This window comes from Pantherophis guttatus, chromosome 14, assembly GCF_059756535.1.
Source record: "Pantherophis guttatus breed Tessera chromosome 14, ASM5975653v1, whole genome shotgun sequence".
Classification (NCBI taxonomy): Eukaryota; Metazoa; Chordata; class Lepidosauria; order Squamata; family Colubridae; genus Pantherophis; species Pantherophis guttatus.
In genome coordinates, this window is record NC_142076.1 from 11,468,125 (window position 1) to 11,610,428 (window position 142,304).

Below are 142,304 nucleotides of genomic sequence, written 5' to 3' on the forward strand. Positions count from 1 at the left end.
CCTCCTTTTTCTGCGCGAAGCACATGTTTGGTGTGTACTGTGCATGTGCCCAAGCAGTGTGCATTTGGTGCATACTGCACATACGCATGCAGCATGTGTTTGGTGCACAGTGCACATATGTGCACACACAGCATGCATTTGATGCACACCATGTATTTGATGCGCACCATGCATTTGGTGCGCACCGCACATGCGTGGGCAGCAAAGAGGTGGCAAACCGGGGAGGATTTCATCACTGAGGAAGGACCTTCCATTGAACAACAACCAAAACAAGGAGCACTGTTTGGTGTTTCATCACCTCAATCCGGAGGGATACGGTCTCTGTAAACTGCTGTGTGGTCCCCGTCTCCAAACATCCAGACAACCCTCCATGGATTTCTGGGCAGCTTCAGGTTACAGCCGATCACGACCCGAATTCTAGCCGGGCCTTGCCAAGCCGAGACAATGCAGGCCTTCTCAGCATTCAACAGATGGAGAGACCTTCCCACCGCCACGGAAACAACAGCCTTCCTGTGAGATTCTTGGATGGCGAAACAACTGCCTGGATATTGAGATGGAAATGAAGGCCAAGACTCAGAAAGCAATTGAGCTGCTTCACTGCTGGGAACAGGAAGTTTTGTCTGCTCCGGCCGGCGTTTCTCCGGTATGGAGGTTTAAACCATTCATCGCAGTCCATTCATCAAGCAAGCCAAGTCATCCCATCTTGGCTGTTGATTTTTATTTGGTTTCTTCTGGGGTAAAACTTTGGGGGCTCCTGGATGATTTGAGTCACTATTCTGCTTGCAGGCACCCATATAATATTTGGATATTAGAGATAAATATTATCTATTATCAAAATTTGGGCTCCCCCCCTCCCCGAAAGGCAACTGGACTTTCTTTTATTTCCTCCTTGGAAACATTTTGCATGCGCGTGCCAGGTGGCTGCACTTCCGGTTTCCAGCACGCATGCACACCAGCCACCTAGTCTTCCGGTTTCTGGTGCACATGCATGTGCGAAGACCAACTAGCCAGTGCGCATGCACAGGCCGGAAACCAGAAGAGCAGCTGTCTGATGCGCTTGCGCGCGCCTGGAAGATGATCTTCCGGTTTCCAGCACACATGCACACCAGCCACCTGGTCTTCCGGTTTCTGGTGCACATGCGTGCACGAAGACCAGCTGGCCGGTGCGCATGCCAGGAACCAGAAGAGCAGCCGCCTGGTGTGCATGTGCACGCCTGGAAGATGTTCTTCTGGTTTCCAGCGTGCACATGTGCACCGGCTAGCTGGTCTTCATGCATGCATGCAAGCCAGAAAATGGAAGAACAGGTGGCCGGTGCCCCGGAAATTGGAAGAGCAGCTGCCAGGCATGCACATGCACACCGGGCGGCTGCTTTTCCAGTTTCCGGCGTTCCCACGGACATTTATTTTATTTTATTTTATTAAATTTCTATACCGCCCTTCTCCCGAAGGACTCAGGGCGGTGAACAGCCAGAAGATAAAACACAGGGATACAAAAATTTAAAATAGATTAAAAACGAATTAAATAATTTGGCTGAATTTAAAATACCCCATAATTTAAACAGATTAAAATTTGTATTTAAAATTTATATTTAAAATTTATATTTAAAAAGGGGAGAAGATTTAGGCCAGGCCAGCTTGATGAAATAAAAACGTTTTAAGCGCGCGACGGAAAGTGCGCAGATCCGGGATCCTCTGTATCTCCGGGGGGAACTCGTTCCAGATGGTAGGTGCCCCCACAGAGAAGGCTCTCCCCCTAGGGGCCGACAGCCGACACTGTTTGGCTGACGGCACCCGGAGGAGTCCCTCTCTATGGGAGCGTACTGGCCGGTGGGAGGCTATTGGTGATAGCAGGCGGTCCCATAGATAACCAGGTCCTAAGCCATGGAGCGCTTTAAAGGTGGTAACCAGAACCTTGAAGCGCACTCGGAAGACCACCAGGAGCCAGTGCAGCTCGCGCAGGAGAGGTGTTACATGGGAGCTCCACGTTGCTCCCATAATCACTCGCGTGGCCGCACTCTGCGCCAGTTGGAGCCTCCAAGTGCACCTCAAGGGGAGCCCCATGGACATGAAGACCAGCTGGCCAGTGCAACGGAACCTGGAAGAGCAACAGGCAATGGCTCACATGCACAGAAGATGGCTCTGCGTGCCACTTCTGGCACGCGTGCCATAGGTTCGCCATCATGGTTCTAGCCTATTCTTGACTCAGTACATCTGATAACTTCAGCTCCAACTCATGAAAGCCTTTCCCTAAAATTAGTTAAGTCAGGAAAGACTTCTAATTTGCTACTCGACTCCTCCTGATTTGGGTTGAATGATGGCAAAGCCTAGCATATTTTTAGTAGTGGTGAAATGCTATTTTTTTTACTACCGGTTCTGTGGGCATGGCTTGGTGGGCATGGTGTGGCTCGGTGGGCGTGGCTTGGTGAGCGTGACAGGGGAAGGATACTGCAAAATCTCCATTTTCACCCCACTCTGGGGTCAGCCAGAGGTGGCATCTGCTGGTTCTCCGAACTACTCAAAATTTCTGCTATCGGTTCTCCAGAACCTGTCAGAACCTGCTGGATTTCCCCCCTGACCTTTAGATATATTTGTGCAGATTTAGCACAAACCCATAAGCAAAATACAACTGCTACATTTGTACAGCCTCTCACCTCCAAAGAAATGAATCAGAGTAGAGTTTAATGAGATGGCTCAGTTCACACGATATGCAAAATGCTCTGAGGACGCATATAATCTAATATTTACATATTGTATCTAATATCAAATATGTGTATTATATCGAATATATTTTCCAAAGTGATTTGTAGCCTAGCAGGTCACAGATGGCGATGTTAATAGAGGTATTCCTTTTTTTTTCTTTTCAAAAACCTGTATTTATCTACTCACAAATGATGCAGAATCAAACCTCATTGTAACATCATGTACTCGGTGAGTAAGTGGGCGGCAGGATAGGCTCACATAAATGAATGATCTAGGCTGGCACAAACAGAAGAAAATTATCTCTCCGATTCCCTTAATGCTGTTAATATAATTTTAATCTACAGTATACAATTCTATTTATGTTTGGTAGATGTAATATATTTTGTATATTCTGTCTATCGGTGCATGGTAGATATTTATAAAAATGTATAGCCAGTATTGTATATATATATAGATGAAATACTTCTATTTATGTATGTATTATGCTTTGATATATAATCTAATCTATTAAGTGATGGTCGTATTCCTACCTTGAGGTTCTTTTACATTTGGTGTTTGTTGTTATTTATATTTGATGCTTTTTATATTGTGGTATGGCAGGGGTGAAATCCAGCAGGTTCTGGAGAACCGGTAGCAGAAATTTTGAACAATTCGGAGAACCGGTAGCGGAAATTTTGAGTAGTTCAGAGAACCGGCAAATACCACCTCTGGCTGGCCCCAGAGAGGGGTGGGAATGGAGATTTTGCAGTATCCTTCCCCTGGAGTGGGGTGGGAATGGAGATTTTGCAGTATCCTTCCCCTGGAGTGGGGTGGGAATGGAGATTTTGCAGTATCCTTCCCTGGCCATGCCCACCAAGCCATGCCAACCAAGCCACGCCCACAGAACTGGTAGTAAAAAAAATTGGATTTCACCACTGTGGTATGGTTTTAATTATTATACTGCTTGTAAGAGTCACTTGATGAGAGACGGCTATATAAATTAAATAAATAAATAAAATGTTTACATATTTTGTCCATCTATGTACTGTAGATGTATGCATGTTTGTTTAGGGCAGGAATACATGTGTTGAGCAATGCTCCCCTTTGACAATTTTAAGCAATGTGTGGACTTAACTCCCAGAATTCCCCAGCAAGCAGGGAATTCTGGGAGTTGAAGTTCACCAATGTTGGCTGGGCTGGGGAATTCAGAGGATGTTGAAGTCTGCACAACTTAAAAAATCGCCAAGACTGAGAACCAATTGCTGTAGAGAAAAGTATGTAATCTCCGTATGTAAGCCTAGGTAGAAATTTTCTACCTATACAAAACTTTAATCAAGCTTCACACCACATGGAACACGGATCCTGTCCTTAGATCCTCCTCAATTGGGAGAAGCCATAATAAATGGCTTCCTCATTCTTTTGATTTTCTTTTGACATCAGGACCATCTCTGGCACCCGTACGCCTGGCAATCTTCCCTGATGTCCTAATAGCAATAGCACTCAGACTTATATACTGCTTCACAGTGCTTTACAGCCCTCTCTAAGCGGTTTACAGAGTCAGCCTCTTGCCCCCAACAATCTGGGTCCTCATTTTACATGATTTGATTCTCTTTATTTTTAAATATTCATAATTAACTGTTTTGTTCACAGGATCATTATTTACATTTATATCCAGTATGTTAATATCAAATCTCACTTTATCTTGTATCTTGTCTTTTTATGTACACTGAGAGCGTATGCACCAAAGACAAATTCCTTGTGTGTCCAATCACACTTGGCCAATAAAGAATTCTCTTCTCTTCTCTTCTCTTCTCTTCTCTTCTCTTCTCTTCTCTTCTCTTCTCTTCTCTTCTCTTCTTCTGCAGGAAAGTGATCCCCGAATGCCTAAACGATCAGTCAAGACTCTTCTTGTAATCACAGCAGAATTTATGTACTTATCGTTAAGCTTTTCACGGTGTGCCTTTTAAAATGTACTTTATTGTTGCTCTTGTTGAAAGGTTTATGGGGGGAAAAGTAGTATTTTCATCTAATCCTTATTCTTGTTTATAATTTCTCCTAGGGTTCCCTAAGGGGTTAAATTCTATAGTGTCCCAAGCCTCTTTCTGCCTCTTACAGATCTCCGACCGCCCCTTATACCGCATCCAAAACCCCTTTCTCTCTCCAATTAACCCAGCTTTAAATGCAAAACAAACCAGCAGCATCTCTCTGCCAGTGCCACGCCCACACGCCTTTACTACCACTCCCAGCCTCCCCGGCGGTCACTCAACCATGGCCGCGGACGAAGGCAGCCGCCGCGAGGCATGCCGGGACCTGTGGTTCCCCTCCCCTTCTTTTTATGTAAAGGTCTGGGAAAAGAGAGAAGGAAGCGTCCCGAGAGCATTTTTCCCCGCCTCTCTCCGTCCTGATAGGCCGCGTCTCCTGGACGAGGCGGGCGGAACGGGAGGACGGCGGCCAATGGGAGAGGCGGCGGAAGGATTGACGCGGCGGGGAGCCAGTGGCGGGGCGGCGGCGCTGTCGCTGGGCGAGCGGGAGGCCTCGGTGACTGGAAGCCCAGCGCAGTTTCCCGAGGAGACGCGGCGCTGACGGGGCGGCCGAGCCCGGGACGGGCGGCCTCAGCGGCCTGAGAGCGAGAGAAGAGAGAGGTGAGTCTGGGCTGGCCACGGTACCCGGGAGCAGAAGTGGGTGGTCCGCCCAAAAGTCAGTCCTCGGGCGGGGGACCCTGCGACCCCCCCACGCCCCCTCCTTTCAAACCCGCCAGTTCTCCCCTTGACACGTGTCGGGGCGACTTCACACGTGCGGAGCGTTACGCAGGGCGTGATTTAGCCTCTCTCGACTCCCTGGAAGGGGCTGGGCAGTGGAAACCGTCTCACACCCGTGTTTAGGCTTCCTCTGCCTCCCCAAGTCTCCTCTTCCCCCCCCCCCACATATATATATTATATATAAGTATATAATTATCATTATTATTATCATTATCATCTCTTTTATTCATTAAACATGAAACTCAAGTCAACTGAACATTTAAAAATGTGTCACAAATATCATTGACTGGTGCTAATGTTGCTGCCAGCATCCTAGGTATCAACCAAGTATCTTCTTATTTTTATTTTTATTTTTATTATTATTATCATCATCATCATTATTATTCTGTCTCATACCCATGTTTAGGCTTGTCCTGCCTCCCCATCTCCTCCTTAGATAGTACCATTTTATTATTATTATTATTGTTGTTGTTGATGATGTTGTTAATTATTAGTGGGAACTGTCTCATACCCGTGTTAAGGCTTGCCCTGCCTCCCCAAGTCTCCTCCTCCTTACATATAAATCTCTTTTATTCATTAAACATGAAACTCAGTCAACTGAACATTTAAAAATGTGTCACAAATATCATTGACTGGCGCTGATGGTTGATACTAGTTGCAATTATTATTATTACTACTATTCAGGGTGGATAAAAATCAATGATTTTTTTTAAAAAATCAAAAAAATCAGATTTTTTTGATTTTTATTGAATTTATTTTAATAAAAAACTTTTGGGGTAAAAATCTATCTTAAGATACTTTTCTATTTAAGATGCATAAATAATTTAGTTTATTCAGCATGAAATGGAGCTTAGTTATGTAGCAGGAGGCTGTATATTCTGCAACACTGGGACTATCGGTGAGTCAACAGTGGGTCAAAGGAGTACAGAGATGACAGTTGCTGTTTAAAAATTATGATTTAAATTGAGTTGATTTAAATCAAGCCTTCTTACTAGTGATTTAAATCATGATTTAAATTGTGATTTAAATCAACACGATTTAAATCAAATCCACCCTGCTACTATTACTATCATTATCATCATTTCTATCCCACCCCTACTCTGGAAGCTGAGGACAGTATCTGGGGAGGGGAGGTCTCCCACTACAACATCCCTGTAAGGTAGGCTCATCTGAAAGAGAGACAGCCGCAATTCACCCACTCCAGAGTCCAGGTCTGGAAGGGGACCTCAGTCTGGATCTCTCATGCCTTTACCCGCCCTGCTGCCCCCCCTCTTCTCCTCCTGGTTCCCTCCATCCACCCAGATCCAAAAGCACCCACTCCATTGGAGTGGCTGCTTTTATGGTGCAATTAAAACTTGTATAAGGCAACTAAAAACACAAGGAAAGAATTTGGGAGGTGGGAGGGATTGATAGGCAGATGACAGAGATCAGACATTTAGGGGAGTCTGAAAGAAGCAAGAATTGCCTATGGTATATAGGGAGTTGTTGTGGGTATGTGTGTGTGTGTGCATTGTTCAGATGTGCACATCCCAGCCTGATGTTCGTTTGCATCTCAAGGGTGCTTTTTCCAAAAGACAATTTGGCTTTCTTTGTTGTTGTTGTTTTCCTCTCGAAAATCTTTCGCTTCTCATCCAAGAAGCTTCTTCAGTTGAAGGGGGAAAAAACAAGAAAGTCCAGTTGCCTTTTGGCAAAAAGCACCTTTGGGACAACCATGACTGAATGATTGAGAATCTCTGTGGATATCTCAACAGAGTCCATTTGAACAGTCCAAAACCAACCTGGGTATTTGAGGGGGTGGGTAGGATTTGATCTAGCATTGTCTCATATCTGAATCGGAGCTGGTCTGGTTAGGAAACGGCTTCCTTGCAGCTTTGTTCCAGCCTTTGCCCCCCACCCCCCACCCCCCCATAGAAATAAAATTGAAGAGACTGATGGGTTTGCACAGTACCTGCAATCTGTGTATTTGTCAAACCGCGGTGTTTTTGTTGTCCTCCAGCCCCCAAATCCAAGGGGGCACCTAAAACTTCTGTCTTATCTTGGAAAAAGATGCCACCAGATGATCAAAGAACGTCAAGTAATAGAAGGGCTGTAGATAACCCATCTTCTAGTTTTGATGTTTCTTTTCCGGTATGTTTGTTTGCTTCTAGACTTCCTTAAATGCAAAAGAATGTGCTGCTTTTTTTTTCTCCCCTGGAAGAATTTCCTTTCTACAGACCCTAAATCATCCTGGGTTGCCTTTCTTAGACCTGCTTGTACTGTACACAACTGAATCTTTTGTCAGCTGTCACTGTTAACACGAGGTTTAATTTCTGTTCTTTAATCTTGACCTTTTTTTGTGTGTGTGTGGAAAAAAAAAACCTAATGAAATTGAAGAAAGAAGCCACATATTTCTTCTCCGTTGGTGGATAACGTGTATAAATAGTTAACTAACTTGAAGATAACTATCTCTTGCATGACTCCCTTAGGCTCTCTTTCTTCATTGCCACATTTATCCATTCTTGTCTAATGTCTAATATTCTGGCTATCTTTGCTGTCACACTCTTCTCCTCATACTCTTCCCAGTCACTATGGTTTTACACCTTTGTGTTCATACCTCATTTTTATTCTTGTCCTTTTCTGGACTTCTCCCACACGGGGGTTCACAACCTTCTGTTCCTTGTTAATTAATCTTCAGCCACCCCCCCTCTTTCTGTAATTGCAATGGTTGACATGATTTATTAGCTCACAATTCTGGGGGAAGCATACCCTGAACGGAAAAACAATTTGCTCCTTTTTTTTATTACAATTTCGCTCTCATTTCCAAATACAAAAGAAAGAGAGAGACAGAGAATATAGTTTCTTATATGGTTCCTTCTTGAATATCCATTTGTTTTGGAAAATCCTGATCCGACTGCAGATAGCCTTGGGAAAGATTAGGAAGGGCAGAAAATAATAATATCCCTTATAGAAAAAGTAGGTGGAGTAAGGGAATGGGCAGCACTGTAAAAAATATCAATATTGCAGGACACTGTATTAATTGTAATTATACTTTATTGATCCGGAAAGTCAAACAAAACACAAAAACACACACAGATTTCTCTTACAGGGCCGTCAAACGGTGCTGGGCGTGTGGATGGGAGAAAGGAAGGGCAGGGACAAGAAATCTAAAATCTATACATGTGTTTTTGTGTACATAAATTGTGCTTACCCTTCTCTTACTGTATCCAATCTAGGATACCGGTCTCCTAAATTGATGTACTGATCTATTGACCTAGGTGAACGGTCTCTTCCTTCACAATAGGGTTATTTTTTTTTATCAGAAGTCCCTTTTTCCTTGCTAGATTAGCTTGTCACTGAAGTGGCAATCAATGGATCTTCTCCCTTATTTGACATGTAGATCTGGAAGAGTCAACCGATCTGGCTATTGTTAATATCATCCTTGGTAGTTTAGAGACTTTTTTTTTTTTAAAGCCAGCTTGTATTTTGCAACTCTTGAACAAATTAAGTAGGTCATCTTCTTCCCCTTCTCTCTCCCCCCCCTCCCAGAATCCTGACATCTTTTGACAGCAGCCCTTCATTCACAAAAGGAATGACGAGACTCTTGGGAGAAGAACAATTCTTTTTGAGTTGGGTCTGCTAAAGCGGAATCGCACGAATTCTCTCCAGATTGACTCCCTGCAAGCTTGGCGTCTCCCGGCATCTTTCAGTCTGGCTGGGTGTTTAGCATGCGGATTGTGGGTCTTCCCTAATGAGAGAGAGAATGGGAACCCAGGGCAGCCCTCTCAAAAGCTACGATTACCTGCTGAAGTTCCTGTTGGTCGGGGACAGCGACGTGGGCAAAGGAGAAATCCTCGAGAGCCTTCAAGACGGGGCGTCGGAATCGCCCTACGCCTACAGCAACGGTAAGCGCATCGCGCGCGTCCCGATTCCGAAGTGCGCAAGCCCATCGTGGCAGGATTTGCTCAAGTTATATCGCGTTTCAGAGTTGGGGGGTACCAAGAGTGCCCGAGCTAAATCCAGCTTCCTTCTGCACCAATAAACCCTTTTTTAAAAATAATTATCTGGAGAGATCGTTAACCGTCGTGCCAAAAGACTGTAATTAAAAGCCAAGGCTCAAGGCATCGCACTTTCCCTCGTGTCCTTTCACGGTAGTTTAAAAATGTAACGGTGTCTAGTCGGGTTGTGTCTTTGCAAGCTGTTGTCGCGCTGACCGTTTAAAATTCTGTGCAACCGCTGTAAGGGACCGACCTTGACGGGAAAATGCCGGTTCTTATACCAGCTTTGGATTGAATGCTTGGCACCCCTGCCTGCACCGATGGCAAAGTTAGAGAGGCTCAAGTGGATATGAGAGAAACAGATTGTTTATGACGGTGATGGTGAACCTATGGCACGTGTGCCAGAAGTGGCAAGCAGAGCCATCTCTCTGGGCACGCGTTCCCTGTTGCTCTTCAGGGTTCTAGGGTGCCAGCCAGCTGGTTTTCATACACGCGGGAGCACCGGAAACCGGAAGAGCAGCTGCCCGGTGCGCATGCGCTTGCCGGGAAGTTGATCTTCCTGTTTCTGGCATGTGCATGTGTGCTGGCCACCTGGTCTTCCGGTTTCTGATACACATGCAAAGACCAGCCAGCCGGCCGGCATGCACGCCAGTTTTCGGCACGCACGAACGCATACATGCAGTCCCCTTTCAGCACTCGGTGCCGAAAAGGTTCGTCAACACTGGTTTATAACTATCGAAGTACAGGTTAGTCCTCGACTTACAACAGTTCATTTAGTGACCGTTCAAAGTTACGACGGCACTGGGGGAAAAAAGTGGCCACCGTTGCAGCATCCCCATGGTCATACGATCAAAATTCAGATGCTTAGCAATCGGTTCATATTTACGACGATTGCAGTGGCCTGGTACCATGTGATCAGCTGTTTGTGAACGGCATTGAAAAAAGCAACTCGGTATCATTTTTCACACTTAATGACCATGGCGGCATCCCCCCCCATGGTCATGTGATCAAAATTCAGATGCTTGCCAGCCGACTCGTACTTGTGATGGCTGCAGGGTCTCAAAATCATGCTGTTAACGTGTGCGACCTTCTGACAAGCAAAGTCGACGAGGAAGCCAGATTCACTTAGCGACCACGTTACTTAACAACTGCAGTGACTCACTTAACAACAGTGGCAAGAAAGGTCACGAAATGGGGCAAAATTCAGTTAACGAATGTCTCACTTAAATGTTAAGCTCGGTTATGGTTGTAAGTCGAGGACTATCTGTACCAAGAGCTGATTCCCTCATCCTTCCCTTAGCATACCAAAAAGTTTTCTTTTCTTCCTTCACTCCCAGCCAGGCAGCAAAAACGCCTCATTCTTGACATCAATTTGGACTCCGTGCTCGAACAATTTGCATTCCGTCCTATGAGTCATGTCGGGATGAAGGACCGCTTCAATAAGTTTTGGATGCAAAAGTGTTTTATCGCGTTTATATATATTTGCTTAGCATGCTGCAGATAGGCAGTTTAGATTCAGGCAGTCAGAATTTCTATGGAATTTAGATTCTCTAGGGGGTAAAAAAAAAAACCCTGCTTGAAAAATTGAAAATGCAGAGATGGCGTGACTTTTCATACTTGTCCATTTGTTACTCTTAGTGGCAAAAAAAAAAATCAAGAGGAGCGCGATCGCGCTTTTTCTGACTTAACACGTTTGTGTTTTTTATTTTAAAGGCACAAGCTTTTCTTGGTGCAGCTCATTTCACTAGCATAGAATATCTGTCAGTAGCTTCAATCACATTGCATGCATTTTGCGTTCTTTGGCAAAGCTATGCGTCTGCGTTGTTGTAATTGAGAAGAAAGTTTTGTCTTCTGCCCTGCAGTGGAGTTTCTAAGGCCAGGTTGTTAATCACTATGGGAAATTCAATAGCCTGGTTTGGGGTATTTGTTAAATTATTACGATAGCTTGTGGGTGAGAGAGGTGGCAAACAAATGTAATAAATAATAATATTGACAGTTATGCCTTTACAGCAGAGGTCTTCAAACTTGGCAGCTTTAAGACTTGTGGACTTCAACTCCCAGAATTCTCCAGCCAGCTATGAATACTGGAGTTGAAGTCCACAAGTAACTGGCTGGAGAATTCTGGGAGTTGAAGTCCACAAGTCTTAAAGCTTAAACCCCTGGCACCGTTAAAATGGGTGGACTTCAACTCCCAGAATTCCCCATGCTGGCTGGGGAATTCTGGAACTTGAAGTCCACCCATCTTAAAATCGGGTGGGTTCTAAAATTTTTTACTAACAGTTCTGTGGGCGTGGCTTATTTTGTGGGCATGGCTTGATGGTCATGTGACAATTCTTTAGGATTTAGCAGAGGTACTGGTCTACCAGGCTGCTTGCAGAGCTGTACCGGTCTACTCATTTATTTTTGCAGGCACCGGTCTACTCATGTATTTTTGCAGGCACCGGTCTACCCATTTATTTTTGCAGGCACCGGTCTACCACCAAACTGCCTTTTACCACTGATCAGCTGTAGGGCGGCCCTTTGAAGCCCCAAGGCAAGAGTTTAAACAGTTTTTTTCCTTATAGCCCATCAGCTGGGACTCAGGAGGCAGCAATAGATTGGGGGTGGGGCCAAATAAAAGGTAAGAATAACGCGGGGGGGCGGGGGGACAGAACCGGTTCGGTGACGTCATATCGTCACCACTACCGGCTCGGTGGAACCGGGCCGAACCGGGAGGAACCCACCACTGCTTAAAATCTTAAAATTGCCAGCAATGAGAAACCCTGCTTTGCAGCATTTGTAATCACGGATGATGTCGTTTGAAACAATTAACCTGGAAGTGAAATGTTCAATTTTCTTCTGACCGGATTTTAAGGAGCTGTAAAACTTTTACCAGACCACATAATCGAAGCTGTGTGCTGAGGCTCGTTTTTTTCAAAATCTGGAAACCACTACAGTTCACACATTGTAGTTCCCATTGTAAACCGATGCTCCAGTGTGCCATCTATTTGCCCTCTTTAAGACAGCTCTCTTCCAGTATGAAATTGCTATAATCCCAAGGATAATCCCAAAGTTTGTTTCAGAAGTATGAGCTGGGAACAATCTATATCCGTTCTTTTTTGAAAGACAGACAAACCTTCATTTTCCCAGGTATCCGATAATCTCTTGCCATGTCTGTTATGTGCAAAAATTGCTAAGTATAGATAGCAATAACTCACAAAGTTTCTCGTCTTTCTCTCAATCCTTAAGAATGAAACAAACCTTGTCTTTCTTGATGGGCAAGAAAAAAAAAATACCTTAAAAGCTTAAGTTATTTTTTCCAGGAGATTTATTTGCAAGGAGAGTGAAGAATAAATCCTGATAATGACCTTTGATATATATTTTTTTCTGCATGAGTTTGGCGGTTAGAGCTGAAATAAAAAGCATTTCAGGATTAGTCCAGAGAAGTCCACCAGGGAAGGTAGAAGCTCTTAGGAAATGGGAAAATTATGCTTTGCGCAGAACTGATCTTTTGATTTCTATTGATCTGGCCATGGGATATAATGAGGAACTGACCTAGCATATTAAAACAGTTCCTGAGCTGAGCTTTGTGTGATCTTTCTTCTCTATTTAGGATTCACATTGCAGAGGTTCCCCCCTCCCCACCCCCCAGCCTTTGGCTTTTAAGCCATTTCTCTGTCGCAAGTATCAGGAAGGACGCTTGCAATACTTGACTTGCATCACTTCGTTCTAGAACATGTCCGTTAACGGTTGCATTTCACAGCGTGGACTGAAAAAATAGCAGTTCAGTTAAACTGCTTGATCCGTGGTAGCTTATCTGGAGGAAATATTCACAGGTATTGGAAGCACGTTTCAAAACAGCCAGCCCATCCTCAAAATACATGAAGTCCTTGATTTACAACAGTTCATTTACTGTTCAAAGTTACAACAGCACTGGAAAAAAGTGACTTATGACCAGTTTCTGCTGACTGCAGGCTGCCAGAAGTTCGGTAGTTTGATTCTGACCAACTAAAGGTTGACTCAGCCTTCCATCCTTTCGAGGTCATTAAAATGAGGACCCAGATTGTTGGGGGCAATAAGGCTGACTCTGTAAACTGCTTAGAGAGAGCTGTAAAAGCACTGTGAAGCAGTATATAAGTCTAAGTGCTATTGCTATTGTCCCTTCCTTCCTTCCTTCCTTCCTTCCCTCCCTCCCTCCCTCCCTCCCTCCCACTGCCAGCAGTTCGATCCTGACAGGCTCAAGGCTGACTCAGCCTTCCATCCTTCCAAGGTCATTAAAATGAGGACCCAGATTGTTGGGGGCAAGATGCTGACTCTGTGAACTGCTTAATGAGGGCCGTAAAGCACTATGAAGCAGTATATAAGTCTAAGTGCTCTTGCTATTCTGCTTTCAAACTTGCAAGATTCTGTTAATATAGATTTACAGTAAAATAGAGTTAGTTTACCTATCTCGTCTAACATCAATCTTGCAAGTCTCAACGTATAATTTTCTTCCACTTTATCACTAAAGGATAATCTTAGGGAGGGCTATGAAGCACTGTGGAGCAGCCGGCAGTCAGCAGAAGTCACCTGCAGTACTGCACTCTAACCACTGCGCCACAGTGTTACTAACTTAACAACTGCAGTCATTCACTGAACAACTGTGGCAAGAAAGGTTGTAAAACGGGGCAAAGCTCACTTAACAAATGTCTCACTTAGCAACATAAATTGGGGGCTGAATTGTGCTTGTAAGTCTACTTGTATGGGTGTTGCAGACCTTCATTGGAATCTAGGCAAAGGTAAAGGTTCCCCTCACACATATGTGCTAGTCGTTCCTGACTCTAGGGGGCGGTGCTCATCTCCGTTTCAAAGCCGAAGAGCCAGCGCTGTCTGAAGACGTCTCCGTGGTCATGTGGCTGGCATGACTCAACGCCAAAGGTGCACGGAACGCTGTTCCCTTCCCACCAAAGGTGGTCCCTATTTTTCTACTTGCATTTTTTACCTGCTTTCGAACTGCTAGGTTGGCAGAAGCTGGGACAAGTCACGGGAGCTCACCCTGTTAATGCGGCTCTAGGGATTCGAACCGCTGAACTGCCGACCTTTCAATTGACAAGCTCAGCGTCTTAGCCACTGAGCCGCCATGCCCCTTAATCTAGTTACCTCCCAGTAAAGGACAGCAGAATGTGTCATGAAATCCAAACACTCTCCTTTAAACACAGGCCACTGCAATAAATCATATCCAGTTGATTTCTGTTGGATTAACACTCTGGTGTGCATTCTGAAGGCATGAGTCATGTGAACGCCTTGCCCTAGTCTCTGGATTGTTGCACACCAAACAGAAATGACCACACAACCACACAAAGGGATTTGGAGGGAGCTTGCCCACAGCTGGATCATAATATGTCGTGCTTCCCCCCCTCCCTATGCAGACTTCCACATATTTTTCTTCATTTGAATTAGCGGCGAGAGCTGCTGTTGGTCGCGAAAAAATTGCTGCTGGGGTGCCTTGCATTCTTCCCCATAAAACTGTGCATACATGGGTCCCTAAAATCACCAGGAATCGAGTCTGGCTAGAACATCCTTCCTGGAGACCCCTTCCCCCCCCCCACTTTCCCCCCTCCGGCCAGTCTTTTCAGAGCTGCATAAAAGACTTGTTACGCATTTGGATTAGAACGTCCGCCCCTGAAATAAAATTCTTCCAAATCAAAACTGGAGAAAAGCATGGCGTGTTGTGTGACTTTCCTTCAGTCGCAGCCCTGGTTGTGCCTTCTGGCTGTGCACAGTTTGGGGTGTCATTTTTCAGCAGAAATGTGAGTTAATTTCCAATAGAGAAGCTTTTCTCATGGCGTTTTCCTAAGGTGAATGGAGATGGGAATGCCGTGTAAATAGAAGGCCCTGCAAATATGGGGGGGGGGAGAAAAAGTCTGTTTTTATTAAACATCGACCAAAAGGGGAAATTTTTATGATCGGGCTATCGGTGTGTACCTTACCTGAGTGTTTACAGACACGTTGCACTTTGTAATTGCAAATAAACAGCTTCAGAGGCCGCAGGTTATTAAGATGATTGCCGGGAGATAAAAGCTGTGATTCTAAGGAGCTGCTGCGTAAACAAATATAGGAGCCTTCTTAGAGGTGTGATGGCACATGGGCAAACCTGAGGCAGAAACCCCCCCCCCACAATTTTTCTTCCCTGGGGGGGGGCTCATATTTTTCCAGAGGAAATAAAATGAGAAAGGACTGAGAAAAATCCCAGAGTGGAATTGTTACTGTTTATATATGAGTGAAATGCTCTTCACATTTAGTACATATAGGTTCAGTGATGGCTAAATGTTTCCGGATCGAGTGCCCAGAGCACGTACACATGCACGCGAATGCACACGCCCCAAACCCCAAAATGCAATGCATGCGCTTGCCCCCACTCGCACCCTCCCCCTCCGCAAGCATGTGCGTCCCCTGCGCCCTCCCTGCGCATGCATGCGCGCCCCCTGCACATGTGCGGCAGAGACCCAAAAACCAGCTGGACGGCGGGAGGTACGCACGCATGCACGGCAGAGCTGAACTGGGGCGATGGCTCGCGTGCCCACAGAGAGGGCGCTGCGTGCCACTTCTGTAGGTTCGCCATCACGGATATAGGTAGTCCTTGATTTATGACTAGTTGCTTAGTGACCGTTCAGTCACGATGAACCTTGGAAAATGGACTTATGGCCCAGATTCAGAGTTCCAACATCTGCCCTCCCCGCCCCCTGTGTGATCATGCAACCACATTTTGCATTCGGCAACCGGCTCACATTTTTGACCGTTCGCAGCATCCCACAGCCAGTGGACTGTGGTTTACGGTTTTTGTAGGAAACTGGCATTTATTTCCAATGGAAAAAACACAATTTAGCAAAGACTGGGTTCACTTCACAACTGCCAGGTTCATTTAACGACCACTTTGGGAAAAAAAATGGGTTGTAAAATCAGGCACAGCCACAGGATGAGCCTCTGTCACAACTTACGACCAAAACGTCAGGCCCAATTATGGTAGTAAAATCGAGGGGCTAACTATAAAAGTCCCACCGTGACTTTTACCACCGCAAGCCTGCGTGACGGTCATAAGAGAAGAAACATTTATTTTCTAAGAGGATCCTGCAGATTTAATGAGCGCAAGACGCTGGGCCTCCGCTGCTTGTGTTTACAGTCACATCTGCAATTTCCATTTCATCTTTTCCGGCTTCATAAGCAACAAGTGCTGGAATGTATATCATTTGTTCTTATTTGGGCCCTCTTCTGTTTTGCTGGTAATATCCTCTTAGGCTGCGATATTACATCTGAGAAGGGAATTCTACCATTGGAGGAAAACATACATAGGATTTTTAATTTATTTATTCAAGTTTTATCCGGCCTTTATTACTTTATATGTAACTCAAGGAAAGGAACATGTCTAATACTTCTTCCTCCTCCTATTTTCCCCGCAACAACAACCCTTTGAGGTAGGGTTGGGCTCAGTGGTGGGATTCAAAAAAATTTACTACTGGTTGTGTGGGCATGGCTTGGCTTGGCTTGGTGGGCATGGCAGGGGAAGGATCAGTGGTGAAATGTAACATTTGTTACTACTGGTTCTGTGGGCGTGGCTTGGTGGGTAATGTGACTGAGTGGGCGCGGCCAATTTTTTTTTTTTTTTTTACATTTAAAAACATTTTTTTCTACAATCTCTTCAGCCAAAGAGGTTGTAAAAAATATGCTTTTAAAAGCCTCTGATGATCCCAGCTGAGTTGCCTGATCGTAAGAGGCTTTTTTTCTTTTAAAAGCCTCTGACGATCCCAGCTGAGCCACGTGATCATCAGCTTTTTTTTTTTTACTATTAAAAGCATTTTTTCGGCCGAAGAGCTTGTAGAGAAAATGCTTTTAAAAGTTAAAAAAAAAAAAGCCTCTGATGATCGCGTGGCTCGTGGGGCATGGGGGGGCCCAGGGATTTTTGCTACCGGTTCTCAAATTCCATCTGTAACAGGTAGTCCTCGACTTATTGCCACAATTGAGCCCAAATTTTCTGCTGTTAAGTGAGATATTCGTTAACCCAGACAAGACCGAGTGGCTGTGGGTATTGCCTCCTAAAGACTATGTCGATTATCCATCCTTGGTTCCGGGGGTGGGGAGGGAAGAAATTGTCCCCCTCAGAACGGGCTCGCAATTTGGGTGTCCTCCTAGACTCACAGTTAAGATTAGAGCAACATCTGACTGCTGTGGCTAGGGGGACCTTTGCACAGGTTCGCCTGGTGCACCAATTGCAACCCTACTTGGATCGGGAGGCTCTCCTCACAGTCACTCATGCCCTTGTCACCTCATGGTTAGATTATTGCAACGTTCTCTATATGGGGCTACCCTTGAAAAGTGTTCAGAGACTACAGTTGGTCCAGAAGGCAGCCACGCGAGCTGTTGTGGGTGCACCTAGGTACACCCACATTACACCAATTCTCCGCAAGCTGCACTGCCTTCCTATTGGTCTCTGGTCACAATTCAAGGTGTTGGTTATTACCTTTAAAGCCCTACATGGCTCAGGGCCAGGCTATCTTCGAGACCGCCTTCTACCGCATAGCTCCCAGTGACCGGTAAGATCCCACAGAGTTGGTCTCCTCCGGGTCCCGTCAGCTAAACAATGCCGGCTGGCGGGCCCACAGGGGAGGGCCTTCTCTGTGGCTGCCCCAGCTCTCTGGAACCAGTTACCTCCTGAGGTCCAGACCATCCCCACCCTATTGGCCTTCCGAAAAGCGGTGAAGACTTGGCTTTTCCGCAGGCCTGGGGCTGTTGATCTTGCTTTGCGATCTGATGAGATCCGGCCATGAATGGTGTGAATGAGTTTTAATGTCTTTAATGTTTTTAATTTTTAAGTGTTTTTATAGTGATTTTTTGAGTGTATTGTGAGCCGCTCTGGGTCTTTGGAGAGGGGCGACATATAAAATGAATGAATGAATGAATGAATGAATGAATGAATGAATGAATGAATGAATGAATGAATGATGAGTGAGTTTTGCCCCATTTCACAACCTTTCTTGCCATGGTTGTTAAATGAATGACTACAGTTCTTAGGTTAGTAACTTACTACCAGTAAGTTAGTAAAGTGAATCCAGCTTCTCCGTTGACTTTGCTTGTCAGAAGGTCACCAAAGAGGAATCAAGTGACCTCCCCCCTTCCCCCCCCAGGACACTGCAACAGTCATAAGTTGCCAAGTGCCTGGATTTTGATCACGTGACATGGGGATGCTGCAATGGTTGTAAGTGGGGGGAAACGCTCATAAGTCTCTTTTTTTCCAGTGCCGTCGTAACTTTGAACCGTCAGTAAATGAACGGTTATAAGTTGAGAACTTCTGTACCCAGTTGTATACGATACATTTTCTTTCTTTCTTTTTTTTCTTTTTATGTACACCGAGAGCGTATGTACCAAAGACAAATTCCTTGTGTGTCCAATCACACTTGGCCAATAAAGAATTCTATTCTATTCTATTCTATTCTATTCTATTCTATTCTATTCTATTCTATTCTATTCTACCCTACCCTACCCTAACCTACCCTAACCTACCCTACCCTACCCTACCCTACCCTACCCTACTCTACTCTATTTTACAATAGGGCAGTTAAATGAGCTTTGGTTTGGTTACATTTTATTGTTGGGTTGTTCAGTGTTGCATTTCCTCTGAAACGTTATTTCCTCAGCATACTCAGCCTACATGACCTAAAATTAGATTACATAGGAATTTTCAAAATGTTATGTAACCTGTTCTTGTCCTGAGGTTTGATATTAGCAATCTCACAGGCGCCTATCAGATATTTATATTAGGAGGCTTCTTGATCAAAGCAGCATATACTTTAAAAAAACAAATCAAATTTTAAAAGCCTCAGCAAAAAATCCAGTGAAATCACTCTATAGGCTGGAATGCCAGAGTAAATAAAAAGAAAAGCCTTTGTCAATTCCAAGGAAATAGCAAAGCTTGTACTACGCGGGGTTTCTCTGAAAAGGAACTCATATATTACAGCAGAGAGTCTTCCCATTGTTATACCCATGCACTTAATTTAAGACTAGACTAGACTAGAATAGAATAGAATAGAATAGAATAGAATAGAATAGAATAGAATAGAATATTGGAATGAAGAATGGGATGGGATGGGATACAATACAATAGAATACAATAGAATAGATTAAGAGAGTTGGAAGGGATCTTGGAGGTCTTCTAGTCGAACCCCCTGCTTAGGCAGGAAACCCTACACCACTTCGGACAAAGGGTTATCCAGCCTCTTCTTAAAAACGTCTTGTTGGAAGTCAGCTAGGAAGGTCACAGATTGCTATCACATGACTCCAGGGATGCTGCAACCATCATAAATACTTTCTGGTGCCCGGGCACCCAAATTTTGATGCTTCAACAGTCATAAAGGTTGGTTGAAAAAACACTTTTTTCAGCGCTGTCTTAATTTTGAATGATCCCTAAACGAACAGTTGTAAGTAATTGACATCTGGCTAGGAGACCACCAGGAGATTATCTGTTTAGGACATGAGCTGACTGGTAAAGCTATCAATCTAATAGGTCCAATTTTTAGGTTTTTCTAACTTTCAAAAAGGGACGCAGTGGCTAAGACGCTGAGCTTGTCGATCAAAATGTCGGCAGTTCAGAGGTTTGAATCCCTAGTGCTGCGTAACGGGGTGAGCTCCCGTGACTTGTCCCAGCTTCTGCCAACCTAGCAGTTCGAAAGCAGGTAAAAAACGCAAGTAGAAAAATAGGGACCACCTTTGGTGGGAAGGTCACAGCGCTCTGTGCGCCTTTGGCGTTGACTCATGCCGGCCACATGACCACGGAGACGTCTTCGGACAGCGCTGGCTCTTCGGCTTTGAAACGGAGATGAGCACCGCCCCCTAGAGTCAGGAACGCCTAGCACGTATGTGCGAGGGGAACCTTTACCTTTTACCTTTAACTTTCAAAATGTGTAGTTCTAATTTCTTGTGTGTAACAAGCTGTCATTAGTCAAGAGATAAAAGTGCTCCCTGCCCGCCTCCCCTAAATATGCATGTTTTCTTGACAAGTTAAGGAGGTTGTTTAAAGCAAGATAACCGCATTAGTTTAATGTACAATAATTAGAACTGAAAGGATCATGTTCTGTCATTAGAATCAAACACAAAATTCTACCTTACTTTTTGCATAATTGAGAGTATAAAAATGTATACAACACCTCCCTGGTAGAACCATTGCCCTTACTAAAGCCTTACGCAGCACTAATGTTTTGTTTTTTGTTTTGCAAAATATATTTTTTTCTTCTCTTTGTGCTGGCGCAAATTAACTTCTGGAGAAGTTGGCAGCCTAGCAATTTGTCTCGTTTCGGTTTAGGCTTCTTTGTAACTCTTTCCTAATCCTTAACCTCCATGTGTCCCCCGATAGTCACCATTCCGCTGTAAAAAATCAGTTTGGAACCGTATCAGCCTGCTGGTTTTCAAAAGGGATTGGAAACTGATTCAATCCGATGCTAACATTTGCACTGACTTATTTACCATTGGTATTTTGTTATCAAAAAACTGGAGTGGTTATCGCTCCTGGGTGGAACTGCAACCCAAAGGAATGTAGGAAGGAATAAAGGAAATAAATAGTTGCCTTTAATTAGGTTTAATGGAGAAATGTGACATGGGAGAATTCTTAGCGTTTTAGATGGCGTTTTCAGAAACCAAAGTATGCCCTAGTGATATTTCTTGTGGCAAGGAAGGCATTTTACCTTCCCACCAAAGGTGGTCCCTCTTTTTCTACTTGCATTTTTTACGTGCTTTTGAACTGCTAGGTTGGCAGAAGCTGGGACAAGTCACTGGAGCTCACCCCGTTAACGCAACACTAGGGATTCGAACCGCTGAACTGCCTCCCTTTCGATCGACAAGCTCAGCATCTTAGCCACTGAGCCACCGCATCCCTTTTTTTAAACCTACTTTTCCCCAAAAGCCAAGAGGAGGCAAAATTACGAAAACCTGAACTCGATGGGAGATATTTACAATCTGGAATCAAAGAGTTCGAAATTGCAGCGGTTGAAAGTCAGTGAATAACCATTAAATCTGCCACATGACCACAAAGTGTTTTGTTTCCTCTTAGACATTTCTTTTGTCGGTTCCAAGGATACGATTTCGTTTTAATCTTGACACGGAGCGATTTTGTAATAGGTCAAAGAAATAACGTACAAAAGAATGCATTTTTTTTTTTTTAGTTTCCAATTCAAAGTACCCACAAGGAAAGTTGAAGAAATAAAATCAAACGTCACGTAAGGGAAAAATTGAGAATGACTACAAATACAAATGCTTTGATGATAAAAATCTGTTCCCTTCGAGGGCAGGATATAGTATTGTCATCCTCATTCTCTTACTCTCCTTCAACACTGTAATGCAAACAGCATTAGTAGAATTCTGAAAAATCATCAAAAGTTTTCAGACAGTGTTTTCAACAGTGCACAGATTTTATCTAGCTACAGAAAGGAGGGTCTCAAATGCCAACAGGTAGTCCTCGCCTTATGAACTGAGCGAGAATCACGGTCATGTGCTGGTGGTTAAGCAAGTCACCATGTGACCACACCCGATTTTACAATCTCTTTTTTTGTGTGTGATTGTCATTAAATGAATCACCAGAGCTGTTAAAATGAATGTCACAGTTGTTAAGCAAAGATGTCAGTTAAGTGTCTTGCAAGTGAATGTCACTTGCCAAGATCAGGAAGGAAATGCTGATTTTCAGCCAAAAACATCATATAAATCACAGCCGTAGGACTGCAGGATAACGACAAATGGCCATAAATTTAAGCTGGTCCCAAGGGCTCAAATTGTGAAGGCATGATTCGCACTGGGTCTTTGAATCGATCAAGTGCTCCACTACCGAAGTAATAACCAACCTTCCACAAGAGAAGCTGTGTAATAACTCATTAATTAATTAACTTTTTTATAGAGCTATGGTGGCGCAATGAGTTAGAATGCAGTATTGCAGGCTAATTCTGCCGACTGTCAGGAGTTCGATCCCAACCAGTTCAAGGTTGACTCAGACTTCCATTCTTCTGAGGTTGGTAAAATGAGGACCAAGATGGTTGGTGGCAATAGGCTGATCCTGTAAAACTGCTTAGAGAGTTACTACTTGTTAACAGAAGAAAAAGAGGCAGGTAGCACAGAGGGGGAGAAACAGCGTTCCGTGCGCCTTTGGCGTTGAGTCATGCCGGCCACATGACCATGGAGACGTCTTCGGACAGCGCTGGCTTTTCAGCTTAGAAACGGAGATGAGCACCGCCCCCTAGAGTCAGGAACGACTAGCACATATGTGCGAAGGGAACCTTTACCTTTACCTTTAGGTAATTCTGCTGGTAGAAACAATATAGACTTCTTTGCATTGATGTGCTTTTTGTTTTCCAAACCTTCATTCAAGCTACTGTACAAAAGAATGACCTATAGACCTATACAGGCAGTCCTTGACTTACAACACTTCATTTAGGGACCATTCGAAGTTACAATGGCACTGAAAAAAGAGACTTATGACCATTTTTCACAGTTAAGACCTTTGCAGCCTCCCCATGATCATGTGATCAAAATTCAGATGCTTGGCAACTGGTTCATACCTATGACCATTGCAGCATCCCGGGGTCACATGATCCTTTTTTACGACCTTCTGACAAGCCAAGTCAATGGGGAAGCCAGATTTCACTTAACAACGGGGTTACTAGCTTATCAACTGCAGTAATTCACTTAACAACTCTGGCAAGAAAGGTCGTAAAATGAGGCAAAACTCACTTAACAAATATCTCACTTAACAACAGAAATTTTGGGCTCAATTGTGGTCGTAAATCCAGGACTATCTGTACTTTGTCATCACAAACTCAGTCCTTTACTCAGAGAAGGAGAGTCAGAAACTATCCTGTCTCAACCATATACAGGTAGTCCTCGACTTATGTCCACAATTGAGTTCAAAATTTCCATTGCTAAGTGAGGCAGTTATGGAGCTTTGACCCATTTTACGACCTTTCCCGCCACCGTTGTTAAGCAAATCACTGGCGTTGTTTAGTTAACACGGTTATGAAGTGAATCTGGCTTCCCCGTTGACTTTGGTTGTTGAGAAGGTCGCAAAAAGGGGATCACGTGGCCTTGGGACACTGCAGCCGTCATAAATGTGAGCCAGTTGACAAGCGTCTGAATTTTGATCGCGTGACCTGGGAATGCCACAACGGTCGTAACTGTGAAAAATGGTCAAATGTCATTTCTTTCAGTGCCGTTCAAAAGATTCTCCCCCCCCCCCCCCCGTTTTTCTCACCATGTAAATTTAGATACCTGAACTAGACTGTGTTGTTTCTCTGTGTCATATAATATATGTGGGTATATGCATATTTATTTATTTATTTATTTATATTTTGGTCATGTTTATGTAGCATATATTGGAGGCGGTGGCCCTTTAAGCAAGCTGCATGCAATGAAATTCCCTGTTAATTTATGCCCATCAGTGTACATTTAAAGTGACAATAAAGTTATTCTAAGTCTATTGTCATTCCAAATGGTCACTAAACGAACGGTTGTTAAGTCCAGGGCTGCCTGTGATGGGATAGTTGGGCAGGTGCTGTTAAATGAAGCGCTAATACCCAGGGGAGCCCAATTTGCTGGGCTTCTACATATGAGATGGAATGATTAGGGATGGAAAAATTAAATGGACCTCGTCTGTGAAATACGAGTTGTGGGTACCAGGAATATAAATCACTTGTCCATTGCCTGGAGTAGAACTCCTATGGGGTATATAACTGCTGAATGAAGATTTAGAAGCCTCAGGGTTCATTATGTAAAGGTGCTTTCCAGATGGGGCTGTTTTAACTCTTTCTTCCCTGCAACCAATGCAAGAGCAATCAGCCTTGACACACGGGAGCTGTCATTCCGGCGGGACTGGGGGAGGCCGCTTACCAGCCATCCTGGCTGAACGGGCTTTGCCACTGCAGCCGCCGTCACGCCCATTGCAGCCTTTGACACCGCCGTGGGGTAGATGGCGACGGCCACAGCGGTGTCAAAGGCTGCAGCGGGCGTGATGGCGAATGCAGCGGTGGGACCCGTTCGGCCAGGATGCCTGGTAAGCGGCCTCCCCCAGTCCCACCGGAATGACAGCCCCAGCGCGTCAGTCCCTAAATGAAGTGTTGTAAGTCAAGGACTGCCTGTCAAGGACTCCCACCGGAATGACAGCCCCAGCGCGTCAGGGTGGCGCCCCCCCCACCACAAAGTTGACATCTGAAAAACAAAATAAAGTAAGTCATGGTGCCCGTGCATCCCCCCCTCCCCTGGGTTTGGTCGGATGTTTACAGTGGAATCGAGTGCGCAGACATTCCGCGTTAATGTCCTGGCAGCGCACCCAGGACGCCTCCACTAGTGGCTACCCCTTCTATAGGACAAGGTATTGCAGGCGACCTTGATGCCAATGAGAGTCCAGGATCTCTTCCACCACATAAATGTCGTTTTCCCCCGACGTCGATAGGGTGGGGAGGAGGGGTGCCCCGTAACGAAGACGTCCTGCGTGGACGTAGAAGGCTACTGTCGAACACTGGATGTGTCTTCCCCAATAAAGGCAGGAGCTGTAACCGCACTGCGACAGGATTTATTACCTGTACTATTGTAAACGGTCCGATATATTTGGGTGCGAGTTTTTTGCAGGGCACCTTCAGGTTTAGGTATTGGGTGGATAGGTATACCTTTTGGCCCACATGGAAGGGGGTCTGTGGCCGTCTCTTTTTGTCGAACTGGGTTTTATACTTTTGCGCTTCCAACCGTCACTTAACAACTCTCTTTTGCTTTTGCAACAGAAACTTTGGACTCAATAGGCAGTCCTTGGCTTACGGCCACAATTTCTGGGGCTAAGCAAGGAGGTGTAATCAAACGACCGTGGGGATACTGCAACGGTCGTAAGACACTTCTTTCGGTGTCGTCGTAATTTTGAATGGTCACTAAACGAACGGCCGTAAGTTGAGGACTACCTGTGATTTGCAAGAACGCAAGATCATTGAAGCAGTTTCCCTGTTTTGTGGGGGAAGGCAGGCCCTTTAGGCCGTCTCTATAGGCCATACCTACATGTTAACTTAATTTTGCGAAGCTTCTCCAGTAACATTGTACTGCTAACTAGGGCATACAAAACCTTTGCCAGACCAATTCTCGAATACAGCTCGTCTGCCTGGAATCCACACTGTATGTCGGACATTAACACAATTGAGCGAGTCCAGAGGTATTTCACGAGAAGAGTCCTCCACTCCTCTGCTCACAACAGAATCCCTTATGCCACCAGGCTTGAAATTTTGGGCTTGGACAACCTAGAACTACGCCGCCTTCAGTCTGACCTAAGCGTAGTACACAAAATTGTCTGCCACAACGTCCTACCTGTCAATGACTACTTCAGCTTCAACCTCAATAATACACCAGCACACAATAGATACAAACTAAGGTAAACCGCTCCAAACTCGATTGCAGAAAATACAACTTCAGCAACTGAGTGGTCAACATCTGGAATGCTCTACCTGATTTGTGGTTTCTTCCCCAAACCCCCACAGCTTCAACCTTAAACTGTCTACCGTGGACCTCACCCCATTCCTAAGAGGCCCTAAAAGGGGCGTGTATAAGTGCACCTGCGTGCCTTCCGTCCCTGTCCTATTTTCCCCATTTACTTGTACCCATTCCTTGTTCATGTCCATGTTTATACTGTTATCTAGTACATGTTCAACAAATTAAATAAATAAAATAAATAGATAGATAGTAAACGCCATCTAACCACCGTTTGCAGCCGTCTGCTGCCCTGCCAGAGAAATCTTCAGTAGCTTAATTATTACGATATCCGAGTTTGCAATTGAGAAGTGCTCTTGGCTAATTAAAAGCTTGCCCAGCTCATTGTGGTTTCATTCCCCCTTCTCCGTCTTTTTAAAAGTATGATTATGCCCTAGTTACAGAGAGAACTGGGAGCCAGTGATTAAATGGGGAGGCTGGGTGGGGAGGCAGACCTTGTCATAATCAATGGTTTTGCTAGTTGCAAAGAGAATTAATCAACTGTCTCTTGGCATATGTAATTAAAATATTTGAAGGATCCTTTTAAGCTACCTCTGGAATGAAGGAGCAGATTTGTCCGTGTGCGGATTCCATAGAACCAACTTCCTGTTGTTCTAAGTAAATCCTGTTTCACGTTCCACAGGGATCAAGCATTCTTTAACAGTTCGTATGTTGCAAGCCTCCATTTCCTTATAAAAAACGCAGTCATTATGTGGGAAAATAAGTCCCGGATGGCTGCATGAAATCGCAGAGAAGTTTTGCGTGGGAAGATTGATCTAATATTTCGTTCTTTTTTCATTTTAGGTATTTAATATTAAAAGAAGCACATGGCGAACCATCTATGAGTTAAACATATAAGAATGGTCATGTGGCGTGCGTAACTTACCTTTTGGGTTATTAGGGTACCATGTTACAATTTTTTCCCCACGGTTTTGCCTGATAAAATTTCCTTGACTAACAACGGTGGTGATAAGTTAAGCGTTTTCCTTCCCTACAAAAATAAATGCTGTGATATGCAATAAAAAAATGTGAATTCATTTTTGTATGGTTTTTGTACTTCTTTCTTCCATCTGCGTTTGTATCAGAATGGCATCTTGATGTAGCTCTGAAGTGCAATTGGTGCTCCATCTTTTCTGCAAAAGTTCAGAGCAATGCAGAATATGTAACTACTGTACCAGTTTAAAAAATGGATTTAGTGGGACTTCGAAGCATGTGTTTTGGAGTGTTGGCAACCATTCCTTCCCAGGAGTGGCAAGTTTTGGTAGATTTATTGAGTTTCATTGAGTCACAAGCTTGGCAAACCCATTTTGGGCAGGACTCGTCTATTCTAGATGTAATTCCAACGTGCTGCAGATTTGTTTAAGATTATGAGTGTAGCCTCAACATACTATTCACCAGTGGTGTCCAACTTTGGCTATTTTTTAAAGACCTGCAGACTTCAACTCCCAGAATTCCCCAGCCAGCATGGAATTCTGGGAATTGAAGTCCACAGGTTGCCAAGGTTGGACACTCCTGCTATACACTGTTTGATTGGAAGCATTAATCCACAATTTCTTCCATACCGCTTAACCTTCCTTCCCCTTTTCAGCCTTCCTCAAGGATGCTGTCCAAATTTCTTGGACAGGCATCTTCCATCACTGCTTCATGTTTTGGGACCATCTGGTTGGAAAAGCTTAGTGATAATTTGTCCCCCTCCAGGATCACATTACAATTCCATATTCTTTTCCTTCTCCACCCCATCACCCGTTTTAAATGCACCTTCCGCCCCGTTGATAACTTGATACGACTGTACCTGTCCAGTGATAATCAGAACTTCCTTTAAATTACCAAAGTCTTGATTTTTCTTTATGATCACACCTCAAGAGATTTAGAAATCAAGCCAGAGAAAGCTGCCTCTATATCATTCACAATGGGTTTGTTTTGGCCTTAAAAATCAAATTAACTTTTTTAAAATATATCTCTAAAATGCAAGTGGGAATCTTTCCCTGGGGTCTATAAAGCTTTGTCAACGTTCCTGGAATTTGCAGCATGTTGACTGACAGGGCCTCCTAAAAAGCCACTTCATCTGAAATAATTACCGCATGGGTACGACACACCCTGAAACGTATATATTAAAAATAAAGATTGCCACACCGTTTCCTATGACTCAGCTGGTCAAACCCAGATTTGCAATGTATAAAAAGCGAATTCTTAACACCGCGGTTCTGAAACACGTTGTTAGGGCAATGCAGCTTCCATTGGCAAAAAGTGGTGCTGTTTGAGACATGGCATCGCTCAGAATTGCTGGCGCTTTCAGACATAACGATTCTAAATTCTAGTGTGCTGCAGCTGCCAAAAAAGCCAATACAGTTCTAGGCTGCATAAACAGAGGGATAGAATCAAGATCCCGTGAAGTGTTAATACCACTTTATAATGCCTTAGTAAGGCCACACTTGGAATGCTGCATTCAGTTTTAGTCACCACGATGTAAAAAAAGATGTAGAGATTCTAGAAAGAGTGCAGAGAAGAACAACAAAGAGGATTAGGGCAGTGGTGAAATCCAATTTTTTTTTTACTACCGGTTCTGTGGGCGTGGCTTGGTGGGCGTGGCAGAGGAAGGATACTGCAAAATCTCCATTCCTACACCACTCCAGGGGAAGGATACTGCAAAATCCCCATTCCCTCCCCACTCCTGGGGGAAGGATATTGCAAAATCTCCATTTCCACCCCATTCTCGGGCCAGCCAGAGGTGGTATTTGCCAGTTCTCCAAACTACTCAAAATTTCCGCTATTGATTCTCCGAACTGCTCAAAATTTCCACTACCGGTTCTCCAGAACCTGTCAGAACCTGCTGGATTTCATCCCTGGATTAGAGGACTGGAGGATAAAACATATGAAGAATGGTTGCAGGAACTGGGTATGTCTAGTTTGATGAGGAGAAGGACTAGGGGAGATATGATAGCAGTCTTCCAATATCTCAGGGGCTGCCCCAAAGAAGAGGGAGTCAAGCTATTCTCCAAAGCACCTGAGGGCAGGACAAGAAGCAATGGGTGGAAACTCATCAAGGAGAGAAGCAACCTAGAACTAAGGAGAAATTTCCTGGCAGTGAGAACAATTAACCTATGGAACAACTGGCCTCCAGAGGTTGTGGATGCTCCAACACTGGAAGTTTTTAAGAAGATGTTGGATAACCATTTGTCTGAAGTGGTGTAGGCTTACTGGGGGGTGGGACTAGAAGACCTCCAAGGTCCCTTCCAACTTCTGGTGTTCTATTCTATTCAAGGAACAACCATTTGCATCCGGATTCAGTACACCTCAGTACGAGAGCTGTGTCACTTCTTTGGTGACTTACGCCAAGCCTTAATTTGCTGAGCTTTTCAGCATTCCTCTTCATCTCTACGTCATCTGTGTCACTCATTCTGTTGACATTTCAGCGAGCTCTACTTATGACTGTGGTGTTTCTATGGCCATTTTTGCCTTCCCTTTCCTCCTTGCTTAGCAATACAAACAAGTGATTATTATATTTTAAGGGCAAAGCTGCCCTGAGTACCTATTAGAGAGAGAGAGATGGGGATGCCGAAATCCCCATGCATTAAAGTTATTCTCTAAGGCCTTGTAGACAAGCCTCTGATGTTTTATACTCTCTTGCCATCTGCAAATCCTGTCTTTGCCTCCAGGCTCTGGGAATGGTGAAACTTGGACTAATTATCCCTCATATTTGAATAGCAATCTGTCAATTTTTAAAAGCTAACTAGACCAATGCCTCCTCTGTGCACTCACAAATGTGTATGCATGTCTGTATATTTACATATGGTGCATCTATGCAGCATCATATTCCCGCCCTCCATCCACTTGAATTTTCTGAGCTGACTGGTTCTTTTTGTCTCTCTTTTTGTTTCAGGCTTGGTATTCCTAAATCTCTTTAAAATGCTTGCTTAATTATGGACTCCAGGAAAGGATTTCCAGAGGGATGGGGGTTATGGGGGCAGGAGATGACAAATGTGCTGCTTCGTTTGTTTGTTTTTTAGTCCATGAGCCAGAATAAATTCTAACAATAGGATAATAGAATGGGGGGATTTTATTAGTAAATTAGATTTCCCACATCATAAACTCTTACAATAGGATTGGTTTGGTCATGCAAGCAGGAGGAATTTTCATTTGCTTAAAAAAGTCCCAGTCTGGAGAAATAAAAGATTTATGTGGTCCCCCAGGACTTCTGATATTAATTTTTCTAACCTGGAATATCATCTCTTATGGCCTAATCCAGAATAGAATAGAAAGAATAGAATAGAATAGAATAGAATAGAATAGAATAGAATAGAATAGAATAGAATAGAATAGAATAGAATAGAATAGAATAGAATAGAATAGAATAGAATAGAATAGATTCTTGATTGACCAAGTGTGATTGGACACACAAGGAATTTGTCTTGGTGCATACGCGCTCGATAAAAGAAAAGAAACGTTCATCAAGAATCATAAGGTACAAAACTTAATGATAGTCATTAATTAGATCCCAGGATACAGTCAAAATTCTTGCCTGACCCAATATCAGCAAATAAGTAGAAGAGAAGAACTGGTACCATCCAAAGTTCCTTTCAGTCACTTGAAGTCTTGCATTCCACAAGAGCCTTTGGGCTTTTAAGTAGTCCTTGACTTACAACCATTTCTTAGCGACTGTTCAAAGTTACAACAGTACTGAAAAAAGTGACATAGGATTGGTCCTCACCTTTACAACCGTCGCAGGAACCCTACAATCACGTGATCAAAATTCAGGCTCTTGCAATCAGCATGGATTTACAGGGGTTGCAGCATCCTGGGGTCCTGTAATTGCATTCATTCATTCATTCACTCATTCATTTCCCACCTTTATTTATTTTGTTACAAATAATTCAAGGCAGCGAGCATATCCAGTACACCTTCCTCCTCTTTCCCCCCCACACACAACAACAACCCTGTGAGGTGGGTTGGGCTGAGGGAAAACGACAGGCCCGAAGTCACCCAACTGGGCTTATGATCTTCCCAGCTGGCTTCCAACAAGCAAAGTCAATGGAGGAAGCTGGATTTACTTAACAACCATGTTATTCATTTAATGGCTGCAGTGTTTCACTTAATAACCGTGGCATCAAAGGTCTAAAACTGGTGTGACCCACTTAACTTCCTTGCTTAGCAACGGAAATTCTGGTCCCCGTCCTCATTGTAAGTCAAGGACTCCCTGTATTCGGAGTCGCACCCACTCAATCCTGAAAGGAGTAACCCTTTACAACAGGGATCTCCAACCTTGGCAACTTTAAGGGTTCACCACTTTAAGACTCCCAGAGTTCATCACTTTAAGACTTGTGGTCTTCAACTCCCAGAGTTCCTCAGCCAGCTTTGCTGAGGTCATCAGCCAGCAAAGCTCTGGGAGTTGAAGTCCACAAGTCTTAAAGTTGCCAAGGTTGGAGACCCCTGCTTTACAGGATTACTAAAACATTGCATTTAGAGCAACTCTTTACATAGGCGGAAAGCACCTTCCGTACCTTAGAAATAATACGTAATGCAGTCTAGAGAGATTCGTCTGTGTTAAGATGTTGTTCAGTTCCTTCCAGCTACAAACTGTTATGCAGGGTGGATAAAAATCGATAATTTAAATAAAAATAAATTTTTTTTTTTAAAAAATCCATTTTTTTTTATATATTTAAAACAGATTTTTTTTTATTTTTATCAAATTCATTTCAATAAAATGCTTTTGGAGTAAAAAATCTATCTTAAGATAGTTTTCTATTTAAGATACATTAATAATTTGGTTTATTCAGCATGAAATGGAGCATGGTTATGTAGCACAAGGCTGTATATTCTGCAATATTGGGACTTGTCGGTGAGTCAGCAGCGGGCCAGAGGAGGAGTCGCTGCGGGACAGAGGACAGTTGCTCTTTAAAAATTATGATTTAAATTGGGATTCACATTATGTTGCTACCGGTTCGCCCCCCACGCGCGTGCGCGCTTTGTGCGCGTGCACAATTTGCGCATGCACCTGCTTTCCATGCATGCGCCCGGCTTCAAAAATGTGCCTAAATAGGATGGCATAGAGCCAGGGCAGTTGGGCACCAAAGATGAGGTTATTCAGACGCCACAAGGCCATGGGTACAGAGTGGATCTGATTTAAATCAACTTGATTTAAATCCTGATTTAAATCATTAGTAAAAAGGCTTTATTTAAATCAACTCTAGAGGTGGTATTCAGCCGGTTCGGACCGGTTCACAATTTCCGCTACCGGTTCAGATGAACTGGTCCGAACCGGATGAATACCACCTCTGGAATTGATTTAAATCAAGTCGATTTAAATCACTAGTAAAAAGGCTTGATTTAAATCAACTCCGGAGGTGGTATTCAGCCAGTTCGGACCCGTTCGCGATTTCCGCTACCAGTTCGGACGAACTGATCCAAACCGGCTGAATACCACTTCTGGAGTTGATTTAAATCAAGCCTTTTTACTAGTAATTTAAATCGTGATTTAAATCGACTTGATTTAAATCTGATCCACCCTGTACCCATGGCCTTGTGGCGTCTGAATACCCCATCTTTATTGTTGGAAAAACAGAATCGACAACAGAATCGCGTTTTCCATTCTACTACAGTCCTTGTCATGAAGCATCTCTAGGGAATGCCTCTTTGAACTCGTTCCTTGGGAAATACAGCAGCTGCTTCCTGCGTGAATGCGGCACACGAAAACGAAATAAAACAGCTGATTATTTGCCATGGTTTTTGATGGACGATTAAAAACAAAATCTCTCATGAAGAGCGCCCGAGCAAGGGATCGCTTCTCAGGGTCATCTAAACCTACCTGTAACCTTATAAAGAACTGAGGCTGTTAATTGACCCTGAAAATCATCTTTAGAGTCGGCATTTCATGGATATAATAATTTCCACGGTAATATGGCGTTTTGTATGTGTGTCGTTGACCGTCTCACACCTGTATTTCTTTCTTTTGTCTAAACTACGTACTGGTAATAACAGTGTTTACGGACGGTGTCAGAAGAGAGAATGGATAGGAAAATAGTTTCTTTTCATAATAAAACCGAACTCGTGTAGCGAGTCAGAGCTGGGAATGAGCTCTAAATTGAAAACAGGTCAAACTGGTTTGTCAACCTTTGCCAGTCTCGCATTTCAGGCTGGGTATGGTCAACATCCTTTATGTTTTTTGTCATGTTTCACTTCCCTACCTTACAGGTATTATACAGGCCATAACCAGGTTTTCTAGCCAGCAGGCATCTTTTCTATTTATTTTACTGCTTTTCATATATAGGTAAGAGGGAAAAAGGCATTCCTGTGGGTCTCCTTCGCGGCCCTTTTAAACAACTCCTAATTCTGTCCTGGACTCCTGTGAGAGAATAGGTGGGGTGTTTTGGCTGCTGTTTTTCTCCAAGCTTGTTTTGGGGGTATTATATATTCTGTGTTTTTTTAAGCTGTGTGGATTGAGGCAGCCTTTTCAAAAAAAAAAGAAAAAAAGTGAGATAAAAAATGAAAAATGCCAACAAAAAATAAACCGTACATAAATAATTATTGAAATGAATATATATAAAGCAAAAAGCTCAAGTTTTAAACCCACAGATTAAATGCAGCCGTGGTGGCACAGTGGTTAACGTGCAGCATTGCCGGCAAACTCTGCTCACAGTCAGGAGTTCGATCCCCTCCGGCTCAAGGTTAACTCAGCCTTCCACCCTTCTGAAGTGGGTAAAATTAGGACCTGGATTGGACCCAGTGCCTCTGCCAGCGAAAACGGAGTTCAGGAGGGCTGCGAGCACTCGGGCTGCCACAAGGCCCCTGACATGAGTGACATCCAGCTGGCCACGCCCACCCTGGCCATGCCCCCCCCCAGTCCCCCCAAGATTAGACACAACCCTGGTGCGGCCCTCAATGAAATTGAGTTTGACACCTCTATTGTACAGCAAAGCAAAATTGAGTCATTAGAAAGCAATTGCTTTCTAAAATATTACATTTCCAACATACAGGAATTAAAACACAACCTTTGCCACCCGTCTGGTTATCCAAAAAGCCAGTTTGTTTGTATTAATTGTGTCTTAAGACAACAGGATGTTAATTTGACATTCTTTAAAAGACAAGCCTATTTGGTTTGTTAAAACAGGATGTTCCATCTCTTTCATTCCAAATTGCTTACAGCATTTTCTTATATTTTGCTACTACTTTTCCATTGTACATAAAAAAAAATTACTTCAACTCAAAACCTTTTTCCAATAATATTAGTAATTTAGGAGAGGTAATGTGTCATGTCCAAATTGTAAAGCTAGAACAGATTTTAAGAAATCCCAGATCTTTTTTGGAAAATATCCAAAACTAATTAACAATTAATTTTAAACGAGTAATTAACAGTGAGTTGATCCAAAGTATTATTTTTTTTTACCCATGAACACAGAAGAAAGATTTATCTGCAGTTTTTCAGGGTAGGATTATAATATCCTTAACGTCTGTTTCTCATGATAATTAGGATCAGAATTAAGCCCCTTCCCATCATTGCTTGTATTAGGTCTTGTAACCCTTAAAACAGGAACTGAACTGCTGCCAAGATTTTAAGAGGTTCAAATAACTTGTGGCTCATACAATAATGATTTTTAAGATGCATCACTATTTCTTTGAGGTCAAAATATAAGCCTAGTATAGCTGGGAATCGAGAAAATTATTCTTTCTGCGAAGATCAGGCTCTAATTGAAACCTTTAAAGTCTGTCTATTCCATAAGTACTCTCAATATTTCAATAATCTGTTTCACTGAATATCTCTGCAAGTATATACCGGGTTTCCCTGAAAATAAGACCCAACTGGAAAATAAGTCCTAGCATGATTTTTCAGGATGCTCGTAATATAAGCCCTATCCCCCCCCAAAATGAACCCCAGTTAAGATTGTCAACCAGATGGGTGCATTTAGTGGCGTATTTTCCCCAAAATAAAACCTAACTAGAAAATAAGCCCTAATGCGTCTTTTGGAGCAAAAATTAATGTAAGACCCGGTCTTATTTTCGGGGAAACACGGTATTAGTCTTGAAACATTCATTTTTTATCACTTTGATGTTTATCAGAGAGCCAACTTTCCTTTTCTGGCATCTTTTTAACACCTAATACAAGGAATTATCCAGTGGCAGGAGATTTCTTTATAAGACAGGAGTTTGCCAGGTTCAACAAGTGAATTGTACAAAGCCTACTGCTATTCATTATCTTAATATAGGTATTCCTCGACTTGCAACCATAATTGGGCCCAATTGCTAAGCAAGGTAGTTGTTAAGGAGTTTTTTCACCTGATTTTTTTCCCATAGAAATGGTGTTTTATGATTGGATTGTTTTAAAAGAACTTAATAAATTTTAATAAATATAAAAATTAATAAATTTTAAAAAACAAAGTTATTATGCAAAATTACAATATAAAGGGGAAAACTGGGAGGGAGGGACCAATAGGGGAAGTTGACAAAGTGACATAAATCCCCCAGCAAAAAATAACATTTAAAAAAAAGTTACGTCCAATTCTCTTCAACATGGATGCAGTTATAAGATAAAATACAACCTTTTTAACAGTCTAACAAAAGAAGAAGATACAAAATTAAAAACACGAAAGATAAACGTAGCATGTTTGCTCTGTTTATCTTTCCTGTTTTTAATTTTGTATCAAAGTGTTGTTTTTAAAATTTTTACAAATTGTTTTTAATTTTGTATCAAATGACAACCAACTTCCCTGGAGTTTAGAAGCTTTTATACTGCAGCGCCCTCTAGTGTTCAAGTCAGGTTAAATCCACCTTGCTTGCTTTCAATGTTTTATCAAGCCTAATTTGAGCAGCCCAGTTCCCTGCTTCGGCAACTTGTCTGAACTGGCCTGATAGGCTTTCAAACACAAACAGCAGCTGTCATGAAAGACTTGGGTGCTGGAAAGGGCTCCCTTATTTGTAATAGGATTAAAATAGGTGCCGTTGCAATCTTAAAATTGCAGTGGTGTGCAAATGATCAAGAGAGGGTGAGCTTGAAACGCAGAGCTGTTGCCTGCACGGGGGAGCTGGTGCCAAGAGTAAAGGATTAAAAAAAAGGAAAAAGTCCATCAGTCCCTGATATAGAAAAGCTTCTGAGAAAAAAAAAAGCTACTATAAAATGAAACGGAATAACAGCTTCCATATTTCCCTGAGATCTGACTTTTGAAAGTGTCGTTTTTTTCCTCCCTGTTAGCACTGTGCAGACTTGCCAAAGCGACAACGTCTGAGTTATTTTTCACACCCTCTGCAATGTTTCCTGTAGCTGCCAGCGATTGCGATACGTGAGGCTTAACCTAGACAGGGTGTTGATGGCATGGCTGCAGTGAGTGTCTGCAGATTTGAAAAATATAAATAGCTGCCTATTGTCTAGTTTAAGGAAAAGAAGGACTAGGGGGGACATGATAGCAGTGTTCCAATATTTGAGGGGCTGCCAGAAAGAAGAGGGGGCGGGATCAACCTCTTCAGATATTCAAGATCATGTGAAGTGTTAATAGCACTTTATAAGGCCTTGGTAAGACCACACTTGGAATCTTGCATCCAATTTTTGGTCGCCATGATGTAAAAAAGATGTGGAGACTCTAGAAAGAGTACAGAGAAGAGCAACAAAGAGGATTAGGGGACTGGAGGCTAAAACATATGAAGATCGGTTGCAGGAACTGGACATGGCTAGTTTAATGAAAAGAAGGACATGGGGAGACATGATAGCAGTCTTCCAATATCTCAGGGGCTGCCACAAAGAAGAGGGAGTCAAGCTATTCTCGAAAGCACCTGAGGGCAGGACAGGAAGCAATGGGTGGAAACTAACCAAGGAGAGAAGCAACCTAGAACTAAGGAGAAATTTCCTGACAGTTAGAACAATTAATCAGTGGAACGACTTGCCACCAGAAGTTGTGAATACTCCAACACTGGAAGTTTTTAAGAAGATGTTGGATAACCATTTGTATAAGTGGTGTAGGGTTTCCTGTTTGAGCAGGGAGTTGGACTAGAAGACCTCTAAGGTCCCTTCCGACTCTTATTATTTTGTTATTCTGCATTAGCATAATGAAAAACTTAGAATTTTTTCCTTCACATTAAAGGAATTGCTGCAGCACTTGGAAGGCAGTTAGTTTTTGTTTTTTTTTAAGGATATTCAATGTTGCAATGAATTTTATGATGGCCTTGCTTGGCACGGGTGAACTGATCAGATAACTCTTAAAACATGCAGGTAATCCTCAACTTACAACCGTTCATTTAATAACCATTCAAAGTTACTGAAAAAAGTGACTTATGACCATTTGCATACTTATGACCGTTGGCAGCATCCCTATGGTCACATGATCAAAATTTGACCGCTTGGTAAACTGACTCATATTAATGACGGTTGGAGTGTCCCGGAGTTTTGTGATCCCCTTTTTGTGACCTTCTGATGAGCAAAGTCCATCGGGAAGCCAGGTTCGCTTAGCAACCCTGTTAAATAACTTTAAAAACAGCAGTGGTTCACTTAACAACCATTGAAAGAAAGGTCGTAAAATGGGGGCAAAACTCACTTAATAATTGCCTTGCTCAGCAACAGAAATTTTAGCCCCAATTGGTCACAAATCGAGGACTACCTGTAATTGCATGGACTCTTTTCTTGTGTGAAGTTTTGGCAGCATTTATCATTTCATTGAAGCCCAGCACATTGGACTTTGGGTGTTTAAATGAAACAACCAACTTCGTGGTTAGCTGATTGTGAAGGAAGGCCGCTGTGGATTAAATAATGTTGACATCACGGATTTAGTAACACAGCTTGGAATGTCTTAGCTTCCTTCCTCTGAATAGCTGTTAGTTTTTCAGTGACTTCCTGGGTAGGGGAGAAAAAAATAATGAAAGGTTATTTTTAGGGAAATAGTTATTGGATTTTATTAGTGGGCTTGCTTCCAGAAACTCTCCAGAAATATAAGCTGATTTCTAGAAAGCTGAACAATAGTAACTCCTTAACATGGGATGCCCATAGTAGTCTGTACTAATAGAAGATACTTAAGTGTGCCCTGTGAGCAGGTCGTGACCTGAATTATACGAGTAAGATGCTAAAATGAGATTAGAAGTCACCAAGTTGAAAAGTTCAGGTTTGAAACCAAAATCCTGAAAACTGTTTATTTTGCTTAGCCTAAGTTACTTGTCCTTTAATTCCTCAAACCTTATGCAGCCCGTGGCTGTCTTGGCACGATGCAAAATGTCAATCAGATCTGCCAAGTCTGTAAACGTTATTCGTTTATCCAATTGACATTAATTAATTAAAGGTTTAAATTGTGGAAAGAAATGATTCTGGATCTCCTAGAAGGCAGTATGTGGTGCATTAAAGTAGTCAATTAACAAAATATTGAATCTGTCCGGTAAAAATTTGTTTCTACTAAGAACTATGCAGATTAAATATTCAGAAGGGTTAGAAAGAGGAATAGAATTAGAATTAGAATTAGTTTCAGAGACTAAATGGATTTTGAACTTAATATCAGCAGCTAGGCTGCTGGTAGCTCAATATTGGAAGAAGGACTCTTTGCCTACTATTGAAGAGTGGATATTGAAAGTAACAAACCTAGCAGAAATGGCGAAAATCTCAGCGTACTTGAAGGACCACACACAAGAAAGATACGTATCGGAATGGAGAAGATGGATTGATTATATTCAAAATAAGTATCAGACAAGAAAATATCAAATAGCTTATGAATGAATGTTAGTATTAGAAGTATTAGGTTATCTATAGTGGAGTTAAGGTTTCAGGGGGGGAGTTAGTACTTTGAGGATAAGTAGATTAATCTATTTTATGATTGATTAAATGAAATACCTTGTATTTTGCTCTGGGAATTCTGTGGGGGAGGGTGGGATGAAGGGGGGAAAGGGTGGGGGGAACATGGGGGAAAATTTTTTTGTATTTTTTTTTGTAAAACTTTTCAATAAAAAAAAAAGTATTAGAATTAGAATTATTAGAATAGAATGAAGTATCAACACTAAAACAAAACTTTTGGTGTACTGCTGCAGAACCATTTCAGCAAAGTTAAGAGAACTGCACATTTGTACTAATAGTTCCCATATGATCAATAGCAGTAACTGTGAGAGGGATCTTGGAGTCCTAGTGGACAACCATTTAAATATGAGCCAGACGTGTGCATCAGCTGCCAAAAAAGCCAACACAGTTCTGGGCTGCATAAACAGAGGGATAGAATCAAGTTCCCGTGAAGCGTTAATACCACTTTATAAGGCCTTGGTAAGGCCACACTTGGAATTTTGGTCGCCACGATGTAAAAAAGATGTGGAGACTCTAGAAAGAGTGCAGAGAAGAGCAATGAAGATGATTAGGGGACTGGAGGATAAAACATGAAGAACAGTTGCAGGAACTGGGTATGTCTAGTTCAATGAAAAGAAGGACTAGGGGAGACATGATAGCAGTGTTCCGATATCTCAGGGGCTGCCACAAAGAAGAGGGAGTCAAGCTGTTCTCCAAAGCACCTGAGGGTAGAACAAGAAGCAATGGGTGGAAACTAATCGAGGAGAGAAGCAACCTAGAACTAAGGAGAAATTTCCTGACAGAACAATTAATCAGTGGAACAACTTACCTGCAGAGGTTGTGGATGCTCCAACAAAACTGGAAGTTTTTAAGAAGAGATTGGACAATCGTTTGTCTGAAGTGGTGTAGGGTTTCCTAACTAAGTAGAGGGTTGAACTCCAAGGTCCCTTCCAACTCTTGTTATTCTATTCTGTTCTGTTCTGTTCTGTTCTGTTCTGTTCTGTTCTGTTCTGTTCTGTTCTGTTCTGTTCTGTTCTAATTTGGAAATACGTGATTGTGGTAAGCTTTAGCTCCTTGACTTAGGTAGAAAGCCTCTCTGCACTAAAGTACCGTCTCACTGATAACAGCATGGTATTAAATATGTCCATATGCCATTATTTATAGAACCCTATTTCATTCTTTTCATTGCAGGAATTGATTACAAAACCACAACAATTCTGTTAGATGGCAGAAGGGTCAAACTGGAGCTCTGGTGAGTCTGCATTATATAAATCTTTCAAAGTAGTGGAAAACCCGAGCACAGAATCTGAATTCACTAAAATAATCTGCAACTTTATATAGCTATTAAAATCTGTTTTAGTTATGCTGTAATTCATATGAGGTCATATCTGTGTAACTTGTGAATCAGCTTATGTTGAATCTCCCCTCCATTATAATTGTTACAGTGAATGATACCCTACCTACCAGAAAGCAAGATTTTGTACAATGTCAAATACTAAAAGCTGTGAAATCTAACCCACAAGTTTACTATTTTTATTTTTTTATGTCCTGCCTTTTATTTTTTTATATATATAAATAACTCAAGGCAGCGAATATAACTCATACTCCTTCCTCCATCTATTTTCCCCACAACAACAACAACAACAATCCTGTGAGGTGAGTTGGGCTGAGAAAGAGTGACTAGCCCAAAACTGGCTTTCATAGCTAAGGCAGGGCTATCCCAAAGGTGCTTGTTTTCCAAGACGCAACTGGACTTTCTGGTTTTTCTTCGAAGACGTTTCGCTTCTCATCCAAGAAGCTTCTTCACCTCTGACTGGATGGTGGGGAATGGAAGGATTGATACTCCTTGCAGACAGCTGGCCATTTGCATCCTTTGAGTGGGTTGTTAAGGTCACCTGGAGGTTTATCTTGTGTCATCAGGGTCACCTGAGTGGTGCAAATGGGTGTGGAGCCGCCTTGTTGAAAGGACTGTGTTGTAGACTGGAAATAGAGGATGCCGTATCCCTCCCCCTCTGTTGAGAGAAGGCTGTTCAATTTTGACATAGATGGCCTCTTTGATCCCTCTTTCAAACCAGTGGTCCTCTCTGTCCAAAATATGGACTTTGTTGTCTTCAAAAGACCTTCTAAAAGGATGCAAATGACCAGCTGTCTGCAAGGAGTATCAATCCTTCCATTCCCCACCATCCAGTCAGAGCTGAAGAAGCTTCTGGGATGAGAAGCGAAACGTCTTCAAAAGAAAAATCAGAAAGTCCAGTTGCCTCCTGAAAAAGCACCTTTGGGACAACCATGACCTGGATGACTGAGAATCTCTACAGACATTTAGCTGTACAATTTGGGATGAACCCCCTTGGAATGGCGTGGGAGTAGGAATGGATTTCCAGAGGAAAAAATGCAGACTGCAAGAACCATTTGCACCACTCAGGTGACCCTGAGGACACAGAGAAACCTCCAAGTAGCCTCAACGTCCCTCTCAAAGGATGCAAATGACCAGCTGTCTGCAAGGAGTATCAATCCTTCCATTCCCCACCATCCAGTCAGAGCTGAAGAAGCTTCTGGGATGAGAAGCGAAACGTTTTCAAAAGAAAAATCAGAAAGTCCAGTTGCCTCTTGAAAAAAAAAGCAGCTTTCGGACAACTGTGACCTGGAGGACTGAGAATCTCCATAGACATAAGGCAGAGCTAGAACTCACAGTCTCCTGGTTTCTAGCCTGGTGCTAGACTAGACGAGACACTAGACCAGACTGGCTCGCTAAACAACATCTAAATATATAATCGAAAGAAAAGGAGGAAAAGTTATCACGAGAAGAAACACTGAATCTCCCTGGTTTTTAAACACGGATGTTCAAAATGCTGGTGACAGCCATGCCGTAACTTTGAACGTTCACTAAACAAATGGTTCTAAACAAATGGTGGGTTTCACATTTTGTTGCTGCCGGTTCGCCGCACACACGCTTGCTTCCCCACATGCGCCCAGCCTTCCAGGCATGCGTTTTGCTCGTATTGATTGATTGATTGATTGATTGAATTTCTATACCTCCCTTCTCCCGAAGGACTATTTTGCATGCGAGCAAAATAGGACGATATAGATCCGGGGCAGGTGGGGGGGCTGGGCCCATCTGCGATCTCCGCTACCGCTTCGTTCAAACCAGCACAAACCGGCACGAACCGGCTGAATACCACCTCTGGTTCTAAGTCAAGGACTGCCTGCATAATCCTTCTTATGCAGAGAGAAGACCAGTGGTGAAATCCAATTTTTTTTTACTACCGGTTCTGTGGGTGTGGTTTGGTGGGCCTGGTGTAGCTTGGTGGGCGTGGCAGGAGAAGGATACTGCAAAATCCCCATTCCCTCTCCACTCCAGGGGAAGGATACTGCAAAATCCCCATTCCCTCCCCACTCCTGGGAGAAAGATACTGCAAAATCCCTATTCCCTCCCCACTCCTGGGGAAAGGATTTTGCAAAGTCTCCATTACCACCCCACTCCTAGGGGAAGGATTTTGCAAAGTCTCCATTCCCACCCCACTCTGGGGCCAGACAAAGGTGATATTTGCTGGTTCTCCGAATAGCTCAAAATTTCTGCTACTGGTTCGTCAGAACCTGCTGGATTTCACCCCTGGAGAAGACACTTTCTAGGAAAATGCTTGCCAAAAATGCCTCCTTGCAGGCTTTCCATAATAATGAGCGCCGATTGAATAAGCGGGGCGCTTCCTCTGATTTTTGCGGTACAGACCATCCGATCGGGCAGAGAAAAACCCAGACGTAGGGAAATTTTCAGCTAATGAGGCTTCCAGCGGCTTGTGGTGGGATCCTCCCAAGATCGTTAGAAACCCAGCAGGATTCAAAGCGACCGTGACGAGATCCTCAGCCGAACTGAACCTGACCTCCGCAGCTTTGCGTTTTCAGTTAGGAACTTGCTAAGTTGCACACACGGCCCTCCCCCGTAACATCAGAGATGTGCTGGAGGTGCCCCTTGGTGCGTTCTACTGTTTAGGTAAATTCAAAGGTGTGGGGGGGGGGTTGGAAAAACACGGATGCCCGCGTGGAGACAGCTGGTATCCTTAAGGCACCCTGCGCGTCTGTTTACTACGGAACACGTTGTACTCCCAAACAAATACGGTTGTAACCATCGCGTGATGGTTTGTTGGCCTCGGCCACCCGACCTTGATGGCTGGGCCCCACTATTTTGCTTTTCTGGATCTGTTTTTATAACTTAACACAATAAAGCACAGAGCACTTTCTGTACTGCCGGAACCTCTGCTCAGAAAGAGGCCCAGGGGAGAGAGAGAGAGAGAGAGAGAGAAAAAGCTACTTGCTTGGCCAAAGCAGGAGGACGATTTATGGATAAGCCTTGGTTTCTCTTAGTCGTAGCTGCACAGTGAAGAAGAGATCAGAGGTTTCCCGAGGATCGTTTCTGACAAAGAGTTGAAAAGAAACGGCTGGGGAAGAATGCACGGGGGAACAAGGATCTGCGTTAATAAATGACGTGCTACTGAACCGAAACCTGGTTTAATATGGATAACCAGGCAAAAGCATTAAAGGCCTCTGCTCTGCCAAAGCTGATAGGGTATTTTTATACACATTCTCCATGCTTGGGTATCTCTCATATATATAAGAATATGCGTTCGTACTATCTATCTACTTATCTATCTATCTATCATCGTAACTATCTATCACCTATCTACCTTCTATCATCTGTCTGTCTGTCTACTTACCTACCTACCTACCTACCTACCTACCTACCTACCTACCTACCTACCTACCTATCTATCTATCTATCTATCTATCTATCTATCTACCTACCTACCTACCTACCTACCTACCTATCTACCTATCTATCTATCACCTATCTATCTTCTATCATCTGTCTGTCTGTCTGTCTACTTACCTACCTACCTACCTACCATGTATGTATCTATCTATCTACCTATCTATCTACCTACCTACCTACCTATCAGTCTGTATCTAGTTACCTACCTACCTACCTTCTATCATCTATCTATCTATCTATCTATCTATCTATCTATCTATCTATCTATCTATCTATCTATCTCTGTCTGTCTACCTACCTACGTGTCTGTCTACTTACCTACCTACTTACCTACCTATCTTCTATCATCTATCTTCTATCATCTATCCATCTACTTACCTACCTACCTACCCAACTATCTTCTATCACCTATCTTCTATCATCTATCTATCTATCTATCTATCTATCTATCTATCTATCTATCTATCTATCTATCTATCTATCTATCTATCTATCTTATCTGACTCCCGAGGATGTGGACAGGGTTCTGGGTAAGATTAGTGCCGCCACGTGTTTATTGGACCCGTGTCCCTCCTGGTTGGTACTGGCCTCCCGGGAGGTTACACAAGGCTGGCTCCAGGGGATTATAGGTGCTTCTCTGAGTGAGGGTGCCTTTCCTGCCGCCTTGAAAGAGGCGGTAGTGAGGCCCCTCCTTAAGAAGCCTTCCCTGGACCCGGCTGAATTAGCCAACTATCGTCCAGTCTCCAACCTTCGTTTTGTGGCGAAGGTTGTTGAGAGCGTGGTGGCACGACAACTTCCCCGGCACCTGGATGAAGCTATCTATCTAGACCCGTACCAGTTGGGCTTCAGGCAGGGGTACAGCACAGAAATGGCATTGGTCGCGTTGGTGGATGATCTCTGGAGGGCTTGGGACAGGGGTTGCTCCTCTAGTCCTATTAGATCTCTCAGCGGCTTTTGATACCATCGACCATGGTATCATGCTGCAGCGATTGAAGGGGTTAGGAATAGGGGGCACCGTTTTGCGGTGGTTCTCCTCCTTCCTCTCGGACCGCTCGCAGTTTGTGTTGGCAGGGGGACAGAGGTCGACCTCGAGGCGTCTCGCATGGGGAGTGCCGCAAGAGTCGGTCCTCTCGCCCCTCCTGTTCAACATTTATGTGAAGCCGCTGGGTGAGATCATCCGTGGTTTTGGGGTGAAGTGCCATCTGTACGCTGATGATACTCAGCTGTACATCTCCACCCCAGACCACCCCAACGATGCCCTTGATGTGATGTCTCGCTGCCTGGAGGCCGTGCGGGTCTGGAGGAACAGGCTCAGACTCAACCCCTCCAAGACCGATATAGTCAGCAGGTGCCATCGCTGACTATTGGGGATGAATCTTTGCCCCCCACAGAGAGGGCTCGCAATCTGGGTGTCCTCCTGGATGCGCGGCTGTCTTTAGAAGAGCATATGACGGCTGTGGCCAGGGGGGCCTTTTATCAGGTTCGCCTGATTCGCCAGTTGCACCCCTTTCTGGATCGGGACGCCCTGCGCACAGTCACTCATGCCCTTGTTACTTCCTGGTTGGACTATTGTAATGCTCTCTACATGGGGCTCCCCTTGAAGAGCACTCGGAGGCTCCAACTGGTCCAGAATGCGGCCGCGCGGGTGGTTATGGGCGCAACCCGTTGTGCCCATGTGACACCCCTCCTGCGCGAGCTGCACTGGCTCCCAGTGGTCTTCCGGGTGCGATTCAAGGTGTTGGTTACCACCTTTAAAGCGCTCCATGGCATAGGACCCGGGTACCTCCGAGACCGTCTTCTGCCACCAATAGCCTCCCACCGACCAGTCCGCTCCCACAGAGAGGGTCTCCTCAGGGTGCCATCGGCCAAGTCATGTCGGCTGGCGACGCCCAGGGGGAGGGCCTTCTCTGTGGGAGCCCCAGCCCTGTGGAACGAACTGCCCCCGGAAATTCGTAAGATTTCCGACCTCCGGGTGTTTCGCTGCGCACTGAAGACCCTGTTGTTCCGCCAGGCCGGACTATCAACACAATAGTTTTAAATTGGGGTATTTAAATTTTTGGGGGTTTTAAATTTGAGCCAATTTATTTAATTATTTTAAATTTTACATTGTTGTTTTGTCTGTGTTTTTAAATAGGCTGTACACCGCCCTGAGTCCTTCGGGAGAAGGGCGGTATAGAAATAAAATTATTATTATTATTATTATTATTATTATTATTATTATTATTATTATTATTATTATTATTATTATTATTATTATTATTATTATTATTATCTATATTATCCATCTAATCTAATCTATGTACCATAATCTATCTAATCTATCTATCTCTTATCTATATTATCCATCTAATCCATCTATCTGTCTGTCTGTCTGTAAAGGCTGACAGACTAGAAAGTACAAACAATATTCATGTGTTGTAAAATATTTTCAAAGAAATAACTTGTTAATTCAGTGCACGATCCTTGTATAATGACAGTGTCCAGAACAAAAATACAAGAGAGGCAAGAACAAGGTCTTTTTTTACAGGCTTGAGTAGTCTTTTCTTATCCCTCCCGCCTCCTCCTCATAATTCTACCCCACAAGACGATAAAAGGAGAATATTTGTAACTCAGGGTTGAAATGAGGTGTCCTTGGTGCTCTCTGTGCTTGGTAGTTTCCTTGCAGACGTTTCATTACCCAACCTGATAACATCATCAGTGCTAGAAAGGAGCGGGGTTTGCGCTCGGTTTACATTCCAGTGGCTTGCCTGGTCAGTGTTGGTGGGGGTGGTCTGGGAGGTTCTACTGCCCCAGTAGGAGTAGAATCAAGCTAACAGCTTAACAAAAAGCCGTTGGGGCAGTAGAATCTCCAAGCCCCCCCCCCCCACAACACTGACAAGAATATAAACTGAGAGTAAACCCCACTCCCTTTTAGCACTGATGATGTTACTAGTTTGGCTAATGAGACGTTCTCCATAAATACAAGCAAGCTCAGATATCACCAAGGATCCTTCATACCTAAGAAGCCCCCCACCCCATCTTTGAGCAGAGATATGGCTTAGCTAGTGGTGGGATCCTGCCGGTTTAACGACCGGTTCGGTGATCACGTGTTTTGTGTGCGTGTGCTTTGCACGCATACGCCGTTTTAACACAACTAACCTTCCATGTTACTTCTGAGGAGTAACACAGCTGAGGTGCGGCAATCCACTCTGCCGTGCGAATCAGCTGAGAGGATAAAGGTAAGTAAAGCACGCAGGGTTGGGTGGGCAGACCCACCTGATTGTCAGAGTTACCGGTTCACCCGAACTGGCTGAATCCTTAGCAATGTTCAGAAATTAAAAATAATTGCTCAGGTTAATTCTGTTCCAGTGTTAGTGCACAATCAAGTGTCCAGTTGTCTCATGCTTCCAGTGGTGGGATTCAAATAATTTAACAACCGGTTCTCTGCCCTAATGACCAGCTGGGTAGGCGTGGCTTGGTGGTCATATGACCGTGTGGGCGTGGCCAACTCAACATTACTCACGTTGCTGGGCGCTTCGCCTTAGCTGTTACAATGTAATAAGGGTTAACCAGAGAGGCAGTTTCTGTAAGCAGGGCAATAAAAGATTAGGCTAGAAACAACACCAGAATGTTTCCTTCCTGCCTTCCTTACAGGATTAGCCCTGTAAAGTGGGGAGGAAAAATATTTCTTCCAACAACCAGTTCTCCGAACTGCTTAAAAAATTAACAACCGGTTCTCCCGAATAGGTGCGAACTGGCTGAATCCCACCACTGCATACTTCCTATGGTGAGGTGAGGAAACCTTTCAAAGCTTCTGTGCTTCTGATTTAAACCCTCCCCCCTTCTCTATTCCAGGGACACATCTGGCCAAGGACGATTCTGTACTATTTTCCGATCTTACTCCAGAGGAGCCCAGGTGAGTCCCGCTAGCAATATCAAATCCTGCTACTATTTGTCTTCAGCACAGATGAGATGGCCAGTTGGAACGAGAGTCTTGCCATAATCATTTCTGCTCCCCTTAAATCAGGGGGTCCCCAACCCCTGAGCCGTAGACTTGATATTGGTCCATGGCCCATTGCTGCGCAAGCAGAATTTCATCTGCATATGTGTGGGGTCTAGGTAGGGTGTGAAACCGCCCCACCCCTGGTGCCACAGGTTCCTGGTGCCCAAAAAGTTGGGTGGGGGGCACTGCCTTAAAGGATTCCTTCCCTGTTCAACTTAAATTCTGACAACTGGCCTTTTCTCTCTTCGGGCTGTCTTTATATCCAAAAATATATATGCATTGTGCGAACTTTCAGATGACTTTCAGTATCAAAGCAGTCGGATTGAGTGGTGCGGTGGCCTAGAGGTGGAGCTCTCACCTCACGATCAGGAGGCTGTGAGTTCAAACCTAGGTAGCGGCAGATATTTCTCTCTCTGGGCCCAGAAGTAATTATATCTGCTGCGAACTCTGCATTAGCGACAGGAAGGGCATCCGGCCAGTAAAAGCTCCATTCAGTTGCCCCGACTCCACCCCGATGTAAGGGATTACGGGGTCATTAAAAGACAAAAACAAAAAAAAATAAAGCAATCAGATTCATTTTGTTGTGAGTACATGTCAATGGTTTTCTGAAATATTTTAATTTGTTCTTGTTTTATTAAGTAGTAGTAGTTGTGTTTTTTTTTTTACTCCCATTACTATTGTAGTCTGTTTCCTACATGTATTTGTTAGTTGGTTAGCAAAAAGGACATCTTTTTTTTCCTGCTTGATTGGGTGGCCTGTAGTATACACCTATGGCCATGTCATTCCTTTTTTTTTTCTTTTATATTGACCCATATGCATTCTAGGAGGTTTTTTGTCTTTGGTTTCGTGCATTTCTGTAGCAATATAGTGGTCCTTTACATACAGTGCAACTCCTCCTCCTCTTTTATGGGGTCTGGGTTTTGTTTTTGTTTTTTTGTTTGTTTGTTTGTTTTTAAGAGTTTAGAATAGCCCAACCTTTCTGGGATGGTGGCCTGGAGTGGGGGGGGGGCAGGGGTGAAATGCTCCCGGTTCGGACCGGATCGCCTGATCCGGTAGCGATGGCAGCTGGTGGTTTGGAGAACCGGTAGCAAAAATCCCTGCCCCCCCCCCTCCCCACATGCCCAGCTGAGCCACCTCTTTGGCTGAAAAAATGCTTTTAAAAGTAAAAAAAAAAAGAAGCCTCTGATGATCGTGGGGCTCAGCTGGGATCGTCAGAGCCTTTTAAAAGCATTTTTTTTAAAAAGTTGGCCACGCCCATCCAGTCACATTACCCCCACCACCACCACCAAGCCACACCCACAGAACCGGTAGTAACAAATTTTACATTTCACCACTGGGCAGGTGCCTTTATGCGCAACGCGAATGTGGCTGCGAACACTCGTACGACGCTTACAATGACACATGCACTGGCCAGCCACTCACGCGGCCCAGTGGCCAACAGGCTGCGGCCTGGTAGTGGGCCGCAGCTCACAAGTTAGGGACCCCTGCTGTTCACCCAGAGTCACTTCTTGTGAGATGGGCAGCCGTATAAATTTGATCGGTAAATATATAAATCAACGGAGTGTTTTGTTCCACTCAGGGCATCCTCTTGGTGTATGACATCACCAATCGCTGGTCCTTTGATGGAATAGACCGATGGATCAAGGAAATTGACGAGGTAAGTGGGGCAGAGCTGGGTTTTGCAGTCAAAGTGACCTTACCTTGGTCCAGTCACGCTGTTCCGTTTTGAGATCAGCAACCTTATGTGACGTGTTTAAAAAAAAAAAAAAAACCCAGAGAAGTAAGGAAAGGAAAGGCATGGGGAAGTAAAGAAAAGGAAAGCTAAACCAGTGGATACCTGCTCCATTAACTGTATCCATATCTTTTTTGGAGTTAGAAATGATCACCCCGAAGATGCTTTCCAAAAAGCAACTGGACTTTAACTTTTTAACTTTAACTTTTATTTGATTTATATACCGCCCTACTCCCGAAGGACTCAGGGCGGTGCACAGCCAACAATAAAATACATACATAGAAAATTTAAAAAGCAGAAATAAAACCAAATTAAATAGTTTTGGCCCAGACAGATTAAAACCCCAATCAATTTAAAACAAATGTAAACATTTGAATATATAAAATACTAAAAAATATTAAAAATTATTATTTATTTTTTTTTAAAGAGGGAGAAAAATTAGGCCAGGCCCGCCTGGTGAAGTAAAAAAGTCTTTAGAGCGCGGTGGAAGGTGCGCAGATCCGGGATCCTCTGTATCTCCGGGGGGAGCTCGTTCCAGATAGTAGGTGCCCCCACAGAGAAGGCTCTCCCCCTGGGGGCCGCCAGTTGACATTGTTTGGCCAACGGCACCTGGAGGAGCCCCTCTCTATGGTAGCGTACCGGCTGGTGGGAGGCTATTGGTGGTAGTAGGCGGTCCCGCAAGTACCCAGGTCCTGAGCCATGGAGCGCTCTAAAGGTGGTAACCAAAACCTTGAAGCGCACCCAGAAGACCACCGGGAGCCAGTGCAGCTCGCACAGGAGGGGTGTTACATGGGAACGTCATGTCGCTCCCATTACCACCCGCGTGGCCGCACTCTGCGCCAATTGGAGCCTCCGGGTGCTCCTCAAGGGGAGCCCCATGTAGAGAGCGACTTTCTTTCTTTTCTTTTTTTCTGAAAAACATTTCACTTCTCCTCCAAGAAGCTTTTTCAGTTCCAGAAGGGAAGAAGCTTCTTGGATAGAGGAGCAAAACGTTTTCAAGAAATAAACTTAAGAAAGTCCAGGAGATAACAGGAGAACAAACTGAATTTAAAGCTGAATTATTTTTATTAGGAATAATTAATCAAAAGATAAAGAAGCAACTCCAACATATCATTTTACATATAAGTAACAGCAGCACGAATTGTTTATGCCCAATGTTGGAAACTTGAAAATATACCAGCCAATGAAAGGATTATTCATAAGATATTAGAAAGTGCCGAGATGTATAAGCTCACGTTAGAAATAAAAGACAAGGAAGAAACAGAATTGTACGAGGTTTGGGATAAGTGGTATAAGTGGTTAGAACAGAGAAACAAAAATGTATAGAAATAAATGTAGATAACTGTGAGAGACACATGGCACAGTACTGTTAAAAAATGCTTATTGTTATGTAAATTGGAAAAATGGAAAATAAAAAATGGAAAAAAAAAAAGAAAGAAAGTCTAGTCAGGGAATTTCTCCTTAGTTCTAGGTTGCTTCTCTCCTTGATCAGTTTCCACACGTTGCTTCTTGTCCTGCCTTCAGGTGCTTTGGAGAATAGCTTGACTCCCTCTTCTTTGGGGCAGCCCCTGAGATATTGGAACACTCCTATCACGTCTCCCCTGGTCCTTCTTTTCATTAAACCTCAAAGTTTAATTAAACTAGAAAGTTTAATTAAAGTTGCAAGAACTGCTGGATGGGTACAATTGACTGCCAAATCTAAAGAACGTTTATGACGGAAGCCTGGATGGGGCGCACGAGTGTTTCCAGTGTGGGTAACCTTATTCTGTGTCTATTTAAAGCATGCCCCTGGGGTGCCCCGGATCTTGGTTGGCAACCGCCTTCACCTGGCCTTCAAGCGGCAGGTGCCCACAGAGCAAGCCCGATCCTACGCAGAGAAGAATTGCATGACCTTCTTCGAAGTCAGCCCGTTGTGCAACTTCAACGTGATCGAGTCCTTCACCGAGTTGTCCCGCATTGTGCTGATGAGACATGGCATGGAGAAGATCTGGAGGCCCAACAGGGGTGAGTAAGCTTAATCCCCTCCCTTTCTGTGGAGTCCTTAACGGATGAACAGAGTTGGAAGGGACCTTGGAGGTCATCTAGTCCAACCCCCACCCCAAGCAGGAGACCCTACACCATTTCTGACTGATAGCAGTCTCGTCTCTTCTTGAAAGCCTCCAGTGATGAAGCTCCCACAACTTCCGAAGGCAACTTCTGTTCCATGGGTTGATTGCTCTCACCATCAGAAAATTACTCATTACTTCCAGGTTGAATCTCTCATTGTTCAGTTTCCATCCATTATTCCTTGTCTGGCCTTTGGGTGCTTTGGATAATAGCTTGACCCCCTCCTCTCTGTGGCAGCCCCTCAAATATTGGAAGACTGCCATCATGTCTCCCCTGGTCCTTCTCTTCACTAGACTAGCCAGGCCCAGTTCCTGCAACCATTCATCGTAGGTTTTAGGCTCCAGTCCCCTAATCATCCTGGTTGCTCTTCTCTGCATTCTTTCTAGAGTCTCAACATCTTTTTTATAGTGTGGTGACCAAAACTGGGTGCAGGATTCTAGGTGTGGTCTTACTAAGGTTTTATAGAGTGGTATTAGTACCTTACTTGATCAATTTCCATCCATTATTCTTCGTCTGTCCTTCGGGTGCTTTGGAGAATAGCTTGACCTCCTCCTCTCTGTGGCAGCCCTTCAAATATTGGAAGATTGCTATCCTGTCTCCCCTGGTCCTTCTCTTCACTAGACTAGCCCTGCCCAGTTCCTGCAACCGTTCATCATATTCATCGTATAATTTAAAAGGCTCCATTCCATATTTGCTCTTACATTCCTTGGGACTCTCTGAGCTTTTCTCACAGATGTTTCATTACCCAGCTAGAAGACGTCATCAGTTCCAGGCAGGGAGTGGGGTTTTTGCTCCCTGTTCATATCCAAGTAGTTTGCCCTCTCAGTGTCCATGGGAGTGTTGAATGGAGGCAAGCCATTTGTATATAAGCAGAGAGCAAACCCACCCCATTTTAGCACTGATGATGTTACCTAGTTGGGTAATGAAAGGTCTGTGGGAAAAAAAACAAACTCAGAGAGTACCGAGGACGCTACTTTACAGTATGTCACAGAAGTGAGTATACCCCCTCACATTTTGTAAATATTTAAGTATATCTTTTCATGTGACAACACGTCACATGACACCAGGGAGGGAAAACGGCTACTTGGGGTCTCATTTGGACATTATCACTTAGGGGTGTACTCACTTTTGTTGCCAGCAGTTTATTTATTTATTTATTGAATTTCTATACCGTCCTTCTCCCGAAGGACTCAGGGCGGTGAACAGATTAAGATTTCATATACATATAATAATTTTTATTTTATTTTATTTTATTTTATTTTATTTATTTATAAACAGTAAATAATAAATTGAGTCAACTGTCTAAACATCTAAATTCTATGCCAAGGTCTTAGCAGATACACCAAATTGAGTCAACTTGGTGTATCTGCTAAGACCTTGGCATAGAATTTAGATGTTTAGACATTAATGGCTCTGTGTTGCGTTATTTCGAGGGGACAGCCCATTTACACTGTGATACAAGCTGTATCCTCGCTACTTTACCTTGTAGCCAAGTGTCATTTCATCTGAGTTGTCACATGAAAAGGTATACGTAAATATTTACAAAACGGGAGGGGGTATACTCACTTCTGTGATATACTGTCCATCTATTCTCCTCTATTGGTAGAAAATGGTGTATTGAGAATTATGTTGCCCTACCCTTGGAGCAGAGTTCGCTCTTTAACGTAGCTGTAGAAATGCCTTAACAAATTCTTAATCCTTTATAAAGAACTGAATTAGGAGGCTGCTGTGAACGATAGCATCGTTTATGAGAAAAAAATCCCTCCTGTGAGATTTCATATTTTTTCCAGGTGATTAAAGCCATTTAACTAGCTAGCTATCTACTTATTCTTTAATCAGAATAGAACAGAACAGAACAGAACAGAACAGAACAGAACAGAACAGAACAGAACAGAACAGAATAGAATAGAATAGAATAGAATAGAATAGAATGTTTTTATTGGCCAAGTGTGATTGGACACACAAGGAATTTGTCTTTGGTGCAGATGCTCTCAATGTACATAAAAAGAAAAGATACATTTGTCAAGAATCATAAGGTACAACACTTAATGATAGTCATAGGGTACAAATAAGCAATCAGGAAACCATATCAATATAAATCGTAAGGATACCAGTAACAAAGTTACAGTCGTACAGTCATAAGTGGAAGGAGATGGGTGATAGGAACAATGAGAAGATTAATAGTAGTGCAGACTTAGTGAATAGTTTGACAGTGTTGAGGGAATTATTTGTTTAGCAGAGTGATGGCGTTTGGGGAAAAAACTGTCCTTGTGTCTAATTGTTCTGGTGTGCAGTGCTCTATAGCGTCGTTTTGAGGGTAGAAGTTGAAACAGTTTATGTCCAGGATGCGAGGGGTCTGTAAATATTTTCCCAGCCCTCTTTTTGACTCCTGCAGTATACAAGTCCTCCATGGAAGGCAGGTTGGTAGGAATTGTTTTTTCTGCAGTTCTAATGATCCTCTGAAGTCCGTGTCTCTCTTGTAGGGTTGCAGAGCCAAACCAGACAGTTATAGAGGTGCAGATGACAGACTCAATCATTCCTCTGTAGAACTGGATCAGCAGCTCTTTGGGGCAGTTTGAGCTTCCTGAGTTGGGGCAGAAAAAACATTCTGTGTTGTGCTTTTTTGATGACGTTTTTGATGTTCGGTTAGGAAAAGAGCCCTCCTGTGAGATTTCAATTTTTTTCAAGGAGATTAAAACCATTTAACTATCTATCTATCTGCTTATTCTTTAATCAAATGCATACATTTCCCACTTCACCAAAGGCACACAACACATGGGTAAAACCAGAAGCCTCAGATATAAAATATATATATAGAGAGAGAAGTCACATTAACAGTAAATATTACAAAAACAAGAGATGTGCCTAAGCGAAGAGGGAATAAAAATAGCCAGCTCAGCAATGGAAACACCTAAGAACAGCTCCGGTTCCTTCGCAGCCCCCAGGCCTGATATGATAACCAGCTTTTGAGGGCCTTCCGGAACATCAAAAGAAATAATGAAGCTGATCTAATTTTGGGGAGGGGGAGGATGTTCCATTAAAGGCGGGCACTGCAGCAGAGAAGAATTGAATTAATAAATTAGATTTGATTCGTAAATAATTAACGGTATAAATTGGTGTGGCCTTGCTGATCGTTGTCACCATCTTGCCAGCTGCCTGCGCAGCCCCCTGAAGTTTTTGCAAAAGTTTCTTGTGGCAAGTCAAATTTCTTGTCTTCCTCTAAGGTGCAGATCATCTGTTGGCCAGAAGATGGCAATGCCTAATTTCTGCGCCGGATACGAATCTCTTGTCTGGCACAGAAGCACCCCGTTTTTTCTGAAAGTTGCCATGTTCTCTCTCTCCCTCTTTTGAGACCCCGTAGGCCAAAATACGCGTTGAAAAGTGGGGAGCTTTTAGGGTCTGCACCGGGGATAGGGGCTGCTGAGTTGCTGCTTACCTGTAGATCCAGGAACATGGATTCACAGGGGGCCTTGAAGAGGAGGAAGGGGGAAGGAAGTGAATTTATTCTCTACCTGGCAAGAGTAGTGATTTGGCTCCAGCTGATAGTTCTTGTTAGATTTGCCTTGAGATGTGTCATTAGATGTTAGCCTGAAGCCTGCTTAGAAGCCATGCCTGGACATCATGATCTCTTTTAACGTCCCATCTCCAAAAGAAGAGGCTGGCTTGAGCTCATTGAGTTAACCAGACAATGCAAGGCCTTAAGTTCTCATAGTTAGTTAATGCCCTTTTTCTGCTTGTAGAGTCCGGTCCACCTGTTGGGAAGGGGTCAGAGTTCAGAATGGTGCATAGAATAGAATAGAATAGAATAGAATAGAACAGAACAGAACAGAACAGAACAGAACAGAACAGAACAGAACAGAATTCTTTATTGGCCAAGTGTGATTGGACACACAAGGAATTTGTCTTTGGTGCATACGCTCTCAGTGTACATAAGGAGAATAAAATACATTCATCAAGAATCATAAGGTACAACACTTAATGATAGTCATAGGGTACAAATAAGGAATCATACTAAGCAACAATATCAATATAAATCATAAGGATACAAGCAACTAAGTTACAGTCATGCAGTCATAAGTGGGAGGAGATGGGTGATAAGAACAATGAGAAGATTAATAGTAATAGTAGTGCAGACTTAGTGAATAGTTTGACAGTGTTGAGGGAATTATTTGTTTAGCAGAGTGATGGCGTTGGGGAAAAAACTGTCCTTCTGTCTAGTTGTTCTGGTGTGCAGTGCTCTATAGCGTCGTTTTGAGGGTAGGAGTTGAAACAATTTATGTCCAGGATGTGAGGGGTCTGTAGATATTTCCACAGCCCTCTTTTTGACTCCTGCAGTATCCAGGTCCTCAATGGAAGGCAAGTTGGCAGCCATTGTTTTTTCTGCAGTTCTAACTATCCTCTGAAGTCGGTGTCTGTCTTGTTGGGTTGCAGAACCAAACCAGACAGTTATAGAGGTGCAGATGACAGACTCAATTGCCAGAGTATGTCCACCTTGGATTGGATTCTGTGCCAAGCCTTCCTCTCACCTCATGCCTGCTCACCTCTTGTCAGCCTCCCAAGGGAGGGTCAGAAGGGAACAGGATGAGATGAGCCAATCCTACTTTATTGTAAGGCTAAATTAACAGAGTATTCCAAGTACAACTCTCCCACCATCTTTTTTTTTTTTATGCCTCATAAGTCAGGGCAAGATCTTCCTAAGATTCTTCTTCTGACTATTAAGCCACTGAGGGCTCCCCCTTTTCTTAACTGGCCCTTTCCTAATGTCCCTCTCCCCCTCGTCCCTCAATGTCATTCTCACATACCATCACACATCTAGACTAGGCCAGTATTCTCACATTCAGTCTTCAGCCAGGGAAGTCATTTTAATGGTCTTCTCCAGAGATTTCTTCCCCCCTCTTGTTTTCCTCACAACAACCACCCTGTGAGGTGAGTTGGACTGAGAAAGAGTGACTGGCCCAAGGTCACCCAACCGGCTTTCATGGCTAAGGCCGGACTAGAACTCACCACTTCCTGGTGATTGGCCCAAAGTCACCCAGCTGATTTTCAATGCCTCAGGTGGGACTAGAACTCACCAGCTCCTGGTGATTGGTCCAAAGTCGCCCAGTTGGCTTTCATGCCTGAGGTGGGACTAGAATTCACCATCTCCAGGTGATTGGCCCAAAGTCACCCAGCTGATTTTCAATGCCTCAGGTGGGACTAGAACTCACCATCTCCAGGTGATTGGCCCAAAGTCACCCAGCTGATTTTCAATGCCTAAGGTGGGACTAGAACTCACCAGCTCCTGGTGATTGGTCCAAAGTCACCCAGTTGGCTTTCATGCCTGAGGTGGGACTAGAACTCACCATCTCCAGGTGATTGGCCCAAAGTCACCCAGCTGGCTTTCTTCCCCATGGCAGGACTAGAATTCCCAGTGTTCTGGTTTCTAGCCTGGTGCCTTAACCACCAGGCTATACTAGACTTATATCCTTGACTCCACCCTTCGAGAATTAAACTTTTCTTTCTTTTCCCACCCCCAACCCCCTTTCAGTATTCAGCCTCCAAGACCTCTGTTGTCGGGCCATCGTTTCCTGCACGCCGGTCCACCTGATCGATAAGCTGCCGCTTCCCGTCACCATCAAGAGCCACCTGAAGTCCTTCTCCATGGCCAACGGCATGAACGCCGTGATGATGCACGGCCGCTCGTACTCCCTGGCGAGCAGCGGAGGGGGCAGCGGCAGCAAAGGCAACAGCCTGAAGCGCTCCAAGTCCATCCGCCCGCCACAGAGCCCACCGCAGAACTGCTCGCGGAACAACTGCAAGATCTCTTAGCGGGGAGGCGCCCCCGGGATGGCGGGGGGAGGGAGGGCTGTCTCCTCCAAGCGCATGCACCTGCAGCTGCTCGCCGATGTACAGATGTCGACACCGCACGTCACCCATTCCTCGATCGCCCTCAACGGCCACACGCCCACCGCGTCGGCCACGGGTTTGCAAAGAACCGGCTCGGCGTGGCGGGAGCCCAGGCGAGAGGAAGGACATGGGCGCACCACACTAGCTTTCCCAGAATGCAATAGGTCTTCCCCTTCTCTGGCAGGAAAGGACCAGCAGCCTCCAGGGCGTCAATTTTTCTTCTTTTTTGGGGTGGGTGGGGGGGAGGGCTGATGGGGGGAGGAGTGATACGGAGGGCAGCGTGCTGCCACTTTAATCCTTGGTTTTCCAAGGGGATTGCCGGTGCTACGTGGAAAACGAAAACCCCACATCAATGGGACCGCGGGTTGGACCGACGTGACCCAGACAAAAAAAAGTCCAGCTTTGACCGGACGAAGACTGTGGCTGCCTAGGGCTCCTGAGGAAGCAGGCCACTTCGCGTCTTTTTTTTTTTTTTTTTGGCTTTTATTTATAAAGAAATTAGCTCGCGATGTGAAATTTCCCTCCCGTCCCCGTCCCGTCCCCCCCTCCCAACTCTGCACCTCCGGTCTGTTTTTTTAAGCCAAGGCCACGGAGGGAAGGGAAATGTCTTGTAAATAGAAGCGCTGAGCCTTGAATTCTGGGGCTAATTGAAGTCGGAGGGGGGGCTGGCAGGGGTCAGGAGGTGAAATGATCTAACACTCTGGAGAATTGTCCTGAGATTCCTTTCTTTCTCTCTCTCTCTCTCTCTTTCTTTCTTTCTTTCTTTCTTTCTTTCTTTCTTTCTTTCTTTCTTTCTTTCTTTCTTTCTTTCTTTCTTTCTTTCTTTCCTTCCTTCCTTCCTTCCTTCCTTCCTTCCTTCCTTCCTTCCTTCCTTCCTTCCTTCCTTTCTTCTACAAAAGAATAGATGAAGACGAATAGGTAAAGAAGGAGCGAAGATTTCCCTTTTTCGTTTTTGCTTTGTTTTTGTTTTTTTTTAAATTGGAGTTTTCCAGACATTCCCTGGTAGCAAGTGCACAGCTCAGACAGACAAGCAAAAAAGTTAGGCTTGGAATGGGGATTACCTGCTTGTGGGGGGCCAGAGGGGGGGGGCTAACATCGTCCACATCTGGAGTTGGTTAGCAGCAGATCACGCTGGAGCCCTCCCTGCCTTCAAGGGAAGGAAGGCAAAAATGTTGGGTATATCAAGAATTCACGATCCTGGTTGGGAAGGACAGAATATTCTCCCCGGTTGCTTTTCTGTGGCTTAGCATAGTTGGGAGGTGGAGGCCAACGCCCCACTCAGAGTTCCTGATTTAACCTCTTTAGCACAATTTTTTTTTTTTGGCCCACACAGAAATATTTGCATGTTTTGGCATTGGCTTGGTCACTTGCATTGATGGTGCTCCTCCAGCTTGCTGGAGTTGTTGATTCAGAGCTGTTTGGAGGAGACTTCAAGATGACCATCGCCATTGAGGGACTCCGGTTGTCGTCTTCTCCGGGCTCTGCCACATGGCCACTCCAGGTTGTGCCAAGAAGCCCCGGAGTGGTGGGAGCCTCTCCTTAAGAACAGGCCCTGGGCGTAGATTTCTTGAAATACTGGAAGGGACATTGGAAGGAGATGCCACCAGGCCCCCAAAACCTTCAAGCTGAAGTGGCCTAAAACCCCCCCTAATCAACCAGATCATGTTTGTTCATTATGCTGCTTCCTTCGATGTTATCCTCTCGCTCCATGGCAGAATCTTTCTTCAGACCGAGTTGCAGCTTTGCTCTTTTGTGTGTGTGTGTGTGTGTGTGTGTGTGTGTGGCTTCTGGGCTGTTTCTGGTGCCCTCTGGCCAGAAGTTGACTTGGGCTCGTTTTATGTCTCCTAACACCAGCCAAGCTGTTGCCTCTGCAAATCTAGGTCTTCTAGAAGTCGTCTACAGCAGGGGTCTCCAACCTTGGCAACGTTAAGACTTTGTGGATTTCAACTCCAAGCATTCCCCTTGCCGGCCATGATGGCTGAGGAATTCTGGGAGCCGAAGTCCACAAGTCTTCACGTTGCCAAGGATGGAGACCCCGGTCCTAAAGGCCTTCTAACTTGGGTTGACATTGAAAGAACCCGATAAGAAACTGAGGGAAAGCGATAAAAGCCAGGCAGCACTTAAATTTTGATTTCATGAAATGCAAGGGGTCCTCGGGTTGTTGTTGTTTTTTTAGCTAGTTCACCCAACCCAATACCCCCTTCTCCCCAGGGGCGAAATCTACTTACCTTCCTTACCGGTTCGGAAGTTCATGCGCCACTTCCGAACATGCACAGAAGGTAAAGAACACATTACTTCCTGATTAAAACCAGGAAGTAATGACACCCAGGAGGGTGGACGGAGCTTTGCTCCGACATCGCTACCGGATCACCGAACCACCTGCGACGATCGCTACCGGATCGACCGATCCGGTGCGAACCGGGAGGATTTCACCCCGCTTCTCCCCTTACTCCAATCTTCATTTGCTCCCCATTAACGTCTTTTCCAAGCTGCCTTCTCTCTCCGCAGCTGCCACTCAGAGAAATTGGCCACGGATGGAGTGGGCCGCATGACGCTGTTCAGCGCCCGAGGGCACAGCTGATCGCCCATTTTGTTCCAAAAAATTTTATTTCTTTTTTTTGACAAGCGCCTGGTTGGCACCTCCATGCCTCCCTCGGCTGTTCGGAGATCGCTTGGCACCGAGGCATCGAGCGAGTCCCAGCACTCGGGACCGGCTCAAGCCAGGTGGCGGGGACGGGTCAAGGGCAGGGGGGATAAAGCCTCCGGCGGCCTCTTCCTGGCCCGCGAAGAAAGCGAGTGCCAAGCCCAAGGGCAGGGAGCGCCGAAGCCGGGAGATTTACGGGGTATGTCCGCCAAGCCCCGGCACCTGTTGCCGTCTGCTCAAAATGGAGCAGGAGACAAATCGCTGACTCAAAAGCCTGGCATTCTGGAGTGACGCGGAGAACAGGTGATCCAGGAAGGCAGCCATCTTTCCACCCTGGGTTTTAAAATAGCCCCTTCCTAAAACAGCCGGAGAATGTGCATTGTGTGTGTGAGTCTATTTCTTCTGAAGAATTACAGGGAATCCTCAACCCGTGCGGGTTGGCACTCAGCACTCCCCCCTGCGGTCTTCCTTTGATCCCGAGAGGTAGCAGGCACGGCTGTTTTCCATCCAGAAAGTCAAAAAGATGCTACAGATGGAGAATCAAGATCCGATCGCACTCTTTATTAATTTTCCCCTTGAAGTCACGCGAGAATCGTTTCAGCCTCACCTCTTGCGGATTTCCACCTCCCCGTCTTCCCCAATGCATTATTATTATTATTATTATTATTATTTAATCCTGGCAGATTTTTGCAGAGGTGCCTTGCTCCAGTACGCTTGCTGCCCCGATCCGAGCTGGGTTTTGTTTGTAACCTTATTTTAATGAACGTTCCAAGAATGTGATCCGAGAATCAAACACTAAAAAACTCGCTGCTGTGGGACACACTCCCTCCTGTTTTTTTTTTAATGGCTTTGTACAGTCGATGTTAAAAAGTGACGGTTTTTATATAAATTAAAACACACCATCACGGGGGAAAAATATATATATTTTTCTTCTTCTTCTTTTCTTTGGAAACCATCCTTCTGGCTGTGGAATTTTTGTCCGGGCATGAGTTTAGATGGCGCTGCTGTTCAGAGGGTGACGTTGAAGGACAGGGCGAGGGCAAAGGAGAAGGGTGGGGGGAAGGATGGGCAGGGTGGATTTAAAGGGATTAAGGGAGCTTGTGTGGATGCGATATTCCCAGGAGGGGACAGTGGAAGGCACTTGATTAACAGCCTCATTTGAAGCGGCCAGAGACTTAAAGAGCAGCATCAAAAGGAGAGGCGTGTTTTCTTCGCGTTTGACTAGGTAGAGAATCTGCCTTCGGTGCCAAGGCAAGGAGGGCTCATACACACTGGCCTGCAGCTCCCTCCTGGGTCCTGCCGATAAGATTTTATTTGAAACTTTTCTGGAAAAAAGCCGCCTGAGAAAGTTAAAACAACAACACCACCTTGATCTCCCTAGGCAGCACATCATTTGTGAAGCAATGGGTGGAAACTAAGAGCCTGAGTGGTGTAGGAGGCTAATGCCTCCTACTAAGGCAGCATTTAACATCCAGCTGCCTGCAATTACTGCGAGTTCAATTTTCACCAGGCTCAAGGTCGACTCAGCCTTCCATCCTTTCTAAGGTGGGTAAAATGAGGACCCGGTTTGTGGGGGCAATAAGCTGACTTTGTATAAAATATACAAAAGTATGAAGGCTATTGCTTAACGCATTGTAAGCCGCCCTGAGTCTCCGGAGAAGGGCAGCATATAAAAATAAATAAAATAAAAATAAAAACTAATCAAGGAGAGAAGGAACTTAGAACGAAGGAAAAATTTCCTGAGAGTGAGAACCATTAACCAGTGGAACAACTTGCCTTCAGAGGTGGTGGATGCTCCAACACTGGAAGCTTTTAAGAAGAGATTGGACAACAATTTGAAGTGGTGTAGGATTTCCTGTCTAAGCAGGGGGTTGGACTAGAAGACCTCCAAGGTCCCTTCCAACTCTGTTATTCTAGGTTTTGTTTTCAGCATCTTTAGAAAGTAGTGCCTTCTAGTATTTTAACTGCTGTGTTGACAAAGAGAGAAGACAGGCATTTTTTAAAAAAATATCCTGTCTTGATTTTAGAAATAAGACAAACGTATCGAATACCCCTTCCTCTTCTTATTTTCCCCATAACAACAACCCTCTTGAGGTGGGTTGGGCTGACAGAGAAGGACTGGCCTAAAGTCACCCAGTCAGCTCTCATGCCTAAGGCGAGACTAGAACTCACTGTTCCCTGGGTGATTGGGCCAAAGAGACCCAGCTGGCTTTTGTGCCAAAGGCAGGACTAGAACTCAATATCTAGGGGACTGGAGGCTAAAACATACGATGAAGGGTTGCAGGAACTCAGCCTGGCTAGTCTAGTGAAGAGAAGGACCAAGTGAGCCATGATAGGATCTTCCAATATTTGAGGGGCTGCCACAGAGAGGAGGGAGTCAAGCTATTTTCCAAGGCACCTGAAGACCGGACAAGGAATAATGGATGGAAGCTGATCAAGCAGAGATTCAACCTGGAAATAAGGAGGAATTTTCTGACAGTGAGAACAATCAACCCATGGAACAGAAGTTGCCTGCAGAAGTTGTGGGAACTTCATCACTGGAGGCTTTTAAGAAGAGACTGGACTGCCATCTTCAGAAATGGTGCAGGGTCTCCTGCTTGGGCGGGGGGGGGGGGTTGGACTAGATGACCTACAAGGTCCCTTTCAACTCTTAAATCTCCTGGTGATTGACCTAAATTGACCCAGATGGCTTTCATGCCTAAACCTAGTGAGACTAGAACTCACCATCTCCTAGTGCTTGGCTCAAAGCTCCTAAGTGACACTAGAACTCACTGTCTTCCGATTTTGTGCCTAGCGCCTTAACCACTCCCTGTTTCCCCTAAAATAATCCCCTGATAATAAGCCTAATTGGGCTTTTGAGCACATGTGCTAAAATAAGCCCCCCCCCGAAAATAAACCCTCCCCAAAATATTTAATCGCATGTGCAGCCGGTCCCTGCCATTTCCTCTGGTTAGGGTTAGGGAGACAGCTAGAAATCAGGTAAGACGGCAAGGGGAGCCCCGTCTTGTTCCATGCGCCCCAAAATAATAAGATCTCCATGAAAATAAGGCCAAGCGCTTATTTCGGAGTTCAAAAAAAATATAAGACAGGGTCTTATTTTCGGGGAAACACGGTAGACAAAGTAACTTGAGATTCAAGAAATATCTCAGAAAACTACTTTTTCGCAATTCGATTTGTATCCTCGTTCTTATGGAACGTATATAGACGTTCCATAAGAACGTTTCCTTTTAGCCGTTAAATCGGCGCCCTCTTACTTAGCCCCATCTCAGAGCTTGTATCTTACCATGGTCGAATTGTGCCTGATTATTTATGACGCCTTTAATCTCTTTGCTTAGTAAAACATTTATTGATGCAGACACTAAACAAACCTTACAAGATAAGCGAGTCTTTGAAAACATTTTTTTATCACCATCCGAAATTATGGTGCTTTCCTGTTGACGGGACAAGATTGTGACGCTGTGAGATACACAGCCGAGGAACAGATAATACGTGTATTTGAATAGTTTTCAAAAAATTATATTTGAATTTCCTGCAATGACCCAGTTTATCCACTGATACACAGCCCTGCTGTTGAAGTGGAGCAAAGGGTATTTGTAATCTCGGAACTCTTCCATTTGAACTACGGGCAGATTTATTTAATCCGAATCTTTAATATTAAACAGAAACAGAATAACAGAGATGGAAGGGACCTTGGAGATCTTCTAGTCCAACTCCCTGCTCAAGCAGGAAAAACTATAACGGGTCTGCAACCTTAAACACTCAAAGAGCCATTTGGATCCGTTTCCCACAGAAAAGAAAACACCGGGAGCCACAAAACTTGGGTGGGCGTGGCCAACTCAACGTCACTCACTTCCACCAGTCACATGACCCTCCCCCCCAATTAGCCACATCTACTCAACCGGTCATTAGGGCAGAGAACCAGTTGTTAAAAATCACCGGGAACCACAAAACCCTTTTGACATCTCTCTCTTCCTCCCTCTCCCCCGCTCTCCCCACCTCTCTATCTCTCTATGTGTCTCTCTCTCCTCGTCTCTCTGTATCTTTCTGCCTCTGCCCCGGCCACTTCTCCATCACCCGCTGTCACCCTTCTTAGGCCAGGTGAGAAGTGACTGGGAAGGGAGGGCCAGGGCCAGCCAGTGGTGGGATCACCTGACAGGGAGCCACAGCAGAGGGCTCAAAGAGCCGCATGCGGCTCCAGAGCTACAGGTTGCTGACACTTTCTCTGTACCATTTCAGACAAATGGTCAGTCTCTTCTTAACAACTTCTAGTGATGGAGCACTTATAACTCGTATAAGAGCCTTGGTAGTACAGTGGTCTAAGGCACCCTGTTATTAAGCTGGTTATTAAGACCAGCTGCCTGCAATTACTGCAGGTTCGAATCTCTCCAAGGCTCAAGGTTGACTCAGCCTTCCATCCTTTCTAAGGTAGGTAAATTGAGGACCCAGTTTGTGGGGGCAATAAGCTGACTTTGTATAAATATACAAAAGGATGAAGGCTATTGCTGAGCACATTGTAAGCCGCCCTGAGTCTCCGGAGAAGGGCGGCATATAAATCAAATTAAAAAAAAAAAAACTCCTGAAGGCAAGCTGTTCCATCTGTTTGTTCATCCATCCATCCAACCATCCATTCATATATCTATCCATCCATCCATCCATCCATCCATCCCTTCTGTTGTGGCCTCTCGGCCACCAGCCCCTCCAGCACCCGAATCAGAGGAGAAGGAGGCGTGGGAATAAGGGTCAGCATCAAGGCATCCCTGAAAGATTTTTTTTAATACAATGTTTTATTCACAGTCTTACCCGAGATTTCAGTAATCAACCAGTAATCTGCCCATCATAAAAATCTTGAAAGCTGAAAAGTCTTTCTCTATTTCTAGTGGTTCTGTTAGAAAATGTAATGACCCAGATAACATGTAACGCTAAACTGGGTTAATACTGTAGACACGACTTCTGTTTACTTGTTCATTTACTCATTTATTTAGGATATTTATACGCCAGCCCATCTCACATACAGAACTCTAGCTGGCTAACGAGACACACACATTACATACAGCCTAGTGGTGAAATCCATTTTTTTTTACTATAGGTTCTGTGGGCGTGGCTTGGTGGGTGTGGTTTGGTTTGGTGGGCATGGCAGGAGAAGGATACTGCAAATCTCCATTCCCACCCCACTCCTGGGGGAAGGATATTGCAAAATCCCCATTCCCTCCCCACTCCTGAGGGAAGGATACTGCAAAATCTCCATTCCCTCCCCACTCCTGGGGGGAAGGATATTGCAAAATCTCCATTCCCACCCCACTCTGGGACCAGCCAGAGGTGGTATTTGCCGGTTCTGCTCAAAATTTCTGCTACCGGTTCTCCAGAACCTGCTGAATTTCACCCTTGGGCGGGGCCTCAATGGCATAATTGCAACTGCCATCTTGTCTTTTTGGACCTCTCCTCATGGACGCCCCTTCATCTTATGAATGCTCTTGGCTTGTCCCTCCGTGCCGAATGAGTGAATTTCTGAAGGCGTCCTTGGGGGGGTAAAAAACAAACAAGGATGCCTTGGATCCAATCCTGGCTAAGGAATGTGTTTTCAGGAACAGAAATAAACCCAGCGCCTTCCTCGCACATCTACAAACATCCGCAGCCTCAGTGCCTCCAACCTCTGCCAGCTTCATTTCAAAGGGTCGGCTGGTTTGAACAAGAAGACCCAGCCACGTGTCGCTATCATGAAACAACTGGGATTAGAAAACCGCCCAGAGATATTTCATTAGATCTTTTCTGCTCTCCGACCCTTCCTCCGACAAAAAAAAAAACTTTGTCAGAGTTAGGTAAAAGCTCTGGGAAGGAACGTACCCCCAAAGAGGGAAGGTCCAGGAGAAAAGAAGAAAGAAAGAAAGAAAGAAAGAAAGAAAGAAAGAAAGAAAGAAAGAAAGAAAGAAAGAAAGAAAGAAAGAAAGAAAGAAAGAAAGAAAGAAAGAAAGAAAGAAAGAAAGAAAGAAAGAAAGAAAGAAAGAAAGAAAGAAAGAAAGAAAGAAAGAAAGAAGAAAGAAAGAAAGAAGAAAGAAAGAAAGAAAGAAAGAAAGAAAGAAAGAAAGAAAGAAAGAAAGAAAGAAGAAAGGGAGGGAGGGAGGTTAGGAAGGGAGAGAGGGAGGGAGAGAGGAAAGGAGAAGGAGGAAAGAAGGAAGGAAGAAGAAAAGGAAGGAAGAAGAAAGGAAGGAAGGAAGAGGAAAGAAAAAGAAAAAGAAGGGAGGGAGGGAAGTTAGAAAGGGAGAGGGAGGGAGGGAAGGAGAAGGAGAGACGAAAGGAAGGAAGAAGAAAGGAAGGAGGGAGGGAGGGAGGAAAGAAGGAAGGAAGGAAGAAAGAAAAAAGATGGAGGGAGGGAGGGAAGGAAGGAAGGAAGGAAGGAAGAAACAGGGAGGGAGGGAAGGAGAAGGAGGGAGGAAAGGAAGGAAAGAAAGAAGGAAGGAAGGAAAGAAAGAAAGGAGGGAGGGAGGGAAGGGGAGTGTGATTTAATGTATATGGCATCCCTGCTTAATGATTGGTTATTTTACAAGCGTTCAAAGTTACGGCAGACATGATGTGAGGTTTAGCCTGTAAAGCACTTCCGGCCATCGAAAATGGTCATAATGTCAAATACTTTTATGCTTTTAGTGTTGACATCCTAAATTGTAATGAATATTGATAGAATATGTTTTCTTTTTCTTCTCTCTTCCACAATACCCTAAGCCTAAGCTATCTAAATAATACAACATTGATACCCTTTAATCATATTTTATCATCACTGTATTGAAACAATACCATGAATCGAGACGGACAACAACTTCCTTGTTTGGAAGTGCCAAAAAAGTACACTACAAGCACTATATCCACTGCAGACCAGAATGTCAGAAGGAAGGAGCAGTAATCTCACTTTGTCCATGTTGAAATCTGTCTCTCTTTTTCCCCCAAAGGGCAGCACTTCAAAATAATGTATTTTTCTCTCTTCTGGAGATTAAATTGCTCTAATTGAGACACAGGTTGATCTTTTATTGGGAAGAGAAAGAAGGAAAGAAGGAAAGAAGGAAAGAAAGAAAGAAAGAAGAGAAAAAGAAAGAGAAAGAAAGAAAGAGACAGAAAGAAAGAGAAAGAAAGAAAAAAAGAGAAAGAAGGAAAGAGAAAGAAGGAAGGAAGAGGAAGAAGGAAGGAAGGAAAGAAGGAGAGGGAGGAGAGGGAAGGAAGGAAGGGGGAGAGAGAGATCCAGAAAGAAAAAGAAAGAAAGAAAGAAAAAGAAAAAGGAAGGAGGGAGGGAGGGAGGGAGAGCGGGAGGGAAGGAAGGAAGGAAGGGAAGGAAGAGGAAGAAGGAAGGAAGGAGAGGGAGGGAGGGCAGAAGAAAAAGAAAGAAAGAAAGAAAGAAAGAAAGAAAGAAAGAAAGAAAGAAAGAAAGAAAGAAAGAAAGAAAGACTTGGCATTTTCCAAATTTTTGACACCTGGGACCCCAAAGGTTTGCCATGACAGAGAGAGAGAGAGAGAGAGACCCAGATGCAACCGTGTGACTTAACCAACCAGCCGCTCGCTCCGCGACATCCGGTTCCTCCCTGGCGGTTGGAGAGGCGATGCTGGGATGCCTCTCGCTCTTTGCCCGGGAGATCAAACGCCAGGAAGCCAGAAGTTGTCAAGGGCAACATTTGTGTGGAACAGCAGCTCCGGCTTCCCCCGGAGAGAGAGGCCCTCTCGCTTCAGGAAGCAGCAGCCGCAGTCTCGGGCGTTTGATCCCGTGGTCCCTGGCCACCCCTGGGGTGACCCCGTCACCCCCAAGCCAGGAGTCTCGCCTGCTTCCCCCAGAAGAGAGCCAGCAAGGCCAGGGGGCAGCTGGGCTTCTCCAAATCTCGATGGATGGCTTCCAGATGGGCTACATCACAATCCCCTTCATCTCCAGCCGGTCCAACAGAGATTTAAGGCGGGAGTGATGGGAATTGGAGTGCAGCTCATTGGGAAGACATATACAGGTCATTCTCGAGTTAACAGCAGCTCATTTAGTGACCGTTAGAAGTTACGATAGCACTGAAGTGATTTATGACCGTTTTTCACACTTACAAACCGTTGCAGCATCCCCAGAAGGTCACGGGGGTCAAATTCAGATGCTTGGCAACTGGTTCATATTTATGACGGGTGCAGTGTTTTTATCCCTTTTTGCGACCTTCTGACTAGCAAAGTCAATGGGGAGGCCGGGTCAGCAGGGAAATCCACTTACCTTCCCTACCAGTTCGGGAACAGGAGTGCACTATGCCCACGCCCACCTCTTCTGTGCATGCGCAGAGGGTAAAAAATGGGACGTAATGACATCCCGGCACTACCAGTTCGCGCAAACTGAATAGATCCGGCTGAATTTCACCGCTAGGCCGGGTGCCCTTCACAACCGGGTTACTAACTTCACAACCGCAGCGATTCACTTAACCACTCCAGCAGGAAAGGTTGTAAAATGGGTCAAAACTCACTTAGCAAATGTCTCGTTTAGCAACAGAAACGCTGGGCTCAACTGTAGTCCTAAGTAGAGGACTACCTATAGTGTGGGTTAAGAGAGAAAGCAGGACATACAGACACCCACACCCACAAATGACACACAATTATTTCCTCTTCCCAAGAGGGGAACACAATATTGCAGAACAACACTGCAGTGGACGTCCTTCATCGATGGCCTTCAGGTATTTTTCTCCGTTGAGAATCCTTTCGGAAAGACAGCAGGCCATTTTGATTGGCGGCCATATTTGTTTATTGTGTTTATTTACCGTTAAATTCGTTTGCCGCCTGTCTCCCCATTCTAGGCTACTCTAGGCGGTTCAACAACAATCAAGAGGAAGAAATGAAAAGAGTGCATTTGAAGTAAAATAATAGAACAATAAAATAAACCATGAAATAGAATGAAAACACATCAATATGATAACGAAGAGATGGGGGAGTGAGGGGTCCTTGGTGCTCTCTGAGCTTCTTTTCTTGCAGACATTTCATTAGCCAACTAGGAAACAACTTCAGTGCTAGCGGGGAGGAGGAGGAGGAGAAGGAGAAGGAGAAGGAGAAGGAGAAGGAGAAGGAGAAGGAGGAGACTACTACTGTGTGGTCCTCCTCTGTGGGGTGGGGAATTTGTGGTGAGTGGGGGGGTGTTTGGGGATTGTTATGTGTATTGGACCTGGTCTTTGGGTGTTAAGTGAATTTCATTATATGGGTATACTTTGTATACACGTACAATGACAATAAAATTATTAATATTATTGTTGTTGTTAGTGGTGGTGCTCTCTGAGCTTGGTTGTTTTCTCACAGACGTTTCATTACCCAACAAGGTAACATCATCAGATGGGTGATTGAAAAGCAGAGCGCAAGGAGAGGGGAGATGGAGTCTGCCATCAATCCAGCCATCACCTCCAGTGTCGAATCCCCCCCCCCAATTGGGTCCCCCCAGGCCAATTTGGAGAACCAAATCTTCAGGCTGTGCAGGACGAAAGGAGGTTGGGGACAGATCTTACCCTAGAGAGGTCATTTGTTCCAGCGCGGAAGGCTCTTCTTCTCTGCTGTCATGAGTAGGACAGGCCTGCCTAGGTGGCTCAGTGGCTAAGACACTGAGCTTGTCGATCAGAAAGGTCAGCCGTTCAGCGGTTCGAATCCCTAGTATAGATCTGCTGTTCTGGCCTAAGCTTCCTGAGTCAGTAAAACACATCAGTAGTCCCAAAAATATCTTTTATTGCAACAGCTGTGAATTCTGTTCATTCACAGAGGAGTCCCAATTAGTTATAAAGAGTCCTTCGGGATAATCACCCACCTTTATCTCCTTTGACACGCTGCCAAAGACCTCATTGGCAAAGCCGCACGGAGTCCAGAATCAAACAGAGCTTCAGGCTTTAAGCTGAACCGAATGAACAAATGTTGCTTCCTGCAAAGGCCCACGTGCCTTTGCTCCTCTTTCAAGTCTTATGGGAGAGGCCAATCATCTCCAAGCCCTACTCCCGAGTTGTCCCTTTTGTTTTAACTGTTCTTGCCTTCTGGCAGCTCTGCGCATGCGCGCACTGGGAACAGGCTCCTCCTGTTCCTCTGCCTCACTGAGGTCCAACTCTGGAGGCTGCGGAGGCAGCACGTAGCTCCCAGATGACCCCATCTCTGCCTCCGACGCAGAGCCTTCCCCAGACTCCAGGACTGGCCCATGGTCCTCCCCAGTCCGACTCTGCTGCCAGCTCCGCAGGCTGCTGGCGGACCACAACACCTACACAAGCAGGGGGTTGGACTAGATGACCTCCAAGGTCCCTTCCAACTCAGTTACGGTTAACAGGATGAGAATAAGAGCCTTGGTGGCGCAGCAGACTAAAGTGCTGTTAAGTAGCACCAGCTGCCTGCAATTACTGCAAGTTCAAATCTCACCAGGCTCAAGGTTGACTCAGCCTTCCATCCTTCCGAGGTAGGTAAAATGAGGACCCGGTTTGTGGGGGCAATAAGCTGACTTTGTATAAAAAAGAACACCGCTTGGGGGGGCCCAAAAGCCCTACTAAGCAGGTATATACAAAAGTATGAAGGCTATTGCTTAATGCATTGTAAGCCACCCTGAGTCTCCAGAGAAGGGTGGCATATAAATCGAACCAATAAATAAATTAGGAATGGCTTGTTCAACCGAGTAGTAGCTTCAGCACTTCCAACTTTTTACTACTGTTGGAAGACCGCAAACTGTTTCTCTGGAGTGTTCTTCAACTTCTGAAAATATTAAAGGCTGCCAAGCTGCTTTCTTTGGAAGCTTGAGGGCTAATAAATCAGTGCAAAGACCAGGATAACTAGCTATCAATTCAGTTTAGATCTTCCTAAAAGAAGATCTGCCAAGCAATAATTCGGTTTCCTCCAGCTGGCCTTTTGCAACGAAGGAGGGGAGGGGGGGGAAATAGCTGCACCAGGCAAGCTTTGGAGGAGAAGTGGGGGGAGAGCAAGAATTCTGCAACAAATTTCATCTTTAAATTGCCCCCCCCCCTCTTTCCAAGATCGTGACAACCCCCCCCCCCGCCTCGCACACCAAAAGACATCTGGCTGGAAACAGAATGTACAATACCCGTCAATCATTCGTCCCTGCTGTTTGTTTCTTAATTGCACCTGAAATTACAGCAACGCTGCCTGGCGTGTTTGGGGCACTGAGAGGAGAGAATCCGTGAAATTGTTTGTTGATCCTTCCCTATTTTGGGTGGGTGGGTGGGTGTTTTTGTTTTGAGAGAAAGAAAACAAACATAGAAACAGGAAGGGTGTGGGGGGGGGCTTTCTGTATTATTCAATCCCCGGTTTGGCTTTTGCTTTGACCTGGTGGTTACTTAACTGGGAAAGTTGGGTTCTGCAACCCGACAAGAGAGACACAGACTTTAGAGGATAATTAGAACTGCAGAAAAAACAATGGCTACCAACCTGCCTTCCATTGAGGACCTGTATACCTCACTAGTCAAAAAGAGGGCTGTGAAAATATCTACAGACCCCTCGCATCCTGGACATAAACTGTTTCAACTCCTACCCTCAAAACGACACTATCGAGCACTGCACACCAGAACAACTAGACACAAGGACAGTTTTCCCCGAACGCCATCACTCTGCTAAACAAATAATTCCCTCAACACTGTCAAACTATTCACTAAGGCTGCATTACTATTACTATTAATCTTCTCATCGTTCCTATCACCCATCTCCTCCCACTTATGACTGCATGACTGTAACATGTTGCTTGTATCCTTACAATTTATATCGATTGTTTTCTAGTATGATTTGATTGCTTATTTGTTCCCTATGACTATCATTAAGTGTTCTACCTTCTGATTCTTGACGAATGTATCTTGTCTTTTTATGTACACTGAGAGCATATGCACTGAAGACAAATTCCTTGTGTGTCCAATCACATTTGGCCAATAAAGAATTGTAGTATTGTATTGTATTGTATTGTATTGTATTGTATTCTATTGTATTGTATTGTATTGTATTGTATTGTATTGTATTGTATTGTATTGTATTGTATTGTATTGTATTGTATTGTATTGTATTGCATTGCATTGCATTGCATTGCATTGCATTGCATTGCATTAAGACCAATTGGAGGGATGAAATTCTGTTGGAAGAGAACAGATCCGATCGACCAGCTTTTGCTCTCTTCGGTTCCCAGTTGATCAGCAGGATCAGAAACGATCAGGAGGGAATAAATTACTTCTCTGCTCCCGGGAAGGAGACGGAGGTTCTCCCCAAAACTGAGCTTGTATAGCCATGTTATCCTCTGTAATAGCTCGATTTTGGCAAGATTTGAAATTTTATCTTGTCGAGTGAGCGGTGATGGACAGTCTGCAGTCCTCAGAGCACCAAGGCTGTTCTAGATGTCTTTTTATACAAAATAGGATGACTCAAAAATGGATTCTAGATTTATTGTTATCCAGGAACTGATCTAATAAATCATCAAGTCTTTTCAGATGCAACAATAAACTGAAGGACACTGTGATGTACATGAACATCACATGCTCCCATTCTGGCCCAGCCACAAGGAAGAAATCGGAAACTTTTCCTTCCTTTGGAAACAGTAGCAGCCAAAATTGTGGAAACGATTTTGAAAAGGAGGAGGAGGAGGAAGACAAGGAGGGGGAAGAGGAGGAGGGGAAGGGGGGAGGGATGGAAGAAAAAAAAGAAGAGGAGGAGGAGGAAGAAGAAGAGGGGGAGGAGGGATAGAAGAAGAAGAAGAGGGGGAGGGGGAGAAGGGATGGAAGAAGAAGAGGAGGAGGAGGAGGAGGAGGAGGGATGGAAGAAAAAAAGGAGAAAGAGGAGGAGGAGGAAGAGAAGAGGGGGAGGAGAGATGGAAGAAGAAGAGGAGGGATGGAAGAAAAAAAAGAAGAGGAGGAGGAAGAGGAGGAGGAGGAAGAAGAAGAGGAGGAGGAGGAGGGATGGAAGAAGAAGAGGAGGAGGGATGGAAGAAAAAAGAGAAAGAGGAGGAGGAGGAGGAAGAAAAGAGGGGGAGGAGAGATGGAAGAAGAAGAGGAGGAGGAGGGATGGAAGAAAAAGAGGAGGGGAGGAAAAAAAGAGGAAGGAAAAGAAGAAGAGGAGGAGGAGGGATGGAAGAAGAGGAGGAGGAGGAGGAAGAAGAAGAAGGAAGAAAGAAGCTCTCAACCAGGACCTACTAATTTGACTTTTTCAAGTGTTTTCAGCTTCTAAGGGTTCTATGTTGACCCATCAACATCCCAAACCTCATAACCCACTAAAAAAAGGAAACTCTCCAGGTGGAGATTGGCTTTTGAGGGACCCACCTCTGAACGGGTTTCTTGGCTCCTCTACAGCTTTGTACTTCACTTTTGTCAGATCAACCAAACTCAGCCAGATACGTGATAGACGAAGGGCAAGTCACCTGGAAGAGGGATTGACTTATTCTCCCAAGCACCAGAGGGGTTAAGTCAAGAACCGCCGGATGGACACCTTACCTTTTGAGAGATCCAGAGTTCAACAAGGAAGAATTTTTTTTCGACTGTGACAGCTATGCAACAATGAAACTCCCTCCCTCCTGAAGTTGTGACTGTTGGAGATTTTCAAGAAAAGACTAGACAACCGCTTGCCCTGTATGGGATTAGGATTCCTGCCCTGAGTAAGGGGGATAGACTAGTCCAGGGGTCACCAACCTTTCGGAACTCAGGGACCACTAAATTCATAATTTTAAATCCCGCGGACCACTAATATGATCTGCCTAATGACCGGCTGGGTGGGCGTGGCTAGATGGTCATGTGACTGGGTGGGCGTGGCCAACTCTGTGTCATTCACTTCGAGGGGCGCCTCGCCAGTCTCTACTCACCCCTCCCCTCCCAGCTACTCCTCGCCTCCCGACCCGGGCTCCTTAGGGCCCCAACAGGAAGCAGTTGTTGGAGATAAGCAAGCCACAGTGAGAAAGAGTTGGCACAACAGCTCAAGTTCAAATTGGATCGGGCCGAGAAGGAGGCTCAGCAAGCACCTCACTGAGGACTAGGAGCGTAGGCTTTCCAAGCAGAGGGAAGACCTGCAGGAGTGCAAGGCCAGGTGCCGGCGCCTGGAGGATCATCGGGCTGAGATGGTCAGCCAGTTCCAGGCCATGAGGCAGTCCCACTGGAACAAGGCCCTCTTCTCTTCGCCACCAGCGGTTCTTCCCTCCAGCCTTTACCTAAAGCCCCGCACCAGGAGGCTGAAGCAGACCCTGAGTCAGAATTTCTGCCCCCCTCCGACCCACACAAAAAGACCCCAAAGGGGGAGACTCTCTGCAGCAACACAAATGTCCATTGCACGTATCTGTCCCAGGGGCCGTAGTTTGAGGACCCCTGATTTAGTGCAACATAAAAAATGCAAATAATTTTTCTGCAGACCACCAAAATTTTCTTGCACACTACCAGTGGTCCACGGACCACCAGTTGGTGACTGCTGGACTAGAAGACCTCAAGATCCCTTCCCATCCTAGGATTCTGTCTTCTCAAGAAGGCGAAGAAGTCAACAGCTGAACAAACAGAAGACGTGTGAAAAGGGCTGTTCATCTGGGGTGTCATTTAGTCTAAAATCTGACACACATCTGGTTTATGGGTCCAATTTAGCCCCCACGGCCCTGGGCAATCCCTCGAATTTAGGTTGAGGAGTAAATTGGGATGGACCATTTGACTTTACAAAGGAGTGGAACAGAGTTTCTCAAAATTGGCAACCATTAGACACGTGGACTTCAACTCCCAGAATCGAAGTCCTCCTGGCTGGGGACTTCTGAGAATTGAAGTCCACGTGTTTTTAAGTTGCTGAGTTTGAGAAACGCCGGATTAGAATATGCAGAATAGCAAGGAAGGAGACATGGAAAGAACGCCTACCATTAAAACTTGCTATAATTAAAGAACATAACAGACTATTTTCCTAGCTTCGCGTTGCTTTTCCCCCCTTCTGTTATAGACTGTAGTCATCTCTTTATATATAACAACTTTGTTTCCCTTCCTCTGTGGGAATAAAAGTCTACGGGATTCTGAATGCACATATACACGCATGTGCAAACAGACACACACAGAGAGAGAGAGAGACAGACAGAGACAGTGAGAGAGACAGACAGACAGACAGAGAGACAGACAGAGAGAGAGACAGAGACACAGAGAGAGAGACAGAGAGACAGAGACAGAGACAGAGACACAGACAGAGACACAGACACACACACACACACACAGAGAGAGACAGACAGACAGAGACAGTGAGAGAGACAGACAGACAGAGAGAGAGACAGAGAGAGAGAGACAGAGACAGAGACAGAGAGACAGAGACAGAGTGAGTGAGTGAGAGAGACAGAGAGACAGAGACAGAGAGAGAGAGAGAGACAGAGACAGAGACAGAGTGAGTGAGTGTGAGAGAGAGAGAGACAGAGAGAGAGACAGAGAGACAGAGACAGAGTGAGTGAGAGAGAGAGACAGAGAGAGAGAGAGAGACAGAGAGAGAGACAGAGATAGAGTGAGTGAGAGAGAGACAGACAGACAGAGACAGACACAGAGAGTCAGACAGACAGAGACAGAGACACACACAGAGACACACACAGAGAGACAGACAGACAGAGACAGACAGACAGAGACAGAGAGACAGACACAGAGAGAGAGACACACACAGAGAGACAGAGAGACAGAGATAGAGAGACAGAGGCAGAGTGACAGACAGACAGAAAGAGAGACAGAGAGAGATTTCAGTTCAGCATTGGGAGATTAGATGATGGTCTGTTAGCATGAACTGCACCCCATTTTTGTTGTTTTTAATGTGTTCTGTTTTCATTTGTGTTTTCTAGTTTTTAAAACACTTTGTTTTTTTAAAAAAATATTTGGGAACTGCCCGAAAACGGCCAGCTATATAAACGTTTTAATTCAATCCATCAAATAATAAATGCATAAATAGGTTCCCCAAATAGTTCTGATTTGCTGCGATTCTGCGGTTGTTTCTATTAAGAAGGCAAAGAGCAGTGTGTGTGTGTGTGTGTGTTTTGAGTCCATAACTCTCTTTTTCATGGCTAAGGAATTAAAATTAATTTAAATTAAAAATTTAAAAGAAGTTCTGAAATGTCCTGGTTCCTGGCCTTTCCTGGCAATGAGGTGGTTACGGACAGCACCCAACCTTTCCAGCATGAGGTTTGTGGGTCCAAAATTTGCTGGCTGATTCTTCTTCCTAGCAACACAATTCTCGGTGAGGATTTATTTTAGCTCCACCAACTGTTCAGTGTACTGCCTGGTGCTAGACTTTTTTTTTTTTTCCATGACAGCTTTTGAGAAGCTTAACAAAACTCACAAGAGGATTTCCCAATCCTTTTGTGAGCCCCTCTCCACCCCTCTCTTCTCTGTGGCAGCCCCTTAGATATTGGAACACCGATATCATGTCACACCCAGGGGTGAAATACTCCAGGTTTGGACCAGTTTGACCGAACCAGTAGCAATGGCAACTGGTGGTTCAGAGAACCGGTAGCGATGGCAACTGGTGGTTCAGAGAACCGGTAGCAATGGCAACTGGTGGTTCGGAGAACCAGTAGCGATGGCAACTGGTGGTTCAGAGAACCGGTAGCGATGGCAACTGGTGGTTCAGAGAACCGGTAGCAATGGCAACTGGTGGTTCGGAGAACCAGTAGCGATGGCAACCGTTGGTTCAGAGAACCGGTAGCGATGGCGGCCTGTGGTTCAGAGAACCAGTAGCGATGGTGGTGGGTGGTTTGGATAACTGGTAGCGATGGCGGCTGGTGGTTCAGAGAATCGGTAGCAATGGCGGCTGGTGGTTCAGAGAATTGGTAGCGATGGCGGCTTGTAGTTCGGAGAATCGGTAGCAATGGCGGCTGGTAGTTCAGAGAACCGGTAGTGATGGTGGCGTGTCCACCCGCCTGGTTGTTGTTACTTCCTGGTTTTAACCAGGAAGTAACCTGTTTGTCCAAGTGCACACATGACACACGTGCACTTCTGAACCGGTTGGGAAGGTAAGTAGATTTCACCCCTGGTCACACACCCCAGTCCATCTAGTTTAATGAAAAGAAGCATTAGGGGAGACATGATAGCAGTGTTCCGATATTTGAGGGGCTGCCACAAAGAAGAGGGAGACAAGCTCTTCTCCAAAGCACCTGAGGGCAGGACAAGAAGCAATGGGTGGAAACTAATCAAGGAGAGAAGCAACTTAGAACTAAGGAGAAATTTCCTGACAGTTAGAACAGTTAATCAGTGGAACAACTTGCCTCCAGAAGTTGTGAATGCTCCAACACTGGAAGTTTTTAAGAAGAGGTTTGTTAACCGTTTGCCTGCAATGGTATTGGGTTTCCAGCGAGAGTAGGGGGTTGGACTAGATGACCTCCAAGGTCCCTTCCAAGTCTGCTATTCTGATTTGACTCTTGTTCTTCCTACAATAGGTTGCCACCTTGGTGGCCCAGAAACCTTCAGAGATCCAAAGAAAATCTGTTAACTTTGCCCAAACCTCATATTTAATTCCCAAGATGCTTCCTTACATACTGTATCTCCTCCTACAATCAAAGTTGCCTGCCTGCCATGCTAAGCTTGGATTCACTTGCAGCAAATTTAGTTAAATCTGGGGGCCTACCACATCCGTGAACCAAATGAGCCAAGATCTGACTTAAACTAACAGTGTTGGAAGGGACCTTGAAGGTCTTCTAGTCCAGCCCCCTTCTCAAGCAGGAGACCCTATGCCATTTCAAACAAATGTGGCTGTCCAGTCTCTTTTTGAAAACCTCCAGAGATGGAGCACCCCACAACATCTGGGGGCAAGTTGTTCCGCTGCTTAATTGTTCTCCCTGTCGGAAAATTATTCTCTTGATTTCTAAGTTGCTTCTCTCCTTGATTAGTTTCCATCCATTCGCTTCTTTTTCTTCTGCCTTCAGGTGCTTTGGAGAATAAGTTGACAAACCCACCCCCCAACTCTTCTTTTTGGCAGCCCCTTAAATATTGGAATGCCGCGATTGTGTCACCCGACTTGATTTAAGAACATTTTAAAATCAGGCATTCCAAGATTCAGATACAGACATCGGCTCTTTTCATGGTAAATTCTGCACCCAGGAAATGTTGTACCTCTCCGGCAGCATATGTAGACTTAATAGAAGGACTTTCCTTTTTCTGTTTCTTTTGAAGGTCCTAGGATTGTCCCAAAGGTGCTTATTTTTTTTTTCGAGAGGCGAATGGACTTTCTGGTTTTTCTTAGAAGATGCTTCTCATCCAAGAAGCTTCTTCAGTTCTTCTTCTTCAGAATTGAAGAAGCTACTTGGATGAGAAGCAAAACATTTTCAAAGGAGTTGTCTATAGAGATTCTCCATCATTTGAAGAAGCTTTGAAGAAGCTTCTTCAAAGAAAAACCAGAAAGGTTGCCTCTTGAAAAAGCACCTTTGAGATAACCGTGACCTGGATGACTGAGAATCTCCATAGACCTTGAAGAAGAAGAAGTTCGGAAGAAGGTTCTTGGGTGAGAAACAAAATGTCTTCAAAGAAAAACCAGAAAGTCCAAATGCCTCTTGAAAAGGCACCTTTGGGACAACCCCTGACCTGGATGATGGAGAATCTCCACAGACAATTCCTTTGAAAATATGTTGCTTCTCATCCAAGTGGCTTCTTCAATTCTGAAGAAGAAGAACCGAAGAAGCTTCTTGGATGAGAAGTGAATTGTCTTCTCAGAAAAACCAGAAAGTCCAGTTGCCTCTTGAAAAAAAAATAAGCACCTTTGGAACTACCCGGAGGACTGAGAATCTCCATAGATGTCCTTGAATTGGTTTTAGAAGACAATAAGGATGCGGAAGGGGTCCCCAATTGATGGGGTGGGGGCAGGGGTGAAATCCAGCAGGTTCTGACAGGTTCTGGAGAACCGGTAGCAGAAATTTTGAGTAGTTCAGAGAACCGGCAAATACCACCTTTGGCTGGCCCCAGGGTTGGCGAGGGAATGGGGATTTTGCAGTATCCTTTGCCTGCCACACCCACCAAGCCACGCCCACCAAGCCACACCACGCCCACCAAGACACACCACGCCCACCAAGACACACCACGCCCACCAAGACACACCCACAGAACCGGTAGTAAAAAAAAATTGAATTTCACCACTGGGTGGGGGCCAGAAATAAAAGGGGAGGGGCTTGTTACAAATTGGTGCTAGAGGCCCATAAGTCATCCTCGTGGTGAGTAGAAAGGGCAAAGGAGGCCTCTAACACACAAAACACAACACACACACACAACTAAGGAGACCCTTTCTGTCCTTTGGCATACAGCCATCAGCCGATGCCCATCAAGTCCAGGCTGAACCAGCGTCATTGCAGATCTACCTGCCACAGGATTTCAAGCCTCAGCGCATGAATTATTGCAAGACCGACACCACCAGAATTGTCCCGGTGGAAGCCTGGCTTGCGTGAGGGAATTCTGCGGAAGGAAACTTGACTGCTGGGCACCACAATATATAGGAGAACAGCTCTAGTCATCTCTGCTCTTCCAGCAAAGCTCGCAGGTGTCCTAGAGACGAGAATCAACTCGTCGCTGCCAGAGACCGCTGTGTGAAGAAGCTTTTCAACTCTGATCGAAACCGTGGTGGCTGGCCAGAATGCAGTATGGCAGGCTAATTCTGCCGACCGCCAGCAGTTCGATCCTACCTTCAGAGAAGTTGTGGGATGCTCCATCACTGGAGGCCTGACTGGACAACCGTTTGCCTGGATTGGTACAGGTTCTGCTGCTCGAGTAGGTGGTTGGATTAGAACAGGGGTCTCCAACCTTGGCCGCTGGCTGAGGAATTCTGGGAATTGAAGTCCACCCGTCGTAAAGTCGCCAAGGTTGGAGACCCCTGGACTAGAAGACCTCCAAGGTCCCTTCCAATTTTGTTATTCCCTTACTCCAAATCTGTCAGATTGCGAGGGCATCTCCTGTGCACAACCCTCTTCAGGTCACCCCTCCTCCTCCTCCTCCTCCTCCTCCTCCTCCTCCTCCTCCTCCTCCTCCTCCTCCTCCTCCTCCTCCTCCTCCTCTTCTTCTGCTTCTTCGCCTCCTCTTCTTCTCCTTCTCCTCCTCCTCCTCCTCCTCCCCCCTTCTTCTTCTTCTGCTTCTTCTCCTCCTCCTCTTCTCCTCCTCCTCCTCCTCCTCCTCCTCCCCTCCTCCTCCTCCTCCTCCTCCTCCTCCTCCTCCTCCTCCTCCTCCTCCTCCTCCTCCTCTTCTTCTTCTTCTTCTTCTTCTTCTTCTTCTTCTTCTTCTTCTTCTTCTTCTTCTTCTTCTTCTTCTTCTTCTTCTCCTTCTCCTCCTCCTCCTCCTCCTCCTCCTCCTCAACCACCACCACCACCACCACCACCACCAGAGTCCATACCAAGGTTTCCCGTGGCCTGACCCTACGTTAGGAAGTAGAAATTCCTCACATTACATCACCTGCCACCTTCTCAGCTAAAGGTCTTTCATTGGAGCCGAAACGGATGTTCCCCAACTTCGGCTTGGGAGACTGTTGTTTTCAAAGAGAAGGTTGAGAAGAAGGAAGCCCCTTTTCTCCAGCGTCTCCATATAATAATAATTAAAAAATACCTCCAGAGAACGTACAAGAGGCCTAGTTCTTGTCCAAACCCCTTCCTATGGTCAGCCTCGTTTCCAAAGGGCAGGAGACCTTCTGGGGTTCTCTCAACTTGAAGAAATTCAATCCCTTGGGGGGGGGGTGAGAGAGAGAGAGAGAGAGGGTCTTGCGGCCTTTTTGGGAAGCCAGAGAGCTCCCTACGGTTCCTTCCTCCCCCGACTTTGATCTTCTGCTCATGTTTGTTCAGTCGGTCAACCCAGACAGGGTTAGCGTCTGAGGTCAACTTCTTTTCTATTTCCCAAATCCTAAACACGGGTGAGGACGAGGAAAGATTCAGGTTACAGAGCCCCCTCCTCCTCCTCCTCCTCTTCCTCCTGCTCTGCTCTCCCCCTACACACACACACACACACACACACACACACACACACACACACACACACACACAAACAGAAGAGCTTTATAACCCTGTTAGCAGCTGGCCAAGCTTCTGATGTGTCGGTTTGATGCTCCCAAAATTCTACTCCCCAAAAACCTAGGAGAGGATTTCTTTTGGTGATCGTTTTGTTTTGCTTTGTTTTTCAAACGCAACTCTTGATTTGCTGGTGACCCGGATCCAAGAGTCATCCCCCACCCCCACCCCCGACAAACCCCAGTTGTTGTTGTTCTTGTTGTTGTTTTTCAAACAACAACAGGCTCCCCAATTGTGTAGGAGAAGACCCTCTTGAGCGAGGAGAGACCGAGAAAAGACAAAGGAAAGAAAATCCGCGACGGGGTGAAGTTGGAAACGGAGGAGCATCCGTCTGGGGAGGCAGCCAGTCTTGTGAAGGGGTGGCCCTGCGTGTCAAAAGATGCTTGTTTGGGAAAGGCCCGGCGAGCTTTGGGCGCTGCCTGGCATGGACCTTAGACCTGAAAGGATGCTGAGAAGATGAGAAGATTCTCCAAGGGGCAGAGAAAGAAGCACTTTTCTCTCTTTTTTTGATTTGGGTGTCTCCTTCGCCAGACTGCTACCTCCTCTCTCTCTCTCTCTCTCTCTCTCTCTTTCTCTCTCCTTCTCTCTCTCTCTCTCTCCCCCCCCCTTCCTCTCTTTGCAAATGTGATTGTTTTGTCTATCACACAGGGCAGAGTGGAAGACTGTTCCTGGGTAGGGTGAGGGAGAGACACGCAGATAGGTTACAGGAGCCTGCCTCAGACCAATGCTTTTCTGGGCTCCTACCGAGAAGCGACTGAAGGCAAGAGGCTGCCTGAGAAAGCTTGGAAGATCAAGGCTGCCTCTGGACTCCATGCTGCCTTCACTTCTCCTCTCTCTGCTCTCTGTCCTGGCAGAAGGGGCCAGCCTCCAGCCAATCAGAACCAACCACCTGGGGATGTGTCCCAACCAACTGAACCCCAACCTCTGGGTGGACGCTCAGAGCACCTGCGAGCGGGAGTGCCAAACCGATCAGGTGAGACTTCGCCGAACGGACGCTGCTCCCCAGGTGCATCTTCAGCCTGGGTGGAGCAGGAAACCTGGGTCGTTCTTGGGGGGGCGGGGGGGGGGAAAGGAGGGGGGAATAAAGCAAGGATGGAGGGGCGGGGTGGGGTGAGGTGTAAAGATAAGAGGATGGGGTGCTTGGGTGAGCAGGGCAGCTTCCCACCCAGAAGGTTGGTGAAAAGGTTCTCCCCACAATGGACCTCTTTGGGGGGATTGGAAGTTTCTCGCAGTGCATCAGGTGGACAGCTGAGCCCTCGCGCGCCTCTAGCTCAAGAGGCTCCTTAACAGATCCCAGAAATGAATTTTGAAGAGATCCTGGATCGATTCCCCCCCCTCCCCACAACTGCCTGCTGTGGTTCACTGGAACCCCCCCAGGACTCTGTAGCTCCGATTTGCTTTTTCCTCGCTGACCAAAGACGAGAGCTTTGAACATGTTCAGAGGAGGAAGAGGCATGTGTCCCAACCCCGAGATTCCTCCAAAGTGTCCGCAGCCTCCTTTTAAGAACAAGGGGTGTGTGTGTAAACCTTGAGTAAGGTCGTTTTGGGTCCTCCTATTAGCCATTCAGGCAAATCTTCTGCTCCCAGGACTGAATCGAGACCCTGGAGTGAATCAGACCTGATTGTATCAAGTCAGTAGCCTTCATAAGCTCCCTACTAACCTTGTATCAGAGACAGGCTACCTTATCCGAGTTCTTAGAAGGTTATGGTCAGTGGTGGGTTTCAAATTTTTTTACTACCGGTTCTGTGGGTGTGGCTTGGTGGGTGTGGCATGGCTTGGTGGGCGTGGCAGGGGAAGGATAGTGTAAAATCTCCATTCCCTCCCCACTCCAGGGGAAGGATACTGCAAAATCCCCATTTCCTCCCACTCAGCTGGGACTTGGGAGGCAGAGAATAGATGGGGACAGGGCCAGTCAGAATTTTTACTACCGGTTCTCCGAACTACTCAAAAGTTCCGCTACCACCTCTGGTTATGGTGGGCACCGAAAGATTTGCACTTAATCTGTAAACAAAAGAAGGCATTTTTTTTCCCCTTCAGTTTTTAAATACCGCTCAGTTTTTGAAACTGCCCACCTGAGGGCTGGCTGGCACCCATGGGAAGTGGGGAGGAAAAATGGGAAAAAAGCAGGGGCAAAACCCTTTGATAGGTTTACCGACGGAGACGGCTGTGGGGTCACCAGATGTCAACTCCCAAGAGATGCCTTCTTTCCGTCTACGGCTCCATCTTTCTTCCCACATTCCTTCTCCCAAAAACTACCCGATTACAAGCAAGCTCGACAAATCGAGGGAGGGGTGAAATCACACACCCCTCCCCGACTTCACAGGATGAAAAATTCTGGCACAAAAACCACTTGCCAGAATGTTTAGGTGGTGGAATTGACGGGGGTGGGTGGGAGGAATTAAAGGAAGAGCAAAAGCGAGCGTGGTCCGTGCTGGAGGGCAGGAGGTGAAGAGGGTCCATGTAATGAACAGCAGCTGCTGAAGAAGAAGACAAAAAATGAATCTTTGTCAGCGGTGTGTTAAGGAGGAGACCAGACGTCTGGTTGTAAACTGGGGCTGGGGGGGGGGTTCTTATCAATCCGGGCATTTGCCTGAGGAAGATATAGAATTGCCCCTTGACAGTGGTGGGTTTCAAAAATTTTTACTCCCGGTTCTGTGGGTGCGGCTTGGTGGGCGTGGTTTGGTGGGTGTGGTAGGGGAAGGATACTGTAAATTCTCCATTCCCACCCCACTCCAGGGGAAGGCTATTGTAAAATCTCCATTCCCACCCCACTCCAGGGGAAGGATACTGTAAAATCTCCATTCCCATCTCAATCCAGGAGAAGGATACTGTAAAATCTCCATTCCCACCTCAATCCAGGGGAAGGCTATTGTAAAATCTCCATTCCCACCCCACTCCAGGGGAAGGATACTGTAAAATCTCCATTCCCACCTCAATCCAGGAGAAGGATACTGTAAAATCTCCATTCCCACCCCACTCCAGGGGAAGGCTATTGTAAAATCTCCATTCCCACCCCACTCCAGGGGAAGGATACTATAAAATCTCCATTCCCACCCCAATCCAGGGGAAGGATACTGTAAAATCTCCATTCCCACCTCAATCCAGGGGAAGGATACTGTAAAATCTCCATTCCCACCTCAATCCAGGGGAAGGATACTGTAAAATCTCCATTCCCACCCCACTCCAGGGGAAGGATACTGCAAAATCCCCCTTTCCTCCCGATCAGCTGGGACTCGGGAGGCAGAGAATAGATGGGGGCGGGGCCAGTCAGAATTTTTACTACCGGTTCTCCGAACTACTCAAAATTTCCGCTACCAGTTCTCCAGAACTGGTCAGAACCTGCTGAAACCCACCTCTGTCCCTAGAGCAAGGAGTGTCCAACTCTGGTGACTTGGAAGACTTGTGGACTTCAACTCCTGGAATTCCCCAGCCAGCCGGCCAGCCAGCATGGTCAAATCCACCCTGATGTGGTTTGAAAATAAATTTTTAAGGCGGTGTAATGTGAACCCAGTCAAGGGTGCTGAATTCAGCAAGACACAGATTTAGAGCAACAAGTGAACAAGTGGTTTCTTAGCAGATATTTCATTACCAAAGTAGGTAACATCATCAGTGTTAGAAGGGAGCCAAATTTGAGGAGGAGGAGGAGGAGGAGGAGGACGACGACTATGGGGTCCTTGGCGCTCTCTGAGCTTGGTGGTTCTTTTGTAGACATTTCATTACCAAACTAGGTAACATCATCAGTGCCAAAAGGAATGTGGGTTTTGTGGAGAAGAGGAGGAAGAGGGAGAGGAGGAGGAGGTGGAGGTGGTTAAGGTTTTCTTCCAGACATTTCATTACCAAACTAGGTAACACCTTCAGTGCTAGAAGGGAGTGGGGTTAGCTCTTATTTGTATATACATTCATACATATATACATTCATACCTTCTATTGGTACAATAGGCTAAGTCAAAACTCGCTGCTGTTTATTGCCTTGTCCGAAACATCCAGAATGCTGTGCAAACTGGCATAATGCAATCCTGTAAACCCGGTCAGTTACAGATTAGCACAATGGGCTTGCACCAACCATTACGATAGAGTAGAGTGGAGTAGAGTGGAGTGGAGTGGAGTAGATAAAGAACAGAACAGAACAATACAATACAATAATACAATACAATACAATAATACAATACAATACAATACAATACAATACAATACAATACAATACAATACAATACAATACAATACAATACAATACAATACAATACAATACAATACAATACAATACAATACAATTCTTTATTGGCCAAGTGTGATTGGACACATGAGAAATTTGTCTTTGGTGCATATGCTCTCAGTGTACATAAAAAGACAAGATACATTCATCAAGAATTATAAGGTACAACAATTAATGATAATCATAGGGTACAAATAAGTAATCGAATCATACTAGGAAACAATTAATATAAATCGTAAGGATACAAGCAACAAAGTTACAGTCATACAGTCGTAAGTGGGAGGAGATGGGTGATAGGAAGGATGAGAAGATTAATAGTAATGCAGACTTAGTGAATAGTTTGACAGTGTTGAGGGAATTATTTGTTTAGCAGAGTGATGGCATTCGGGAGGTAGATTCTTGTTAGACTTGGGAGAAGAGGTGTTCTACCTGTGCAATAAATCTCCCAAAGAAGAAGTGCCTGTGCATTTGAACACCCTGTCTTTTGTTTCCTTGACAGGACTGCGAAGGCTTTGAGAAATGCTGCACCAACGTTTGCGGCTTGCGGAGTTGCGTGGCTGCCCGTTATGCCGACGGGAGCATCTCTTCGTTGGAACAGATGCAGGAAGCCACCTGCGAGAGCTTCGTCTGCACCCAGCAGGGCTCGGACTGTGATATTTGGGACGGGCAACCGGTCTGTAAGTGCAAGGACAGGTGTGAGAAGGACCCCAACTTCACCTGCGCCTCCGATGGACTCACCTACTACAACAAGTGTTACATGGATGCCGAAGCCTGTATCCGGGGCATCAGCCTGGCAGTGGTGCTGTGCAAGTACATCTTTACCTGGCCCAATACTAGCCCGGTGCCAGTGGAGACCACTACTCACCCCACCCCTGGGGCGTCTCCGGAGCTGCCTATCCCGCCGGCTCTCTACAACAACCCTTTCCACCAGCTCGTCTACGTGGGCGGCACCGTGAGCTTCCACTGTGACGTGAGCGGGCGTCCTCGTCCCGACATCACCTGGGAGAAGCAGAGCGACCATCAGGAGAACTTCATCATGCGGCCTGACCAGATGTACGGCAACATGGTGGTGACCAACATTGGCCAGTTGGTCATCTACAACGCTCAGCCAGAAGATGCTGGGATCTACACATGTACAGCCAGGAATTCTGCCGGTCTCCTGCGAGCGGACTTCCCACTCTCGGTCGTCAAGAAGGAACACTCCAGAGGAGAACCGAGAGTTTCCAGTACGTTGAAGCTCCCGCCCAACGAGTGCTTGAGGGAACCCGATACCCAGGATTGTGAGACCTACCAAACCCGTTGGCATTTTGACTCCAAAAAGGGCTCCTGTGTTACTTTTCGTTATGGCGGTTGCGGGGCGAACCAGAACCACTTCGACACTTATGAGGAGTGTCAACTGGCTTGTGTCAGCAACACGGTCAACCTGTGTACCCTCCCCATGGTGCAAGGGCCTTGTAAGAACTGGGAACCTCGCTGGGCCTACAACCACCTGATGAAGCAGTGCCATTCCTTCATCTACGGCGGTTGCGAGGGCAACGAGAACAACTTTGACAGCAAGGAGAGCTGCGAGGACGCCTGTCCCTTCCCCAAGACCTTGCTGTGCAAAGCGTGTCGCCTGAAGAGCAAGATGGTATTGAGCCTCTGCCGCAGCGATTTCGCCATCGTGGGGCGACTGATGGAGATCCTCGAGGATCAAGACTCTGGGATTGCCCGTTTTGCGCTGGACGACGTCCTCAAGGACGAGAAGATGGGCCTCAAGTTCTTCAACATCAAGTATCTGGAAGTCACCTTGACGGACATGGACTGGAACTGCCCCTGTCCCAACATGACCGCGGAGGATGGGCCTCTCATCATCATGGGGGAAGTTCACGACGGCATGGCTGTCCTGGATCCCAACAGCTATGTCCGGACTGCCAACGACAAGCGGGTCAAGAAGATTTATGAGCTTCTGGAGAAGAAAACCTGCGAGTTGTTTAACCGGTTTCAGGACTAAGGTGGGCTTGAAGGGAGGGAAAGTAGAACAGGCAAGAGAGACCCCACTCCTCAAAGGCACAGCATCCTTATATTGTTATAGAAACCAAGGACTGGGTGGGAAGATGAACGGATGAGCTACTGCCCCTTTCAATCCACAGAAGAGTTGTGTTCACACAACATGCTGAACCCGGTCACTGAACTAACTGGTTTTCTGAGTTTTTGGATCAACCAACCAACCTACCAAACAGGTTGGGTTCACACAACCCAAAGCGACTAATTCCCATTCAAGCGTATGGAATACATCTACAGGTAGTCCTCGGCTTACGACAACTGAGCCCAACATTTACGTTGCTACGCAAAACAGTTGTTAAATGAGTTTTGCCCTCCATTTTACAACCTCTCTTGCCACATTTCTTAAGCTGAATCACTGCAGTTGTTGCGTTAGCAACACGGTTGTTAAGTGAATCTGGCTTTCCCTGTTGACTTGGATTTCACCACTGACGTGACCCTCCCCCCGGTGATCACATGACACTGCGACCCTCACAAATATGAGCCAAGTGTCCAAATTTTGATCATGTGACCAGGGGGAGACTTGCAACGGTTGTTAAGTGTGAAAAACGTTCCGAAGTGTCTTTTTTTCAGTGCTGTGATAACTTCGGTCACTAAATGAACCGTTGTAAGCCGAGGACTAACTGTACTAGGCTTGTTAAGTGACCTAGTTTAATGTGCTGGGTGAAAACAGTCAGTAAAAGGGAAATGGGAAACATTTCCCATCTTCAGGTCCAGGCCGGCTCTATTTATTTTTAAAATATTTTTTCTGCCACAATCCGAACTCTTAACTACGACGAGGGCTGGCGAACGCTTGTTAATGGTCTACCGTCCGATTTTGTGTGAGCTGTCATTTATCTGCAACTATTAGGTCAGTGATGACTAACCTTTTTGCCATCGCGTGCCAAAAGCTGGGGGAGTGCAGGATAGTTTTGCGCGCGCACGTGCCCATACCCATAATTCTATGTGCCCTGCCCCCCTGCGCATGCGCTCCCCCCCATGCTCTCTCTGCTTTTGGCATGTGATTGCACAGTGGGCACGGTAGGCCTGTTTTTTGCCCTGCCCAGGCTCCAGAGGCTTTCTATGCGCCTGGGGAGGACAAAAACAGCCTTCCCAACCCCGCCGGAGGCCCTCTGGAGGCTGGAAACAGCCCGTTTGCCAAATTCCGGTGGGCCCAGAAGGCCCCAAAATCAGCTGGCCAGCATGTGCATGCATGCTGGAGCTTAGCTAGGGCAACGCTCGCGTGCCCACCAATATGGTTACGCGTGCCATAGGTTCGCTATCACACCACTAGGTCTCACTGCTGTACATCCTTCTCAGCTGCTCCAATCTTTTGTGAAATGAAGACTAATTAAACCAACCAACCAACCACGTTTCTTCTAAATCTTACAGCGCAGGTCAATAGAAGCTTTTTTTTTTTTAAATCCTTTCGGGATGGCAAATTCTTTCTTTCGACAAATGATCACTGTTTCTTGAGGACTAGCTTCCTAGCCTGGATTGGCAATTACCAATTTCTGGGGGCGGGGAGGGGAAATAAAATAAATCATGGTCATGTGATTATAAAATGCTGCAAATGACCGTAAACGGGGCTGGTTGTTGAGCACCTAAAATTTTGTCATATACTGCAAAGTGTGTGTGTGTGTGTGGCGACTGGAACTCCAGAACAGGTCATAAGTAACTTTGGAGGAGGGGGAGATCTGACATAACTCTGAAAGGTTGCTAAGTGGCAGATTATAAATTGAGGACTATGTAAATTGAGGGTGGGGGAAAATGTTTTTCCTTCACATTTTGCAGGCTGTTTGACTGTCTCCCTACAGTCCTTTGGAGGAGGCCCATCCAAGTTGTAACCAGGACTGGCCCTGCTTAGCTTCTGAGTCCAGACAAATGTGATCTAATACTGCCCCCTGGTGACACACTATCAGATTTACCTTTCCGAATGGCTCCCTTGTAGATAGCGAACTAGATAAAAACCAAGCGATATTTGTGTAAGTAATGCCAAAACGTTGTATTTATTTGCACCCAAATGCAACACAGATTATGTAAGATGCTGTTACCTTGATTCTTAGCCAAGGCTCTTTTTTTGAGCATTCTCACATCATCCAAATAAGAAATATGGATATGCCACACATCACTAGAGGGAGATAGTATTCTACATGCCACACATCGCCACTAGAGGGAGATAGTATTCTACATACAAATTTAATTTTCTTCCCCTGGACATAGAAAAAAAATCATAATCGCTCTCTCTTTTTTTTTAAAGAAACAAAAAAATTGAAAGGAGGGTGCAAGAAAAAAAATTAAAAATCACTTATCATCTTTAAAGGTAACTCTAATCTGCCTAGGGACACGTGAATAGCACTGGATTGTAAACAATAAACCCAAGCAGTTAGTTATGTGCAGTGGTGGAATGTTGCTGGTTTAACAACCTGTTCAGTGAGCGTGCACTTTGCGCTGAAAACGGAGCATTTAGAAGCTCAGCTGCTTACCTTCCAAGTCAGCAATGGTAAGTAGAAGAGAGGAGTGGAATCAGCTGTGCCGCGCAATTGAGATGAGCTAGAAAGCAGGAAGGACAAGATAGGGCGGAGCAGGGGTGAAATTCAGCAGGTTCTGACAGGTTCTGGAGAACCGGTAGCGGAAATTTTGAGCAGTTTGGAGAACCAGCAAATACCACCTCTGCTGGCCCCAGAGTGGGGAGAGAATGGAGATTTTGCAATATCCTTCCCCCAGGAGTGGGGAGGGAAAGGGGATTTTGCAGTATCCTTCCCCCAGGAGTGGGGAGGGAATGGGGATTTTGCAGACTCCTTCCCCTGGAGTGGGGTGGAAATGGGAGATTTTGCAGTATCCTTTCCCTGCCAAGCCCGCCAAGCCCACCAAGCCACGCCCACCAAGCCATGTCCACAGAACCAGTAGTAAAAATATTTGGATTTCACCACTGGGCCGGAGGCGGGTGGGCGGGGCCAGCTGAATTCCACCTCTGGTTATGCGAGCAAAAAAAGTTTGGAAGTTATCCCTCTTCACACGTGAAGCGGTGTGCAATTTGCCATGTTTGAAAGCAAACCAACCAACTTCTCATCCCTGCAGAAAACTGGGACAAGATTTAAAAAAAAAAAAAAAAACAGCCATCCAGATCTACTGGATTACAAGACAAAAATCTGAAAATCAACTGCACTCCAACACATCTAGACAGACGGTTGGTCGAAACCAGCCCTGTCTTTCTCGCGGGTGTTCTAACAGGAAAGGAAATATTCACGCAGAAGGATGCTCAAACCTCCAGGCTGCCCAAACTTGCAAGCCAGATGTTTGCATTAAAGGAACTTGAGAGCATTGCGATTCATCTAATGCGTCATGCGCTGGTTCAACATCAGGCTCATGGTTTTAAAGATTTAAACATGGGGGAATCTTGAAGTCCTCATCTCCTCAAAGGTAACCAAGATAGACATTGTTTTAAATTGTACCAACAGCATGAAATATCGAGGTTCACCTAGTGGAGGGTTTCATATTATGTTACTACCAGTTTGCAACGCACACACTTGCTTCATGCACGCATGCGCCCGGTCCGCGCACGCTCCAGCCTTCCATGCATGCTCCTGGCCTCAAAAACATGCTTAAATAGGATGGCATAGAGCCGAGGTGCGGGCCCACCCACGATTTCCACGATTGGACCGGCTTAATACCACCTCTGGTTCACTAGTTCTGAGGTTTAATTAAGTGTTGGCCTGATGTAATATCATCTTTGTAATTAAGGAAGAAGTGTGTGTGAGGGGGGGAAGTCCCCTACCAAAATTTCATGGCAGGAGGACAAGGGCAGTGATGGGTTGCTCCCGGTTCGCACCGGTTTGCAGGAACCGGTAGTAAAAATTTGTAGAAGTTCTGAGAACCGGTAATAACATTGGCTGGCCACGCCCCCGAACTGGTCCCCAGCTCGGTCACCGCTCACTTACCCCGCCTACCTCATCAGAGGCTTTTTTTAATTTTATTTTTAAAGCATTTTTTCCTACAACCTCTTCAGCCAAAGAGGTGGTAAAAAAATGCTTTGAAAAGCCTCTGACGATCCCAGCTGAGTTGCCTGATCGGCAGAGGCTTTTAAAAGCATTTTTTTTTCTGCAACCTCTTCGGCCGAGGGGGGGGCGCAGGGACTTTTGCTACCGGTTCTCCGAACCACCCGCCGCCATCGCTACCGGATCGGGCGATACGGTCCGAACCGGGAGCATTTCACCCCTGGATTTGTGGCTTGCCATATTTTCCAAATCAAAACCCGCAGGCCTTTAAGGCATCCTGAATTTGAAACCCCAGGATTTCAAACCTTGGTTATAGAAGCAGCGTTCCGAATCCAACCAAACCGGCGGTTGTTATGGAGGACCACCAAGCCACCACGCAGCTGACAGCCAAAGGTTTAATTAGAGAGAGGGTTCTGTTAACTGAGTTTGTTTAATGTACCCTGGGAACATACCCTGTTTCTTGAGGCTGAAGGGGGTGCCTCTAAATTTTGTGATGCGAGTGCCACAACCTGGGAAGTCAAAACTAATTCTGAAGCATTATGTCCAAGGCAGATAAGTACACGACCACACTGGTCAAGCCATTGCATGGACAACAGTGGTCCCCAATCTTTCCTTTGTCCAAAGATGCAAGCATCTAGCCCTCAACTCCAAAGGGGCATGAACACCCTATCTCTCCACCAAAAGAAGTCAAGAGCAACATGACCGACCATCTCTGCTGGACCACAGTTTCTTCCGCAAAGTTTACAGCTATGAATTAATTATGGCACTTGTCCCACCACCTCATAAGGACTTCCTCATGGATGTGTCAAGAAGCAGAGCTCAGCAGGAAGAGAAGCGGAAGGAATCCTGCAGAAGGAGAAGAAGACATCCGCCGCATCTTGAAGTGGTCCATGAACTTCTCTCATTGGAGACAGCAGTCCGGCGACTTAGTGTTTGCGGAAAACGAGGCACTTGTTGTTTGCCGGCATGTCGACCTGGAAGCAGAAACCGTTTTTTGTGGTTATTCTGGGCGATAAAATTCGCAATAGATGCCAGGCTTCAAGAGATCCCATCCTCAGGGTGAGGAACCAGGAGGCACTAGAACAAGGATCACCAACCTTTCAGACCTCAGGGACCACTAAATTTATAATTTTAAATCCCGCAGACCACTAATATGATCTGCCTAATGACCGGCTGGGTGGGCGTGGCTAGGTGGTCATGTGACTGAGTGGGCGTGGCCATCTCGATGTCACTCACGTTACTTGCCAGCCTCTACTCGCCCCTCCCCTCCCAGTTACTCCTCGCCTCCTCGCCCGGGCTCCTTAGGGCCCCAACAGGAAGCAGTTGTTGGAGCTAAGCAGCCACCATGAGAAAGAGTTGGCAAAAGAGCTCAGTTCAAATTGGATCTGACCGAGAAGGAGGCTTAGCAGAAGCACCTCACTAAGGACTAGGAGCTTAGGCTTTCCAAGCAGAGGGAAGACCTGCGGGAGTGCAAGGCCAGGTACCGGCGCCTGGAGGCTCAGCAGGCTGAGATGGTCAGCCAGTTCCAGGCCATGAGGCAGTCCCACTGGAACGAGGCCCTCCGTCTCTTCGCCACCAGCGGCGCTTCCCTCCAGCCTTCGCCCAAAGCCCCACACCAGGAGGCTGAAGCAGACCCTGAGTCAGAATTTCTGCCCCACTCCGACCCACACAAAAAGACCCCGAAGGGGGAGACTCTCTGCAGCAACGCACACTTTCATTGCATGTATCCGACCCCTGATTTAGTGCAATATAAAAAAAGCAAATAATTTTTCTGTGGACCACCAAAATTTTCTCGCGGACCACCAGTTTTGGTGACCGCTACACTAGGGGATCCCCGAGATCAGCAGAAGGAGCTGACGTCTAAAGAATTTTGCCGGCCAAAGAATTGGTCAGCATATGAGCGAGAAGCTCATCTTATTTTTAAGCAAAAGCGAACTCAAAATAACAAACTAGAGGAGGCGCATCTATTGTCAGGTGAAATTGTCGCCCAAAATTGGGCTGCACAGGGGGATCATTCAGGCAGGGATGTTTGCAGGGATTGATCAAAATAATCAAGAGGGAAGCGGCATGGAGATGTCAATCACAGGGACACGGCTGCCATCTTGACTTCGGGATATTCCCCTCTCCAGATGAAAGCTAACATTGTAAAACTAAAACTGTAAAACTCGAGCTAAGACAAAAACTAAAACTGTAAATTGTAAAACTGAAGCAAAATTAAAACCGAAGCAAAACTAAGACTTAAAACAGGAAAGCTGAAGCTGAAACTAAAACTGTGGCCAAAGTTAAAAGCGTTCCTTTCCCAGTTGTAAACAGAATGGGATGCCTTTCCCAATTCAGCCTACCATGTTTTCCAACTGCATCCCGTTGGCCTCAGCAAGCTGTTGCAGGACAGCTGTGTCCCTCAGTCCCCAAGCTGGATTGCTGGTAGAGGGAGGGAGGGAGGGAGGAAGGAAAACAAAAAGAGAAGGAGAAGAAGGAGAAGAAGGAAGGAAGGAAGGAAGGAAGGAAGGAAGGAAGGAAGGAAGGAAGGAAGGAAGGAAGGAAAATGGAAAGAAAAAGGAGAAGGAAGCAGAGGAAGGAAGGAAAATGGAGAGGAGGAGAAGGTGAAGGAAGCAGAGGAAGGAAGGAAGGAAAATGGAAAGAGGAGAAGGAGGAGAGGAGAGGGGAGGGGAGGAAGGAAGGGAGGGAGGGAGAGGGAGGGAGGAAGGAAGGAAGGAAAATGGAAAGAAGAGAAGGAGGAGAAAGAGAAGAGAAGAGGAAGGGAGGGAGGGAGGAAGGAAGGGAGGAAGGAAGGAAAGAAGGAAAATGGAAAGAGAAGAAGGAGGAGAAAAAGGAGAAGGAAGCAGAGGAAGGAAAATGGAGAGGAGAACGAGGAGAAGGTGAAGGAAGCAGAGGAAGGAAGGAAGGAAAATGGAAAGAGGAGAAGGAGGAGAGGAGAGGAGAGGAGAGGGGAGGGGAGGGGAGGGGAGGGGAGGGGAGGGGAAAGGAAGGAAGGAAGGAAGGAAGGAAGGAAGGAAGGAAGGAAGGAAGGAAGATCTTTAGCCTTGTATTAAAAATAATAATTCTGCAACCTAAAAACAATTTCTGTGTAGTTGTACTGCCATTCTAACTTTTTTTTACTCTCCCCCCTCCCTGACACACCCTCCCTTCTATTCCTCCCACCCCACCCCCCTGGGCAAGCTTTGCGTTGCTCACCTCCGCCTCAACCTGTAATCAAAATCCACGTTGCTCTGTGGAGTGATGGAACCATTCACCGCGTAGGGCTGTCGAGCACGGAAGCAAAACAACAACAAAACCACAAATTGTTAGATAAAGTCATCCATCCATCCTCCAGCAAAGTGGGGAATCTCTCCCCTACTGAGAACATCCATGCCCTCCAGAGTCTCTGAAGAAAAAATAGAAGCAAGGAAATTAATTTTAATTAATTAATTAATTAATGGCAAGGCAGAATGCCAAACTCCAAAACCAGGTTATTTCTCCTGGCATTGACCTTGTGTAGATCAGGAGTAGCTAATCTCCCTCTGCTTTTGTTGTGGCCCGCCAATGGCCAGCGGATCTGGCAGCAGACTCGGACAGCAAGGAGGTTGGGGAGGAACACGGGCCAGTCCTGGAGTCTGGGGGAGGCTCTGATGAGGGCTCTGTGTCGGAGGCAGAGAAGGGGCCAGGGCCGTCTGACAGTTATCAGTTGCCTTCAGAGGCAGACATCAGTGAGGCAGACGAACAGCTGGAGCCTGTTCCCAGTGTGCGCATGCGCAGAGTTGCCAGATGAAGGGAACAGCTAAAGAACAAGGGCCGACTCAGGAGTAAAGCCACAGGTGGACGATGAAGCGTCCCTCCCAGAGGGAATAAAAGAGGAGCGAAAGGGGAGGGGAGTTTGCAGGAGACAATTACTTCATTCCTGCATTCTTGCCAAGTATTGCAGTGTCTGAAAGATATCGGCCTGGCCACTCTCCAAGCCTGATAAAGGTCGGTAATTGTAAACTATCTTGAAAGACGGTGGGAGAGGAAAGACTTTGCTGGAGAGGAATTCACTGTAAATTAAATAAAAGGGGTTTATCGGGATGAGGACTCGGTTTCGTGCTATTGGGGAAGTCTAGGCCAGAACAGCTTTTTGACTAAACTTACAGCATCCCGGAGTAAACACTTACTCCGTAGGTGATCATCACTGCTTTGGGTTTGAGTAGTTTCCCGGCTCCCTGGAACAAGCCCTGGACAAAGAAAAGTCATGAGAGGAAGAAAGGAGAAGCCATCAGTCCTGGAAAGAACGTCTACTAAAATCACGAAATAAATACGACATTCTTCAAAGCAAAACACTTCATGCAGGTAGTCCTTGATTTATGACCACAACTGGGACCAGAACTTGGTGGTTGCTGTGCTCAATTTTACAATCTTTTTTTTTTTTTTGCTGTGGTCATTAAGTTTGCCGTTGCCTCCTTCCTTAGAGCAGAGGGGTGAGGCAAGGTCACCCATCTGATTTTCGTGCCTAAAGCGGGATTAGAACTCACAATCTCCTGGTAATTGGCCCAAAGTTACCCAGGCTGCTTTTATGCCTAAGGCAGGACTAGAACTCACAGTCTCTTAGTTATTGGCCCAAAGTCACCCAGCCTTCTTTCATGTCTAAGACAGAACTAGAATTCAGTCTCCTAGTGATTGGCCCAAATCGCCCAGTTGGCTTTCATGCCAAAGGCGAGCACTAGAATTCACCATCTGCTTTCTAGGTGAACTGATGATTGCTGATGATTGGTCCAAAGTCACCCAGCTGGCTTTCAGATTTAACATGGAACTAGAACTCATTGTCTCCTGGTAATTGGCCCAAATCACCCAGTTGGCTTTCATGCCTAAGGTGGGACTAGAAATCACTGTCTCCTGGTGATTGGTCGAAAGTCACCCAGCTGGCTTTCAGATCTAACATGAAACTAGAACTCACTGCCTCCTAATGATTGGCCCAAAATCACCCAGCCAGCTTTCATGTTTAAGGCGGGACTAAAACTCACAGTCTCCTAGTGATTGGCCCAAAATCACCCAGCCGATTTTTGTGCCTAAGGTGGGACTAGAACTCACCATCTCCCAGTTTCTAACCTGGCGCCTTAACTGGGACACCAAATTTCCCTTACAATTAACTTGGTTAAAACAAAGCTTCAGTGTACACAGGGGTGGGCTTCAAAAATTTTAGGAAGGGGTTCTCTGCCCAGCTGCTGGGTGGCCCTGGCCATGGTGGCTGTGGCCTAGTTGGCCTCCTGCACCACGGTGGGGGGTGGGGGGTGGGGTGGGCTTTTTGCCCTCCCCAGGCTCCAGAGGCTTTCCTCGAGTCTCCAGGAGAGCGAAAACGGCCTCCCCAGGCTCCAGAGGCCCTCTGGAGGCCGGAAACACCAAACTTCCGGTAGGCCAGTTTTTCACTCTCCCCGAGTCTCTGCATGCACCCTGCACTTACCTGCATCCAAAACGGGACGCATGAGGACTCCTGGGAGGGGCCAGCCAGGAATGAGATTTGGGGGTTCTCCGAACTGCACAGAATCTTAACTAGAGGTTCTCCCGAACTCCTGCGAACCCCCATTAAAATGTAAGAAGAGAGCCACATTAGTCTACGTGGCAAAAACTCACAGGTCTGGTACCCCCTTTTTTCTTAACCCCTGATGAGGCAAACCACAGCTTGTGAAAGCAACTCCCTTTGAATGGAATTTGCTCGTCGGAAAAAAAGTGCTACCAGATTTCTGGGGGTGGGGGTTTGCCATTCTACATTGTAGTCACCTAATCTGGAGATCCCCAAAGCGAAACCAGCTGAAGTCCAGCATCAATCCCAGAGCGAGCCGAAAGGAAATTTACGGCTAAGCAATCCTTGAAAGTCAGGTCTCCTCACCTGGGTGCACCTCATTTCTGAGATGTGAATCATGTTGATGTTGACAATGAGATCCAAAGAATTTGGACGCAGACCTCCCCAGGTCTCCCAGCTCTGAGAGGAGTCCAGGTAGATGGGCGGTTTGACATTTGAGAGGTGGAGAGTTTGGATAAACGATGAGATGCTACGAAGACAAAGAGAAAGGAGGATCTGTTGACCACCATAGAATAGCATAACAGAGTTGGAAGCAGTGGTGGGTTGCTATCGGTTTGCCCCGGTTCGGGAAAACTGGTAGCGGCGGTGGTGGGAGGCTCCGCCCACCCACCCAGACGTCATCAAAAACGCTATTACTGCAGGCTATTTCTGCAGACAACCGGCTGCCTGCAATTTGGCAGTTCGAATCTCACCAGGCTCAAGGTTAGACTCAGCCTTCCATCCTTCTGAGGTGGGTAAAATGAGGACCCAGATTGTTGGGGGCAAGAGGCTGAGTCCGTAAACTGCTTAGAAGAAGGCTGTAAAGCACTGTGAAGCGGCATATAAGTTTCAGTACTCTTGCTGATTAGCTGTGGTGGCACAGTGGTTAAATGAAGCATTGCAGGTAAACTCTGCCCACTGCCAGCAGTTCGATCCTGACCAGCTCAAGGTTGACTCAGCCTTCCATCCTTCTGAGTTGAGTAAAATGAGGACCCAGATTATTGGGGACAATAGAGCTGACTCTGTAAACTGCTTAGAGAGAGCTGTAAAGCACTGTGAAGCGGTATATAAATCTAAGTGCTATTTCTATTGTCCTTCCTTCCTTCCCTCTGCCCACTGCCAGCAGTTCAATCCTGACCAGCTCACGGTTGACTCAGCCTTCCATCCTTCCGAGGTGGGTAAAATGAGGACCCAGATTGTTGGGGGGGCGATATGCCGACTCTGTAAACCGCTTAGAGAGGGCTGTAAAGCACTGTGAAGCGGTATATAAGTCTAAGTGCCAGTGCTATTCTCCCTCTCCTCACCAAATTTGTGGGAGGGGAGAGGAGGGAAGGGAAGGGAAGAATGTGCTGCCTATACCATTTTATTGGTTGGCCTTTTGTAACGGTGTGTGGAAAAAAACCCTTGAGAGATGGGCTGAGGAACCCTCCCTAAGGGAAGGGAAGGGAAGCGAAGCGAAGGGAAGGGGAGAGGAGAGGAGGAAGAGAAAGGAAGAGTTTTTAAGAGGGTTTTTAATGGGATTTTTTAAATTTTATAGACTTGGGGTTTTAAAATGGGAGGCCGATTGATTTAATCTTTTTTTAATTATCTTAACTTTTGTATTGTATGCATTTTAATTTTGGCTGCTCACCGCCCTGAGTCCCCTTGGGAGAAGGGCGGTATACAAATTAAATTAATAAATTAATAAATAATAAGAAGAGAGGAGCCTGTGTACGGGGAAAAGGGGTGCCTTCCGAGAGGCCAAGCTAATGTAAATGAAGCGGGCTCTGATAGATGACCACTGGATAACTTTCTATTCACTCTATTCTAAAAACCAATGCACCCGGTTGGAAAAAGTACAAACTCAGCCAAAATCCTTTTGGGACCTCTAGGAGGCCTCTAAGTTGTCAGAAGAAAGGAACATTCTAATGACATACAGCTTAAAGGTTGGTTAGGTCAAGGGGATCCACATGAGTTAAAAGTTGTCTATCATCAGAAGATGATTTGAGTCTATGCTTCCGTAATCTACAAAAAGAATGATAACTGTTGGCAAAGAATAAAATGAAAGTGTCGATTAAAAATGACAAATGTATATGACCATATGAATTGCTGAGTTAACAGAATACTTTGTCTAGAAGGGTATAAAAACCATTGTAACCTAATTTCTGTCTTTTGTTCAACGCTTCATGTACAGAGCTTTGAACCTATTGCGCAATATACCTTGTCTCTGATTAACCCTGAAAAGTTGTGTTGGTCTTATTAAATCCACAACAAAGCCATTCGCTTGTGGTCTTCAAGTGAAGAGCCTTGATAGCACAGTGGTCTAAGCACCCTGTTATTAACACAGCTGCCTGCAATTACTACTGGTTCGAATCTCTCCAAGGCTCAAGGTTGACTCAGCCTTCCATCCTTTCTAAGGTAGGTAAATTGAGGACCCAGTTTGTGGGGGCAATAAGCTGACTTTGTATAAATATACCAAAGTATGAAGGCTATTGCTGAGTGCATTGTAAGCCGCCCTGAGTCTCCGGAGAAGGGCGGCATATAAATCTAATTTAAAAAAAAAAAAAAGTGGGAAGAGAGCCCACCAGCATGGAAAGCAAGGCAGGGGAAGCAGAGAGAGAGAGGGGAGGGGGGCTTCACCCACCCGCCTAACCCCTTCCCCTCCCCTCCCCAAGTCCTCCTTCCTTCCTCACCTGGCCAGGGCTTGGGGATCCACGTCGGAAGGCTGCCACTCCACGTTGGGCAGCGCTTGGGCGAAATGCGCCGCGTGGAGCCCGCAGCCCGAGGCCACCTCCAGGGCCTCCACGCGGGGCCGGCTGCTTCCCACGTAACCCCGCAGGACGGCCAGGATGGGCTCCTTGTTGCGATCGGCCGCCGAGCCGAAGCCTCGGTTCATCATCTTGACTAGCGGAGCTCTTGAACCGGCGGGGTCGCGGCCGGCTCCCGCTATTCCCACGACCACCACTCTGGGTTTGGGGAGCCAGCTGCTCCAAGCCAGCCGGGATCGGGCGCAGGAGGCGAAGGATGCGCGCAGGAGGAAGGCTGAAGAAGCCGGAGCCAGCAGCTTGGCTGGAGGGGCGAAGGATGCTCAAGGGACCAGCAGCTCTTCTCCTGCCTAACCTTTTCCCTTTATCCTTTGCCTTGCAACGGACGGAATGGCAAGGCAGGAAAGACTGCATTTCCCAGAAGGCAGCGGGGGTCGAGGCCCCGCCCCTGGCTTGTTATTGGCTGGACTTGGAGGGGCGTGTTCTTGCCTTTGAAGTTTTTCCTGGGGGGGGGGAAGAGTAGAAGAAATGACAAATTCCCCCCCACCCCCAATCTCCATGGCGCCCTTATCTGTGCCATGGGGACTAACTTTACCAATACCAAGTTTTTTCTTAAAAAAAAAAATACCAAGTTTTATCCTTGAAAAAAAAACAACCAAGTTTTATCTTTAAAAAAAAAATACCAAGTTTTTTCTTTAAAAAAAATATATCAAGTTTTATCTTAAAAAAAAAAAAACAGGTTTTATCTTTTTTTAAAGAAGTACCAGGTTTTATCTTTAAAAAAAAAATACCAGGTTTTATCTTTAAAACAACAACAACAACGTGCTAAGCCAGGCTGCAGCAATGGGAGCGTGCGTGGGACTCAGAAGCCAAGGCGCTAGTCCTCAGGAAGGTCTGGCTTTCTTTGGCCGCAGCGGGAGGCTTGTTCCAACGGAAGCGCTCTCTCTGAAGTCTGCAGGAGGGTCCTTTTTCTTGCAAAAAGCATCTTTTTTAAAAAAAATAATAATAATTAAAACAACTTTTTTTAAAATTTAAAAAAAATTGTTTTTTGTTTTTTGTTTTTTTAAAAAAGAGGGATGCCGGAGCACAAAGGTTAACCGGCATGAAATTTGCACGCTTTTGCAAAGGGAAGGGAGCCCCGGGAGGAAAGGAAACGCGTGGGAACGCGGAAGAGGGGAAATGTGGTAGTGCATGGCGCTGTGCGAAGAAGGAAGATTTTGCAAAAGGTTAATTTAAAAAAAAAAAAAGGAGTTTGTGCGCCGCCCGGGAATCGAACCCGGGTCGCAAGAATGGGAATCTTGCATGATACCACTACACCAGCGGCGCAACTGGCAAAGCAGGTTAGTTCAAATCCTTTTGAAATTCGCGGGTGGCCTTTCCTTCCCTCGTGCAGCCATTCAAACAGAAAGCAGCCGCGATGCCCTGCAGCTTGAAAAAGGCAGGGAGGAATTCTTGCCAAGCATCAAAGGACGTCGGCTAAGGTTGTATTATTTAATCCCTGACCTCTTGAAGAGGAAGGGACTCCCAGAATCCCCCAGCGGACAGTTGGGAACAGAATTGTCTACCACTTGTAGACAGATATTACTTGTCTGAAATAATATAGGTTCTCCTGCTTGGGGGGACTGGACTAGAAGACCTCCAAGGTCCCTTCCAGCTCTTCTCTTCTCTTCTCTTCTCCTATTTTCTATTTTCTGTTTTCTGTTTTCTATTTTCTATTCTATTCAATTCTACTCTGTTCTACTCTACTCTATTCTTAATTCCATTGTATTCTCTTATTTCTATTCTATTCTACTCTTATTTCTTTTCTTTTCTTTTCTTTTCTTTTCTTTTCTTTTCTTTTCTATTTCTATTCTATTCTATTCTTTATTCTATTCTATTCTATTCTTTATTCTATTCTTAATTCTATTCTACTTATTTCTTTTTTATTCTATTTCTATTCAATTCTATTCTTAATTCTATTCTATTCTATCCCTTATTTTATTCTATTCTATTTTATCCTATTTTTAATTCTATTCTATTCTATCTTATTCTTAATTCTATTTTATTCTATCCCTTATTCTATTCTATTCTATTCTATTCTATATCCTATCCTATCCTATCCTATCCTATCCTATCCTATTCTTAATTCTATCCTATCCTATCCTATCCTATCCTATTCTTAATTCTATCCTATCCTATCCTATCCTATTCTTAATTCTGTTCTGTTCTATTCTATTCTATTCTATTCTATTCTATTCTATTCTATTCTATTCTATTCTATTCTATTCTATTCTATTCTATCGTATCCTATTCTTAATTCTATTCTATTCTATTCTATCCTATCCTATTCTTAATTCTATCCTATCCTATCCTATCTATTCTTAATTCTATCCTATCCTATCCTATCCTATCCTATCCTATCCTATCCTATCCTTAATTCTATTCTATCCTTTCCTATCCTATCTATTCTTAATTCTATTCTATTCTATCCCTTATCCTATCCTATCCTATCCATTCTATCCCTTATTCTATTCTATTCTATTCTATTCTATTCTATTCTATTCTATTCTATTCTACTCTATTCTATTCTATTCTACATTGCAGTGGCTAAGCATGCTGGCTGGAGATGGGGAACCGTTGCCATTCTGCCCCCAACTGCTGTTGTAAAGTCAAGGACCATCTGTAATAATAATAATAATAATAAAAAAGACAGATCCCTCTTCTCGTGCTGCAAAGCAGAAGGAAGAGGCGCAGATTCGAGCGGAGCCTGTCCGTTCCCCGAGATAATCTTCCAGCACATTCTTCTCACCTATGACCCAGACATTAAATCCATTTGTAGGTCAATCCTTAACTTAAGCAAGATCGGTTTGCAGCAGGGCATGGACTTTGCACACCCGGAGGAGGGTGTATTTTAAGGACGAAACGCTACAGGAAACATTTTCAAACACGTATCTTATCATTTATTTATTTATTGTTAAGGAATGTAACTCCTGAGTTGTGACTGTGCTACAGTTTTGGATCTGGAGTTACAATGTTACCTTGGCCCTCAAAAGGTTTTCATGCGTTTTATCAACCGAAGAATTCTTTCAACACTTTTTAAGCTAAGTTGGTTTGTGTTATTTATTCCCCACAGTAAATGCAGGAGTGAAATCAAATCCCTACAGTATCATTGCTTAGAAACTGGAGGTGCAATGGTATTAATCACCAAGGACTTCTTTCTTTCTTTCTTTCTTTCTTTCTTTCTTTCTTTCTTTCTTTCTTTCTTTCTTTCTTTCTTTCTTTCTTTCTTTTCTTTCTTTCTTTCTTTCTTTCTTTCTTTCTTCTTTCTTTCTTTTTCTTTCTTTCTTTCTTTCTTTCTCTTTCTTTCCTTCCTTTCTTCCTTCCTTCCTTTCCCTCCCTCCCTCCTCCCTTCCTTTTTTTCTTGCCTGATTTTTGTAGTTTGTGTGTATATTTTAATCTTCTTTGTAAAACCTTATATTGTACTGCTTGTAAAAGCAGTATTATTGCTTAGAAACTGGATGTGCAAAGGTATTAATCACCAAGGACAGCTTGCTTGCTTACTTGCTTGCTTGCTTGCTTCCTTCCTTTCCTTTCCTTTCCTTTCCTTCCCTTCCCTCCCTCCCTCCCTTTTTTTCTGTCCTGCTTTTTGTAGTTTGTGTGTATATATATATTTTTTTAATTTGATTTATCTGCCGCCCTTCTCCGGAGACTCAGGGCGGCTTACAATGTGCTCAGCAATAGCCTTCATCCTTTTTGTATATTTATACAAAGTCAGCTTATTGCCCCCACAAACTGGGCCCTCAATTTACCTACCTTAGAAAGGATGGAAGGCTGAGTCAACCTTGAGCCTTGGTGAGATTCGAACCTGCAGTAATTGCAGGCAGCTGTGTTAATAACCAGCTTAATAACAGGGTGCCTCAGACCACTGTACTACCAAGGCTCTTATTTATAATGGCCAACCAACTGGTCTCTATGCAGTGTTACTTTGGCCTCCTCTGCCACCCAGAAACGATTCCCCAAGTATGACATTTGCGTCATTGCATCCTATTTTGTTTAAATCTTAAATTATTGCATTTTATTCCCAATTCATTTTAAATTGTATTTTTTTATTCCCATTCCAGTTTTTAAATTGCTTTTATCCAATGTTAGTAATCATTTGTTTCTGGAACTCTGCCACTTTGATGTGGGCCAAGGACACTCATCAATAAAGTTAATGACGGTGGTAACATTTGCACGGGGCTGCCTAGAATTCAGTGGCCAGCTCGTCTGAATGCAACCCCGGGACTTCGAAGAGACAGGGGGTGAGTTTGCACGTGTCGGTTAGATGGCAAGCGGAATACGGGTTTTTGATCCTCCACCGTTGGGGTGGGGGAAGAGGGAGCAGGAGCGATCCCTGCAAGGAAAGAGCTAGCCTCTTGAGTCAGGAGTTTGTGCTGATACGAGAGGACAGGAATCGGAGGAAAAACGAAGGGATTTGAAGATGGTGGGCCCCGTAAGAACCCTCAGATTGGTCCCTGTGGCTGATCCCACCTCTACTGGGCAGCTATTTTGGGGACCCACCCGTGAAACATTTCAGTTCTGGGAGAAATTTTCTGACTGTGAGAACAATCAACCCGTGGAACAGAAGTTGCCTTCAGAAGTTGTGGGAGCTTCATCCCTGGAGGCTTTCAAGAAGAGACTGGTCCATGCCCATCTGCCATCAGGGCCGTGATGGCCAACCTATGGTACGTGTGCCACCGGTGGGCACGCGAGCATTGCCCTAGCTCAGCTGCAGCGCACATGAGTGCGCAGGCTAACTGATTTTTGGGCCTTCCGGGCACACCGGAAGTTGGCAAACGGACTGTTTCTGGCCTCCAGAGGGCCTCCAGCGGGATGGGGAAGGCTGTTTTCACTCCTAGAAAGCCTCTGGAGCCTGGGGAGGGTGAAAGATGGGCCTACCGGGCCATCGTGTGCCAAAAACAGGGGAAACACGGTGTGGGTCACGTATGCATGCGTGGGGGGGTGGGGCGCATTGAATTGTGGGTGTTGGCATGCACGCACATTCCCCCCGCGCTTCCCCCCATTTTTGGCACATGACGGCAAAAAGGTTAGCCATCACTGGTCTAGGGTCTCCTATTAGGGTTGGGGGTTGGACTAGATGACCTCCAAGGTCCCTTCCGACTCTGTGAATCTGTTACTCTTAACCCCAACTGAACCCCCAACAACCTAGGCGCACCTTTTCTCCTTGCAAGGTGACACCAGGGGAACTTGCAACGGGCAGGGCTGCACACCTGCCCCTCTTATCTCCCTGAGTCTTCGGAGAAGGGCGGCATATAAATTGAATTAATTAAATTACATTAATTAAATTATCTCACCACTGGCACACGTGGGAACATCTCTGGTGGCTCAGTGGTCGGCGGTTCGAATCCCTAGTGCAGGTCTTCCAGCGTGAGCAGCGGGTTGGACTAGATGACCTCCAAGATCCCTTCCGACTGTGAATGTTACCCTTAACTCCAATTGAACCTCCAACAACCTAGGCGCACCCTTTCTCCTTGCAAGGTGACACCAGGGGAACTTGCAACCGGCGGGGCTGCACACCTGCCCCTCTTATCTCCCTGAGTCTTCGGAGAGGGGCGGCATATAAATTGAATTAATCAAATTCACACTGGCACACGTGGGAACGTCACCGGTGGCTCAGCGGCTATGACATTGAGCTTGTCGATCCGCAAGGTCGGCGGTTTGAATCCCTTAGGGCAGGTCTTCCTGCCTGAGCAGGGGGTTGGGCTAGATGACCTCCAAGGTCCCTTTCCGACTCTGTGAATCTGTTACTCTTAACCCCCAATGAACCCCCCCAACAACCTAAGCGCACCTTTTCTCCTTGCAAGGTGACCCCAGGGGAACTTGCAAGCTGCACACCTGCCCCTCTTATCTGGCCACTGGCCCACGTGGGAACGTCAAGGTGGCTCAGCGGCTATGACATTGACCTTGTCGATCCGCAAGGTCGGCGGTTCGAATCCCTTAGGGCAGGTCTTCCTGCCTGAGCAGGGGGTTGGACTAGATGACCTCTAAGGTCCCTTTCCGACTCTCTGTTACTGTCAAGCTCCCACTCGGCGCCTCCCTTGCGCAACGCAAAGCCGGCCAAAAGCGCGCGGCGCCTTTAAAGCGCAGCCACGAGAGGGGAGGGGAGGGGAGGGGAGGGGGGGGCGTGCTGGAGGCAGGTCCGGGCTGGCTGGCCCTGCGCTGGGCGGCCTTAAAGGGGACTCGCGCCTTGGGCCGGCCAAGTTAAACCCCCGGGCCGGCGGACGGGGAGAAGAGAAGAGAGTCTCCGGCCGTCTCTTATCTTGGTCCTGGCCGAGCGGTGGGGGACTCCGGCCGAGAGGCGGGGCGGCCCTCCCCAACGGGAGGAGCCTCTTTCGAACCCGGCTCCCGGGAAATGCCCAGCAGGGAGCTGGAGGATCCCCAGCTTCCTTAGGATCGGGAAGGCTTGAGTTGCGCGCCTGCCTGCTCCGATGATGTACACCATCACCAAGGGCCCGAGCAAGCTAGCCACGCAGAGGAGGACAGGTAAGGCTTTTGGAAAGGTGGCTGGGTGGGTGGGTGGATGGAGGGGTCGTGGGTTTCCTCCCCCTCCCTTCCCCTTCCACCCCTGATCTATACGACAATGCCCATCTTCCCCAGCCAACCCGGGCGGAAGAAGAAGATCGGGGAGTCGCGATACCTGGGAAATCCCCTCCCCCTCTGCCTCTTTAATTTAATTTAATTTAATTTAATTAATTAAATTTATATGCCGCCCCTCTCCGAAGACTCAGGACATCCTGCCCTTTGCTCCTTCGGCAAAAGAGAGGCGCCCACCTCTCCCCTCCCTCTCCTTGGAACTGCAACCCCCCCCCCAGCCCCACCCCCACCCCTCTTCTCCTCCAACCCCGGACGGGCTGAATCAAGTGTCGGGCCGTTCCGCAGGCCCAGGTGTGTGTATGTGTGTATATATATATATATATACGGATCGCGTGCGCCTCTCTCGCCCACCACACGCAGGTCCCACGCAGCAGGTGGAGAGCAAACTGGTGGATCTGAAATGCCGGCGGCCGCAATCCCAGCAGCAGCAGCAACCGCAGCAGCAACCGGCGGCGGAGCTCAGCTCGTGGCCCCTGGCAAGGTGAGGAAGGGGGTTGGGGGGTTTTTTCCCCGATGCAACCCCAAAACCGCGGCGGAGAGAGAGAGAGAGAGAGAGGAGAGGACGTCCCCGGTGCCCGGTTGACCTTGCCGCGTGGTTTCCCCCGGGGCTGGCACCGCCGCGCTGGGTCCCCCTTGGCTCCAGATTATTGGGGGGGGTGGGAAGCGATCGAGCACAGAGGTGTCGCTCAGGCTGGCCCGGCCTGCACGGGGGTCTCTCCTGCAGACTGAGTGGCAGCCTCCCCGGAAGGGAAGTGGAGGTGACCTTGTCGGAAGGTTTGGCAGCTGCCCTTGTGGCCGCATGGCTCCCAACCAAGGGGAGGAGGGGGGTAGGGGGGTGGGGGTGGGGAGAAGGAGAAGGGGGGGTTTTACCCTCCCCCCCACCCCCTCTGGCTGCCCTCTGTTGCCTCCCCCCCCCCTCCGAGCCACGTGGGCTTTGCAAGGACAACCCCGGCTGGGGAGGCGGCACGTGCGAGCCTGGAGGGAGGGGAATCTCCTTTGGGGGGGGGAGGGAAGGGGGAGTAGGCAGGTGACGTCAAAGGACGTCACGAGACGGGAGTGTGGGTGGGGGGGAGGAGGGAGGGGCTTGTGTGCCCAGGGGGCAGCCTTTGCCCTAGGACTAGAGCCAGGGGGAGAGGGTCTCCAACCTTAGCAAACTTTTAAGACTTGTGGACTTCAACTCCCAGAATTCCTCAGGCAAAGCTTTGGGAGCAAAGCTCCCAAAGCTTTGCCTGAGGAATTCTGGGAGTTGAAGTCCACAAGCCTTAAAGTGGCCAAGGTTGAAGGATACTCTTCCCTAGAGAAGGCCAAGGCAGAGGAGAAGGGAGGTGGGGGTGGCTTGGGAGGATTGGGGGTGGTGGTGGTGCAGGAGTATGAAGGTGGCTGCTAAACCTGTTGAATGCCTGCCTTCCTTGGGTGGGGAGGAGGAGGAGGAGGAGGAGGAGGAGGAGGTGCTGAGCACTAGGCAGCTGGGGCTCTTTTGCATTCCTTTGGGTCCCCCCCCCCACCTTCCCGGGCACACTCACTCTGCCTTTGCTCTTCTTGGCTTGGAAACCCTCCCGGATGGAGACAAAGGGATGTGCTCAAAATTAAGATGAAGAGAGGCGGACTTCAACTCCCAGAATTCCTCCGTCAACATCTAGACACCTTGATAGCTTTTAAGATGTGTTTGAGATACCGGCTGGGGAATTCTGGGAGGTGAAGTCCACTAGAGTATGAGTTGGATGGTTGATTGCAGAGGTCTTTTGTTCAAATGTGTCTCCGCTTTTGGGTTTACCTATCTGCTTGGATTCACAGGATGCGCTAAACTGGAGTTGAATACAGGTAGTCCTCGACTTACGACCCACAACGGAGCCCCCAAAATTGCTGTAGCTAAGCGAGACATTTGTGAAGGGAGTTGTGCCCTGTTTTACGATCTTGCTTGCCACTGCAGTCGTTAAATGAGTAACCCTGTCGTTCAGTGGATCTGGTTTCCCCATTGACTTTGCTTGTCAGACAGTCGCCAAAGCGGGATCACACGTCATCGTGGGCCATAGCAACGGGCATACATACGAACCCGTTGCCAAGCCTCTGAATTTTGATCACGTCATTATGTGGATGCTGCAAAGGTCGTAACAATGGAAAACGGTCATAAGTCATTTTTTTCCCAGTGCCGTCGTAACTTTGAACGGTCACTAAATGAAACCGCTGTAAACCGAGGTTGACCTGTGGTTTATAATTCAGCCTATAGTGGAAATGCAACCTTTACCATTCAGCCTGTTATACTAAGCAGAATAGATAAAAGTCTATGGAGATAGCTGTACAATTTGGGATGAACCCCCTTGGAATGGCGTGGGAGGAGGAATGGATTTCCAGAGGAAAAATTGCAGACTGCAGGAACCATTTGCACCACTCAGGTGACCCTGAGGACACAGAGAAACCTCCAAGTAGCCTCAACCACCCTCTCAAAGGATGCAAATAACCAGCTGTCTGCAAGGAGTATCAATCCTTCCATTCCCCACCATCCAGTCAGAACTGAAGAAGCTTCTTGGATGAGAAGCGAAACGTCTTCGAAAAGAAAAACCAGAAAGTCCAGTTGCCTCCTGGAAAAAAAAAACACATTTGGGAAAAGCAGGATAGAGTTTAGGAAATAGTGTTGGAACTGGCGAGCTCGGAAGGACGAAGGATGAAAAAAAAAACCTTCACTCAAACATAGCCCGTTTTGTACAAATATTCCTCAAATTATGACAATTTGGGACCAGAATTTCCATTGCCGAGCAAGGCAAGTTGTTCAGTGAGTAATACCGCATTTTGCAACTCTTTTTTTTTTTTTTTGGCCACAGTTATTAACCAAACCTCTCCAGTTGTTAAGTGAATCACACAGTTGCAAAGCAAACCCAGTTTCACCCCATTTGCTTGTGGGAAATGAGCTGAGAAGGTCACGAGTCACCCCGGGATGCTGCAACCATTGTGAATAATAAGCCAATTGCCAAACACCCAAATTTTGAAACACAGGACTGTGAGGACGCTACAACAGTCATAGGTGCAAAGCAGGGATGGGTTCTACTTACCTTTACTACCGGTTTACAACAGGGCCGCGCATGCATGGCCAGAAGCTCCCTGATGACGTCGGGGTCGGTGGGCGGAGCCTCCCGCCGGTTTTACTACCGGTTCTATAGAACCGTCGCTAAACGAAGGATTGTGAATTGAGGATTATCTGCGCAAGCTTCGAGCTTCACCTCTTAATCTAGGAAACTTCCGCCTGTTTATTTCCATTTTTAAACGGGTTCTGCAGCCTGAAAAATGTTTGAAACCCCCTGAAGTAGATGACACCATAATATTAATTGCTCGTTTATTTGGGCATTGTTGGTTCGATGAACACAGCGGTTGTGCTTTGGGTAATCTTGGGGGTGTGTATGTGTGTGAAAATTATAGCGTAATTGTTAAAATTGTTTAAACGCTTTCGTGGCTAAAAAAAAATCCCACAGGTATAAGATTTGTTTGTGGTGAGAAATGGATCCGCCCTTGAGTTCACCTGATACAGCCGTTTTCATTACACAACGGCATTCATTTTGATTACACAATTGTAACACTGCACAGGTACTCCTCGAATTACGGCAGTTCGTTTAGTGACCATTCGAAGTTACTGCGGCACTGAAAGTAGTGACATACGACCTTTTTTCATGCTTTATGACCGTTGCAACATCCTCCATGGTTCGCGTGATTTACATTCGGATGCTTGACAGTTGACGCACATGTCTGACAGTTGCAGTGTCCTGGGGAATCCCCTTTTGTGACCTCCTGACCATCAAAGTCAATGGGGAAACCAGATTCACTTCACAACCAAGAGCCTTGGTAGTACAGTGGTCTAAAGCACCCTGTTATTAACATCCAGCTGCCTGCAATTACTGCAGGTTCGAATCTCGCCAGGCTCAAGGTTGACTCAGCCTTCCATCCTTTCTAAGGTAGGTGAAATGAGGACCCAGTTTGTGGGGGCAATAAGCTGACTTTGTATAAATATACAAAAGGATGAAGGCTATTGCTTAACACACTGTAAGCCGCCCTGAGTCTCCGGAGAAGGGCGGCATATAAATCAAATTTATAAAAAAAAAAACAAAACTGTGAAGTTGTGAAGTTAACAGCTGCAGCGATTCGCTTAACAAACGTGGCGAGGAACGTCGTAAAACGGGGCAAAACTCACCGATCGAACGCCTCACTTAGCAACCTAAATTTTGGGCTCGATTGTGGTCGTAAGTTGAGTTGGGTTAAAATCCTTTCCCCGCACCTCAAAGGGCTCTGAAAGAGCAGACAATACTTCCCAGCGTTTAGAAAAACCGTTTGCGTTGCAAAACAAATTATTACTTTGTGTTACACATATCTTAAAGCCCAGGCCGTGGTTTGTTTAGTTTCTGGCTGGTTGGATACCAGTTTACTAAGGACAAATCCAGCCATTGTAAGTTTTTATTATTATTTTTTTCCATTCCATTGTGTTTCATTCTCTGGCACTGCCTGGACAAGTCCCTGCAATTTTCTTGGCCACATTTTTTTCAGAAGCGGTTTGCCATTGCTTTCTTCCTAGGGCTGAGAGAAAGCGGCTGGCTCAAAGTCACCTTAGCTCCGGGATGGCGAACCTATGGCACGCGTGCCACAGGTGGCACGTAGAGCCATATCGGTGGGCTCACAAGCTCAGCTCCCGGCCAGCTGATTTTCCGGCCTTCTGGGCCCACTGGAAGTAGGGAAACAGGCCGTTTCCAGCCTCCAGAGGGCCTCCGGGGAGGTGGGGAAGGCCGTTTTTCACCCTCCCCAAGCTCCTAGAAAGGCTCTGGAGGCTGGAGGGGAGAGAAAAACGGGCCTACTGTGCCCACTGTGCCATCCTTCCCACCCCACCGCTCTTGGCACGCGATGGCGAAAAGGTTAGCCATCACTGCCTTAGCTGGTTTCATGCCAAAGGACTAGAACTCACCATAGCTGACCTGCTTGAAAATTATATTATTATTTTTTTTTATTATTTATTTATTTATTTATTTATTTATTTATTTATTTATTTATTTATTATATTTCTATACCGCCTTTCTCCCGTAGGACTCAAGGCGGTGTACAGTCAAGAAAAATATAGATACACAAAGAACATAAAATTGTTAATTAAAATTATTATTATAACATAGTTTGGCCCAATTAAATAGAACCTAAAATTAGATAACATTTTCAAAAACATTCACATGTTCATATGTTTAGCCCCGCTTGTAGGAACATCAGGGTTTTGAGGGCACGGCGGAAAGCACGGAGATCAGGGATATTTCGTATCTCCGGGGGCAGTTCATTCCAAAGGGTTGGAGCCCCCACAGAGAAGGCCCTCCCCCTTCTCTGGGAGTCGCCAGTCGGCATAATTTGACTGACGGTACCCTGAGTAGTCCCTCCCTGTGAGAACGAACTGGTTGTTCAACAAATGTTGAGCGCTATGACCAGCTTTGTTCAAATAAACGACTTGTGCAAGACCGTGAAGGATTCCACCCACTTGGAAGATACTCAACAGTCCCATTGACAAAGTTATCTTCCTTTGGGTCTATATAATTTATTGCCTTGGATATTTACTTATGTAGCAAGAGTCCAAAAAGTGCTTCATAAAAATCTCTCCTTACTTTATAGCAGCGTTTGCACAACACACGTTAAATGATGTAACGAAATTAACCCATTTTCTGGCTAGGAAGAGTTCACGGAAGCGTGAAGTAACCCAGGGGACACCAAAGCGCCCCTTACCTCTTAAAACCAAGATCCTAAGCCAGAAAATAGTTGGAAACAGTGGTGGGTTTCAAATTTTTTTACTACTGGTTCTGTAGGTGTGGCTTGGTGGGCGTGACTTGGGCATGGCAGGGGAAGGATACTGTAAAATCTCCATTCCCACCCCACTCCAGGGGAAGGATACTGTAAAAATCTCCATTCCCTCCCAATCAGCTGGGACTTGGGAGACAGAGAATAGATGGGGATGGGGCCAGTCAGAATTTTTACTACCGGTTCTCTGAATGACTCAAAATGTCCACTCCCGGTTCTCCAGAACTGGCCAGAACCTGCTGAAACCCACCTCTGATACATTCATTTAGCTGCATTTGAAGGATAGGCTTGATCATGGTTAAGGGAATCATAGTTTTCTTTGGGTGTCTACATTGGTGAGAATATGCTGGACTATATAGAAATCCTGTGGGCTAAATTAGGTGCAACAAAACTAAGATGTAATTTATGTTGTATATGTGCCTAGCCAACTGTGAGCCATTAATCCATGATATGTCTTAGTGTAGGAGTCAGCAACCTGCGGCTCTGGAGCCGCATGTGGCTCTTTCATCCCTCTGCTGCGGCTTCCTGTCGCTCAAAATATGTGTCACAACTGCCAATGTGCAACACCCGCTGGCATGTGATTTATTGAGCTTTTCGACCCCCGGTAGGCCAACCATGGATAAATCCAAGAAAAGAAAAGTTTCAGAAGAAAACAGAATGTTTAATTCAACTACATATGCTAATTTTGTGGCCGCTCAGGAAATAGTCAGGCACGGGAAGGGTTTTGTGGCTCCCGGTGTTTTCTTTTCTGTGGAAAACAGGTCCAAATGGCTCTTTGAGTGTTTAAGGTTGCCAACCTCTGTCTTAGTGCTTTTGTGTACAATCTTTAAGCAATCACAGTTTAATGCAGAGTTAAGACTATGGTACCATTGTATTATATACATAGCTCAGGTGGTAGTTTGCAAAGTTTCCTCTTTCTATTTTTGCACAAAATTCTAGACCTCATGGAGTGGAGCGGGGGGAAAATGATATCTAGTCATTGCAATGTTTAGGCATGGAAAGGGGACGGAAAATGGTGCAATTCATTCTCTGAAGCTTTTTCTCCCCTCACCTCCCCAAAAAGGCATTTATCTCAAAGTGTATTTAATAAAATATATAATTTGGGCTGGGAAGGCACCAGACTAAGGTCGGACGAACGTCAACAAATAGTAGTGGCCAAAATTGTGGAAACCTTTTGGGAAAGTGTATTTTTGAGGTTTGATGGCTCATAACACCACTTTTTTTGGGAGTTTCAAGATAATCCTATTCCACTGCTGGAATGGCCTGGGAATAGCCCAGATCTTAACCCAATTGAAAATCTATGGAACCGACTCAAGAAACTTGTTACTCATATCCAGCAATAAAACCCAGTTAATAGAAGCAATCTTTCAATCTTGGTTTCACATGATAACAGCTGCAGAACTCAAAGACTTGGTTCACTCCATGGGAAGACGTTGTAAGGCCGTAATTCATGCTAAAGGTTACTCAATTGAGGATTAACTGAAATGGTGATCATTTTTGTATACCTCGTTTTTTCTATGGTGATCATTTTTGTACATCTCGTTTTTTTCATCCTGTTTCTTCTTTCTACTGTAACTGCTATTCTAATAGCAAATCCTTCCTAAAAGGTATTGCATTACATTCTTGATTCAATTATCTTTCCATTGATGTATAATTTTATTGATGTATAATTTTATACATCCCCCCAAAAAAAGTGGTGTTATTAGCTACTTTTAGAAAATACACTTTTCCCAAAAGGTTTCCACAATTTTGGCCACTACTGTAGGTGCGTATCGTTCCCCTTCGATCAGATTTTGCGCTGTCACATTTCCCACTGTTGTGTGTCTCTTTCAGCTTTGGTGCTGGCTGTTCTTTTTTTTTTTTTTACAATGACCGTTTGTTCTACTGACCTTGAAAAAAATGCGTGTCCAGTTGCAACGAGAATTTGGGAGAGGGCCTGGATGGGACACAGGAGGAGGAGGAGGTTTGGGAAGGAAGAATAAACAACATGTGATTTGCTTGATGTTGTGGAAGTGCGATCAGGTGGAAGGATTTGGGTCATATGCCATTGGACTCCTGCCCCAGAGAACTTAGAAACTGGGATAAAGTCCAGAATCGCATCCGAGATAGTGACTTGCATATTCTTGAACAAAAGGAGAAATATTATTAGTAGTAAGAGGAGTAGAATTAGCCTTGCCTCTTCATTCAAGGAATACAGATAGTCCTCGACTTACAGCTGCTTGCTTAATGACGGTTCAAAACTGAAAACGCTCACGTTTGAGGAATTGCCAATGCAGGCTGAAATCTTAGGCTTGCTCGTGGAAGTTCTCGTTTGCACCAATGCAAGGGAGTCCTCAACTTACAACACTTTGTTCAGAGACAGTTCGAAGTTATGACGGCCCTGAGACAAGTGGCTTATTCCTGTGTTTTTTCACACTTAATGGCCATTGCAGCATCCCCACAGTCATGGATGTTTGGCAACTGACCCGTATTTATAACGGTTGCAGTGTCCCGGGGTGGCATAATCCCCTTTTGCAATCTTCTGACAAGCAAAGTTAATTGGGAAGCCGGATTTACATCACAACCATGCTACTAACTTCAGAGCTGTAGTGACTCACTTAACGACCGTGGCAAGAAAGGTTGCAAAAGTGGGGCAAACTCATTGAACAAATGTCTTGCTTAGCGACAGAAATTTTGGGCTCGATTGTGGTCGAGGATCTGTACGTGGAGTAGAAAATAACCTATTGGATTGACCTGAACTGCAAACCTGAGCGGCTGGATTTCACAGATTTTGCAAAAGGAAGCAAGAATTAGATTAGATTAACCGAGTTGGAAGGGACCTTGTAGGTCATCTAGTCCAACCCCACCCACCCACCCCACCTAAGCAGGAGAACCTACACCATTTCTGACAAACAGCAGTCCAATCTTTTCTTGAAAGTCTCAAGTGATGAAGCCCTACACCATTTCTGACTGATAGCAGTCTCGTCTCTTCTTGAAAGCTTCCATTGATGAAGCTCCCACAACTTCCGAAGGCAACTTCTGTTCCATGGGTCGATTGCTGTCACTGTGAGAAAATTTCTCCTTATTTCCAGGTTGAATCTCTCATTGTTCAGTTTCCATCCATTATTCCTTGTCTGGCCTTTGGGTGCTTTGGAAAATAGCTTGTCCCCCTCCTCTCTGGGGCAGCCCCTCAAGTATTGGAAGGCTGCTATCCTGTCTCCCCTGGTCCTTCTCTTCCCTAGACTAGCCAGGCCCAGTTCCTGCAACCGTTCATCGTATGTTTTAGCCTCCAGTCCCCTCATCATCCTGGTTGCTCTTCTCTACATTTTTTCTCACAAGTGCTTCCAATCTGGATTCACACACACAGCTTCGTTAGGAATTCCAATTCAGATCGGGTCTGGAAATTCAATTCCAAATTGATTTTCTACAAATTCCGTGCCAATTAAAAAATGGTTCTGGTAGAGGAGCGAGCAGGAGGCATGGAGCCTCCGATCTGGTGTGTGATTCTTTTGATGTTTATACCCAGGGACTCTCCCTTTTATTAGGGCTCCGATCCATCTCCTTTGAAGGCTGATGCAATCTTCTAACCATCCTGTGCCAAAGATTGTGGCTCTTTCACTAATCTGACTCAGGATTAGGAAAGATTAAAAATGGACTGTTAAATCCCTTGGACGAACCAGCGCAAGTATTAGCTTGGATGATGGATGGTGAACCCTTCTTCCTTTATATATACTGCTCAAAAAAATAAAGGGAACACAAGCAGAAGACATCCGAGATCTGAATGAATGAAATAGCCTTATTAAATACTTTGTTCTTTACATACAGTAGTTTATACACGGCTCAAACAACTAAAGGGAACACAAAACGACTGTATGTAACAAACAAAGTATTTAATAAGGCTATTTCATTCATTCAGATCTCGGATGTCTTCTGCTTGTGTTCCCTTTATTATTTTGAGCATTGTATATACAGTAGTGGCCAAAATTGTGGAAACCTTTTGGGAAAAGTGTATTTTTGAGGTTTGATGGCTAATAGCACCACTTTTTTGGGGGGGAGTTTCAAGAGAATCCTATTCCACTGCTGGAATGGCCTGAGAATAGTCTAGACCTTAACCCAATTGAAAATCTATGGAACCGATTAAAGAAACTAGTTAGTCAGAAGCCACCCAGCAATAAAACCCAGTTAATAGAATCAATCTTTCAATCTTGGTTTCACATGATAACAGCTGCAGAACTAAAAGACTTGGCTCACTCCATGGGAAGACGTTGTAAGGCCATAATTCATGCTAAAGGTTACCCAACTAAGGAATAACTGACACGGTGATAATTTTTGCATATCTCGTTTTTTCTACGGTGATACTTTTTGCAGATCTTGGTTTTTCTACGTGTTTCACTTTTCTTCTTTATACTATAACTGCTATACTAATAGCAAATCCTTCCTAAAAGTGATTGCATTACATTCTTGATTAAATGATCTTTCCATTGATCTATAATTTTATAGTAGTGGTTATTAGCTAGTTTTAGATAGATAGATAGATAGATAGATAGATAGATAGATAGATAGATAGATAGATAGATAGATAGAGATAAGAGAAGATAGATGATAAAAGCAGATAGATAGATAGATAGATAGATAGATAGATGATAGATAGATAGATAGATAGATAGATATAGATAAGAGAAGATAGATGATAAAAGCAGATAGATAGATAGATAGATAGATAGATAGATAGAAGATAGATAGATAGATAGATAGATATAGATAAGAGAAGATAGATGATAAAAGCAGATAGATAGATAGATAGATAGATGATAGATAGATAGATAGATGATAGATAGATAGATAAATGATAGATAGATAGATAGATATAGATAAGAGAAGATAGATGATAAAAGCAGATAGATAGATAGATAGATAGATAGATAGATAGATAGATGATAGATAGATAGATAGATAGATAGTAGATAGATAGATAGATATAGATAAGAGAAGATAGATGATAAAAGCAGATAGATAGATAGATAGATAGATGATAGATAGATAGATAAGAGAAGATAGATGATAAAAGCAGATAGATAGATAGATGATAGATAGATAGATAGATAGTAGATAGATAGATAGATATAGATAAGAGAAGATAGATGATAAAAGCATATATATAAAATATATATATATATATATATATATATTTTTTTTTTCTCAGGTTTTCCCGGGTGTTTGTATGTAGGTCTTTGGTTATTCGGGTCTTCTCCCACGTAAAATTGGAAGTGTCTTGGCGACGTTTCGACGAAGTCTCATTCGTCATCTTCAGGCTGGTGTTCTCGGCTTCGTGCTTCCCGGAGCAATGATTCCAGGAGCAACCATTGCTCCTGGAAGCACGAAGCCGAGAACACCAGCCTGAAGATGACGAATGAGACTTCGTCGAAACGTCACCAAGACACTTCCAATTTTACGTGGGAGAAGACCTGAATAACCAAAGACCTACATATATATATATATATATATATATATATATATATATATATATATATATATATATATATATATATATATATATTCATATATGGTGGTCATGTGAATTTTGCAAACTCTGAACAGCCTTTAAACCACAGGTCGTAAGTACCCGTATTCCTAACGGACCCCAAATAAAATCCTCTTCTCTTTTCTCTTTGCAGCCCCCTTCCCAAGCTTGTGTTCAACAGGGTCAATGGAAAGAGACCCCCGTTGATGATCTCACCCCCCACAACCATAGAGGAAAACTATACCGTAGCTCACGAAGAAAATGTCCGGTTTGTGTACGAAGGTAAGTTAGCTTCTGGCTGACTCTTGACAGGAGGCTTCAAGCGTGACTTCAATTCCCAGAATTCCCCAACTCCCAGCATGTGGGCTGAAGAAATCTGGGAGTTGAAGTCCAAAAAAATGCTGTTCTAGGAGGAAGTCAAAACACCGATGGAGCCCCAGTGCCTTAGAATATAGAATAACAGAGTTGGAAGGGACCTTGGAGGTCTTCTAGTCTGGTGATGGCTAACCTTTTTGCCATCGCGTGGCAGGAGGCGGAGTTGTGGGGGCGATTGCACATGCACATGCCCACACCCATAATTCTATGCACTCCGCCCCCGTGCATACGTGCGACCGCCCTTCCTGCTCCTGGCATGCGATGGCCCGGTAGGCTTCCGATGGGAAGTTGGCAAATGGGCCGTTTCTGGCCTCTGACCTCCGGGCGGGGGAGGCCGTTTTCGTCCTCCCCAGACTCCTAAAGAGGCTCTGGAGGCTGGGGACAGCAAAAAACGGGCCTTCCAGTCCCACCGGAAGTTGGCAAACGGGCCGTTTCTGGCCTCTGGAGGGCCTCCAGGGGGCTGGGGAAGGCCGTTTTTGCCCTCCCCAGACTCCTAGAAAGGCTCTGGAACCAGGTGAGAGAAAAACGGGCCTTCCCCACCACCCCACAAGGCCCTCCTGAGGCAGGAAACAACCTGTTTCCCTACTTCTGGTGGGCCCAAAAGGCCTGAAAATTAGCTGGTTGGCAAACGCATGCATGCCGGAGCTGAGATCACATGCCCACTGATATGGCTACGCGTGCCATAGGTTCGCCGTCACAGGTCTAGTCCAACCCCCTGCTTAGGCAAGAAACCTTACACCACTTCAGACAAATGGTTATCCAACATCTTGTTTGCTGTTGTGTTGTTCTTGTCAAGGGCACAAATTAAACCTAGGGCAACAAAATCAGGAGGCTGTTAGCACTTTTTTTTGACTTACGTTCTTATAGAGGGAGACCATCCCTCAATTTGGGGGCCATTTCAAACCTTATGGGGGAGGGTCCTTGACTTAGGACCACAACTGAGTCCAAAATTCCCGCTGCTAAGCATGACAGTTGAGTGGCCCCATTTTGCGAGCTTTCTTGCCACGGTTGCTAAGTGAATCCTTGCAGTCAGTAAGTAAGTAATCTGGTGGTTATGTGGCTTCCCCCGCTGACTTTGTCGGAAGGTCGCTAAAGGGGAATCAAGTGACACCCCCCACCCCCACTCCCCAGGACACTGCAACTGTCGTAACTATGAGTCAGTTGCCAACCATCTGAATTTTGATTACGGGACCACAGGGGGATACTGTAACATTCGTAAGCATGAAAAACAGTCATAAGTCACCTTTTTCTGTGTCGTCGTAACTTTGAATGGTCACTAAATGAACGGTTGTATTTTTATTTTTATTTTTTTTGCTTTAATTTATATGCCGCCCTTCTCCGGAGACTCAGGGCGGCTTACAATGCGCTCAGCAATAGCCTTCATCCTTTTGTATATTTATACAAAGTCAGCTTATTGCCCCCACAAACTGGGTCCTCATTTCACCTACCTTTGAAAGGATGGAAGGCTGAGTCAACCTTGAGCCTGGTGAGATTTGAACTTGCAGTAATTGCAAGCAGCTGATGTTAATAACAGTGCTTTAGTCCGCTGTACTACAGGCTTTTAGTTTGTATGTTCTGTATGTTCTTTTCTTCCTGCTTTTAGCATGGCAACAAGTGGAAGAGCAGCTCCACAGTCAAGAGCAGGGAGATGGTGGATCTGGCCCAATCCAATACACAGAGAAAACACCCAGCCCAGAGCTGAAAGGTGAGTAAGGAAACAACCTTTTGCTTCCTCCCAAGTCCAAGTAGAAGCAAGCTGGCTGGGGAATTCTGGGAGCTGAAGCCCACCCGCATTAAAGTTGCTAAGGTTGAGAAATAGTGTTCGACAACATAGGAGAAATAGCAGTAGCAATAGCCCTTAGACTTATATACCGCTTAATGGCAGTGGTGAAATCTTCCACCGGTTCACTGCATGCTCAGTGCGTGCCAAACGCAAACTGCGCGCACATGCACCATGCGTGCCAAATGCACACTGCGCACACACGCATGTGCAGTACTCGCCAAACGTGCACTTTGCATGGAAAAAGGAGGCTTGGGAAGGTAAGTAGAACAGCGAGGGATGGGGGGAACAGCTGTGCTGCATGATTTAGATTCACTAGAAAGCAAGATTTCCTGCTTTCTAGCAATTTTAAATCATGCGGCACAGCTGATCGTTGGAAATACCGGTTTGGACCAACCGGTAGTTTTTTTTAACTACCGGTTTATCGAACCGGTAGCTTTTATCACTACTGATTCCCCCAAACCGGTGCGAACCGGTGGGATTTCACCACTGCTTCACGGTGCTTTACAGCCCTCTCAGAGTTAGCCTCTTGCCCCCAACAATCTGAGTCCTCATTTTACCGACCTCCAAAGGATGGATGGATGGGTCAACCTTGAGCCGCTGGCAGTTGGCACAATTAGCCTGCAATACTGCATTCTAACCACTCTGCCACCACAGCTAATCGGCAAGAGCACTTAGACTTATATACCCTATATCATGTACCCTATGACTATCATTGTGTTGTACCTTATGATTCTTGATGAATGTATCTTTTTTTTTATGTACACTGAGAGCATATGCACCAAGACAAATTCCTTGTGTGTCCAATCACACTAGGCCCATAAAGAATTCTATTCTATTCTATTCTAGTCTATTCTATTCTATTCTATTCTAATTCTAATTCTAATTCTAATTCTAATTCTAATTCTAATTCTAATTCTAATTCTAATTCTAATTCTAATTCTAATTCTATTCTATGATTCTTGATGAATGCATCTTGTCTTTTTATGTACACTGAGAGCTTATGCACCGAAGACAAATTCCTTGTGTATCCAATCACACTTGGCTAATAAAGAATTCTAATCTAATCTAACTTCCCTCTTTCAGATTTTGTTCCCATTGATCTCGAAGACTGGTGGGCTCAACAGTTTCTGGCTGAAATCAAGAATGGCTCTTAAGGAAGGCAGGAGGGGCTGCTTGACAAGAGAAATTTTCAATTTCACTCTTTTAAGAAAACGCAGGCGCCTCGGAGTACAGCGAGAACTGGACAAATACTGGGGGAGGGGGCCGGCGGGGAGAGATGTTGGCTGCTCAGCTGGCCTTGGAAATGCTGAGATGTTCCACTGCCCGGAAGAAGCCTGCAGATCATACATTGTGGGAATGCTGGGGTGCCCAGGGAGGGGGGCACGAGGGGGGCATTCTTCTCCTCCCTTGGGCCTGGCACCCAGCACCGAGTCCCTTTGGGTCCCGGCGCCTAGACTGTGTTCACAATAAACACGCTGATCCTGCCAGTGGTACAAATGCAGCTTGCTTGAAAGGAGTTTGTGATGGGGGATTGGCCTTCCTCCCCTCCCCCAAGGACGTTTCTCTCGGAAGCGAAATGCCAAGGAGAGGGAGGGAGGGAAGTCCGGCTGCGGTTATTCAGAGCTGCCAAGATTGAGGCACTGGGGAAACATCCAAAACCAAGTTTTGTCAATGTTTAGATGAAAATAGGCTCAGGAAATAGCAACAGCATGTAGACTTTATATCCGTGGTGATGAACCTATGGCATGTGTGCCAGAGGTGGCACGCAGTGCCCACTCTGATGGCGCCCCAGTTCAGCTCTGCTGTGCATGCGTGCACGCCTCCCGCCAAGTCAGCTGGTTTTTGGGTGTCTACCACCCAAAGGGCAGGGCATGTGCGGGGGGCCGTGCGTGCATAAGTGGGGGTGGGGCACATGGTGCTCGTGCATGCATGGGGGGCAGGGTGCATGCAGGGAGCCGTACACACATGTGTGCATGCGCTTTGGGCAGTCAGTCCAGAAAAGGTTAGCCATCACTGCTTTATATCATCATCTTCTTTTAATGACCCCATAATCCTTTGCGGGGTGGAGTCTGGGCAGCTGAATTGAGCTGGCCAGATGCCTTTCCTGTCGCCAATGCGGAGTTATATTCAGCAGATATATTCTCATCATGCCCAGAGAGAGAAATACCTGCCTCTACCTAGGATTGAACTCACAGCCTCCTGATTCTGAGGCACTCTAGCATGCCACCGTAGCATTTAGACTTTATATACTGTCCCGTAATGCTTTTATAGCGCTCTCTGGGCTGTTTACAATGTCAGCCGATCGCCCCAAACAATCTGGGTCCTCGTTTCACCAACCTCAGAAGGATGGAAGGCTGAGTCAACCTTGAGCCGGTCATGATCGAACTCCAGGCTGCGGGCAGTGTTTGCCTGCAATACTGCACTTTAACCACTGCGCCACTGTGCCTTCAGTCCTCCATCGCTTTGAATTCCAGTTGCAAAAAGGAAGCTTGAGTTTGGTCCCTGTGCCTTGCCTCCCCAAGCTCAGGAGCCCCCCCCCCAAACCTGGGTGAATAAGCCATAACAGGCTTGGCAAACCCATATTGGGATTTATCGAAATATTCTGGTTCACACCTTGTCAACATTTAGGCCAATGTAAGCTCGGGAACTGTCTTCGGTCTCTGGTGCTTTGAATTTTTGCAAGGAAGTAGCCGAGTTTGGTTCCCATGCCTTGACTCAGATGACACCAGAACCCCTAAACCTGGGTGAACAAGCAACAGGCATTGCAAATTATATTATAGCTTAATCAGGGGTGGGCTGCTGGAGGTTCGGAAAGACCTCTAGCTAAGATTCTGTGCAGTTCGGAGAACCCCTCAAATCCCACTCTGCCCCGCTCCTCCCAGGAGTCCCCACGCGGCCCGTTTTGGATGCAGGTAAGTGCAGGGCATGCACGGAGGCTCGGGGAGGGTGAAAAACGGGCTTACCGGAAGTTTGGGAAGGGTGAAAAACAGGCCTATCAGAAGTTCGGGAAGACCTCCAGAGGGCCTCCAGAGGGCCTCCGGAGCCTGGGGAGGCTGTTTTCGCCCTCCCAGAGGCTCGAGGAAAACCTCCGGAGCTGGGGAGGGCAAAAATTGCCCCCCTCTGCCATGATGCAGGAGGCCGACTAGGCCACACCCACCCATGGCCACGCTCACCCACCAACCGGGCCTACCGGAAGTTCGGGGAAGGTGAAAAACGGGCCTACCAGAAATTCGGGAAGGCCTCCAGAGGGCCTCCGGAGCCTGGGGAGGCCGTTTTCGCCCTCCCAGAGGCTCGAGGAAAACCTCCGGAGCTGGGGAGGGCAAAAATTGCCCCCTTCTGCCATGATGCAGGAGGCCGACTAGGCCACACCCACCCATGGCCACGCTCACCCACCAACCGGGCCTACCGGAAGTTCGGGGAAGGTGAAAAACGGGCCTACCAGAAATTCGGGAAGGCCTCCAGAGGGCCTCCGGAGCCTGGGGAGGCTGTTTTCGCCCTCCCAGAGGCTCGAGGAAAACCTCCGGAGCTGGGGAGGGCAAAAATTGCCCCCCTCCGCCATGGTGCAGGAGGCCGACTAGGCCACACCCAGCCATGGCCACGCTCACCCAGCAACCGGGCAGGGAACCCCTTGTTAAAATGATTGAAGCCCATTCCTGGGCTTAATGTAATATTAATATAAACCAATGTTGTTGAGTTTAGCTGAGGGTTAGCCCAGAAGTGGGGGGGTTGATGAGTTTGCGGGATTGTGAGAACACAGCGGGTGTCCTTTTGTCCAATCCTCCAGTTGCTCTTAGCAACTCCACCAATTCTTGCATGCAAAAATTTAAGAGGGTTTTTTTTGGGGGAGGGGGTTCTTGGTTGGGCGAAGAGTTTGCTTCCTGCCTGGCATTTTACAATACAGAGCAGAGCGGGCCCAGCCAAAAACTGTTGGGAAGCATTGTGTCATTCGTCTTGCAAAATCCTCACCTGAAATTAAAACAACCCGTCGAGGGCTGGGTTCGCACACTTGTAGGGCAAAGGTATGGGTGTGGGTATCCAAACCATGAGGTGTCAAAAATTTAAATGAGAAAAGTAGATCAGCTGTTGGCTTGGGAGCAAGCTGCCTTGGGGGTTTTGAACCCTTTTGGAGCCCACGGTTCCAAACATGCCTTCAGCAAATGCATGGGGGGAGAGAGAGAGAGAGAGGGAAAGAGAGGGAGGGAGGGGGAGGGAGGGAGGGGGAGAGAGAGAGGGAGAGAAAGAGAGGGAGGGAGTGGGAGAGAGGGAGGGAGGGGGGGAGAGGGAGAGAAGGAGAGAGGGAAAAGGAGGGAGGGGGAGAGAAGGAGAGAGGGAGGGAGAGGGAGAGAGAGGGAAAGAGAGAGAGGGAGGGAGGGAGGGAGGGGAAGAGTGGGAGAGAAGGAGAGGGAGGGAGGGAGAGAGAGGGAGAGAAGGAGAGAGAGAGGGAGGGAGAGAGAGGGAGAGAAGGAGAGAGAGAGGGAGAGAGTGAGGGGGTCCTTCCTTCTGGAATATATGCTCTTTAGAACTGTTGTGCTACCCTGCCTTAAAACAAAGAAATTGTGTCCCCCTCCCCTACCCCCGGCCACAGGATTTGAATTTCCGCCTGTAAATTTTGGTCACGAAAACTGGATTGAAGATCCAGTTTGTCCATAAGTGGATACAGAAAGTCCTTGACTTACAACAGTTCATTGAGTGACCATTCGAAGTTACAAGGGCACCAGTGGTAGGTTGCTATCGGTAGCGGCAGCAGGAGGCTCCGCCCACCTGGCCGGATGTCATCAAATACGCTCTGCACATGTGCAGAAGCTTCTGCGCCAGTGGTGGGTTGCCCCCGGTTCACACCGGTTCTATAGAACCGGTAGTAAAACCGGTGGGTGTTGTGGCCCGTACGCAGCCTGTGCAGCTAGTAGCCGATTCAGACAGTGAGGAGGCTGGTGTGGTGCTGCGCCAGCAGCCTGTGCAGCTGGCACTAGAGTCGGACAATGAGGAGGCTGGAGAAGATGTGGTGCCAGAGGTGGGGATTCAGCCAGGGCCTTCAGAACCTCCAGAAGCTTCCATGGGTGAAGAGGAAGAAGAGGAGGAGCCTCTTCTCAATGCACGGGTGCGCAGAGCTGCCAAAAGGCAGGAGTGGCTCCTCAGGAGGAGGTCTCCTCGAGAGTAAGGCTTGGGGCTAATTGGCCACTCCCTTAGCCTACTTAAGGAGGAATGCCAACTGAAGCAATTTGCAGGGAACAACTTCGTTCACATACTTTCGTGTCTTGTCTTGCTTATCAGCTTTCTGCGAATTGCTTCTGGGCATTCTGCCAACCACAGTAAGCTTTTAGTTATTATTCTTTGAATTCTTGGCGGCTGTTAATGCAGTTAATTAACAGCCGGTGTTGTAAAAGACTGATTTATTTAGTAAACCAAGGTTTGAACGGACTTTGTGCGTGCTGCGTTCTTTGGGGTCTGTAGTTGGGGCAGAACAGTGAGAGGCTCACTGATGCAATTTGCAGGAAACAACTTAGTTCATATTCCTTTGCGTCTTGATTCCAGGAACGTTTGATTCGGCTCTTGTTTCTCTCTTGTCAGTTTTCCTGCAAATTGTTTCTGGGCATTCTGCCAACCACAGTAAGATTACGGTTATCTGAAAGACCGTGCCTCAGAATTGAGTTATTACTCTTTGGATTTTTGTTGGCTGTTAATGAAATTAAATGAACAGCCCTTGCTCAGAAAAGACTGATTTAAACTGTTCTTGTGTTCGAACAACTACTAAGAAAGCTCATTAGTAGTCCGTAATTAGTAAACTAAGGTTTGTACGGACTTTGTGTGTGATGCGTTCTTTGGGGTCCGTAGCTGGGGCAGAACATTCAGTCGTGGTCGTAAGTCAAAAAGACTACCTGTATTTTGCATTCGGCTAGCTTGGCACATGGTGGTAAAGGATGGTTTGCTTGAACGTGGTTTCTTGGATGGCCCACGAGTGCCAAGTTCACCCATGCTGAGTGATTGGTTACAGTTTGCAAGTTGGAATATGAGTGCGATGCCTAAAACCAGTTGTTAAGTGAATCACAGCAAGTGTTACATTAGTCACACACTTGTTAAGTGAATCTGGCTTCCCTATGGACTTTGTCAGGTCACAAAAAGGGACCCCGAATAACGGCAATTGTCATAAATATGGGTCACACATCTGAAATTTTTGATCACGTGACCATAGGGATGCCGCAACGGTCATTAAGTGTGAAAAATGATCGTTAAGTCACCTTCTTCAGTGCCATCGTAACTTTGAACGGTCACTAATCAAACTGTTGTAAGTCAAGGACTGCTTGCATCTCAGTTGATAGACTGAAAATAATTTTGCAGAGGTTTATTTATGAGGATGTATGGGGATTTCACCTAAAAAAATCAATTAAAAGGAGAATGTTAAAATGTGCTTTGGGCATTTTGGAACATGTGGAGCAACATAATGAAAAAGAAGCTGACTTTCTTAGACGTAGAAAAGGCCGTTAATAGTGTGACGTGGCCTTTCTTCTTTTAAGATTCTGGAAGATAAAAAAAATTTGGACAGAACTCCCTAAAATGCAAAACATAAATACAGGAACTTCCGAAAAAAGATGTAGAATTTCCCCTCACTTAGGCCGAATCGGAATCAGGCATCCTATTTAAGTGGGTCAATTGAAGGTTTTATAGAGGCATTTCCACGACCTGATAAGCTTGGTTATTTTTAACCTTGATTAGAGGTTTTTGGGCAGCTTAATAAGCCTCTTTATTTTATTAAAAGGTGTTGCAGGATCCCAGAAAAATGGAATAATTCAGTCACCAGATTGAAGCATATAGTGCAAATGTATACCATGGATAACCCTCTTGGTTATCTGCAGAAAAAATATAAAGAACTTTCTAACATCTTAAAGAAAGAAAATTATTGCTCAAATGTTTCACTGATCATCTTCATCCATCTGCATGTAGTCAATAGCTAACTGAGGGACTCAGTGGTGAAATCCAAATTTTTTACCTACTGGTTCTGTGGGCGTGGCTTGGCGTGGCTTGGTGGGCATGGCAGGGGAAGAATACTGCAAAATCCCCATTCCCACCCCACTCCAGGGGAAGGATACTGCAAAATCCCCATTCCCACCCCACTCTGGGGCCAGCCAGAGATGGTATTTGCCGGTTCTCCAAACTACTCAAAATTTCTGCTACCGGTTCTCCAGAACCTGTCAGAACCTGCTGGATTTCATCCCGGGATGGACTGGACTATGATCCATAAAAGGGTGAAATAACAGATTTTTCAGTGACTTGAATTCTCTGTGGTTTAAGTTGAAGGTTCAATCTAGTTGACCGCCTGGCCAGGAATTAAGCTGTTTTAATTAAAAGGGAAACTCCAGTCACCTTAAAGCAGGACTTGGACAGCTCCAAGTCCTGCTTTAATCACGTAACCAATTACATGATTGGTTATGTGTAAAGTAAAGTAACCAACTTTAATCACTGCTCTAATCACATAACCAATTACGTGATGGTGAAAGTTTGATTTTCCTTGATGCCCTTTACCAGTTTTTAAGTAAATAGCATGGTTGGGCAATAAGAGAGCCAGTTTGACCTAGTGGAAAAGGCACCAGACTAAAAAGTAGGAGATGGTGAGTTCTAGTCCTGCCTTAGGAATGAAGGCTTGTGGGTTACTTTGGGCCAATCACCAGGAGACAGTGAGTTCTAGTCCCACCTTAGCATGAAAGCCAGCTGGGTGACTTTGGGCCAATCAACAGGGGATGGTGAGTCCTAGTCCCACCTTAGCATGAAAGCCAGCTGGGTGACTTTGGGCCAATCAACAGGGGACGGTGAGTCCTAGTCCCACCTTAGCATGAAAGCCAGCTGGGTGACTTTGGACCAATCAACAGGGGACGGTGAGTCCTAGCCCCGCCTTAGCATGAAAGCCAGCTGGGTGACTTTGGGCCAATCAACAGGGGACGGTGAGTCCTAGCCCCGCCTTAGCATGAAAGCCAGCTGGGTGACTTTGGGCCAATCAACAGGGGACGGTGAGTCCTAGCCCCGCCTTAGCATGAAAGCCAGCTGTACAGTTGTTAAAAGAACCCCTGCCGTTAACTTGGTAACATGGTTAAGTGAACCTGGCTTCCTCATAGACTTTGCTCATCAGAAGGTTGCAAAAGGGGATTGCAACTGTCATAAATAGGAACATTGCGACTGTCATAAATAGGGCCATTGCGGGCCATTGCGACTCTCATAAATAGGAACCAGTTGCCAAGCGTCCAAATTTTGTAAACGTGACCATGGCAGATTCTGCAAAGATCACAAGTGTGAAAAGGGGTCGTAAATCATACAGGAGTGGCCCAAAGTGTGAAAACCTTTTGGGAAAAGTGTATTTTCTAAAACTAGCTAATAACGCCAATTTTTTTCTGGAGTAGTGCCATAAAATTATATATGAATGGAAAGATCATTTAATCAAGAATGTACTGCAATAACTTTTAGGAAGGATTTGCTATTAGAATAGAAGTTACAGTAGAAAGAAGAAAAGTAAAACACGTAGAAAAAACGAGATATACAAAAATGATCACCATGTCAGTTAATATTTAGTTGGGTAACCTTTAGCATGAATTACGGCCTTACAACGTCTTCCCAGGGAGTGAACCAAGTCTTTTAGTTCTGCAGCTGTTATCATGTGAAACCAAGATTGAAAGATTGCTTCTATTAACTGGGTTTTATTGCTGCGTCGCTTCTGACTAACCAGTTTCTTTAATCGGCTCCATAGATTTTCAATTGGGTTAAGGTCTGGGCTATTCTCAGGCCATTCCAGCAGTGGAACAGGATTATCTTGAAACTTCAAAAAAAAGCCTGGTGTTATTAGCCATCAAACCTCAAAAATATACTTTTCCCAAAAGGTTTCCACAATTTTGGCCACTAGTGTATTTTTCAGTGCCATTGTAACTGTCTCTAAACGAACTGCTGTAAGTCAAGGACTTTCTGTAATGTAAGGATAAAAGGTGCATTGTGTATAAGAAACACTCGGGAGCCTCTGTCTGAAAATCCAGTTTATTTTCTTGTTTTGAGACGGGGAAATGTCACCACTGCGGCTGATTTCGGTACAGAAGAGCAATGGAGTGAGCAGACGTTACACCTCTGAGAAATGAGCTCACCCCTTGTCTACTTTTGATCTACCTTCCTTTTCTTTTTTTAGAGAGTACTCCCTTTTGGCATGCAGACACAGAAAGTGCCCAACCCAATTCTAAACTGAAGCCAAAATACGAAAGAGAAAAACCGCGAACATATATATATATATAAAAAAATGACACACACATTAGAAACCATCATAGCTTATGGACATCTTTGTGGCTTCATCCGTGGCAAGTTCATCACAATATATTTCACACAGCCAAGAGCAGGAGAGGGGGAAAAAAAACCAAAAGAAACCCTAAAATAATCTTCCAACCCTTGGATTTCTCCCCCCACCCTGCATTCTTTTCTCAGATAAAAATCACTTGAGGCCTAGCGTCTTGGGAAGGATGTGAAGACGAGACCTGAGAAATCAGAGGGCCAACTGGATTCACACCAACATGCACGCACAGGCCCAACACGCACACACGCACACATACACTGTGCAAAAAATGCAGGGACTTGTGCAAGAGGAAGGGAACTGTAGTGTGAGCCAAAGCACCAACTAGCCAATCAGCCGTGACCGAAAAACAGGTATGGATAACTTAAGAAGAACATTTCGCAACAAGCTTTTTGGGGGAAAAACTGAAACCTTACAAAAAGTGGCTAGACACAGAGAGTGGAACGAAAATGGTCCATGGTGGCTAAATCGTGGCAGGGATCCTGGAGTATATATAGCCAAGTAGGGGTCCTGTGTGTCTCTGCTTAATTCCCCCCCGCCCTCCAATATCCCAATAATTCATCCTTTAACACCGCATGCAGAAATTATTCTGGTGATGCATTTTAATCTCGTTCCCTCTATTGGGAAAACATCTTTTTTTTAAAAAAAAAAAAATTGCACATTGAGATGAGTATCGAGTTTCCCCGAAAATAAGATCCTGTCTTATATTTTTTTTAACCCTGAAATAAGCGCTTGGCCTTATTGCCATGTGCTCAAAAGCCCGATTGGACTTATTATCAGGGGATGTCTTATTTTGGGGGAAACAGGGTAGATAGATACTGTAGATAGATAGATACTCAGATAGATAGATAGATGATAGATAGATAGATAGATAGATAGATAGATAGATAGATAGATAGATAGATAGAGTGTTTCCCAGAAAATAAGACCCTGTCTTATATTTTTTGGAATTGGCATGCGCTCAAAAGCCAGATTGGGCTTATTATAAGGGTATGTCTTATTTTGGGGGAAACAGGGTAGATAGATACTGTAGATAGATAGACAAACAGATAGACAGACAGACAGACAGACAGACAGACAGATAGTTTCCCAGAAAATAAGACCCTGTCTTATATTTTTTTGAACCCTGAAATAAGCGCTCGGGCTTATTGGCATGCGCTCAAAAGCCCGATTGGGCTTATTGTCAGGGGATGTCTTATTTTAGGGGAAAACAGGATGGATGGATGGATAGACAGACAGATAGATAGATAGATAGATAGATAGATAGATAGATAGATAGATAAATAGATAGATAGATGATAGATAGATAGATAGATAGATAGATAGATAGATAGATAGATAGATAGATAGATACTGTGTTTTCCCAAAAATAAGACCCTGTCTTATATTTTTTGGAACCCTGAAATAAGCGCTTGGCCTTATTGCCATGTGCTCAAAAGCCTGATTGGGCTTATTATCAGGGGATGTCTTATTTTAGGGGAAAACAGGGTACTAAAAAATATACATGTGGGGGATAGAAGTAGGTAAAGAGAAGCTCCAGAAACAGGTAGTCCTCGACTTAACGACCACAAGTATGCCCAAAATTTCTGTCGAAATTAAGCAAGGATGTTGTTAAGTTAAACATGCCATATTTTACAACCTTTCTTGCCACAGTTGTTAAATGAGTCACTTCGGTTGTTTAACCCGGTTGTTCAGTGAATCTGCCTTCCCTGTTGACTTTGCTCGTCAGAAGGTCGCCCCCCCCGGGAGACACTGTGTCCGTCATAAATATGAACCAATTGCCAAGTGTCTGAATTTTGATCACATGACCAGGAGGTGCTGCAAAGGTCGTAAGTGTGAAAAATGGTCATAAACCAGTTTTTTCAATGCTGCTGTAACTTTGAACAGTCACTAAACGGATTTTTGTAAGTTGAGGACTACCTGTAGAGAAATTTGCTGGCTGTTACTGTCCTTTTAGCTGAAGAACCCTTACTAACAATAGAATAGAATAGAATAGAATAGAATAGAATAGAATAGAATAGAATAGAATAGAATAGAATAGAATAGAATAGAATAGAATAGAATAGAATAGAATAGAATAGAATAGAATAGAACAGAACAGAACAATAGAATAATAGAATAATAGAATAATAGAATAATAGAATAATAGAATAATAGAATAGGAATAGGAATAGAATAAGAATAGAATTGAATAGAAAATAGAATAGAATAATAGAATAGAAATAGAATAAGAATAAGAATTGAATTGAATAGAAACAGAGTTGGAAGGGACCTTGGAGGTCTTCTAGTCCAACCCCCTGCTTAGGCAGGAAACCCTACACCACTTCAGACAAATGGTTATCCAACATCTTCTTAAAAACTTCCAGTGTTGGAGCATCCACAACTTCTGGAGGCAAACTGTTCCACTGATTCATTGTTCTAACTCTCAGGAAATTTCTCCTTAGTTCTAAGTTGCTTCTCTCCTTGATGAGTTTCCACCCATTGCTTCTTGTCCTGCCCTCAGGTGCTTTGGAGAATAGCTTGACCCCCTCTTCTTTGTGGCAGCCCCTGAGATATTGAAACACTGCTGTCATGTCTCCCCTAGTCCTTCTTTCCATTAAACTAGACATTCCCAAATCCTGCAACTGTTCTTCGTAAGTTTTAGCCTCCAGTCCCCTAATCCTCTTTTCAAAGCCACTGATGCCTTGGGGTATTTGGGGTGTTTATTCCCAAGAGCAGAGACAACTGGAGAGATCCTGAAAGGAGTGGGGTGGGGGAAGGAAGCCGAAGTTCTTTCTATGAAGAGGAATTATTCCATGCAACTTGCAAAGATGGGGAAGATCAAAGGAATTGTCTGGCTCAGCCTCTCTTGGACAACTCAACAGTGCCTCCTGTTGTGTATGCAGCCAAAGTGGAAACCAGTGCCTTGAGCTGCGCAAACTCTGAAAATGGATGAAAGTGAAAGTGTGTCTGAAAATGGATCATTCCTGAAAAACTGGACTGCAGGAGAGTCAGGAATCAAAGAAAGAGGGCCTTTCCTTCACAAGGGAGAAAGGACCTTACCCACCGATATCTTTCTCACACGGCTTGAAAAAAAAAAAAGGGAAAACCCCCTCACCCTAAAACCCCCCCAACTGTGTCATGGTGCCTTACCAATTCCTTGAAACAGCCAAATCTACCCACACAGAGACCGGAAAGAAGTGATCCATCTCAACCCCTGTGGTAGAATTGATTCTCTCTCCTCCCCACCCACCCCCAAAATTAATGGGAAAGGACTGCCATTAGGATCCTTGATTGGGATGAAATATTCAAGAAGGAGGGGGAAGGGGGGGAGGGAGGAGGAGGGAGGGAGGAGGAAGGATGAGAAGAAGGAAGAGGAGAGCGAGGTGAACAAGAGGAAGAGGGAGGAGGAGAAGGAAGAGGAGGAGGAAAAGAAGAAGAAGAAAATGAATAGAATAGAATAGAATAGAATAGAATAGAATAGAATAGAATAGAATAGAATAGAATAGAATAGAATAGAATAGAATAGAATAGCTGGAAGGGACCTTGGAGGTCTTCTAGTCCATCCCCCTACTCAAGCAGGCGAATTTATACTATTTCAGATAAGTAGCTGTCTAGTCTCTTCTTAAAAGCCTCCAGTAATGGAACGCCCATGATTTCTGAAGGCAAGCTGTTCCACTGGTTAATTGGAGGAGGAGAAGGAAGAGGAAGAGGAGGAGGAAGAGGAGGAGGAAGAGGAGGGGGAGAAGAAGAAGGGGGAAGAGAAGTCTACACCACTTGCTGAAATAGCCTTGACTGGTGCTTAGCGGGCTCTGCTGTCTTACTTGTAACCAAATCCAATTGATCAGAGGCCATCCAGAGTTGGTTGTAAGATGGGCAGATATACAAATCTTTTAAATAAATAAACCCATAAAATTGAATCTTGCTAGATGCACCTGAGGCGCCAGCAGCGTGCAATGATCAAACCCTCACAATGTCCTGTATGTCGAACAGGAAAAAACACGTTGCTATTCCTATCATCGCTTTCTACAACTGGAGTTCAGGACTAGGAGGACAATTAGAAGCTCCAAACTCCATTCCTACAGATTTCCTTTCATCCCGTCGGAAAACACGACTGCGTCCAGTGACAGAGAAGAGTGTCATAAACTCATGACTAACTCCGTCTGATTTGCTCCCTGGCGTAATTTTAAAAAGGGTCTTTGGACTTGCCTTGAAACTCTGCTTCTTGTAGCCGTCACAAGGGGTTTTGAATTTGCCATTTTAAAAAATCTAAAGCTATTAAATTGACCTCATAAGGAAGTTCTTTCTGGAAGAGAATTTACCATATTTTTCGGAGTATAAGATGCATCTTCCCCCCCCCAAAGGGGGTGAAAATTTAGGTGCATCTTATACACTGAATGTAGCCCCACCCACCCACTGGCCCCCACCCTTTGGCCTCTGCCTCCCAGCAATTTACCTCCTTGCAAGCAAAGAGCAAGAAAAAACAGCTCCTTTCAGCTTCAGCACAGCCTAATTAGCGCAAGTTGATTGGATCGGCCTCCCGACTCTCAGCTGATTTGCTCTCAGCTGTTTTGCGCAGGGCTCTGCTGCTTGCTGCAAAGAGGTAAATTGCCGGAGCAGATATTGTTTTTCCTTGTGCTAATCAAGCTATGCTGAAAACGAAAATGAAAGTAAAGCAGGCAGTTTGCTGTTTGCTGCAAGGAGGCAAAATTGCTCAGAGGCAGAGGCAGATTTCTTTTTCTTCTTTTCCTCACCAAAAAAGGTAGGTGCGTCTTATTCTCCGGAGCGCCTTATACTCCGAAAAATACGGTAGGTAGTTTTGCTTGTCTGTTTAGGAACCAGCTCCAGATAATAAAGATAAAGGTTCCCCTCGCAAATCTGTGCTAGTCATTCCCGACTCTAGGGGGCGGTGTTCATCTCCGTTTCAAAGCCGAAGAGCCAGCGCTGTCCGAAGACGTCTCCATGGTCATGTGGCCGGCATGACTCAACGCCAAAGGCGCACGGAACGCTGTTACCTTCCCACCAAAGGTGGTCCCTATTTTTTCTACTTGCATTTTTTTTTTAATGTGTTTTCGAACTACTAGGTTGGTAGAAGCTGGGACAAGGAACAGGAGCTCACCCCGTTACATGGCACTAGGGATTCGAACCGCTGAGCTGCTGACCTTTCAATCGACACGCTCAGCGTCTTAGCTACTGAGCCACCGCATCCCTCCACTCCGGATAATACAGTGTGTTTAAAAAGAGTTCACATCATTTTCGAAACAAGGGTAACTTTTTTTTTTAAAGCCACATGGCTCCTGGGTGCTCAGCTTTCTGCCCTCCTTTAACAGAAAGGATGGTTTGTGTTTTTGTTGACAAGACTCCATACAGAGGCAAGTACCGAAAGGCACAGATCACCTAAACCACGGGACTCCAGCATCCGCTGGCTGAGGAATTCTGGGAGTTGAAGTCCACAAGTCGTAAAGCTGCCAAGGTTGGAGACCCCTGAGCTAAAGGGCAAACTACAGTACCTGCACCAAAAGGCCCAAACTAAAAGTTAACTATTAATTCAGAACTAGCACAAAATAAAACCTGCGAGCGCCTTTTGTTTTTTTTCCCTTCCTGGTCCCACATATTTTCCACTTCTCCTCTGACTAAGAGAGGTACAGATGCTCAGATAATACATTCCGTGTGTCATTGGTTGATTCAAGTAGCAAAGAGTGGTGGGTTTTTTTTTTTTGCATTAATTCAAATTGTAATGAGTTTAAGCCCTAGTTCCTTAGGCAGAGAGGAAAACTCTGGGAGGTTTTTGTTTTTTAGATCCCAAGAATGCTCTTTTTTTTTGCAAAACACAACTGACAGATGGATTGTGGACTCTGTCCTCACAGCACACTTTCAGTGCACCACAACTGGAAACTGAGGCGCAATCATCAATTGACTGAACTATTCAAGAAAGGAAGAATTAGGCAGAGTGTAACTCTTTGGTGCCCAAGACCTGACCTGCCTTAAAAACCCAACCACGGTCACTTCCCAGCTTACTTATTATGGTCTAGTAGCATCTAAAAGGAGAGGGAGGGTGGGTGGGTGGGAGGGAGGGAGGAAGGAAGGGAGGAAGGAAGGAAGGAAGGAAGGCTGGCTGATATGGATGGATAGGTGGATAGGTGGAACAATGGATGAAAGGAAGGAAGGACATAGAGATGGATGGATGGCTGGAAGGAAGGGGAAAGAAGGAAGGAAGGAAGGCTGATATGGATGGATGGATGGATGGATGGATGAAAGGAAGGAAGGAACGTATGTATGTATGTATGTATGTATGTATGTATGGATGGATGGATGGATGGAAGGGCGGGGAAAGAAGGAAGGAAGGCTGATATGGATGGATGGATGGAACAATGGATGAAAGGAAGGAAGGAACGTATGTATGTATGGATGTATGTATGTATGTATGGATGGATGGATGGATGGAAGGACGGGGAAAGAAGGAAGGAAGGCTGATATGGATGGATGGATGGAACAATGGATGAAAGGAAGGAAGGAACGTATGTATGGATGTATGGATGGATGGAAGGAAGGAAGGAACATAGATATGGATAAATGGATGGAAGGATGGAAGGAAGGGACACTGATATGGGAGGAAGAAAAGAAGGTTCACTGAAGGTAAATGCATTGACTTTCTGAGTTTCCAGAAACAGAGCTATGGGTTTATTGCCACACCCTACAAGGGTTAGCTGGCAAAATGGATCTTCTACCTTGTGGCAGTTAACAACAATTTGGAGCTGATATGAACACCAAACTCTTTCAATGTTTTCAAGGACCATCTTTCTGAATCGACTTCCTCTGCTGGAATGAGTTCTACAGGTACAGATATCAAGTTCCAGGGTTCTCAGGAATGGCACGCTGGCTGGGGACTCCTGGGAGTTGGAAGTCCACATCCATCCTGAGGACACCCAGATTGGGAAAATGTTATTCTCAAGGACATCACAGGCAGCTTTGCAATGAAGCTCATGATGGCTGCTTGTGACCTGATGTTCATGAGATCTTTGGAAAGCAGAAGAAGAGAGACTTGGATACTGGCGTATGCAAAATGGATGCTGAAGACTCTTATCAAAACAAACTTGTCTAATGCTCACCAAGAAAGTAGAGATACTAAATCCTGCTTCACTAGTTCTTTGAAGAACAGAGTCAATTCCCTGGATGCCATCTAAGGAAGGGATCAAAATGGCTTCTTTCACCTTATGAGCTTGCTTTTTTCACCATCGAAAGGATGCAAGCCATCCAAAGGACCACAAGTGGGCTCATTCCAAAGAGTTTTTTGTCTGAACATACAGATATGGATTGCAACCATACGGATGAATATGTGTTGTCAACGCTCCAAAACTGGGGACATGCAGGCGGGCCAATGACACCAACGCTGGTCTAGTGGAAACTTCTTAAGAAGATGAGATTGGGAGGGTGAGAAAGAAAGAAGAAACTAGTATCCTAGCATCCAAGATACTGAATTACTCAATTGTCCCAGGCTTCAGGGTTAACTGCTTCCACGACTGTTAGTAGGCTAAGCCCTCCCAGTGTCATCAAAGTGGAGCGAGAGTTGGTAGGACATCCCAGCTGCCTTTGAAAGATGGTTAAGCATTCCTCCTCCTTCTCATGCCTCACACAGACAAATGGACATATAACACATCCACACAACCCATGCATTCATCTTCATAATGTCAGTACGGTGGTGTACCAATTGTCCAATGAGAATATGTCCATTTTTCTTGTTGTTGGAGACATGGCTGATACTATAAATTACCTTCTCTTTATAGACTATTTTATAGGCAACAGGTCAGTCCACGAAAAGAGGCTGGAGAGCTCATTTCTCGCAATCTTCTGTGTAGTGCTGGAAACGCGTGAAGCTCATAAAGACTTGTTCCAACGAGATTTGGCTTACGGAGTAATCTTCTATGCAATACTTCTCTTTGGCTTTCTCGAGTGTCCCAAACACCTGGGAGATGCAAGACACATGAGAGCCTTGATAGTACAGTGGTTTAGTGCACCCTGTTATTAACACAGCTGCCTGCAATTTCTGCTGGTTCGAATCTCTCCAAGGCTCAAGGTTGACTCAGCCTTCCATCCTTTCTAAGGTAGGTGAAATGAGGACTCAGTTTGTGGGGGCAATAAGCTGACTTTGTATAAAATATACAAAAGAATGAAGGCTATTGCTTAATGCATTGTAAGCCGCCCTGAGTCTCCGGAGAAGGGCGGCATATAAATCAAATAAAAAAAAAAAATGAAGAGAGTAAGGGGTAGTTAACAGAATGCCCCTTCCAAGCCACAGCCTCCATCCAAGGCTTAGAAGCTTGTAAGGTATCAAGGCCAGTGTGGGAAAAGGAAGTTGGGGGGTTCATTCTGAAGATCTTAGCTTTCACAGGTTGAGCTGCAGGGGTGAAATGCTACCGGTTCAAGGAAACCGGTAGTAAAAAATGCTACCGGTTCAGTCAAAGTGGTATTTCCGACAATCAGCTGGTCGAATGCTACCAGTTCAGTCAAACCGGTATTTCCGACAATCAGCTGGTTGATGATCATCTGTGACGTGCGGTTTATATTAGCTAGAATCGTCGGATTTGCTGCTTTCTAGCTAATCTAAATCGAGTGGCGCAGCGGATCCCCCTTCTTGCTGTTCTCCTTACATCTGCAGACTCGGAAGTTCCTTTTTTAGCACTAGGTGCTCAGTGTGCACTTAGTAGCAGACTCACAGAACCGGTAGCAGACTTCAGAGGATTTCACCACTGTTGAGCTGTTCTAGACCCTTCCCTGTTCACTTTTGTATACCACCATTGACCATTGCTCCAGCCTTACCTGTGCCCAACTGAGGTTCTTATTGGTGAGGTGGTAATGGACCATCCCCTGATGCTCATGCTTCAGGACGCTCTCTGGGAGAGGGAAAAAAGAAGATACAGCTAAGTCTGCTTCCCAAGACACCCACATCTCAAAAGCCAAAATCAATCTGCAATATATTCTTAACTGCGGTCAACAATTTGTTGAAAATCTCTGTCCTGGTTTCCTACCTTGCTTTCCATGGTACCACTCTGAATTTTAATTCCCCAATTAAATGTTCTGTAGTAGGTAGAGTAGACTACAAGTGTCCCACCCAGTCAGTCCCAGTAGACTAGACCAGTAAATCAACTTCCCAAGAAAGTTTTTAAAAAGGCGCGAAGTATCAGGACCATGTGTTGAGTTGCAGTTCAAGATCTATTGCTCAAGTGTATGTACGAGAATCTAGTCAACTAAAGTTCAGTACTAAATTGGCACCAGAGAATAGAATAGAATAGAATAGAATAGAATAGAATAGAATAGAATAGAATAGAATAGAATAGAATAGAATAGAATAGAATAGAATAACAGAGTTGGAAGGGACCTTGGAGGTCTTCTAGTCCAAACCCCTCCTTAGACAGGAAACCCTACACCACTTCAGACAAATGGTTATCCAACCTCTTCTTAAAAACTTCCAGTGTTGGAGCATTCACAACTTCTGGAGGCAAGTGGTTCCACTGATTAATTAGAGATTTCTCCTTAGTTCTAAGTTGCTTCTCTCCTTGATTAGTTTCCACCCATTGCTTCCTGTCCTTCCCTCAGGTGCTTTGAAGAATAGATGGACCCCCTCTTCTTTGTGGCAGCCCCTGAGATATTGGAAGACTGCTATCATGTCTCCTCTAGTCCTTCTTTTCATTAAACTAGACATACCCAGTTCCTGCAACCGTCCTTCATATGTTTTAGCCTCCAGTCCCCTAATCATCTTGGTTGCTCTTCTCTTTCTAGAGTGTCCACATCTTTTTTACATCGTGGCGACCAAAACTGAATGCAGGATTCCAAGTGTGGTCTTACCAAGAAGACTCTTACCAGAAGAGTCAACAAAATTCAAGAAAGGTTGAACTTGGATGCTTGCGGCAACGTAATGACTCTAAGCTGATGACACACTTAACTCCCCCATCCCCTGCCCTTCTACTACAGATTTGCTCTAATAAATAGCCAAATCTTGCAAGCCTGATTCTGCTGGACCTTCTCACCCTTTCATACATCAGGGAATCAGGGAACTGTCTGCCTGAATCTCTACTGCATGTTATCTTGTTGTTCTGGGCTTGTTTAAGTGACTGTCAGGTTTCGATGTCATCTCAAATAAATTGCACTCCCAAACAATTAATCTTTGCTGCAATATTCCATTTATTGAGTACGACAGATCTAACCCTGACTTTGTCATAGCCGATATTAACCCTCTGACCCCCAAACCCTTCCCTTTCCGTTCCCCAATTCTCATCTCCTCATTGGCCATCTTCCAAGTCAGTCTCCCCAGCTTCTGATCTCACCCCACAGGAATGTTCCCCCCACCATCCCATCTCCTAGGGGATATTATCTACAGAGAAATAAATAGATGAAAAGTCAAGCCTCGTCTTTTTATGGCAGCATCAGAATGCTGACAGTGACCATCATGGTCATTACGTGAACAATTGTTTGCTACGGGCCGGACTTACCAAAAACTGGAAGTAAATGTCAGTTTTCAGCAAAAAAAAATGTTGTAAAATGTGCTCGGGTGACCATTGCACATGCAAACGGCCATAAATGCAAGTTGGCACCCAAAATGGGGTCATGTGATCACAGGAGATGGGGGGAGGGGCACGATGTTGGAACTTTGAAACCATGTCGCAAGTTCCATCAATAACTTTAAATAGTCACCAAGCCACTGGTCCTGAGGACTACCTGTAGGTGGAAGGCTGGTGTGATATAAGCATCTGGAAGACATGCATGACCACAAAGTTGGCTTACCAGGAAACGTCTTCTCCACAAAGGCCTTCAAGTCTTCTACGTGGCCTTCTTCATCACAGTGGGTTTTGGCAATCAGAGTATATCCACTGCCAAACTTGCTCTTCAGGTGTTGAGGGCTGCCCAGGCACTTGAACTGCCCGTTGACCATGATGGCCAACCTGGTGCACAGAGCTTCACACTCTTCCATGCTGCAGAAGAAGGATGTGGACATTAGAACAGCAAGTGCAAGGCTCATAGTATAGTTTATTGAATAGCCCGAAGGCCTTTTCAAACAAAACAGAAAAGAAAAAGGGGAAAAGATAAAACAGTTACAAAAATAGCAATCTAAAAATATATGATAGATGACATTAAAATTTTACAATATCAAATTTCAATAGCTAAGTTGCCAAGACTAGATAACCCAAATAGGATAGCTCCTCTCTAACAGAGCTCATCTTCCTTACAATCGATAAATTTTTTTTTGATATAACTGGCTCGTATTGCTGTCATTCTTTTAAGGTATCGAGTGATCGCTCTTACCAGGGGAGGAGAGTCAGCCCTCAACAGAAATGCTAATTTTTGGCTTATATTCCAGTGGGGAAATTTATTTATAATTGGGGACAGATATTGTTTTCTTAATTCTTGATAGAGACTACATTCGAATATTATATGCGCCGTGTCCTCCACGACGTTTACCCCACATATGCCTATTCTTTTGTCATACGGGATTTTCCGATAACGGCCGAATCTAACGTTGGTATCTAGAAGTTTGAATCTAAACTTAACGAATAACTGTCTCTCCACTGATGGCATTTCTAAATATAAATACTTTTCCAGAGTGAAAGTTGTTTTAACTGCTGTCAGCAGTTTAAGGGAATGATTAGTTGAAAGGGTTGCCATGTCCATTTGCCCATGTATATCTTTAATCCGTTGTTTAACTTGGTTCGGTGTGTCACACAACGGGAACCCTACGCCATATCGGTTCAATATTTCTGACAGCCGGGTTAGCCAGGAATACCTTTGAGGATTTGAAATCAGCTGTTCCTCATAGTCCACCCAAAGTCACTCCATCGTGAGATGGGGGACATGTAAGTTTAATCAATCAATAAATCAGTGGTGAAATCCAATTTTTTTTTCCCTACCGGTTCTGTGGGCATGGTTTGGTGCCAGTGGTGGGTTGCCCCCAGTTTGGACCGGTTCGCAAGAACCGGTAGTAAAACCGGCGGGAGGCTCTGCCCACCGACCCAAATGTCGTCATAGGTGATCTGCGTATGCGCAGAAGCTTGGCGCGCACCTGAGCGAAGCGAGCACGCATGCGTGCTCCTGTTGCGAACCGGTAATAAAGGCAAGTAGAACCCACCCAACTTGGTGGGCATGGTGTGGCTTGGTGGGCGTGGCAGGGGAAGGAAACTGCAAAATCTCCATTCCCACCCCACTCCTGGGGGAAGGATATTGCAAAATCTCCATTCCCATCCCCACTCTGGGGCCAGCCAGAGGTGGTATTTGCCGGTTCTCCAAACTACTCAAAATTTCCACTACCGGTTCTCCAGAACCTGTCAGAACCTGCTGGATTTCACCCCTGCAATAAATCCATAAAAATTTGTAGGCGCAGGGAATCCAAGAGTCGGCAGGAAGTGGCTGAGAGGTATCCTATTGTAGGGCTGATCCACTCTTTTCTTAAAACAGTATTTTTGTATTGTTTATAAATTAATAACAGAAAAAGAAAAAAAAAAAGGAGCCAAACACAAAGATACAGATATTATCCAAAAGAAAAAAAAAACGAAACAAAAACTAGTACTTAAAAAAAATAAGTAAAAAAAAAAAAAACAACAGCATTTTTAAAATAAATTATATTCCAGCCCACTTTGCCTGCATTGGAAATTTGAGCTTCCTACTATCCTAAAACAGGGACACAGGACTGTTTGGTGCAGAATATATATATATAAAAAAAACAACCAAAGACTTCTGAGAATTGCTGGAGAATTCTGGGAGTTGAAGTCCACACATCTTCAAGCACCAGCCGAGGTTGAGAAACACTGGCCTAAAGATTGACAGAAATCCGTATCTCCCCCCGCCCCAAGGTGATAGAAGACAGAGAAACAGGCCCAACCTGTGAGAAGTGATAATGATGGACTTCCCACACTCCCGTGTCCGAGCGACTGCATCCCATAATAGGCGCCTGGCCACAGGGTCCATGCCAGTGGAGGGTTCATCCAGGAACACCACAGGAGGTCCACCAATGAGAGAAATTCCTGCACTCAGTTTCCGCTTGTTCCCACCACTGTAGAGATGGAGGAGAAAGGTCACGAATAAAAGTGGTGGGCCACCCAGCCATTTCGAATCATGAAACAAAGCCCCTGCTCCCACTTTGTCCCACCTCCCATCGTGGATGAGTGTCCCACTTCTGGTTCAGAAGGCTTCTCACCTGTATGTGCGGATGAGTTTATTGGCGTGAGGTTCTAAGAGCAACCCACGAAGCATGTTCTCCACACAGCTGCTGATGTAGCGTTCGGGGATGCCCCGCAGTCGGGCATACATGCTCAAGGTCTCCCTTCCAGTCATGTGATCCAAAAGTGCATCAAATTGAGGACAGTAGCCAATCCGCTGCTGGACCTGAAGGCAGATCAAATCAAGTTGAGGAGAACATCTCCAGCCTACCTACTTATGGATGAGTGATGGTCTCAGTTAGGGACAACTAACTGTCCCTAACTGAGGAACTAGGAACTATGGACAACTTTGGACAACTAGCTCCTCCACTACTAGCTAGTAGCCACTAGGATGCGCCTCCAAACCAGCTTAGAGGGCTCAATTGAGACCAAGAAGACCCAGATTTAAGTCCTTACTCAACCACAAATCATAAACTGCTCATGTTCAGTCACAGGAGTCTGGTTACAAATGAGGGATAATTCCCAGTTACTCTTCTTGACCTTCTATAGGTAGACACGTAGGCAAAAAAAAATCAGC

At 45.4% G+C, this 142,304-nt stretch overlaps 5 protein-coding genes and 1 non-coding gene across 12 annotated transcripts in view; 3 read left to right on the forward strand and 3 right to left on the reverse strand.

Annotated features, from left to right (window-relative positions):
- Positions 1 to 5,172: 5,172 nt before the first annotated feature.
- RAB40C (RAB40C, member RAS oncogene family) lies at positions 5,173 to 60,658 on the forward strand. Its single transcript, XM_034430316.2, has 7 exons — positions 5,173 to 5,321; positions 8,964 to 9,319; positions 39,819 to 39,879; positions 47,227 to 47,287; positions 48,954 to 49,031; positions 50,888 to 51,110; positions 56,740 to 60,658. The coding sequence occupies exons 2-7, from the start codon at positions 9,166 to 9,168 to the stop codon at positions 57,018 to 57,020; spliced, it is 858 nt and encodes a 285-aa protein (XP_034286207.1). The 5' UTR covers positions 5,173 to 5,321; positions 8,964 to 9,165; the 3' UTR covers positions 57,021 to 60,658.
- A 19,961-nt stretch (positions 60,659 to 80,619) lies between these two features.
- WFIKKN1 (WAP, follistatin/kazal, immunoglobulin, kunitz and netrin domain containing 1) lies at positions 80,620 to 88,979 on the forward strand. The gene is made up of 2 exons (XM_034430315.3): positions 80,620 to 81,659; positions 85,400 to 88,979. Exons 1-2 carry the CDS (start codon positions 81,411 to 81,413, stop codon positions 86,891 to 86,893), a joined length of 1,743 nt encoding a protein of 580 aa, XP_034286206.1. The 5' UTR covers positions 80,620 to 81,410; the 3' UTR covers positions 86,894 to 88,979.
- Positions 88,913 to 99,662, reverse strand: METTL26 (methyltransferase like 26). Of its 5 annotated transcripts, none has more exons than XM_034430313.3 (6): positions 99,123 to 99,662; positions 96,778 to 96,940; positions 95,069 to 95,128; positions 94,116 to 94,183; positions 93,263 to 93,341; positions 88,913 to 91,894 (listed from the first exon to the last, which is right to left on the reverse strand). In XM_034430313.3, exons 1-6 carry the CDS (start codon positions 99,326 to 99,328, stop codon positions 91,847 to 91,849), a joined length of 624 nt encoding a protein of 207 aa, XP_034286204.2. In that variant the 5' UTR covers positions 99,329 to 99,662; the 3' UTR covers positions 88,913 to 91,846. The 5 variants fall into 5 exon arrangements, 4 of the variants coding, with proteins under 4 accessions (XP_034286204.2, XP_087734711.1, XP_034286205.2 ...); XM_087878585.1 differs by having other exon boundaries at positions 95,046 to 95,128; positions 99,123 to 99,624; XR_009622886.2 differs by lacking the exon at positions 93,263 to 93,341 and having other exon boundaries at positions 94,116 to 94,305; positions 99,123 to 99,630.
- A 787-nt stretch (positions 99,663 to 100,449) lies between these two features.
- TRNAG-CCC (transfer RNA glycine (anticodon CCC)) lies at positions 100,450 to 100,520 on the reverse strand. Its single transcript has one exon. It is a non-coding gene; the product is annotated as a tRNA-Gly (tRNA).
- A 4,828-nt stretch (positions 100,521 to 105,348) lies between these two features.
- On the forward strand, positions 105,349 to 120,789 carry MCRIP2 (MAPK regulated corepressor interacting protein 2). Its single transcript, XM_034430312.3, has 5 exons — positions 105,349 to 105,716; positions 106,188 to 106,308; positions 117,287 to 117,414; positions 119,111 to 119,212; positions 120,374 to 120,789. The coding sequence occupies exons 1-5, from the start codon at positions 105,662 to 105,664 to the stop codon at positions 120,442 to 120,444; spliced, it is 477 nt and encodes a 158-aa protein (XP_034286203.1). The 5' UTR covers positions 105,349 to 105,661; the 3' UTR covers positions 120,445 to 120,789.
- Positions 120,790 to 136,349: 15,560 nt separating this feature from the next.
- The window catches only part of ABCA3 (ATP binding cassette subfamily A member 3), an 87,497-nt gene continuing 81,542 nt past the window's right edge, over positions 136,350 to 142,304 (reverse strand). For all 3 annotated transcript variants that reach the window (XM_034430309.3, XM_034430310.3, XM_060692945.2), the window contains exons 27-31: positions 141,766 to 141,953; positions 141,451 to 141,621; positions 139,362 to 139,549; positions 137,400 to 137,473; positions 136,350 to 136,545 (exon numbers count right to left, since the gene is read on the reverse strand). In XM_034430309.3, the coding sequence (XP_034286200.2) occupies positions 136,414 to 136,545; positions 137,400 to 137,473; positions 139,362 to 139,549; positions 141,451 to 141,621; positions 141,766 to 141,953 (753 nt within the window). In that variant the 3' untranslated portion in view covers positions 136,350 to 136,413. The remainder of the gene's footprint in view (positions 136,546 to 137,399; positions 137,474 to 139,361; positions 139,550 to 141,450; positions 141,622 to 141,765; positions 141,954 to 142,304) is intronic.

Excerpts from the sequence above, each read along its gene's own strand:
- RAB40C (XM_034430316.2), top strand. The coding sequence starts at position 9,166 with ATGAGAGAGAGAATGGGAACCCAGGGCAGCCCTCTCAAAAGCTACGAT. Across the intron at positions 39,880-47,226 it reads AGGGTCAAACTGGAGCTCTG|GGACACATCTGGCCAAGGAC; the intron begins GTGAGTCTGCAT and ends TCTCTATTCCAG. Across the intron at positions 47,288-48,953 it reads CTTACTCCAGAGGAGCCCAG|GGCATCCTCTTGGTGTATGA; the intron begins GTGAGTCCCGCT and ends TGTTCCACTCAG.
- METTL26 (XM_087878585.1), bottom strand. The coding sequence starts at position 99,608 with ATGCAGTCTTTCCTGCCTTGCCATTCCGTCCGTTGCAAGGCAAAGGAT. Across the intron at positions 94,184-95,045 it reads AGTGTTTACTCCGGGATGCT|CCCTACGCGGTGAATGGTTC; the intron begins GTAAGTTTAGTC and ends CGTGCTCGACAG. Across the intron at positions 91,895-93,262 it reads GGATGCAGTTGGAAAACATG|GTCGACATGCCGGCAAACAA; the intron begins GTAGGCTGAATT and ends TTCTGCTTCCAG.
- MCRIP2 (XM_034430312.3), top strand. The coding sequence starts at position 105,662 with ATGATGTACACCATCACCAAGGGCCCGAGCAAGCTAGCCACGCAGAGG. Across the intron at positions 105,717-106,187 it reads AGCCACGCAGAGGAGGACAG|GTCCCACGCAGCAGGTGGAG; the intron begins GTAAGGCTTTTG and ends CACCACACGCAG. Across the intron at positions 106,309-117,286 it reads AGCTCGTGGCCCCTGGCAAG|CCCCCTTCCCAAGCTTGTGT; the intron begins GTGAGGAAGGGG and ends TTCTCTTTGCAG.
- WFIKKN1 (XM_034430315.3), top strand. The coding sequence starts at position 81,411 with ATGCTTTTCTGGGCTCCTACCGAGAAGCGACTGAAGGCAAGAGGCTGC. Across the intron at positions 81,660-85,399 it reads GGGAGTGCCAAACCGATCAG|GACTGCGAAGGCTTTGAGAA; the intron begins GTGAGACTTCGC and ends TTTCCTTGACAG.